Source organism: Choloepus didactylus, chromosome 7, assembly GCF_015220235.1.
Source record: "Choloepus didactylus isolate mChoDid1 chromosome 7, mChoDid1.pri, whole genome shotgun sequence".
NCBI lineage: Eukaryota > Metazoa > Chordata > Mammalia > Pilosa > Megalonychidae > Choloepus > Choloepus didactylus.
In genome coordinates, this window is record NC_051313.1 from 66347204 (window position 1) to 66491382 (window position 144179).

Consider the following 144179-nt stretch of genomic DNA (forward strand, 5'->3'; position numbering starts at 1 on the left):
GGAAAGGGGGCAGAAGCAATAATAGAGGAAATAATTAATGAAAATTTCCCATCTCTTATGAAAGATATAAAATTACAGATCCAAGAAGCGCAGCGTACTCCAAACAGAAGAGATATGAATAGGCCTATGCCAAGACACTTAATAATCAGATTATCAAATGTCAAAGACAAAGAGAGAATCCTGAAAGCAGCAAGAGAAAAGCAATCCATTACATACAAAGGAAGCTTAATAAGACTTTGTGTGGCTCTCTCAGCAGAAACCATGGAGGCCAAAAGGAAGTGGTGTGATATATTTAAGATACTGAAAGAGAAAAACCACCAACCAAGAATCCTGTATCCAGCAAAGCTGTCCTTCAAATATGAAGGGAGAGCTCAAAATATTTTCTGACAAACAGACAATGAGAGACTTTGTGAACAAGACACCTGCCCTACAGGAAATACAAAAGGGAGCACTACAGGGTGATAGAAGACAGGAGTGTGTGGTTTGGAACACAATTTTGGGAGATGGTAGCACAACAATGTAAGTACACTGAACAAAGGTAACTGTGAATACGGTTGAGAGAGGAAGGTGGGGAGCATGTGAGACACCACAAGAAAGGAGGAAAGATAGAGACTGGGACTGTGTAACTTGGTGAAATCTGGAGTATTCAACAATTGTGATAAAATGTACAAATATGTTCTTTTACGAGGGAGAACAAGCAAATGTCAATCTTGCAAGGTGTTAAAAATGGGGAGGCATTGGGGGAGGGATGCAATCAGCATAAACTAGAGACTGTAACTAATAGAATCATTGTATTATGCTTCCTTTAATGTAACAAAGGTGATATACCAAGGTGAATGCAGATAAGAGGGGGGGATAGGGGAGGCATGTTAGACACTTGACATTGGTGGTATTGTCTGATTCTTTATTCTACTTTGATTTAAGGTTATTTTTCCTTTTGCTGCTTCCTAGCTGTCATTTTTTTTGCTCTTTCTTTTGCCTCTCTACCTTCTTTGACTCTCCCTCCTGCCTTGTGGAAGAAATGTAGATGCTCTTATATAGATAGTGGTGAAGGTGGTGAACACATAAATGTATGACCATGCAGAAAACCATCGATTATTTACTTGGGATGGAATGTATGGTGAGTGAACAAAACCATATTTAAAAAAATGGGTTGATGACAAAACCTTGAGGGCAATATACTGAGTGAAATAAGCCAGACACATTAGGACAATTATTGCAGGGTCTCACTGATAGGAACTAATTACAATATGTAAACTCATAGACACGAAATTATAAGGTACCAAGATATAGGACGAGGCTTAAGAATGGGGAGTGGTTGCTTAGTATGAGCAGAATGTTCAATTAGGATGAACTTAAATGTTTGGAAACGAACAGGGGTGTTGGTAGCAAGATGTGAGAATAACTAACAGCGCCAAATGGTGTGTGAATGAGGTGGAAAGGGGAAGCTCAGAGTCATATATGTCACCAGAAGGAAAGTTGGAGGTCAAAAGATGGGAATGTATAAAACTGAATCCTATGGTGGGCAATGTCCATGATCAACTGTACAAATACTAGAAATCACTTCATGAACCAGAACAAATGTATGACAATACAATTAGAAGTTAATAATAGAGGGGCATATAGGTAAGAACTACATACCTATTACAAACTATATACTACAGTTAGTAGTATTTCAACATTTTTTCATAAACAGTAACAAATGTACTATATCAATACTAGGAGTCAACAATTGAGGGGGGTTGGTTAGGTATAGGGGAGGATTAGAGTTTCCTTTTCTTTTTTTCTTTTTTCATCTTTCACTTTATTTCTTGTCTGGAGTAATGAAAAGTTTCTAAAAATTGAACAAAAATTAAGTGTGATGGATACACAGCTGTATGAGGGTACCCAGGGGCAAGTGATTGTACACTTTGGATCTTTGGATAATTGTATGGTATCTGAACAATCTCAATAAAAATGAAAAAAATAAAAAATAAAAAATAAACAGAGGGATACAAGTGCTGGAAAAAATGTGGAGAAAGGGATATACCTAATCACCATTGGTGCAGAAGTACAGGTGCAACCCATCTGGAGGGTGGTGTGGTGGTTCCACAGGAAGCTAAGCATGGGGTTTCCATACAGTACTGTAACCCTGTTGAGTGTATACTTGGAAGAACTGAAAAGATGGACACAAATGGACATTTGCACAGTGAGGTTTATGGTGGCAGTATTCACAATTCGCAGTGGATGGATGTGGCCTAAGGGTACATCAAATGATGAAGAGAATGGCAACTGTGGTGTATACATACAATGAAATATTTAGCTGCTAAAAGAAGAAATGAAGTTGTGAGGTGAATGGACATTGAAGACAGTATGCTGAGTGAAATAAACCAGAAATGTAAAGAAAAACATTATAATGCCTCATTAATATGGACTAACTATAATGTGCAAACTCTGAGAATTGAATTGAGATCATAGGTTATCAGGGTAAAGGTTCCTAGATTGCAAGCTCTTACAGCAGTAACATCTATTCCTGAGTTGTAGTAGGTATCTCTAAATTCTGAGATGCTAAGCTCTTTGTGTATAAACTGTTCAGTCCCTGGAAATTGGGGTATCTGTGAGACATCTAAGACTCAGAGCCAGAGTATGGCAGCTCTGAATGTCAGCAATACCCCATACAGCAAATGTTAGAGTCTGAAAGAGATCAGACTTCAATTAGAGATATGAACAAAATGGACCTGGTTAGGACTAAGGTAAGTCAGAAAATGGGTAAAGGATGATATTAACAGTGTTTTCAAACTTCAACTTCTGTGTGAGACCAAAGGAAGAATTGTTTATTAGGTGCAAAAATCTATAGTTTTTGTAACACACTATATAATTTAACTTGTACGGTTAGTTTATTCAAACACCATAATCACATGGAACTTTGAATGGGGGTGAAAATTGATTGGTTTGTACAGGTTAGTGTGAAGCCCCAATACACCTCAGAGTAATTTGGGCAGAAAATGAAAATATATTTGCGAAGTCCCCTTGACTGACTGGAGGAAAATGTGGAAATATTAAACATCTCCACCTAGGGAATTACTGATAGTCTCACAAGCATTGGGGACTACCAATTTAGAAGGCTGAGCCCTCAATCTTGAGGCTTGTCCTTATGAGGTTTGTTACTGCAAAGGAGAGGCTAAGCCTACTTAAAATTGTCCCTGAGTGTCATCCCCAGAGAACTTCTTTTGTTGCTCAAATGTGGCCTCTCTCTCTAAGCCAACTCTGCAGGTAAACTCACTGCCCTCTCCCCAATGTGGGACATGACTCCCAGGGGTATGAATCTCCCTGGCAACATGGGACATGATGATGAACAGAATGGCAAACTATGGTGTATATATAAAATGGAAATTTGAGCTGCTACAAGAAGGAATGAAGTTGTAAGGTGAATAGACACTGAAGACAGTATGTTGAGCAAAATAAACCAGAAGTGTAAAGAAAAACATTATATTGCCTCACTAATATGGTTTAACTATAATGTGCAATGGATGGAAGTGACCTGTGGGTACAACGACAGGTGAATGGAAGGGTGAACTGTGGTGTATACATACAATGGAATATTGAGCAGCTGGAAGAAGGAATTAATTTGTGAAGCATGCAATTATGTGAATGAAACTTCAGGACATTACATTGAGTGAAATAAACCAGAAACAAAAGGATAAATATTTTAAATCCTCACTAATATTAAGTAACTATTATGAGCAAATGGTGAGAACTGAATCCAAGAGCATAGGTTATCAGGGCATAGCACATGGGTAGAGATTGGATAGTCACTATGCAGGAGTACACAGTATACAATGAGACTTATTGTAAAGGTTTGTAGATTGTACGCTCTTACAACAGTCATGCCTATTCCTGAGCTTTGACTGTTATTTAAGGGATGTTTATTTGTTACATAATTTATATATTCTCTGTAGCACACTATCTAATTTAACCTGTCTGGTCTGTTTATTTGAACAACATAATCACATGGAACCTGGAATAGGAAATCTGATATTGTTATTCTGTACTGGTTTATGTAATAACCTGACACACCCCAGAGAAATCTGGGCAGAAAATAAAAAATTATTTGCAAAGTCCCCTTAAGGGACTGGGGGAAAATGTAGAAATATTAAACTTCCCTACCTGGAGAATTCCTGATATTCTCACAAACATTATGGACTTCAACTTAATAAGCCAAGCCCTTGATCTTGGCACTTGTCCTTATGAAACATAAAGGAGAAGCTAAGCCCACTGATAATCATGCCTACCCCCCGAGAACCTCTTTTGTTACTCATATGTGGCCTCTCTCTCTCTCTCTGTCAACCTGCAAATAAACTCACTGCCTTACCATCTACATGGTACATGACTCCCAGGATGTAAGTCTCCCTGGCAAGATGAGGCATGACCCCCAGGGATGAGCCTAGCCCTGGCACCATGGGATTGAGAATGCCTTCTTGACCAAAAGGGGGAAAATAAATGAAACAAAATAAAGTTTCAGTGTTTAAGAGATTTCAAATAGAGTTGAGAGGTCATTCTGGAGGTTAGTCTTGTACAGTGTATAGATATTCCTTTTTAGTTTCTAGTGTATTAAAATAGCTAGAAGGAAATGCCTGAAACTGTTGAACTGTAATCCAGTAGACTGGATTCTTGAGGATGATTATATAACTATATAGCCTTTATCATGTGACCATGTGATTGTGAAAACGTTGTGACTGACACTCACTTTAACCTGTGTATGGGCAGATGAGGAATAAAATAAAGACAAAAAACATACAAATAGGGGGGATAAGGGGTATGGGATGCTTTGAGTGTTCTTTTGTATTTTTATTTTTTTATTTATTTAGGAGTAATAAAAATGTTCAAAAATTGATTGTGGTGACAAATGTGCAACTATATGATAATACTATAAGCCTTATTGTACACTTTGGATGGATTATATGTTGTGTGAATATATCTCAATAAAGTTTCATGAAACAAAAAGCAAAAAAAGCAAACAAACACAAATGCAAGCTTGTGTCCAATGTGACACATGCCTGGTCTCAGGATGTGTTCACCTGTACATCAGTTATATATTTGCCAGGATTCTGCAGATATAAATAATAAGATCATAAAAGTTTTGAGGTTACATAAGAGGCAAACCTATGAACAGCTATTCCTTTTCTTAGCACAAGAGAGACATAGTAGGAGAACCCCAATGCCCAGAGGAATTTGCCAATAAATTACCTTTCTCAAGCATTGTACCACACCTCAGAGACAGGTCTGAGAAATTCCATCCATTTAGCCCTTCAAATAGGTAGAAAGCACATTCCAGATGCCCTTCCACATGGAATTGACTGGTCATCAAGTGTTTGTTTGTTTGTTTGTTTTGAGGACTTACTGAGATCTGTTGTTATGCATTGCCTGGAAAAGTTGAAAACACCAAAGAAATAGTAACAATCACTTCATCAAGCAGAGTGGAAAGAACAGACAGTTTTTCATTGAACAGAACAAGGCTCAAATTCCAACTCAGAAAATGTGTGAAACTGACTCAACAAATCTTCAATTTCCTCATCTTCAAAAAAAAAGGCTTCTAATTCCTTCCTTGTAGTGCTTTTCTGAGATGCCTGACATAATTAATAGAGTAATTTTCATTATTATTCACATAAATAGTCTCTCTACCTGTTTTTCATTGAAACTACAAACAGGCTGCTCCAAAGAGAGATCTAAAGTGAGATGGTGTTCCTGAGCCAACAAGTTCCCACCTGACCATTCATCAAGAGAAAATGGAAGGGCAGAATAAGACAGGGAAGATAATTTTGTCACTAGCAATAGATTTTAGATACATTTATGAGCAATATTTCTTTAGAAGGGCTGGGCTAAGAATGGAACCCTCCTTAATAATAGTGAGTCAAAAGGCAATTTCATCCTGATTGATAAACACTAGACTAATAAATGCATTTACAAAAATAATCCTATTACTGCTGTTACAAATAAAACCAGAATTTTTGTATAATGGAAATAGGTTTTACACTGTGCCAGCCTAATGAGGAACTAGAAGGGAAGAAGGTTTCAAGCTGGCTTTCTTCAGTTCCATCAAAATACAGATGGGTTTGAAAGAAGGATGGGAGACTTTCTCTTACATTCATACACATATATGTGTACACACACACACACACACATGTACACACTTAGTATCCAGGCCCCATCAGTGAAAAATCCAGGGATATTAAAGTGTAATGGTCTCTTACACCTTTCATCCATTCCAAAAACATTTACTGAGCATCTACTGTGTACAAGACACTGTTATAGATGTTTGGGATAGTTTGTAAATAAAACTGAGATCTCTGCCCTTGTGGAGTTTGCGTTCTAGCAGGGAAAGAGAAACAAACAGACCTAATTAAAAAGTAACACAAATAATATGCTAGAAAATGATAAGCACTATGGAAAAAAGAAAAAATAGATTAGGACAGATAGAATCAGGAGTGTCAGTGGTGAGTTGGGGTGGGCTGCAATTTTAAACAGGAGGGTCAATGAAGACTTGTTTGGGGAGGTCATATTAAAGCAAAGATTGGTGAATTTGTAGGGGAAAAGCTCTTCCAGGCAGAAGGAACAGCCAGCACAGAGGTCTTAAGATGGCAACATGCCTGGGGTGCTCAATGAACAGTTAAGGAGGCCCATGGGTGCAGTGCAGTGGGCAATGGGGGAAGCTATAGGAAATGATGTCAGAGAAGTAATCCAGGCTGTAGAATTCAGGACCTTACAGGCTACTCTGAGCACATGGTTCAATGGCATCCCTGCAAAGTTTTATGGCACAGATAGGCACAGTCTCCTCTGAACAATCAGCAGGTAACCTTCTGGCACAGAAATCACCTGGCACAAAAAGGGCACAAAAGGAATGCCTCTTCTTGTATAGATCATGACTGGCAGTTGCTCCAGGGCAGCTTGCAATCATCTGGATCCTGTCTACACTACCCATCCAGATTCAGATCCCTGATCTTCATTCCCACAGACTTGAGTCTTTTCCTGTACTCATCTCTTCCCTTCTCCCTAGCTCAGAAAATCCTTTCTAACATCAGAATTGTGGCTCTTCCTCATGAAAATTTTCTTCATTGTTGTCCCGGCCCGAGGGACGTATAACGGAGGCTCCGAGTCCTGTGAGGGAGGAATGGTATGGGACAAGAGACACGAGGAATGACAGCAAGACAGGTTTCTGATCAAGCTGCAAATCTTTATTGAAGGGGCAGAGCATATATACTCTAGGAGAGAGGTGGAGTGGCTAGCAAGGGCGGGTGGCGGTCTAGGCTTGGTGGCTGCTGTTGCTAGGGCGGATGGCAGATGTAAGGCTAGCACAGGATTGGTAGCTACTGTTGCTGGGGTAGAAGGCAGGTAGTAAAGCTAGCACTCTAGGTGCGAATCTTAGGCGCGAACGGCTATCACTTCCATAAAGAAGGCTGAGGGCAACTTAAGCCGTTATTGCATCAGCCCTAGCGGCCATGTTGCATATCTCCGGCATCGCTGAGGGTGGATTTTATACATGCTACCTTAATCGTCCCCAACACATTGTCAATTTCTATGCATGGAGGACTCTCCCCATCCCCCTTCTCTAAGATGTCAGCTTTCTGAAACTCTAGTGGCAAAATACTGACTCAGCCCCTCCCCAACCCCAATATCAGCTTTGTTGCCCATGCCAAATTAAGTGAAGGTAATGAATGCCTTATGACTGGCTAAATAGGAAAGAAGGAAGAACCACAGGGTTAAAAGTATATCAATAACAAAAAACGCATCCATTAATGTTTTTAAAGTGCATATGTGTTTCACACAAATCATTTGCTCAAACATTTATTGAACACTTTCCATGAGCAAAGAAATATTCTGAGTGCTGAAGAAACAACTATGAATAGAGTCTAATCCATATCATCTGGGACCGCACAGTTTCATGGGAAAGCAATAAATGACAGCAATACGAAAAGTGATAATATTTAACATGGAACATGCACAGACAGAAATTAGTCTCATGAAGACAACATGTGGTAAAGTTAAACTGATGGTCTGTTTTCTCCCACTCCAGGCAATTGCTACTGCTGGTCATAGGCATAAAGAAAAAAATGAAGGGAACTTGGAAAGAGGCACTTCTAACCAAAATAGAGAAGTGCTGGATTTTTAGCACTAAAGTGTGGAATATCACTTTCACAGGGATTCTGTTCTTTAGTGTGAGCAAGTGTTCCTTATCCTCTAAATGGAGACTAGAAAAAAACTGTTCAAGAAATTCTTTCAAAAAGTACTTATTCAGTGCAAAGTTTGCTCCTAAAGAAGAAATAGCAGGAGCTGAAAAGTCAGTTAAGATTTTGGTGGGAGGATGTACAGAGGAAACATAAAATTCTGGTTGGAAATGTCAGGAGAACGTCAGCAGCCTGGTCACCTCTTCTGAATTTGAGTCATCACCTTCTCAAAGATCAAGCTTCTATTTATACACAGTTCATCACACACACTTTTCAATGACAATTTCTCAAAGATGTATAGTTTGAGAAACTGGTGATAACTCTAACAATGTGGATAAGGCAACAGTTCGGGTCCTCATCTACAGGTCCTATGCTGCCCTTGTCCCCTACTCTCTACTTCTTCTCTCAAGGTCCTTCTTTCCAATCCAAAAAAAAAAAAAAACAGCTTTGCTAATTCATGTTTCCAAAGTATAACCTTTAAATATTGAATTATTACCAAGTAACTTCTTTGGAAGGTTTTAGTTCTCTGCCCTTACAGCTGCTTTCTCTGCTTGCAACCCAGGAATGACTATGTGATGCTACAGCTCTCTGTCCTTTGGGTATGACTAGCCCCATTTAGGGGCTGGTGAGTCTCAGAAGAAATAAGCTTTATTTTGTCTATGATGATGACAGAAATAGTGCAAATCCCTTTTTGATTGGGACTTTCTTTCTGGAATCTGGAAACAGGAACATGGGATTTGACTGGTTAATCACTTAATTCCCCGTATGAAGGTTGGCTACACAGGGATACAGGCAGGCTCCCCAAAAGCACTATTGGCAGGCAAAGGAGGAAATGTTCAAATCAGCCTTGTAGGACTAGCAAAAGTTTCCTCTAGGAAAAGAACTTTTAGATGAGTCTTGAGAAATTGGAATGCATTGTCACTAGGAGAATAAGAGACAAAAAAACCTGATTAGAATGTAAAATGTTTCCAAGACTACTATAAGATTTCAGTGACAGTTTAGACTTCAAAAAAGACAAGCAAATTTTACAAAGCTGATAAATTAAAGCAAAGATTCATAAAGTGTACTTATGTCACTGGAGCAATGTAGATTAAGAGGCATTTTAGTGAGGGAATGAGGGGATGGTAAAGAAGTCTGAGCTCTGGGCCCCTGCTCTAATTCACCTTGGTTTTACAAGTTTGAATTTTAAAAATCTATTTGAAAAACAGATAAAAGGTTTTGTTGGTTTTCAGAAAGGTTTGAAAAACATAGCATTGGAAAATTTACACTTGGTCTACTTAAAAGCACAGTGCAGTGGTAAGCCAGGGAGACATTTTTTCTGTGAATATTCTGCTGAGAAAGTTAGGAGAATGCATATCGATGTCCTGACCTCACTTTGAGGCACCAGCATTTTCTGACTCCTCAGACCTTCTCTGTGGAATAAAATTACAAGGCATAAAAAAAAAAAAAAAAAGCTGTGTGGGATTCAAATCTCAGTAAAACTGAGATTTATGGGAGTGGGTATTGCAGGGCACATGTTTTCCAGCCCAGTCTCCTTTGGTTGAGGGGCATTAACATCTAGTTACTTAAACTTGACCTTCTACTCTGCTGTGGCTTCCTGTATAGTTTTCATTTTAGACTTAATGTTAGCCAAATACTTTTGCCTATGATGCACTCAGTATTTCTCTAGCTAAGCTGTGGAGTCCATATGACTGTATCTTGAACTTTCTTGATGATTTAGGTTTCTCCTTGAAAAGATATGTTCTCACCTCACAGAGGACCTCTTGGTTTTAAAATATGCACAACAAAAGTAATACCATTTTGACTCCTAATATATGCCCCATATGACCACCAGTGATGTGCCCTAAATGTTAAAGGAACTACTTTGAATTTTTAAATGAATAGAGAGTCTGCTCAAAACTCTTGAAAGAAAACTATTTCTCAGTGACAAGATTGAAAAATTAGATACCCTTCCTTTCTACATCCCAAAACAAATGCAGGCTATGGGGCTTTAACTGGTATAAGAAATTTGTTTATTTTCAGAAACATTAATCAAAATGTTCTCTAAATGTCATCCATAGCAAGTAAATATTATTGCATATGAGTCTCCGCAGAAGCAATTGAGGTCTATTTCATCTTGTCAGATGTGGGTTTTCATACTGCTGTAATGTCAAGGCTTGTTTTGGAAGTCAATTATCTTATGGGGTTTAAAGATGAGAAGATAGTCCTGGATTTTGCTAGAATCACAGAGGGGATTCTAGGAAAAGGGACTTGCATGCAATACTGTTTTTCTATGGTTGAGAAAACCCAGAAAGATTTAGCAGCTTACCCAAAGTCACCTTTTGTGCTCCTCAGATCTTATCTGAAAAATGATTACACTTCTGGCCCAAAATTAAATCAAATCATGGCAGAATTGGAACTAAGTACCTGGTCCATGGTTCTTTCCATCATTTCATACTAGACACAAAGGGAAAAAAGAACATTAAACTTGGCAAAGTAGTAATATCCAGCATATCGAAAAGCAAATGAGAAGGATGGGGCAAGATGGTGGTGTGGGAAGATGTGGAATTTAGTTACTCCTCTAGGGCAGCTGGTAAATAGCCAGCAATTGTGTGGAACAACTATTTGGGAGGCTTCTATGACAAGACACACATTGTACTCCAGTCTGGAATGGGTGGAATGGCTGAGATCACAGCAAAGAACTGTAATTTGCCCATGCCATGGAGGCTGGTGCCCCTCCCACACTGGCATGGAAGGCTGTCTTGGAGCTGGTTACCTGAGAGAAAAAGGAGCAGTCTCTGCTGAGAGCAAGGAGGGTGGCTCAACCAGGCTCCAATTGCAGAATTAATTAACAAATTTGGACTGCTGCATTAAAGCTCTGACCACAGATAAATCAAGAGCAAGTAAAAAAGGAACCGGGAGGTTTGGCCCTGGCAGAGAGGACATGGGGCTAACAACAACAACAAAAAACAGAGACTTTTGGAGGTGGAGGAGCTCAGAATACTGGAAAACAGCTGGGCCCCAAGAAAAGGGGGCATATAGAAATGGATACCATCTCTAGCTTTTGATTCAGAAACGCAGGGAGCTAAGGTCCAGCTCTGAAAGGTTTTTTTTTTTCTTTTTTTCTCCCTGTTTCTTTATTTTTTTACTTTTCAATAGCGCATAAGAGTTGTGGGAACACTCGGGTTTCAGCATTGCCCCAGGCAGGGTGGAATTAAGGTATGTCTGAGAGTAACTAGTCTGGTGAAGGAAATAATTCCTTAAGGGGCATATCTTTAAGTAGTCTCTACTTATCTTCAAGTAGTCTCTACTGGGAGCAAAGGAAAATAGCTCATATAAGCTCCAACTATAGATTTAATCCCAGCAGAGACAAATCAGGGCTGACAGAAAAAAAATGAAATAAAATTAAAAATAATAAAGACAGAGGCTTTTGGAGTTTGCCAAGCTCAGGTTACTAAAACAGGGTTGTGCCCTAAGAAGAGGGATGCACAGAGCCAGATACCAACACCAGTTTTTGACTGGCAAAACTTGGGGGCTGGGGAAAGGCTGTGAAAAAGGGATTTTTATTCCTTGCTCTATTTATCCTTTTTTTCAGCTTTTCTTCTTTTTTAAAAACTACTCTAAGTATCTCATTAGAGAAACCATCAGATATTTTAAATTGGCATCTGGAGCCACACAAGAACAGAATTAAGATAGGTCTGAGAGACAAAGCAATGAGTCAAGTGGGGAAGATAATTCCCTAAAGGGAAAATGATCCACAAGAAAAGGAGGGGCAGGGCTCAGCTCAAGTAGTGGCCCTCCTTCAGAGAACACAGACCCCATGGACTGCAAAACAGAAACAGCTTGAGTCAGCCACACCCCTGGCAGGGACAGGGGCTGCTGAGAATTAGAGACACCACATCTCTTTACACCAGTGGGGAGCTGTGGGCAGACAAGCATAAACTGCTGGACAGGATAGGAGACACACAGAATCTATAGACTTCACGGGAAGATCTGACAACCTGCTGGGTCGAAATCTCAGGGAAAGTTGATACAGATTACACCATCCTTTTGAGACCTGGGCTTGTCTGGACTGGGAAACTCTGATTGGAGTCAATCATATCTGAGGAGAGCCCTCAAAAAAAGGTCCCATATAGGCAGGGCAAGAACCAGACAAAAAAGAGCTGAAAAATTATGATCAGTTAAGCAGAAGCTATGCTAGAGGTCTAGAATAACTTGAATTGAATGCCAAAGAACACATAGAGAACAAAGCCAACCAACAAGAATACCCTACATAAAACAGTGAAAAAGATCTCCAGAATAAAATCAAGAAAATCAAATGCCTAGATAGCAAAAAATCATGAGTCATATTAGGCAGCATGAAGACATGGAACAAACTAACACTTAAACTGAGATACAGGAACTGAAACAACTAATTAAAGATGTTCAAAAAATCTTCTAAATCAAATCAACAAGCTGAAGGAAAATGTGGCAAAAGAGATAAAGGATATAAAGAAGACACTGGGTGACCATAAAGAAAAATTTGTAGGCTTGAAAAAACAAATGACAGAACATATGGAAATGAAAGGCACAATAAAAGAGATGAGAAACACAAAGGAGACATACAACAGCAGACTTGAAGAGGCAGAAGAAAGGATCAGTGAACTAGAAGACAAAACATCTGAAATTATATTCACAAAAGAAATAAAGGTGATAATGAGAGGATACTATGAGCAACTATATGCTAATAAATGGGACAACTTAGATGAAATGGACAACTTCCTAGAAAATCGTGAACCAACATTAACTCAAGAAGAAATAGATGACCTTAATAAACCAATCACAAGTAAAGAGACTGAATCAGTCATCAAAAAGCTCCCAGAGAAGAAAAGTCTAGGACCAGATGGCTTCACATGTGAATTCCACCAGGCATTCAAGAAAGAATTAGTACCAGTCATGTTCAAACTCTTCAAGAAAATTGAAGAGGGAAAGCTATGTAACTCATTCTATGATACCAACATCACCCTAATACCAAAGACAGACAAACATACTATAAGAAAAGAAAATCATAGACCAATCACCTTAATGAATAAAGATGCAAAAAATCCTCAACAAATACTCACAAATCAAATACACAATGACCAAATGGGATTTATTCCAGGTATGCGAGGCAGATTCAATACAAGAACTAATTAATGTAATTAATATAATGCACCACATCAATAAATCAAAGGGGAAAAACCACATGATCAATTCATTTGACGCAGAAAAAGAATTGACAAAATTCAACATCTTTCTTGATGAAAACATTCAAAAGTGTAGGAATAGAAGGGACTTTCCTCAATATGATGAAAGCAATATATGAAAAACCCACAGCTAACATCATACTCAATGAGGAAAGACTGAAGGCTTTTCTTCTAAGATCAGGAAGAAGAAAAGGATGCTCACTGTCACCATTGTTATTCAACATTATGCTGGAAGTTCTACCTAGAGCAATTAGGCTAAAAAAAAAAAAAAAAAAAAAAAAAGAAAGAAAAAAAAAAAGAAAAGAAAAGAAATAAAAGGCATCCAAATTGGAAAGGAAGAAATAAAACTTTCACTGTTTGAAGATGACATGACCCTATATGCAGAAAATCCTGAAAAATCTACAGCAAACCTACTAGAGCTAATAAATGAATACAGCAAAGTGGCAAGGTAGAAGATCAACAGGCAAAAATCAGTAGTGTTCCTATGCACTAGTAATGAGCAACATGAGGAGGAAATCAAGAAATAAAAACCATTTACAATAGCAACAAAAAGAATCAAATATTTATGAATAAACTTAACCAAGGCCACAAAATACCTATACACAGAAATACAAGAAATTTCTAAAAGAAATCACAGAGGACCTAATAAAGGGAAGGACATACCATATTCATGGATTGGAAGACTAAATATAGTTAAGATGTAAAATCTACCTAAATTGATTTATAGATTCAATGCAATACCAATTAAAATCCAAACAACTTAATTTGCAGAAATAGAAAAACCATCAACCAAATTTATTTGAAAGGATGGGGTGCCCAAAATAGTCAAAAATATCTTGAGAAAGATGAATGTAATGGGAGGTCTCACACTACCTGACTTTAAAGCCTATCACAAAGCTACAGTGGTCAAAACAGCATGGTACTGGCATAAAGATGACATACTGGCCACTGGAACTGAATTGAGTGTTCAGAAATGGGCCCTTTCATCTATGGACAATTAATCTTTGATCAGGTGGTCATGCCAAGGCAACTGGGACAGAGCAGCCTCTTCAATAAATGGTGTTTCAAGAACTGGATATCCATGTCCAAAAGAATGAAAGAGGACTCCTATCTCACACCTTATATAAAAATTAGCTCAAAATGGATCAAAGACCTAAACATTAGAGCTAGGACCATAAATTTTTTTTAAGAAAATGTATGCAAATATCTTAAAGACCTTATGATAGGAAGTGGTTTTTTCGACCTTACACCCAAAGCTTGAGCAATGAAAGAAGAAACAAATAAATGGGATCTCCACAAAATTGAACACTTTTGTGCATCAAAGGGCTTTTCAGAAAAGTTAAAAGCAGTCTAAACAATGGGAAACAATATTTGGAAACCAAATATCTGATAAGGATTTAATATCCAGAATATATAAAGAAATCATTCAACTCAGCAACAGAAAGACAACCCAATTTAAACATGGGCAAAAGACATGAATGGACACTTTTCCAAAGAGGAAATACAGATGGTTCAAAAACATATGAAAAGATGCTCAACTTCACTATTAGGAAAATTCATTAGTAGGCTATTAGGGAAATGCAAATCAAAACCCCAATGAGATATCATCTCACACCTACTAGAATGGCCATTATCAAAACAAAAAAAGAAAAATTACAAGTTCTGGAGAGGACGTGGAGAAAGAGGCACACTTATTCACTGTTGGTGGGAATGAAGAATGGTGCAACTATTCTGGAAGACAGTGTGGTGGTTCCTCAGGAAGTTGAGAATTCCCATATGATCCAGCAGTCCTATTATTAGGTATATCCTTGGAGAAACTGAAAGCTAGGGCACAAACCCATATTTGTAAATCAATATTTATAGCAGCATTATCCATGATTGCCAAGAAATGGAAACAGCCCAAATGTCCATCAATGGATGAGTGAATAAACAAACTATGGTATATACATACAATGGAATATTGCACAGCTGTAAGACAGAAGAAAGTCACGGAGCATATAGCAACATGGATGAACCTTGAGGATGTTACATTTAGCAAAATTAGCTAAAAATGAAAGGGCAAATAATCTATGGTCTCACTAATATGAACTAACAGTAATGAGCCAACTTTGAGAGTTAAAGCTGAGAACACAGGTTACAAGGAGATAGAAAGATGGTAGAGATCAGGCATTTGATGCTGAAGGAATATAGGATGTTCAACAGGATTGACTGTATACATCCAGAAATGTATATCACAATACTCTATGATGGTAGCACAATTTTTTTCTTGCAATTTCATTGAGATATAGTCACACAACATAATCATCCAAAGTGTACAATCATTCACAGTATCATCATATAGTTGTGCAATCATTACCACAGTCAACCTTTGAACATTTCATTACTCCAAAAAATAAAAGTAAAAAAGAACACCCAAACTACCCATACCCCCAACCCCCATCCATTATACATTTACCTTTTTCTACCCATTTTTCTACTCATCTGTACATATACTGAATAAAGGGAGTGTGAGTCACAAGGTTTTCTACAATCACACAGTCACACCATGTAAGCTATATACTTATACACTTGCTCAAGAAACAAGGTTACTGGGTTGCAGTCAAAAAGTTTCAAGTATTTCCTTCTAGCTATTCTAATACAGTAAAAATTGAAGATGGATATCTATGTAATGCATAAGAATAACCTCCAGAATGACCTCTCAACCCCATTTGAAATCTCTCAGCCCCTGAAACTTTATATTGTTTCACTTCTCTTTCCCCTTTTGGTCAAGACTTCCCCAATCCCACGATGCTGGGTCCAGACCCATCCCCAAGAGTCATGTGCCATGTTGCCAGGGAGATTGGGAGTCATGTCCTGTTGTGGGCGATTAAGGTAGCATGCATGAAGTCTACTTTTCAGCAATGCCGGAAACATGGCCGCCAGGGCTGATGCAACAACAGCTTGGGTTGCCCTCCACCTTCTTTACGAAGCGGTTCGCACCAAAAGCACTAACCCTACATCTGCCTTCCACCCCAGCAACAGCAACCGCCAATCCCCCTACATCTGCCTTCCACCCTAGCAACAGCAGCAGCCAATCCTAGATCGCCACCCGTCCTTACTAGCCACTCCCATCCTACCCTAGAGTATATATGCTCAGCCTCCTCAATAAAATTTTGCAGCTTGATCAGAAGCCTGTCTTGCTGTCATTCTTCATGTCTCTTGTCCCATACCATTCTTCCTTCACAGGACTTGGAGCTTCCGTTGATCGTCCCGCGGGCCGGGACAACTGGCGCCCAACGTGGGGCTCGAGCCTTGTGAAGGATAGAACGCCGCGCTTAAGAAGAGAGCTCTCATACTCACCGCACCCGGGATCGCCATGAAGAAACTCGCTCGTGAGACAGATCCGTTCAGCAGTCAACCAGTGCCAGCAAAAAGGAGAAGAAAAAGGTAGGCCCCCCGTCCCCACCATGGGACAAGCAACTTCCCAACATGAATTATATGTTAGTCAGGTCAAACAATCACTCAAGACACGGGGAACTAGAGTTAAGAAAAAAGATCTCACGCGCTTCTTTGATTTTCTGCTAAAAACCTGCCCTTGGTTCCCTCAAGAAGGCACTATAGACCAACAATGTTGGCTAAGAGTCGGAGATTGTCTTTTTAAAAGACTACTTCAGAACCTTTGGTCCTGAAAAGGTCCCAGTTACTGCCTTTTCTTATTGGAACCTAATTTATGAAATCCTAAGAGTCCATTCTTCCGCCCCAGACATTCAAACACTCTGCAAAAGAGGAGAGGAAGCTTTAAGGGAACACTCTCGTCCCGCTTCAGCATGCAGCTCAGTAATTATTAATATGCCTGAAAACCCCCTAAACAAAGACCCCAACAAAAGTAGGCCAAATACCCCAACCAGTCAGGCCAGTCTATCGCCCGATCAGCCCGAAGCCAAACCAGAGGCTAAAATCTCTCCCCTTTTGGAAAACCCAGAGGCTAAACCAGAGGCTAAAATCTCTTCCTCTTTTAAAACCAATTCCCTTCCCCCGTTTCAGCCACCCCCTTATAATCCTGATTTTCCCAATCCATGCCCTCGTTTTTATCCAGTCACGTCTCTGCCTCAGTTCCACGCTTTAGAAGAGGCCACAGAAAATCTCCGGCTACACGCCGATAATTTTAAAGAAACCTTTAATCAAGAGCGGCCCCCAGCCACCAATTTGCTCGCCGGCCTCCGGTCGGCAACTCAAAGCATTGCTGCCCTTGCACTCCCGAAAAATGCCCACTCACCACGTCCCCATTGCACTCATCACACCTACGCCTTTCCAGTTACACGTAGTCAGACCCAAAACCCTTCTGCTGACACCCAAAATGGTGCCGCTAGCTCCCAAAATGGCGCCGCTAGCTCCCAAAATGGCGCTTCTAGTAGTGAAAGCGAGGAAGAGGAACAATCAAGCCCCCCCAGTTCTGATGAAGAAGAGCTAGAGGAAGCTAGTACTACCTCAACAGCTAAATATAAAAAACTCAGTTTAAAATATTTAGAAAAATTAAAAAAGGCAGTGAATGATTATGGCGCTACTGCCGGCGGTGAGAAACCTGAAGCGCCCGGCTGGGAGCCTGCGGACCCTTCATCACACCGTCTGCGAAGCAGGCGTCGCCACGGTGATAGCGCGGACTTAGGCCGCCACCCCTCAGTCTTCGGGCGTCCTCCTTCTCACTTCCAAGACCCCTCCCTCTCCGTCGGGACGCGGGAGAGCCCGGTGCACGGTGGGAGAGCGAGGTGGAGCTGGCGCTGGCGGCCAATGTGAAACTGGCTGGTGCTGCTGTGCCCGTGTGTGCTCGTGGCCGCGCTGCACCTCTGGCTGCGGCTGCGCTCCCCGCCGCCCGCCCGCGTCTCCGGGGCCGGCCCGGCAGATCAATTGGCCTTATTTCCTCAGTGGAAATCTCATCACTATGATTTGGTAGTTGGTGTGTTATCAGCTCGCAATAACCATGAACTTCGAAATGTGATAAGAAGCACCTGGTTAAAGCGTTTGATACAACATCCAGCATTAAATCAACGTGTGCTTCTGAAGTTCATAATAGGTGCTCATGGCTGTGAAGTGCCTGTGGAAGATAAGGAAGACCCTTATTCCTGCAAACTACTCAACATCACAAATCCAGTTTTGAATCAGGAAATCGAGGCATTCAGTCTTTCTGAAGACGCTTCATCAGGGCTCTCTGAGGACCAAGTTGTCAGTGTGAGCTTCCAAGTTCTCTATCCTATCGTTATTACCAGTCTTGGAGTGTTCTATGATGCCAATGATGTGGGTTTCCAGAGGAACATCACAGTCAAGCTTTATCAGGCAGAACAGGAGGAGGCCGTCTTCAGTGAACAATATTATCCCTATTCCCTCTGGCACTCGAATAGCACAACTTATAATACTCCCCATTCAGCATGTCAACTCCAACTTCAAAAAACTCCAGCGCCCCACAGAGGGCCCTGGATCCTCCGACATTTTTTGGGCACAACCAATATCCCATAATCGGCCCACCTTAAAACTAAGACTTAATGGCAAGCTATTTGAAGGAATCTTAGACACAGGGGCCGATTCCACAGTTATATCCTCAAACCACTGGCCAAAATCCTGGCCCCTCACGGCCGCTGCCACCCACTTACAAGGAATAGGCGAAGCCACAAATCCTCTACAAAGTTCACAAGCCCTAAAATGGGAGGATGAGGAAGGGAACACTGGTACAGTTATACCATATATTATCCCCCATCTCCCCATTAATCTCTGGGGTAGAGATATCCTAACTCAAATGAAAGTTTTTATGTGCAGCCCTAGTGATACAGTTACTGCTCAAATGCTCAAAATGAACTTTCTCCCTGGCAAAGGCCTAGGCAAAGCTAATCAAGGAATAAGACAGCCCATCTCTATAACACCTAATACAGCTAGAACAGGACTCGGGCTCAACCAAAATTTAGCCTGATGGCCGTTGACATCCCTGTACCCCATGCTGAAAAAATCTCCTGGAAATCCATAGAACCAGTATGGGTTGATCAATGGCCCCTGACTCAGGAAAAAACCCTAGCGGCGATAGAGTTAGTACAGGAACAACTTAACGCCAGACATATTGAGCCTACTCAGTCCCCTTGGAACACTCCCATTTTTGTCATAAAGAAAAGGTCAGGCAAATGGAGACTGTTACAGGATTTACAAGCTGTGAACAAAGCAATGGTGCCCATGGGGGTGCTACAACCTGGTCTCCCTTCACGAGTTGCTATCCCTATTGGTTTTCACAAAATAGTTATAGATTTAAAGGATTGTTTTTTTTCCATACCGCTTCACCCAGAAGACAGGCAACATTTCGCCTTTAGTGTTCCTCAAATCAACTTTCAAGGCCCTATGCCCCGATTTCAATGGAAGGTCCTGCCACAAGGTATGGCCAATAGTCCAACTTTATGCTAAAAGTTTGTTGCAGACGCTGTTAACCCCATCAGGCACCTATGGCCACAAATCTATATCCTTCATTACATGGATGATATCCTATTAGCAGGTCCAAACATGTCCAACTTACACTCTTGTTTTCAAGACCTTCTAAAAAATTTAACAGCAAGAGGTCTTCAAATAGCTCCTGACAAGGTGCAAACTTCAGACCCCTTTCCTATCTGGGGTTCGAGCTTTGGCACCAGCAAGTTTTAACACCCCGCATTCAACTGCGAACCTCCCATCTATTAACGCTAAATGACTTCCAAAAACTTTTAGGGGACATTCAATGGCTTCTCCCCTACCTAAAACTGTCCACTGAAACTCTTCTGCCGCTCAATAATATCTTAAAGGGAGACGCAAACCCCTCCTCTCCCCGAAGCGTAACTCCAGAGGCAATGCAAGCGCTTACCATCATAAATCAAGCTATCCAAAGTCAAACTTGCTATCAAATAAATTACCACCAACCTTTAATCTTTATAATTCTTGCTACAACTCACACACCTACAGGGGTTTTCTGGCAATCCAATTTAAAACAGCCAAATGGGCGAGGCCACCCATTGCTCTGGGTTCACCTCCCCGCTACTCCATCAAAAGTGCTCTCGCCATACATTTCTCTTATAGCTGCCCTCATAATTAAAGGCCGACAAACTAGTCTCCAATTGTTTGGAAAAGACCCCGATTCCCTTATCGTCCCGTACACTCAAGATCAAATCCATTGGCTCTCCCAAACCGACGACGAGTGGGCTATCGCATGCTCTTCGTTTCCAGGCAATATTGATAGCCATTACCCCGGAGATCCATTAATTCAGTTCACCAAAATCCATCAATTCACCTTCCCAAAGGTCACTAAAGCAAAACCCATAGACTCTGCTACCTTAGTCTTTACTGATGGTTCAGCAAATGGGACCGCAGCATACGTCATCCAGGGTCGAGCATTTTCCGTGCGCTCTCCCTATACTTCAGCTCAACTTGTCGAGCTCTATGCAGTCCTGCAGGTTTTTTCCCACCTTCAAAACCAACCTTTTAATTTATACACTGATAGCGCATACATAGCCCAGTCTATACCACTATTAGAAACAACTCCATTTATCAAACCATCCTCCAATGCAGTCCCCTTATTCTCACAGCTACAAAAACTAATTCTCAAACAACAGCACCCCTTCTTCGTGGGGCACCTCCGTGCCCATCAAAATCTACCGGGTCCTCTTGCAAAAGGCAATGCGCTAGCAGACGCTGCCACTCAGTTAATATGCCCCAATCTCTGCGATTCTCTAACCTTAGCTTCCCAAGCCCATGCTCAACACCACCTAAATGCAAACACTCTCCACCTAAAATTCAATATTACAAGAGAACAAGCAAGGGAAATTGTTAAAACCTGCAAAAATTGTGTAACCCAATTGCCAGTCCCTCACTTGGGAGTCAACCCGAAAGGACTCATCCCAAATGAAATCTGGCAAATGGATGTCACCCACTTTGCCAGTTTTGGGCAACTCAAATATATTCATGTTTGTGTTGACACATATAGTGGATTCATTCAAGCTAGCCTACAATCAGGAGAAGCTTCAAAACATGTTATCTCTCATTTACTACATTGTTTCACCATCTTAGGCCAGCCTAAGCTCATTAAAACAGACAATGGACCTGGATACACTGGCAAAAATTTTCAAACCTTCTGTCAACAATTACAAATCAAGCATACTACAGGAATACCATATAACCCCCTGGGGCAAGGAGTAGTAGAACGAGCACATCGCACCCTAAAAAATGCCCTGTGCCGTCTAGCTGATAGCACTCTCAATCTCACAAAACAACACCCTCGAGATCTTTTACATCATGCTCTTTTTGTTCTTAATTTCCTAACTCTGGATAATGAAGGGCACTCTGCAGCTGATAGACACTGGCATCCCAAAACACGAACGCAGCAAGCCACTGTTATGTGGCGCGACCCCTCAACATAAAAATGGAACGGGCCCGACCCCGTTATCATCTGGGGACGAGGTTCTGCTTGCATATATGACCAACAAAAAGAGGGTCCTCACTGGCTTCCAGAAAGACTAATTAGACATGTTAATCCTCCACTGTCAAAACAAGCCCCAAAATCCCCCCTTTCCTTTGACAATAACCTTTCCAGGGAACAAACCCCACCCTGAGAAAAAATTTTTCTTTCTCTCTTCCAGCACGTCGCCAACTTTGCTGTAGCCTGCCCAGAACACGCCCAACCTACGTACATCCGGCAACCAGAAGAAGCCCAACTTACAGGTTTGCTCCATCGCTAAGGCCACATGAACTATTGGCTCTTACTAATTGGCTCTCTGGCCTTGCTGTTTGCAGCCGGATTGGCAGCTGTTGCCCCAGAACATTGGAGCCCATTAGAAAAAATCCTGCTTGCTATAACGTACATGTGCGTTGTAGGGTGCATCACTCTGCTAGCTTGCTTTCCTTAACAGAAGAAACCTATAGCCCCTATTAGTATGGCCTTGTTAAGCCTACTGCCATTTAAGGTTGCCACCTTACATTTTCTCCTGCAGAGTGTGCTTAATGACCCAGGTACCGCTATCCACAGTCCCAATCCCCACCAGCCTTGGAAATGGACCTTAGCACTATGGGAAGATTCCAAGATTGTGCAAACCCACATTACTGCAGGACGCCCTTCCTTCGTTGTTTACGCCTGTGACCTAATCCTGTTCCCGGAGGGCACACCTTGCCTTAACCAGGCCCAATATTACATGTGCCCATCCTCAAACCCCGGGAAACAGTACTGCAATGCTCCCAACCAATACTACTGTGCATACTGGGGGTGTGAAACATCAGCCACTACTTGGAAGCCTTACACCCCTGATCATTACCTAACTTTAAAATGGGCCCCTTTTGGCTGCAAGCCCCGTGACCATTCCATCAGTCCTTATTACGATAAATATAATTGTCAAAAACTAAATCTCACCGTACAGCTCCCTACTGATCCCTCTTGGCTAATCGGTCGAACCTGGGGCTTCAGAGTCTATTTGGAAGGAGTCGACCCAGGGAGTCTTATCATGATAAAAAAACCATTCGCCATTGGGCCAAATGTAGTGCTCGCTCCCCTGCCCCCAACTACCCCTCCTCGCAGACCTGCCAATTATTACTCTACTACCATCTCAGCTAATTCTCCCTCTACTACTAACCCAACATTGTCACCCTCAAGCTCTTCCATAGAGCTTAAGCCAATCTATAACTCACTTTGGTCAATGCTCCAAGCCACCTTTCTCTCCCTAAACTCCTCCCAGCCTGACCTTACTCGCAGTTGTTGGCTATGTTTCTCTGTCAACCCCCCTTTTTATGACGCTGTAGCCCTCAATACCTCATTTAATATTTCTAACGAAGACAATCCTCCACAATGTCCTTGGAATACAACAAAAATCGGCCTCACCATGCAATCCGTTATTCACTCTGGGCATTGTATTGGTAACATTTCCCCCTCCTTAAAAAAGGTCTGTGCACAGTCGTCCTTTCCATCGCAAGGTAAATTCTATATTCCCCCAACAGGGGCAAAATGGCTGTGCTCTTCCACGGGGCTTACTCCTTGCGTATCAGCAAGAGCCCTCACTGAAACAAAGGAAATGTGCCTCTTAGTGGCTGTGCTACCCCATGTCCTCTTCCATGAAGAAAAAGACCTTTATCAACACTGGGACGCGCAGCCTCCAACCATACTAAGAAACAAAAGAGAACTTGTCATGGCTGTCACTATTGCCTCTCTTTTAGGTATTGCTGGCCTAGGCACCGGAACCGCCTCTATCATCCTCCAACGCCAAGGCTTCTCCCACCTAAGAGCTGCTATAGACGAAGATTTGGCCCGCATTGAAACCTCCATCACCCATCTTGAGAAATCCCTTACATCTTTATCGGAGGTTGTTCTCCAAAACAGGAGAGGCTTAGATCTACTTTTCCTTAAGCAAGGAGGGCTTTGTGCTGCACTAGGTGAGGAATGTTGCTTTTACGCTGACCATTCTGGTTTAGTTAGAGATTCCATGACCAAACTTAGGGAAGGAATTGCAAACCGCAAACATGAACGGGAAACCCAAGGAGGTACCTCCTGGGGGTTCGACGGAATCCTTCCTTACCTCCTCCCTATACTAGGCCCCTTAATAACCATACTCCTTATAATATCCTTTGCTCCTTGGGCCATAAAAATAATAATACAGCTAGTAAAGGACCAAATTGATTCTGCCCTAGGCAAGCCTATTCAAGTGCACTATCACCGGCTTCACCTCACTGACCAAGGTATAAATCCAGACTAACTAACTGCTACCCGCCCTTACGGGTGAAAGGCCCCCTCCTACGGGAGCAGCATATAACTCGAAAATATGCTTCAAGCATGTGCCTTGATTGGTACCGCTGGGTGCAAGGCAAAGCACTGCAAAGGAGGGCCAAAACAATTAAAGGCCATTTTCGAGCTCCTTGAGAAGTATGCCTCATTTGCATAGGGGTTCGCTCTGCACAAATCCCCCTTCCCAGAAAAACAGAGCCACAAACAACTTGGGGAATGAGGCCTCTACTTCCCCCAGCAGGTTAATGCCAAAAGAATGCTCAATCAGCATTCTTCCTCCATCCTTTTGAAAAACAAAGGGAGGAGATGTTGTGGGCGATTAAGGTAGCATGCATGAAGTCTACTTTTCAGCAATGCTGGAAACATGGCCACCAGGGCTGATGCAACAACAGCTTGGGTTGCCCTCCGCCTTCTTTACGGAAGCGGTTCGCGCCAAAAGCACTAACCCTACATCTGCCTTCCACCCCAGCAACAGCAACCGCCAATCCCCCTACATCTGCCTTCCACCCTAGCAACAGCAGCAGCCAATCCTAGATCGCCACCCGTCCTTACGAGCCACTCCCATCCTACCCTAGAGTATATATGCTCAGCCTCCTCAATAAAATTTTGCAGCTTGATCAGAAACCTGTCTTGCTGTCATTCTTCGTGTCTCTTGTCCCATACCATTCTTCCTTCACAGGACTTGGAGCTTCCGTTGATCGTCCCGCGGGCCGGGACAATGTCCCATGTGGGGAGGAGGGCAGCAAGTCCACCTGCCAAACTGGCTCAGAGAGAGATGCCACATCTAAGCAAAAAAGAGTTTTCTGTTGGTGCCTCTTACACACAATTATAAAGTAGGCTCAGCCTCTCCTTTGCAGTAACAGGCTTCATAAGGACAAGCCCCAAGATCAAGGGCTCAGCCTACTAAATTGGTAGTCCCCAATGTTTGTGAGAATATAAGGTAGGCATATTATTCAGGTGGGTAAATTTAGTGTTTCCACATTTTTCCCCAGTCCCTCAATGGGGCTTCTCAAATATTTCTTTATCCTCTGCCCAATTATTCTGGGATATATCAGGGCCTCACACCAACCTGTACAAGCAAATCAGATCTCACTCTATATTCAAAGCTCCATGCAATTATGCTGTTTGAACAAACTGACCATACAAGTTAAATTATATAGCATGCTAGAGAAAATAAAAATTTTCCACCAAATAAACATCTCTACCTTTTGTCTCACACAGAAGTTGAAGTTTTACAATACAGCCATTATCATCCTTACCCTTTATTCTGATTTATGCTAGTCCTAGCAAGGCCATTTTTTCCATATCTCTAATTGAAGTCTTATCTCTTTTTCAGCTTCTTTAACATTTGCTGTATGGGGTAATTATGATATTCATAGCCACTGAACTCTAGCTGAATCTCAGGTGTCACAGAGATGCCTGAAGTTCTGGGAACTGACCAGGTTACACACAAGAGCTCAGCATCTCGGAACCTAGAAATAACCATTACAACTCAGGAGTAGAGGTAATTGATGTAAGAGCTTACAATCTAGGAACCATTACAATAAGGCTTCCCCTGATAACCTATGCTCTCAGATTCAATTCTCAGAGTTTGCACATTATAGTTAGTCTATATTAGTGAGACATTATAATGTCTGTCTCTTCATTTATGTGATAGCACAATACTGTAAGAACACTGGACAAGATGACTGTGAGTATGGTTCAAAGAAGATGACTAGGGGCATGTATGAGACCAGAAGAAAAGAAAGAAGATAAAGACTGGGACTGTATAACTTAGTGAAACCTAGAGTGGTCAATGATGATGATTAAATGTACAAATAAAATAATGTTTCCACATGAAGGAAAACAAATGAATGCCAACTCTGCAAGGTGTTGAAAATGGGATGGTATTGGGGAAAAATACAATCAAAGCAAACTAGAGACTATAGTTAACAGTAACATTGTAATATGCTTCCAATAATTGTAACAAAGGCAAAATACCAAAACTAAATGTCTATAAGACATAAGGGAGGGGTATGGAATTCTTGGTGGTGGTATTGTCTGACTTTTTATTATTACTTTTTGTTTTATTTTGTGTTCTTTTCTTTTCTTTTTCTTCTTTTTTTTCTCCTCTTCCTCTTTCTTTGTGGAAGAAATGGAAATGTCCTCTTATAGATTGTGGTGGTGAATGCATAGCTATTAATTATACCAGGAACTATTGATTGTTCACTAAGGATGGAACATGCATTGTGTGAATATAACTGTTTAAAAAATAAACAGAGGTAGATGGAAAAAGACGGTGGCACAGAGAGGAGTGGAAGCTAGTCAGTCCCCCTGGAACAACTAATAAACAGCCAGGAACAAATTGTAAATAATCTGGAATAACTGCAGTGGACAAACGTGACTGTCCACTCATCATACACCAACCTGAATTGGGAGGAATGCCTAAGATCACAGCATAAAACCTGTAAGTAAAAACTGCAGATCCAAGCCGGGAGTCCCCTTCCCCCACAGCCCAAACTGCAAAGCCTCACAGTACTAGAGAGTAGCACTCTCCCAAACTGCAAAGCCTCACTGTGCTAAAGGGCAGCACTCTCCAAGCAAGTGAATATAGCTCAGCTGGGCTCCAACTGGGGTTTTAATTAGCAAACATGGACTGCTCAACAAAAGCTACAAATCCCCAGCAAGCAGACAGAGGCTTTTGGTGATGACTGACCTTGGAGAGCTGGAGGACCTCTCTGGGAGGAGGGAAAGCCCAGAGGACCAGGTGCTGTCTCTGGCTGATGGGTGAAACTGAGGGGGGCTGCAGACTGACCCTGAAGGGGGGATTTCTGTCCCTTTTTTGGCTCAGTGGAGAAAGCGTCAGCCATTTTCAATTCCCAGCACTCAGACCCAGACAAGGGTGGAGACAGCAGAGTCAGAGACTATTCAAATGTAAATGATCTCTCCCCAGGGGGTATATCTTCACTAAGATGAAAGAGGTGGTGCCAAGCTCTACTACCCTCCTTCCATTCAGAACAAGACCCCAAAGCCTGGGGGAAAACGCCATGGCCCACACCTCCTTACACTAGTCTGGAGTGACAGGCTGATAGGCACCACCTTCTGGGCAGAAAAGCACAGTGACTTGAGGCCTCAGAGGGTGTATCAATATTTTAAGACACACCCACAGGGAGACCTGAAACTATTTCCTCCTTTGAAGACCTGAGACTTTTCTGGTCTAGGGAAACTTGATTGGGGTAATCAAGGAGGCCAGATGCCTAGACAACAGAAAACTACAATCTACACTAGGAGGGGTGAAGTTATGGCCCAGTCAAAGGAACAAACTTACACTTCAGCTGAGATACAGGAATTGAAACAACTAATGCTGGATCAATTCAGAAAATTTAGGGAAGATATGGCAAAAGAGATGAAGAAAATAATGAAAACACTGGCCGTACACAAGGTAGAAATCAGAAGTTTGAAAAAACAACTGACAGAATCTATGGAAATGAAAGGCACAACACATGAGATGAAGGACACAATGGAGACATACAACAGCAGATCACAAGAGGCAGAAGAAAACACTCAGGAACTGGAGAACAAGGCACCTGAAAGTGTCACACAAAAGAACAAATAGAGAAAAGAATGGAAAAGATATGAGCAATGTTTCAGGGAATTGAATGACAACATGAAATGCAGAAATATATGTGTCATGGGTATCCCAGAAGGAGAAGAGAAGGGGAAAGGGGAAGAAGCAATAATAGAGGAAATAATAAATGGAAATTTCCCATCTCTTAAGAAAGACATAAAATTACAAATCCAAGATGTGCAGTATACACCAAACAGAATAGATCTGAATAGGCCTATGTCAAGACACTTAATAGTTAGATTATCAAATGTCAAAGACAAAGAGAGAATCCTGAAAGCAAGCAAGAGAAAAGTGATCCATCACATACAAAGGGAGCTTGATAAGACTATGTGCAGATTTCTCAATAGGAACCATAGAGGCCAGAAGGAAGTGGGGTGATATATTTAAGATACTGAAAGAGAAAAACCATGAACCAAGAATCCTATGTTTGGCAAAACTGTCCTTCAAATATGAGGGAGAGCTTAAAATATTCTCTGACAAACAGACAATGACAGAGTTTGGGAACAAGACATCTGCTCTACAGGAAACACTAAAGAGAGCACTTCAGACAGAAAGGAAAAGACAGGAGTGAGAGGTTTGGAACACAATTTTAGGAGAGAGTAGCACAGCAATGTAAGCAAACTGAACAAAGGTGACCTTGAGTATGGTTTTGGTGGTTCCCTCTTTTGGGAATTTGGTTTTCCCATCTGCTTTCCAGGTGTTTCAAGCCAGCAGTCCTTTGTCCCAGACTGTCTGCCTCTATAGTTTTTGAAAATCCTTTTGTTGTCTCAAGCTGCTTTTGGCTCTAGGGCAAATTCTGGGAGGCGGGCACAATGGAGAGGACTTTTCTGTCTTTTGTAACCAAACTAGGACCAGGTCCCCAGGTGGCCTGGGGAGGGGATTAGAAAGGGTGCCAAGATCTTCTCTGATGACTCCACAAAGCTGAGATTTCCTGGCCTGTCCAGTCAATGAAGCACTTTGGCTAACTTTTCCCTGAAGCCCTGAGGAATTGCAGTGTCTTTAAATCTGCACTGCCATTGCCCCTGTTTGGGTGGGTTGAAACAATGGACTTGAAGGATACTTCCAATGAGGTCTTAGACAGGAATGATGAAAGTGTCATTGCCAACTGAAAGAAAGGTGATCCTTGTTTTAAAGTGGTGGAGAATTTGGCAAAATTGAGTCCTGAATTTGAAGGTGGCAAGCTGGGATACTTAGCTGAAGAGATCTCCAGACTAAATGTGGAAAAGGCAGCCTGGCTTCTCCTTGCAGCTTACAGTAAAATGTGAGAAAAGAGAAAAGCTGAGAATTGAACTCTTGGGTACAAAGAAATTAGAAATTGATGGTCTGGAAAATTCTGGGCTTCCAGAAAGTGAGACCCCAGAGGATAGTGCACCAAGTGAGGATTTAATGAAAACTGAAACCAAGCAGCCATTTCAGTAGAAGCCAGGATTGGAGATGGAGTTATCCAGGAAGGATTTGTGGAAAGCCCTATTATCTGATGGTTTTGACCCCTGTATGCTGCATGCCAAACCAACAAATTTTGGTGAGGTCTGTATAAATGGAACCATTGCCAGTCTGGACCATAGGAGATGGAGAAAGGACAAATTGAAAGAAAGTAAGAAAAAGAAATAAAAGTCATCCAAATTGGAAAGGAAGAAGTAAAACTTTCCCTATTTGCAGGTTGTATGCTCCTATATACAGAAAATCCTGAAAAATCTATAAGAAAGTTCCTAAACCTAATAAATGAATTCATCAAATTGGTGGGGCAACAAGATCAACACCCAAAATCAGTAGTGTTTCTATATCAAGCAACAAACAATTGGAAGAAGAAAGCAAGAAAATAATTACATTCTCAATAGCAAGTAAAACTTTCAAATATTTAGGAATAAATCTAGCCAACAATGTAAAGGACTTATACACAGAAGACTACAAAACCTTGCTAAAAGAAATCAAAGAAGACCTAAAGACATGGAAGGATATTCCATGTTCATGGATTGGAAAACTAAATATTGCTAATACTACCCAAAGCAACTTATAGATTCAATGCAATCCCAATCAAAATTCCAACAACCTTCTTTACAGAAATGGTAAAGCCAATCGTCAAATTTATATGGGAGGGCAAGAGACCCCAAATAGCCCAAGTTACCTTGCAAAAGAAAAATGAAGTTGGAGGAATCACACTTCCCAATTTTACAAAACTTATAACAAAGCCATAGTTATCAAAACAGCACAAGGACAGATATATAGACTAATAGACTTAACTTGAGAGTTCAGAAATCAGTCCTCACATATATTGGCCAGCTGATTTTTGACAAAGTGGCAAAAATCACTCAACTGGGAAAGAACAGTCTCTTCCACAAATGGTGTGGGGCAAACTCGCTCTCCATTTGCAAAAAAAAAGAAGGACCCTACCTCAAAACATATATAAAATCAACTCAAAATGGATCAAAGACCTTAATATAAGGGCTAGAACTATCAAACTCCTAGAAGAAAATGTAGGAAAGCATCTTCGGAACTTGTGGTGGGCAATGGTTTCTTAGACTTTATACCCAAAGCACAAGCAACAAAAGAAAAAATAGGTAAATTCAGCCTCATCAAAATTAAAAGCTTTTGTTCCTCAAAGGATTTTATTATGAAAGTAAAATGACAATCCACATAATGAGAGAAAATATTTGGAAACCACATATCCAATAAAGGTTTTTATCCAGAACATATAAAGAAATCCTTCTGCCTAACAACAAAAAGACAAACAACCCAATTTAAAAACTGCAAGAGACTTGAATAGACATCTCTCCAAAGAACACATAAAAATGGCCAGAAAGCACATGAAAAGGTATTTGACATTATTAGCTGTTCTGGTTTGCTAATGCTGCCATTATGCAAAATACCAGAAATGGATTGGCTTTTATAAAGGGGGGTTATTTAGTTACACAGTTACAGTCTTAAGGCCACAAAGTGTCCAAGGTAAGGCATCAACAATAGGGTACTTTCATTAAAGGGTGGCCAATGGCGTCCAAAAACCTCTGTTAGCTGGGAAGGCACATGGTTGGTGTCTGCTTGCCCCCAGGTTGTGTTTCACAGTGGCATTCTCCAAAATGTCAGTGTCAGCTTCCACCAGCTGTCTTCAGCTGCAGCTTCTCTCCAAAATGTCACTCTCAGTTGCTCTGAGCACTTTCTGTTTGTGAATTCTTTTTATAGGACCCCAGTGGTTTAATAAAGACCCACCCTGAATGGGTAGGGTAACACCTCCAAGGAAATTATCCAATCAAAGGTCTCGCCCAGTTGATTGAGTCACATCTCCATGGAAACACTCAAAGATCCCAACTTAATCAACACTGATATGCCTGCCCTCACAAAACTGCATCAAAGATAATGGCATTTTGAGGGACATAATACATCCAAACTAGCACATTAGCAAATCAAAATCACGGGGAGATACCATTTCATACCCATTAGAATGGCTGCTATTTCAAAAATACAGAAAATGACAAGTTTTGGAAAGGATGTGAAGAAATAGTAACATTCTTTCATTGCTAGTGGGAATGTAGAATGGTGCAGCCACTGCAGAAGACAGTCTGGTGGTTTCTCAGAAAGCTAAGTATAGAAGTACCATATGACCTAGGAATCCCACTACTAGGTATGTACCAAAAAGAACTGAAAGCAGTAACCCAAGCAGATATTTGTACACTGATGCTCATATCAGCATTATTCACAATTGTCAAAAGATGGAAGCAACCCAACTGTCTATCAATTGATGAATGAGTAAATAAAATTTGGTACATATATACAATGAAATGCTATTCAGCCATAAAAAGAAATGAAGTCCTGATACATGTAACAACATAGATGAACCCTGAAGGCATCGTGTTGCGTGAAATAAACCAGACACAAAAGTACAAACAGTGCATGATCTCACTGATTTGAAACAATTAGAATAAGCAAATTCATAGAGTTAGAATCTAGAATATAGGTTACCAGGGGAAGAGTGAGGATAGGGAATGGAGCTAAGGCTTAAAATATGCAAGGTTCCTACTTGGAATGATGGAAATTTTTAGGTAATACATGGTGGTGTGATAGTAGCACAACATTGTAAATGCAATTAACAGCACTGAAATACATATTTGAACGTGATAAAAAGGGAAATGTTAGATTGTATATATAGTAACAAAATAAAACTTTTTTAAAAAATCCATGGAACTACACTACACAAACAGGGAATCCTAATTTAAACCATGAACTTTAATTAATAGTACAATTATGAAAATGTGCTATCAACTGTAACAAATATTCCACACCAATGCAAGGTGTTGGTGGTGGGGTGGTGTATGGGAATCCTACATATTATGCATGAATGATCTGAAAACACAACTTCTCTAATAAAAAGAAAAAGAAAAGGAAAAAAATATGAGCAGTAGTGACTCCTAGAAACAGCACTAAAACTTCTACATGTAGTAAGACATTTCTGGGCAATGATTCATGCCAGTCATATGCAGGGCAAAATAGTGTCATTGATGGCCTATATGCCACATAAAAAACTGGCCCTTAGGGTAACTTTGCCCCCAAAGAGCCCAGCTCATAAGTGTTATGCTTGTTCATAAGATGAGAAAGACCTGTCATCCCTTTGGGTCACAACCACATGATTTGACCCAGCTCCATGAGCCCCATGGTCATTTGTTGCCTCTTTAAGAGAGGGGTGCTATTCTGGAGAAACCACAGAAGCAAAACAACTTTTCTGCCTCATCAGGACATGCCTCCTTGCAGAAATTCTAAACCATAAAAACAGTTCCCTGCCAAATATGGTTGTGTGGCATAAACACCTTACATGTCTTATTAATTAATTATTTGAACAATTGCTAGTTAAGTGAGAACTATAATCACACACTCAGGAAAGATAGGAAGCAGGTCTCAACTAGAGTAAGTACTCAATAGACATTTGATAATTGATTGACTTTTAAATTTCATTAAATAGTCACAAACATTTTATTATTAGTTCCCCCCAAAAATGTTTTAAAAGTTGTTTTAACTAATAAAGAAAGAATAGGAAAAGTACAGATGAATAAAATTGGGAGACTAGAGATCCAAAGCATATACACAGCTGATATTATCAATTGCCAACCCAAAGGTATTCTCCCTTCTTCCTTATTAGCAAATGCTAATTTAACTCAGGATTTGAGTGGACATTCCTTGATGTACAGGTGGACAGTCACATTCTAGCAGATGAATTGGATTAAACCAGACATGGAAATTTCATGGCCTCTTGCTAGTGTGGGTCCTAAAAGATAAGCATTTGACCCCATGGTAGCCAACAGGAAATAAGTTAAGTCTTCTGGAAAGGTTTCCTTTATCAACAAAGACTGGAAGGCTCACTGCTCTCCCCCTTCCTTCCTGCTTGAGGCTGTGATTTAAGGACAAGAGGTTTGGAGTTCCTGTCACAATTTTGTGACCAAAAAGCCAAAGTTTATTCAAATATCCTGATATCACTGTTCATTGAGCCAGCCCTGGAATGAGCTACCTCTTAGCTCTTTGTTATGTGAGGAAACCAAACCCCAATTGTTTAAGTCATCTTAGTGATGTATTCTGTTAGTTGTAGCTGAGAACATATTACTAACACAATATGCTTCTCATTATTTTTGTATAGATAAATATATTTGAATCTAGTTGCAGAGCAATTAACAAATGCCTGTTTAAGAAGTTCCTATAATAATCATTCACTGGTTTGGGTAGAATTTTAAGTCCTGGATAAAAAATTGACACCCATGAAAGTGTTAGCTGAAACTAGGTGTCTGCCATGAAATAGAGAAAAACCCTTATACAGGTTTTAAAAGAGGTGATCATTTATTCATTCACTCAAGAAATATTTATCTGCTATATTCTAAGTAGAAGAACTGTGCTAGGCACTGGAGAGACAGCTATGAAGAATATAAATTCCCTCCTTTATCAAATTTACATTTCTAGTGGGGTAGAAAGAAAATTCACAAATATATAAACACGATAATTACAGACTGTATTATACCAAGGGGAAAAAACTAGAATGGTTATGTAGAGAGTTACTGAAGTGATATTTTAAAATAAGGTGGTCAGGGGAAGCTGAAACTTATGTATGAGGATAAAAATCCAGTGGGGTGTCAATCAATCCAAAGAGCTGCCATTTTTCAGCAGAGCTGTAATCAATAAACACAAGCTATTGCTTTCAAGGCAGGGCTGATAAGCAATAACACTTGCCATACAGTTGCTCTGAACAAGCTCAAGCATGTATTAGGAAATAGTGTTTTCTCCAGCTAGAAAGTAAAAAGCCCCCAAAACATTCTTGGACCCAAAAAACAAGGTGAAGAAAGAGAAAGAAAAATCTGCTAGATTCTTAAGTTTTCTACTTAGCCGCTAAGGGATTTGAGAAAATAGGTGGAAGTCAGATGCCTTTCATCTCCCAGATATGACAGGAATGGCATGTTTGAAGAACTGCTAAATTCACAAAGTACAGTTTTAGCAAGGTTTTTAGAGAATTCCACTATACATTAAGGCTAGGAAGCTTAGGAACAGGAAGCAAAGACGACACCTTGTCCAAGTGATTCCACTCAATAAAGAGGTGAAGGGAACCTTGGAGAATATGTCACATAATTCTTCATTGTATCCATGAGGCAACTTAGGCCTGCAAAGTTATGACCTGTCCAAGGTCACACTGCTAATTAGGGACAGCTGGAAACCCCACTCCAGGGATCTTTCCCTTAACACTACAATGTTCCCTGACAAACCTCTATTAATCATGTAATTTAATAATCAGAGTTTGGAATCGATACATTTCCTTTTTTGAGTTGTAAACATTTCTAAAGCCAGGCTTTAAGTATTTGACTTCTATGAAATTATTTCCAAAGCTAACAAATAATATGGAGGTGATTTGCTTAGGATCATGGTTATATTTTTTTAAATTGTTTATAAATGCCCAATTTCTGAAGAAAGCAAAGGTAGCTCAACTAATAACCATCAGACACACAGATGCTTTCCTGAGAGTCATTTCTGAATACCAAAACAGAGCTTGCTGAGAGTCTGGGACAAAGTACTCTGCAAGAACAAGCATTTAAAAGACAACTAGTCTGTTAATTTCTGATGGATGTAGTAGGAACAAGTTCACTGAAATGTTGCTATATTATGAAACTTTCTTGGGGTAAAGTAGGAACATGTTGGAAGTTAAGCAGTTATCTTAGGTTAGTTGTCTTTTTCTTACTCCCTTGTTATGGTCTCTTTGAAATGTTCTTTTATTGTATGTTTGTTTTCTTTTTAACTTTTTTTTTCATACAGTTGATTTAAAAAAGAAGGGAAAGTTAAAAAAAAAAAAAGAAAAAGAAAAAAGACAAACAAGGAAAAAAAAAAAAAAAGATGTAGTGCCCCCTTGAGGAGCCTGTGGAGAATGCAGGGGTATTCGCCTACCCCACCTCCATGGTTGCTAACATGACCACAGACATAGGGGACTGGTGGTTTGATGGGTTGAGCCCTCTACCATAAGTTTTACCCTTGGGAAGACGGTTGCTGCAAAGGAGAGGCTAGGCCTCCCTGTATTTGTGCCTAAGAGTCTCCTCCTGAATGCCTCTTTGTTGCTCAGATGTGGCCCTCTCTCTCTGGCTAAGCCAACTTGAAAGGTGAAATCACTGCCCTCCCCCCTACGTGGGATCAGACACCCAGGGAAGTGAATCTCCCTGGCAACGTGGAATATGACTCCCGGGGAGGAATGTAGACCCGGCATCGTGGGGTGGAGAACATCTTCTTGACCAAAAGGGGGATGTGAAAGGAAATGAAATAAGCTTCAGTGGCAGAGAGATTCCAAAACGAGCCGAGAGATCACTCTGGTGGGCACTCTTACGCACACTTTAGACAACCTTTTTTAGGTTCTAAAGAATTGGGGTAGCTGGTGGTGGATACCTGAAACTATTAAACTACAACCCAGAACCCATGAATCTCGAAGACAGTTGTATAAAAATGTAGCTTATGAGGGGTGACAGTGGGATTGGGAATGCCATAAGGACCAAACTCCACTTTGTCTAGTTTATGGATGGATGTGTAGAAAAGTAGGGGAAGGAAACAAACAGACAAAGGTACCCAGTGTTCTTTTTTACTTCAATTGCTCTTTTTCACTCTAATTATTATTCTTGTTATTTTTGTGTGTGTGCTAATGAAGGTGTCAGGGATTGATTTAGGTGATGAATGTACAACTATGTAATGGTACTGTAAACAATTGAAAGTACAATTTGTTTTGTATGACTGCGTGGTATGTGAATATATCTCAATAAAATGATGATTAAAAAAATAAAATAAAATAAAATAAAATAAAATGCAAAAAAAAAAAAAAAAAAGACAACTAGTATATAGATTTCACATTACTATTTTTTATGACAACAAATGAACTTAATGTAAACTATTAGGTGAGGATAAGAGAAAAAGCATAGATGGTTGGCTGTGTCGTTTTGTAATCAGATGTGAAAGTAGCATACATCAATTCCTACCCCCATTCCAGAGGCCAGAAATCAGTCACTTGCTAGTACTGCTGTATACCAAAAAAGATAGAAGAAATGTGTTTTGGTAAACGCATGAGCAATCTGCCATACACAGCTCCTATATTGCTCCCATAATATAACTAATAGAATATTATCCTACTAAATAAAAGCTCAATGAGTTTGCTATGAGAAGACATGTTCAGAGATTCTGGTATAATCAGAAATAAGCAATATTAAATTAAGGGACTTTGAATCTCAGAGGTTTTAGGAAGAACCTCAGAGATCTTCTAGTTCACTATCTCTTAATATGGATTAATATGGAATTCCATAAAGAATCTATGACAGAGAGAGAGCTACTGGTCTCCAACTTAGGCCGGGGCTGTCTGCAGTAGGTCTCACTGCCTTAATTTCCAAATCTGTCAACAAGCAGCATGCTAATGAATCCAAACAGGATTTTTAAAATTTCTTTTTTTGGTAAGTTTTACTAGATATAGGAAATAAGATGGCAACCAGGTAGAAAACAAATAAAACCATTTGGTCAGAATCTCAATGGGAATAAGGCTCAATTCTGTGGTCCAAAGGAAATATTTTTGGCTACAACGATGGGATAAATTTGGTCTGAATGTTGTTTCTCATACTTTCTCAAACTGTTTAAGTCTATGGGATCATTTGGATGAAAGTTGAGGAAATGTGTTGCTTTTGTAAAACTAAATGAAAATTGAATAGAGAAAAGTTTGGGAAACTCTCAGAAAACAGCAAGGGGTGATTAAGGGGCATAGACTACTTGCCTAAAGAAACCAGCCATACTCTTCCACCAGGAGCTCTTGTCCTCGGAATAAGTGACTACCCTCTCCAAATCTAGAAACAATCCATCTCTGCCTCATTTCTGGGTTGTTGTCAGGGCACAATGAGACCATGTATACAAAGGTGATTTGTAAATTGAAAATCAACATCAAAGAGGATATTATCATCTTCAAATTATTGGTGAAAAATGCTTTACTTTAGTTTTCAAATATCCTTTTAAGTCTATTGTAGTCTGTGTGCTCCTTAGCCAGCACATATGAACAAAGGTAATTTACTGGATTAATTATTACAGTATCTGTTTCCATAAATATTGCCTGCTATAAAACAATACCCATACGAAATTCCTGGTGTTTTCACTACTTACACAATAATATGGGCAAAATTTTCATCAGGGATTAGAAATACAAAACATGCTTTTAGAAAGACATTTACAAAATGCAAATTGTTATCAGCTGTCAAAAATTTGTAAAAGAAGAAAACAACAAGGCTAATTAAAGAGTAGTAAACAGATATTGAGAAAGATCATACAAAAAGGAGGTCTTGGTAAAGCAAGTAATAGGACTAAGAAAAGAAATATTTGGTTACAAATGTCTAAGAGTAAGAGAGGGAGGTGATAACCTAACAAAAAGGAACAAACACAATAATGGTAGAGTCAAGAAAAGCAACCTAATAGAAGAAATTCTTTGGTTGGGAATTCTGTGAGTTCAGAAAATGTGTTAAAATTACAATCCATGCCTATTTGGATTGAGTTTCTAACTATTAATAGATGGTACAAAATACCAAAGAGAACAACCAAGAGAACTGGCCTTCACTATTAGAGGGACAGATTACATGTTCTTAAAGATCTTCAACCTCTATTGGAGATTTTACAGTAAAGCATAATTTATAATTTGGAAGGATGGGTTCTGTTCCGGTTTGAAGCTGTTATGTACCCCAGAAAATGCCATGTTCTTTTCATTCATTTCCGTGGGTGCAGACCTGTTGTGCATGGGACCTTTCAGTTAGGTTGTTTCAACTGAGATGTGACCCACCCAATTCAAAGTGGGTCTTAATTCTTTTACTGGAGTTCTCTATGAAGAGAATAAAAGACAGAAAAAGCCAGGAGAGCTCGAGAGAAACACCCGGAGAGCTTGGAGATAAAAATCCCAGAGATGCTAAGAGAGGACCCACAGAAGCTCAGAGAGGAGGCCAATGGAACCAGAAACTGAAAGCAACGAAACCCAGGAGCAAAGGAATAGCAGACGCCAGCCATGTTCCTTGCTATATGACAGAGGAACCCTGGATGCCAGAAGCCTGTTCAGAGTCCAGGTTATCATCCTGTTGATGCCTTAACTGGGACATTTTCATAGGCTTAGAACGGTAAATTTGTAAACTAATAAATCCCCATTGTAAAAGTCAACTGATTTCTGGTATATTGCATTCAAGCAGCCTTAGCAAACCAAAAAAGTTTCCATCTAGAGCCTGACTCAGAAGAAGGTTTGGTTCAGAACCCTATCACTGACAAGTCTCCTAGTCATCATCCAGTAAGACAGCCCCAATCTACATCCCCATTACTTTCTCTAATCCAAAACCCACAGTGTTTTCTGAATTTCCAGCCCTAGCTCCAACCTGAAAGAATGCAGGGCCCTAACATCTGTCTATACAGCGAGTTAAGCCTCCATAGGAACTTTTGCTCTGATAATGCTAGTGGATTGTGAAGACTCCTACCAAACTGTGCCTCCTTGAGTCAGGCTTATTGTTTTTACTTCAGAGGAACTAAATATGTAGATTGGTAGGCAGCTGCAATTCAAAATGATTCTCAAGGCCTATGAAAAATTAGGGCCTCAAAATGCCACAATGGGAACCAGACAGGAAGTGGAGATGAATGCATTTTTTAATTAAAAAAAGAAGTTGGTGAGGGGCCAATTAGTATTATGAATACTGCCATGTAGTTCCTAGTTACTGGTAGGCCTCTAGTCATCCCCTTGTCAATCTCTATGTGTGCCTATATAATAGTGACTCATTTGCTAATTCCTTTTGATGATATTCCTTGGAACTCTGAATAGCATTTTTGATGTGGCTAATTATGAATGCCACAGCTTCCAGAAAATAGTAAGAGACCCTCATGCTTGTTTCCACCTAAAAGATAAAGAGATGAAAATAAACACATTAAGATACAAATCTCTTTTCACTGGGGATTAAAACCAAAATGAAATATTTTGGCTCAAATTTTGTTCAGGAGCTATTCTGACATTTCAGCTTTCCCAACTCAATGATTTGGGGAAAAAATATGCAAGTCAGTTCTACCTCAAACTTGTTCACTTTTTGGGAAGAAAACTGAGGCATTTATGGTTTGATACATTTGGATTCAGTTCAAAATGCAGCAAATTATATGGAGCATTCCATCTTAATGTTTGGTTCTCTATTTTTCAACCACTCATTTTATCAGTTATGGCCCAAAAATGAAAAAAAAAAAAAAAATTGCCAGAGAAAAATAAGGTTATACTGTTAATGGCTTTGTAAGGAGCCAAGAATCTCACTGAGGTACAAACTAACCATAGACTTTCTGTTGTCACATCACTTAGAGTATGTAAACCTATCTGTTTCTAAGAAGAACTCCTTAGAATAATCATTAGACATCATTTAATTAAATATTTGCTCCATCCCTCTTCTTCCAAAGCAACCAAAAATAAATCTGATCAGAAAATTCCAAATTAGAAAATTCTAACTCTTCATTCCTTTTCATGAATTAAGATTGCACATAGCAATTTTACATATAGTGGTATATATACATACACACACATTCATATGTATATATAAAGAAAGCATAGTAGTGAAGAAGGAGTGCTAGGTTTACTGAAGATCAAAAGAAAGGCAAGTGAGCCAGTGAGACTGATTGATCCCACATCTGGGAATATCTAATTTTCTTTCAGGGATCAAAACTCACTGTTTAGAATTTATTTTTCTATAAGTACATTTGGTATGACGACATATTGAACTACTAATATGTGATTTGTTTGCACAGAATTTTCCCTCTTCCATTACAAGAAGGTCTCATTTCATATTTTCTAGCTCATCAAAGAGATTTTTGTGGGCTTCCCAGAATGACAGACAGAAGAGGTAAAACTGGTGAGGAGAATGCCTCTGAAAACCATTGGTGTAGTTGGCCAGACCTGCTATTACAATACCGCAGACTGGTTGGTTTAAACAACAGGAATTTATCATCTCATAGTATTAGAGGCTGGAAGTCCAGAATTAAGGCGTCAGAAAGATCATGCTTTTTCTGAAGTCTATAGCACTCTGGTGGTGGCTTGCTAGTAGTCCATAACTAAATCTCTATGTCTGTCACATGGCCATCCACCTCCTTCTGTTTCCTCCTTCTTTCTCCAAATTACCTCTGCTTATGAGGATTCCAGTCATATTGGATTAAGACCCACATTGATTCAGTTTGGCATCATCTTAATTAACAGGATCTTCATAGATGTATTAACAAATGAGTTTAAGCCACAGAACTACGGGTTAGGAATTGAACATGTCTTTGTGGGGAACATGATTTAATCCATAATAAGCACCATTTTAGATGCCATAGATGCAGCAAAGAGGAATGGCACCATGGTACAATCCCAAACCACATCCATGGTCTCACCTCAGAGCCCCATTGAGAAAGAATACAACAAAACACAGAGCTTCAAGATAATGCAAATCTTCATTAGTTTTCTTTCCTATTGTTACTGTAACACAGTACCACACACTTTATGTCTTAAAATACAAATTTGTTATCTCTCGGTTCTGGAGTAGAGAAGTCTGAAATGGGTTTCACTTGTGTAAGATCAATATGTCCACAAGGAAGGCTGCATTCCTTTTAGAGACTCTAGGAAAGAATTGATCTCCTTGCCTTTTCCAGCTTCTAGAGGCCACCTGCATTCCTTGGCTCCTGGTCCCTTTCTCCATTTTCAAATCCAGCAGCGTAGCATCTTCCAACCTCTCTCTCTTTCTCTGACCTCTGCTTCCATTGTCACATCTCCTTCTCTGACTCTAACCCTTCTTTCTCCCTCTTACAAGGACCCTTGTGATTACCTTGGGCACATTCAGATAACCTAATCTTGCAAATGAGGGCATCAGAAGTTATCATGGTGAATCGAAGATTCCAGGTCCTTCCTCCAACCTCCATACACCTTGTAAGTCTCCTTGATTCTTGTGCAACACTCGAAGGGGAAGGAAGCCACATTAATAACCTAGATGTGAGCTCAGAGTCAAAATTACATTGGTATTAAAAATTTTAAGTGTGACATTTCTTTATGGCGTAGTTTTTTGCCTGCGACATGGCTTTGTTTTGCTTCCCCAAATACATTACCTCTGAGTCATCACCCCTCAAACTCATCTACTACAATCACATCAACAATTAACAAGTATCTATTAAGCACCTACTAAGTACAGAGCACTATACCAGGAGCTACAAATAATACCAAAGAAATAGAAGATAGGCATCTCTCCTCAAGAAGCAATATATATGAGAAGTATAGGTAAGACAGACTTAAGGGAAAAAGAAGAGAACAAGAGTATATAACATGCTAAACTATATTTCATAAATAATAAGTATTAGCAGCCATCCAGATCCTTCATAAGCTTTATCCTTATTGACTTGATATTTACCTCTCAGAAATGCTTTACAGTATTTCCCACAAGGTATTCAATAAAAAGGGATTCTCTGGTCAAGGTAGTTTAAGAACACTACTGGGAGGAATGTAGACCCGGCATCGTGGGACGGAGAACATCTTCTTGACCAAAAGGGGGATGTGAAAGGAAATGAAATAAGCTTCAGTGGCAGAGAGATTCCAAAACGAGCCGAGAGGTCACTCTGGTGGGCACTCTTATGCACACTTTAGACAACCCTTTTTAGGTTCTAAAGAATTGGGGTAGCTGGTGGTGGATACCTGAAACTATCAAGCTACAACCCAGAACCCATGAATCTCGAAGACAGTTGTATAAAAATGTAGCTTATGAGGGGTGACAATGGGATTGGGAAAGCCATAAGGACCACACTCCACTTTGTCTAGTTTATGGATGGATGAGTAGAAAAATGGGGGAAGGAAACAAACAGACAAAGGTACCCAGTGTTCTTTTTTACTTCAATTGCTCTTTTTCACTTTAATTATTATTCTTGTTATTTTTGTGTGTGTGCTAATGAAGGTGTCAGGGATTGATTTAGGTGATGAATGTACAACTATGTAATGGTACTGTAAACAATCGAAAGTACGATTTGTTTTGTATGACTGCGTGGTATGTGAATATATCTCAATAAAATGATGATAATAAAAAAAAAAAAAAAAAAAGAAACACAACCTGGGAGCCAAGGAAGAAGACACCAGCCACGTGCCTTCCCAGACAACAGAGGTGTTCCACATGCCATTGGCTATTCTTCTGTGAAGGTACCCCATTGTTAATGCCTTACCTTGGACACTTTATGGCCTTAGGACTGTAACTTTGTAACCAAATAAACCACCTTTATAAAAGCCAAAAAAAAAAAAAAAAAAAAAAAAGAACACTACTAACCATTTGTTTTGAATGTGGCTGGCAGTGGCTGTGATTTTATTAATATCTCTTGAATTTGAATTTGAGAGCTGTGGGGCCCCTTTCTAAGTGGTTTACTCAAAAGAAAACCAAAAGCGCCAATATGGGTCTTACAACTCATCTGAGGAAGCATGTATTGCCCTCAGCAGGTCCAGCAGTTATAAGGGCTCCTTCTCTTCCTCCCTCCCCTCCCTCCCTTCTGCTCTCAAAGCAGGACCCACACAAAACTGTTCTGCTTAAAGCAAGGACATAGCGCTCATGGACTTATTTCCCCTGAAGACCCCTCAGAGCACCTGCTCTCTAATTATTATAGGTTTGTCTATATTATCTTGCTTAGAGTACAAAATTTAACTAATGTGAAGAATTAGGACTTTGCCTGGGGCCCCACAAGTTGACTGTAATTTTCAGTGTCTCTGGAAGGGTTTGTTGAATTTATAAGCATGCTCTCACTTCCTTTACACATCATTTTTGGTAACCATATCATTTTTCAGGAAACTCTTCAGAAAATTCTGGCAGTGCATCCTCCACAGCACCTAGCACAATGTAATGCACAGAGCAGGTTTTCAGAAAATGTGTAGATTGGACTAAAAAAACAGGAAGATAAGAAGGAATGAAGTTCTGAAGCTCACGACAACAAGGATGAACCTTGAGTACATTATATTAAGTGAAATAAGTCAGACACAAAAGGACAAATATTGTATGATCTCACTGATATGAACTAATTATGATATGTAAACTTATAGACATAAAATATAGAATAAAGGGTTCCAGGATATAAAATGAGGCTAAAGAATGGGGAGTGGTTAATATGTGTACAATGTTTAACTAGGTCAAACTTAAACATCTGGAAATGGATAGAGGTGACACTAGCACATTATTGTAAGAATAATTAACAGTGCTGAGATGTGTGTGAATGTGGTGGAAAGGGGAAGTTTAGGGTCATGTATGTCACCAGAAGGAAAGTTGGAGGTTAAAGCATGGGAATGTATAACACAGTGAATCTTGTGGTAGACAATGTCTGTGATTAGCTGTACAAATATTAAAAAGTTCTTTCATGAACTACAACAAATGTATGACATTATTGTAGGGAGTTAATAATGGAGGGGTATATGGGGGAAAATGTACTTATTGTAAGCTATGGACTATAGTTTACAGGAATATTATAATATTTTTTCATCAACAGTAACAAATGTACCACACCAATACTATGGGTCAATAATATGGGGAGGATAAGGAGTATGGGGGGATTTAGGTTTGATTTTTATTTTTATTTCTTTTCTGGAGTAATGAAAATGTTCTAAAATTGTTCTTGGGGATGTATGCACAACTATGTGATAGATGAGTCCGTGATCGTATACTTGTATATGGTTTGTATGGTGTGTGAATATATCTCAATAAAATTGCATTTTAAAAAAAAGAACAGGGAGAAATGTATTTTAAAGCTTTATCAGCAAAAAAAAACAAAACAAACAAACAAACAAAAAAAATACTTTCCCAGCTATGTTTCTCATCTTTTTGTTTCTAAACGATATTAACAGACCTCATTTAAAAAGCTAACTTTTATTAACAACTTAACTATTTTCCAGGTACTCTGCCTTATGGGTATTAACTTATTGTAACCACACAATAACATTATAAGGATACTATGAGGAAACTGCAACACAGGAGGTTGAGTAACTTGCTCAAGATCCCTCATCTAATTGACAGGACTGGGATTTGAACCTTGGCAGTCTGGCTCAAGAACCCACACTTTTTACAACCATACCCTATTTCTCAAGTTTAGCCACACTGTACACAACTATGAACCCAAAAACAAACAAAAGGAGGAAAAGTTTAAAAAACATTAAAATAATTACATTTTATTCCAAAGACAAAATTCCTTGAGCCCTGATTTACAGATTACTGACAAATGAGTATCTTGTTTTACATGCATGTTTCTAAGAGCCACAGCAGAGGAAGTCAGAAATGGGGAGCTTGCTGGTAGTAGATAATCCTGAAGGGAGAAGGATGAAAGCAGTCGGTACACAATAAGAAGCGAGACCATAAAGGAGGAGAGAGGACAGGCACAAGAACTTGGAACTCTAAAAGTAGAATAGCAGCGAGCCTCTTCCTATGAGCCTGAATGGCCCTCTACATCCCGTCAGCTTCTATGGGCATCATTAAAGAGTAGTTTTTGGTCAAGTGTGACCTGACTCATTGAGAATGTCAATATGGCTTAGTAGTCTGTGTTTCAGCAAGCAGGGGAGAGAACTATCGAACCAAGTGGTTAAAAAGTTTACATACCTTAAAAAAAGAAAATTTTAGTTTCTGGAAATTTACAGAAGACAGTGGAAACTAGAATGTTATCAAATATATAGAAATAAGTCTAATTTTATTAAAAGGGTACTTAGGCCTATGAAAATGTCCATTTGTTGTTTGCTTTCTTTTTCCATTTAGGATGTTTGCATGAGCCATTGCTTTTTTGAGTTGTTTCCTGTTTGTTTGGGTTTATTTTTTTAAGTGAATCCTTATCACATTGGACTTACCATACTGGTTAAGTCATTTATTCCTATCATTTCATAGGAAGTGTTCAAAGTTTACAACTGTACTTCCAAGGACTTTCAAAGGATTTCTCTTTGGAGCTTTGCAATCCCAGCAGTGTAAAATGAATTTCAATGTAAGTAACCCCGGTAGCTTTTTGTGAAGACTGAAGTTATCAACTTTCTCTATCCATAGCCTCACAGCAAGCAGGGCTGTGTCCTTCACCAAAACAAACACCGGTTCAAAGCAAGGAGTTTGTGTAGGACTGGGCGGCTATTGCAAGGGGATGTACCCCACCAACCGCCCGCTGAGGGAGAGCCAGAAAGATCCTGCATTAACACCAGAAGGAAATAAACAGGCCCTTGTTCAAATCAAGATACCAGAGATTTATCAGCTCCAGGACTGACTGTGGATTGATGGAAAAGGAATTAGATTTTTTTTAAAAGACACCTTCATTTAGGATTATAGACTTAAAGAAGAGCCATCTGAAACTGGATACATATAAATGTTATCTGAGATGATCAGTGGAAGTCTGGCCCCAGAGCCCGTAAAGAGCTTTAGGCATCACGTGGGGTGAGGTAAACCGGGAAAAGCACTTTTACCTGGACAGCCAGAAGAGGTGAGGCAGCAGATGCTTCAAGGGAGGATCGTATTAAATCAGTTCCCTAAGGGACCGAAAACCTTACAAATTCTCAAAACAAATAATTTGGGTCTTTTGTCCATGGTCCAGAGTTAAAATGGAAGTTTGAATTTTGAAGGAACAAAGCAATGGTTTTGCTAGTTTCATCTTCTCCTCCCTATAATAGACTCAAGGTCGCATGCCTGTGTGATTCTCACACACAGCTTCCCCCCATCCGCACCCCCACCCCCAACCACTACACACACACAGAAGAGTTTTTACAAAGCTGACTAAGATCAACTTCATGCCCTTTCATCCACCTTTCTAACCCTACTTTATTTATTTGGATACTCTTCTTTAAAAGAAAACTATGTTCCCTTCTTACATAAAACCCAGGCCTCTAAGGCTGGGAACAAAAGAGAAGAGGTGGCTGGACAACTCCATCCCAGCTGTACCCCTAAGATTCTTCTCGTCAGTATGGTGCTGCCTGCTCCCTCTTTAACACAAAGAAGATGTGGACAAGTATTGCTGACAGGGCGGCGCAGGAATGAGACACGGACACAAAGCTAAGAGTTAAGGGAGCAGGGGGCCCACTGCATTTCGTGCTAAGGTGGATGACAATGCACTCTTGCTCTAGCTATTTATTTCTGAAGATCAGGTGTATATGCTAAAGGGATAATTTACATCAGGTGTATATCAGAAGGGATAATTTACATCAGGTGTATCAAACGCTGTCATCACAGTCACAAGACATACATCTTTACAGGGTGGGCCTGCATGGCATTCTATGCAGGCCTGCAGCTCAACATTCCAAGCCACCACCCTAGATATGCCTCAGGCAACATGGAAGACTCAGTTCCCCACAGACAAGGGGATATAGTGAGGAAATAAATATGGAGTTTTATAAGAATCTAGACAATGTGATTCACAGACCCCATTCCAAGGTCTCTCCTTGCAAGCTCCAGGTTCATCTCCCAATGGCAGACACCTTGTATGCACCCAATAACCAGAAGTTCTCACCTGGAACTCGTCCTCCTCTAAGTCCAGGCCCAAGAGAATGAAGTGGCAGGAAGAGACCTGCAGAAACCACTGCAGAACCCACTACTGCCTGCCTAAGGCTGCTCTCCTCAGACCAAGTGTTCTATCTGAAAACCTGTCTCTTTTCCAACGAACAGAAACTGGAAAGACTTCACCCAAGGGCACTGTTCTGTATAACTCCTGGGGGCAAGGCCTTATCCCAGCAGAGTTCTGCTAAATAGCCTACCCTCAACCAGAAGCTACTTTTCTGTATCCTTCTACTCTCACTCATCCACATCTACACCTATTTTTCCTTCCCTTAGCAGCCTCTGATCTCTTACTTCTTGATCCCTCACCTCTCATCCTGTGCCCCTTGCCTCAGTTCTCTACCAGCTCCCCACCAAGGAGCCAGCAACTGAATTGTGTCCCCATCCTAAACAAAATTTGTATTTGAACTTTAGCCTTTATCATCTCAACCCAAAGGACTCAGAAGACTTTTCAAGTCAAATCACAGCTATCCCAATGCTCCAGGAGGATGGACCTTCTGAGACCCTCCTTCTGACAGCAAATAAACAGGGAAAATGGCCACATTTCTGTGCCTGGACTGATAGCATCTGCCATATTTCAAAAATAGTTCTATTGAAACATCTTCTAGACCAAAAGGGGGATGTGAAATGAAACAAAATAAAGTTTCAGTGGCTGAGAGATTCCAAATGAGGTCAAGAGGTCACTCTGGTGGACATTCTTAAGCATATCCCTTTTTAGGTCTTAATGCATTGGAACAGCTAGAAGTAAATACCTGAAACTACCAAACTCCTACCCAGTAGCCTTGAGTCTTCAAGATGATTGTAGAACAATGTAGCTTACAAGGGGTGACAGTGTGATTGTGAAAGCCTTGTGGATCACACTCCCTTTATCCAGTGTATGGATGGATGAGTAGAAAAATGGGGACAAAAACTAAATGAAAAATAGGGTTGGATGGGGGGGATAATTTGGGTGTTCCTTTTTACTTTTATTTTTTATTCTTATTTTTATTCTTTCTGGTATAAGGAAAATGTTCAACAGTAGACTGGGATGATGATGCACAACTATATGATGGTACTATGAACAGTTGATTATACACCATGGATGATTGTATGGTATGTGAATATATCTCAATAAAACTAAATTTAATTTAAAAAATTATATAACAAGTAGCGTTGGAATGGACAGTCATTAGGGCTGTGGAATTTGTCCTTGCCCTTCATCAGGGAAGGATTGAATCATATTTATGACCAAACAAGACCATGAAACTTCAAGCAATGGAGAGCTGGTGGCTGATCACCCCAATGATCTGGGCAAGGAGCATGGATTGATACCACCAAATGAAGACTTTAACTGGAACTGCCCATACCTGGGGGAAATGGCCAGTGGCCCCTGTGTGGAAGAGCTCAAGTCAGCCTTTTCCTGCTTCCACTACAGCATGGAGGATGTCAAGGGGTCAGACTGTGTCAACCAGTTCTGGGCCATGTAGGAATGCATGCAGAAATACCTGGACCTCTATCCTCAGGAGGAAGAAAAGAAACCAGCAAAAGATTTAAAGGAAAAAGCTCTGCAACCAAAAAATAGGAAGGGTCAAGCTAATGAAGGCCACGAGTACTGGGCTCCAATCCTTCCATTTCAGATTGATATGGACCTTTTGCAAAATACTTTCAGTTGCTGGCCGAGAAAGTATCTTTCCTTCTGTTGGTCCATGCACTATAATGTACAAAATAACTTATTTTGATGATCAAGCTCTCGGCCTCTTGACAAAAACACTGGAAAAGATCAGGGTTTTATGGATGTGTGTCCCATGAAAACCTATCAGGAAATGTACCTGCCACTTTTGAATACTTTTTTCTCAGATTGCCTTGAATTTTGCCATTTTGAAATAATATGCAGAATATTCTCAGCAACCAAAAATCATTACACAGGAGTGTTTCTTGTGTGTGAGTTGATTTACTCTGACTCATTATATCCCTTTTAGTATATTTCATACCCCTTTGGGAAATGAAACAAAAACATCTTCCTTTAAAAATGCCAGAATGGGGCCTTTTCCTAATAGAAGAGGCCAGACTGTCCAATATTTATTTCTCAAAAAACATTTTGATGGTGGCACAACATTGTGAACTTAATTAACAGCAGTGAATTATATATTTGAATGTGGTTAAAAGAAAATTTTAGGTTGTATATATACGACTAGAATGAAAAATTAAAACAACCCATAGGACTTTACAAGGCAAACAGTGAATCCTAACGTAAACCTAATGTAAATTATAGTCCATAATTAATAGTACAATTTTTATAATGTTCTTTCATCAACTGTAATAAATGTACCACACTAATGCAAGGTGTTTGTTAGAATATAATAATGGGATGATAGATGGGAATGCTGTATTTTATGCATAATTTTTCTGTAAACTTATGTAGTAAAGATGATTACAATGAAAAAAAATGGTTCTATTGAAAGCCATTTCTACAAGAAAAAACAATGGAATCATGCAATAGTAATGGAAACAAATAAACATCACAGACATTTGTCAAGAAGGGTGTTGATGACCAGTAAAACCACCAGTAAGGCTGGGCAAAGGAATCTAAAAGAAGGAATTTTTTTTATGAATTACACCATGCTCAGATTTGGTACCTGTCACTGTGACCTGCAAAGTCTACCCCAGTACTCCTTACCCCATTTTGAGACATGCTGAATTAAAGACCCCACACCCAGGACAGCTGCCAGTGGCGGGCAGGGGATGGGGGGAAGAAGTGGAAGAGGATGAGCCAGGAAGGGTGTACAATGTAGTGAAAAGAGTGGCCTTCAAGTGAGAGAGATCTGATTTGGTTCAATCAGCTGTGTGAATTTGGGCCAGTTACTGAACTTCTCTGTGCCTCTATTCATTACCTATAAAAATAGGAATTCTAATACCTCAAAGGACTGATGTGAGAATTAAATGAGACATGTATATCTCTTAACAGGCAAGCAAGGAACAGACGCAAACCTTGATGAGGGTGTTCTGTCTTTACACAGCCCTATCCCTTCCTTTACTACCCTTTTACCAACCCCTACACAGAAAAGCTCTTAGCTCCTAGCAAAGTGCTTTTAACATAGCACATACTTAGTAAATATCAGTTTCCTTTTCTTGCAATTATTATTGATAAGAAAGTTTAAAACTATGAACCCACTTTGATTTCTTTCACACTGAGCAAACTTGCCATTCATTTCACAGGTTGTTGACCCTCATAAATACTTGTGAGGCACTTATTCCTTATTCCTCGTTCTTATTCTTACCCCTCTATTATGTTTAGAATTGTGTGCCCCAAAAAGATATGTTCAAGTCCTAACCCCCAGTAACTGTAAATATGATCTTATTTGGAATTAAGTCTTTGCAGATGTAATTAGTTAAGGTAAAGTCATCCTGGATTAGGGTGGGACCCTAATCCAATATGACTGGTGTCCTTATAAAAAGAGGGAAATTCAGACACAGAGACAGACACAGAGGGATGACCACCTTGTGAAGATGGAGGCAGAGACTGGAGTTATCCTGCTACAGGCCAAGGAACACCAAGAATTGCTGGTAACTGCCAGAAAGTAGGAAAAGGCAGACAATGATCCTCTCCCAGAGCCTTCTGAGAGTGTGCAGCCCTACTGACATCAGAAGTTCAGACTTCTAGCTTCCAGAACTGTGAGAGAATAAATTTCTGTTGTGTAAAGCCATCTAGTTTGCAGTAGTTTGTTATGGCAGCCCAAGGAAACTAAGACACCCTCCATCCTAGCTCATGACATGTAATCTAATACATGCATTAGTGTTCACAGTGAGGAAAAAAGGTACCAGGGATCTCATTCTGGAACCTGAACCTCTCAGCCATCAAAGAGGCCTGCCACCGACAGCTAAATATGGAAATGAGGACTTATCTAATCTAAGATCCTTGAAAAAACAGGTACTTTTCAGTTTTGCAGTGTATCCTGTCTTCATTTAAAAGCCTAATGAAATTGTTGGCGACAACAATTTCAAACTAAAATTGTTTCAAACTGAGCCAGTTTGTCCACTCCAAGTTTCTAGCTACAGATGGACTATAATGTAGCAATCCCATTTGTCAGTAAGGCTGCTTTCAGCCACAAGTAACCAAAAATCCAAATCAAAGTTGCCTAAACTAAAGGGAAATTTATCAGCTCCCAATTCTAGAAGTTTAGACATAAGGTGAGCTTCAGGGTTGGCTTCATTCAGGGCCTTCTTCTATTTTACCTGCTATTCTGAGACTTGCCCTCCTCTGATCAGTTTCATCCTCACTCTTCTAGTCTCATAAGCATGCACTACATTAGGAAAAAAAAGGGAACTACTAACCCAAAACTTTCCCAGAAGGGTTCAGAAAGACACTTCAGGAAAACCCCAGAAAACCTATCCTCTCATTTCATTGGCCTGAACTGGGTCACGTGCCAACCCCTGAACCAATCGAAGGCAAAGAGTTGAGAACACCCTTGGACCAATCAGGCCTGTGCCTAGAGCTGGAAGAACAAAAATGGGGTTCAGTAAGAATATAGTAGTAGGCATCCAAGAGTGAAAACTTCATTGTGCTTTGTATTTTGCACAAGCAAATCAAAGTCCATTTGAGAGAATTATTAAGAACCTGAATTTATATTAACACAGAATGTAACAGAAGAAGGCCATGGGTTCTTTTAGCTACCTTTTGAATGAGAAGGGGTAAATAGGTTTATATTTGTGGAAAGAATACATTGGATAAAGGAATATTCAAAGGACACATAAGAATCTAATAAATTAATTTACAAAATACAGGATGAGGAAGACTTTTTCATATCATGTTTTTTATAATTTTGATATTTGAACTAAATAAGTATATTATCAGAAAATAAATTTTTATAAATAGAGAAATGGGAAGACAGTAAATTACAAATAAAGTCAGCTCTTTCAGGGAATTTTCCTGAAAAACTAAGGCAAAAAATGGAGAAGTAGCTGGAAGAGGAAATGGGTCAAGCAAGGGTTATTTTTAATACCTTAGAAATAACAACATGCTTGTAGTCACCAGAAAAATCCAGTAGAAAGAGAAAATGGATAATTCTGGATCAATGGCGTTGAATTGCAAAGGGTCCTGGGCTCTGCCAAGTCAAGAGTCAGCCTTAGGTAGGAAATGCTTGTTTATTTATTTTGGTTCTGTGTCCCCATCTCCAGCCCCTCCCTTTAATATCAGATTTATCAGGACAGGAACCATGTTGGCATTATTCACCACAACCTCCCCTGCACCCACACAGTGCTCAATGCACAATAGGTGCTCAATACTTTCAGAAAGAACAAGTGAATGAATTCCCTCTTACAAGTGGTTTTGATGATGAGTAAGTCCTGCTGTGATAAGTAACCAGGCCAATATATACGTTTATTGATACAATAGCCAATCTCCCTAATGAGTTATGTGTCAGAGGAGGTAATTTCCTAGAATGTTAGCACTGAAGGGGACCTAGGCAATCATCTGCTCTAGTCCCACCTCTTCCCCCATTTTCCAGAAGAATAAGAGCAAGGAAGGAGCAATGACTTGTCCACAGTCAGATGGTCAGTTAGCATCAGAATGATAACTAGAACCCAAGTCTAAATCTTTCCCTTTCATCAATTGGACTCACAAGGTGATTTCATACTCCTTACCAGTTCCCAGCCTTTTACCTATGGATTTATTTAGCTCTTTCAAGTCAAACTTTGCTATTCCTAGCTTACTTTTCATTATATAACATATAGGAACAGTTCTGAAAATTAAGATAAACTTTTAACTTTACCTGGAGAAAAGAAATACCAGTAAGAGTGATGTGTTCCTTCTAAATCTCAAGCACCCTTTGGATGCTGCTCAATCCATTCCACAACCTTAATTCACAGGCACCAACCATGAAGAAATTTTAGTCATTAGAAATCAGTTCTGTAACTCTGGATACAGACTGCTCGAAAAGCAGAGTGCCTCATTACAGATAGTTCATATCAGAGGTGTGTTAACTCATTAATTTAATGCATTGCCATTAAATTCAAAGGCATCAGTTTCTGCTTTCCAAAGGAAAAAGAAAAACTAATGTTTACTTCAATGGACTCAGATAGAACTGTCAGAGGTTGAACTTAATAGCCTGTACTTTGTTGCAACTCACAAATCATAAACCAAGAAGTAATCAATGTGGAGCCAACCTCATCTGTTAAGTCAAGGGGAGTCAACACTAAGCAAATGAGGATTGAATGGGGAAATGAGGGCCTTTTTTTTCTCTCAGATAAGCTGGGTGCTGAGCTGACTGTGTAAAGAAGAGGTGTTAGACCAATACTATCCAATGGGAACATAATGTGAGCCACAAAAGCAAGTGACATATATAATTTTTTATTTTCCAGTAGCCACATTAAAAAATGTAAAAACAGTGAAATTAACTCTACTAATATATTTTATTTTACCCAATAAATCCAGAATATCATAATAACATGTAATCAATATTAAAAATTATTGATGAGAATATATTGCATTCTTTTTTAGTACTAACTTCTTGAAATCCAATGTGTATTTTAAACTTAGCAGCACATTTCAATTTTGATCAGCTACATTTCTAGGGCTCAGTGGCCACATGTGGCTAGTGGTTACCATATTGAATGGTACAGTTCTAGACAAATGCTCCTCCAAACCACAATTTCCTAAAGCAGAGTGACCACCTGTCTTTGCTGGAGTAACAAACAAATACATTTGTCATAGGTATGATGCCTAGAACAGGACTCTGAGACAGATTTGCGTGCCGTTGATGTATTGGGTATGACTTTGGGAATACAAGGGAGTGAGAGAGGCAGGAGAGGGCAGAGGGAAAGGTGACCACAATGCATTTGCCAATCCCATGAGAGGCTGTGAGTCTGGGATGGTCCTTAAGAGATGCCCCAATTCTTTTTAACTCCCAACTACCAGCAACCAGTCTTTGAATGGAGGTTCCTCTGATGAGCACAAATAAACCTGGGCAAGGCAACTCCCTTTGGTTGAAGGCAGTTCCTGGGGAAGAACTCAGATATGACTTTCAGCAGCAAAACTTCCGGTAGCCGGGGCAGTGAAGCCTCAGTACTGAAGAGCAGAGATGTGTGGCACACCCACCATCCACTACAGGCTCAGAACATCTACCTTCTCTCCTGGAACATTTGCTCAGTTTTTCCACAGAGGCTTGAATATGAGCTTTTCCCTGGTATCCACACCCAGCACCAAGTAAATCACCCTAGGAATAATCCTGGTCCAGGACTGTTCATCTAGATTATCAAAGAATTCAACCTTGGCAGCAAATGATAAAACGTTTCAATGGTTTTCTGTCTGAGTGCCAAGTAATTTCTGTCTCATCATAGTCTACTCAGGGACAGACAAGGGCATCCCTAATTTTGGCATACCTGCATATAGAGGTAATGTGATAGAGAGTGAGAGTGGAATAGAAGGTAGTCAGGTTAGGCATCTCCGAAAAGACAGCAGTTACAAGGAGACCTGAATGACAAGAAAGAGCCAGCCATGCAAATATCTTGGAAAGATGGTTATCCTTAGAAATAACAGTGAGTGCAAAGGCCCTAAGGCAGAAATATTTCATATGCTCCAAAAAGAGAAAGAAGGCAAGTGTGGCTAGAGGGTTATGAGGTGGAGGAAAATGGTATGAAATGAGATGAGAGAGAGAAATAAAAAGCAGACCTTTAATTCATTCTACAGCTATGTGCTGGTTTGAATCTATTATGTACCCCAGAAAAAGCTATGTTTTTTCCAATCTTGTGGGGGCAGACTTATTGTGGGTGGGACCTTTTGATTAGGTTGTTTCCATGGACATGTGACCCACCCATTCAAGGTAGGTCTTAATTAGTTTACTGGAGTCCTTAAGAGAGCTCAGGGAGAGAGTTTGCCCAGAGCTGACACAGACCCAGACATTGGGAGATGCTAAGCTAAGAAATGAAGCCCAAACTTTGCCCCAGAGAAGCTAAGTGAGAACCCACAGATGCTTAAAAAGAAGCCACTGGAATCAGAAGCTGAAAGGAACACAACCCAGGAGCAAAGGACCAGCAGACACCAGCCACGTGCCTTCCCAGGTGACAGGCATTCCAGACGCCATCAGCCCTTCTTCAGTGAAGGTATACTCTTGTTGATGCCTTAGTGTGAACATTTTTATGGACTTAGAACTGTAAATTTGTGAACTAATAAACCTGCTTCTGGTATTTCGCATTTCAGCTGCTTTAGCAAACTGGAACAAACTATTTATTGAGTACTTATCATGTGCCAGAGACTGTGCTAAACCTTGGGGGTCATATCAGCAAAAGAGTAGGGCCTTATAGACCATAGTAGGGAATTTTGATTTTATTCCAAGTGCAACTGGAAACCATTGAAAGATTTTAGGCAGGTGAGTGGCAAAGTTCAATATATGGTCTAGGAAAATTATTTTCCCTGCTTTCAGGAGAATGGACTTGAAGGAAGGGAGACTAGCAAGGAGAAAATGCAATAATCCCAGCAAACAACCATGGTAACTTGGACTGAAGTTATGTAGCAAAGATAGAAAGAAATGGATGGATTTGAGATATTTTCTGGAAACAAAGCTGACAGGAATTGCTAATGGAGAGAAGTAGAGAATGAGAGAAAAAGAAGACTCGAAGGTGACTCCTAAATTTTTAGCCTCAGAAGCAGGTTGGTCAATGGTGTCATTTACTGAGATGGGGAAGATGGAGAAAGCAGACTTGCAGTAAAATCTAAATTTCTTGATGTTAACTTTGGCATCCTTCTTACATATCAAGTGGAAATGTCAGATGGGTAGTTTAGAGATTAGTGAAAAAGTCAGGGCTAAATTTTTATATCATAAACAGACAGGTGGTATTTAAAACCAAAGCACTTACGGGATCATCTAAGTAGAGGATGTGGGTAGAAAAGAGATGTTGGCTCAGAGTGGGCCCTCATAGGGTATTACAACAACTAAGATGAAAGGAAGTCAGTAATGGATATTTAGAAGATTTGGAAGCCAATAAGAGGAGGAAAGCTAGAAGAGTATCATGAGACAGGAGCCAAGAGAACAATGTGTTTAAGGAAAGAAAGAAGCGTTCATTGTTTGGCATTCTTCTGAAAGTTTGTGTAAGGTAAGAACAAACTAATGAATACCAGATTTGGCAAGTTAGAGGTGACTCTGACAAAACTCCTTCCATCATGGCAGAAGAGACAGAAATCAGATTAGAGTGGGACAAAAGGAGAACTAGAGATGAGGAAATGGAAACTGTGATTATAGTCTTGTTAGTTTTTTTATTGTGAAGGAAACAAAGAAACAGGTTGGGGGAGATCATGGGGTGGGACAAGAAAAAGCAAACTGCCTCTGACTCATGACCAGAGAGTACAATTTAAATGTCTGGGTTTTTTTTTTCAGAACCCTTTTGCTATGCCTCTTTGGGTGGATCTTCCTCAACACTGCACTCTCCCTGTCTATGTGGTGCCATGATCCCCTTCACTTTCTCTACTTTCCTGTTACCATAGCACAGCCATCAAAAGCCCAGACCCTGGAGCCAAAATATCAGTTCTACCACTGACTAAGTGTGTGACTAGGGAAAAAGGAACTTAACCTGTTTTCAGATTCCCCATTTATAAAATGAGGTTGGTAGGTATTATAGTGTCTTCTTTATAGAGTTATTACAGAGATTAAATGAGTTAGTAGAGGTCAATGATTAGAATAGCACATGGCACAAAGCAAGTGCTATTTAACTATTTGTAAAATAAATTCACCCTCTAAAAGAAGATGCTTTACGTGGTGGAATTTCAGGCAATGTTCCACAATTGAACTCACCAGACGACAGGCTGGCATTTATACTGGGTGGTTCTATAGTTTTTACCCAGGGGCCTCGCATTATAATGAATATGTCACTCTCTGTTGTCAGTGATATTTGTACTTATCTGATCTAGAATTTCAAACCTATTCATCTAACAGCACCTCTTGGATTTCAGCAATCCCATAATTCTTATAAATTTTTTTCAGAATATTAGTTAATTCCTGAAAATCAATCAGCATGAAGCAATTTTAAATACGGTCTTATAACTTAAAAGTCTTTTTATTATTATAACCCCTTGTTAAGGCTTAAAATGGACATTGTGCCCATTGCTTCTTCACTCTCAACACATAATGAAATACTCTTAAGCATCTAGTTATGTATGTGTGGCGTCCATCCTCAAGGCTCTGTAACAAAGAATTTACCTTCCCTTTTCCATTTATAATACTTATAGTTCCTTGAGAGATTTACATATATGAAAAAGATGAAAATCTATTACCTGTGTCTAGAAGATAAAAATAATAAGGCAAAAAATAAAATCCTCTTTATCTTTTTCCTTTGCTATTCATGAAACCAAATATTACAAAAGGAAGTATACCAATTCATATGTACATGAAATATTTTAACCCACATGCCATAGCCTGAATACACACTGTAGGACAGAACTGTAGATAGTTGGAGGATATGGCTAAATCCTAAAGAAGCCTAAATCCTAAAACCAGTTCAAACATTTGAGACACAGAATTGATTTTTTTAATATTCAGTTTTATTGAGATATATTCACATACCATACAGTCATTCAGAGTGTAAAATCAGTTGTTCACAGTACCAACATATAGTTGTGCATTCAGTACCACAATCAATTTTTGAATATTTTCATTACTCCAAAAAAAATAAAAATAAAAGTAAAAAAGAGTACTCAAAACACCCCATTCCCTCCCCATTCCCCTTGTTATTCATTTACTTTTTGTTCCCATTTTTCTACTTGTCTTCCGTAAACAATCACACAGTTACACCATGTAAGCTATATAGTTATATAATCATCTTCGAGAATCAAGGATACTGGATTGCAGTTCAACAGTTTCAGGTATTTCCTTCTAGCTATTCCAATACACTAAAAACTATAAAAGGATATCTGTATAACATATAGGAATAACCTCCAGAATGACCTCTCAACTCCATTTGAAATCTCTCAGCCACTGAAATTTTATTTTGTTTCATTTCTATTCCCCCTTTTGGTCAAGAAGGCATTCTCAATCCCATGATGCCAGGACCAGGCTTAGCCCCAGGAGTCAAGTCTCACATTTCCAGGGAGATTTACCCCCCTGGGAGTAATGTCCCATGTAGTGGGGAGGGCAGTGAGTTTACCTGCCAAGCTGGCTTAAAGAGAAAGGTCACATCTGAGCAACAAAAGAGGTTCTCTGGGGTGACTCTTAGGCACAATATTTAATAGGCTTAGTCTCTCCTTTGCAGTAACAGGGCTTCATAAGAGCAAGCCCCAAGATTGAGGGCTCGGCCTTCTAAATTGGTAGTCCTTAATGCTTGTAAGAATATTAGTAATTCCCCAAGTGGGGAAGTTTAATATTTCCACACTCTCCCTAGTGCCTCAAGGAGGCTTTGCAAATATATTTTTATTCTCTACCCAAATTACTTTAGGATGTATAGGGGCTTCACATTAACTTGTACAAAACAACCAGATCTCATTCCCTATTCAAAGTTCCATGTAATTATGGAGTTTGAATAAGCTGACCAAACAAGTTAAATTACACAGTATGCTACAAAAAATATAGATTTTGCACCAAATAAACATCTCTTCCCTTGGTCTCACACAGAAGTTGAAGTTTTAAAACTCCATCAATATTGTCCTTTACCCTTTAGTCTGATTTGCCTTAGTCCTAACCAGATCAGCTCCATTCATAACTCCAGTTGAAGTCTGATCTCTTTTTCAGCTTCTTTAGCAGTTGCTATATGAGGTAATGCTGATATTTATAGCTGCCGAACTCTGGTCTGAGTCTCAGGTGACACACAAATACCTGAAGTTCCAGGGACCAACCAGGTTATACACAAAGAGCTCAGCATCTCAGAATTTAGAGATAACTGCTAAAACTCAGGAAAAGATGTGACTGCTATAAGAGTTTACAATCTAGGAACCTTTACAATAAGACTTCCCCTGATAACCTATACTCTAAGATTCAATTATCAGAGTTTGCACATTATAGTTAGTTCATATTAGTAAGACATTAAAATGTCTTTTCACTTCTGCCTTATTTCATTCAAAATGCTGAAAGCCTTATTTTTAAGTAGGCTCCAATATGCTAATGAAAAGTTTCCTGCTCATTGCTAACATGATTCCCACCAAAAATTGGAGAATTGTCAAAACGAGTAATTTCAAGGAAGGTCTCTCCTATGCCAATAGAAGCCCAGCTAAAATTGTTCCTATATCTTGAAGAATAAGAATTTATGTCTATAAGAGTGACATTACAGGTTAATTTAATCTTCTTTAGGACATAAGATGGGAATTTGTTACTGTTTTCAAGCTTGTCTGTAAAATGCCAAAAACTGTCTAATAATGGTAAAACATAACATCTTGAGGAAAATATACGTATTGAGTATACTGACAGATCATGAATTCTATGTGTTTTTTTCTGGTGGTTATATGGCATCTCCCAAGTCTGTCAGAATGAAATGGGTGATTTACCATTTGAATTGATTCCACATTGACTCTTGATAGTTTCTAAGTGCTTACGAATTTTCCTGCCTAAAAATATGTGTGAATCTAATCCAGTATGCAAAAGAAGCACTGGGTTAATAAACACTTAAGATTGGAATCTCATTCAACTTATAACTTCACCTCTGTTCTTTTAGCAGCATTCAGATAAGATCAGGAAGGCACTGATCTCTTCTTGGCTTTCCTGGTTCTCTCTTCAGATCTGTCCTAAATGGTGAGGTGACCCCTCAGCCTAATCTATGTGGGTTCTCCAACAGGAATGGACAGAAAAAGCCTAATTCACGTCATCTCATGGTTAGTATGGTCAACAAAAAGTCCTCATAACTAAGTGTCTATGATCCCTTGGTCTCAAAGTCCCCTTCCCTCAAGCCCACCCCAAACTTTCACACACAGTGATGAAAGCTGATGCCATCTCCAGCACAAAGCACAGAGCCTGCCATATGGGAGGTTCTCCACCAAAATTTACTAATAAAAGGATTCTGAAGGTGACCTGAACTGAGCCCACACCCACATGCCAGTGGCCATTCACATATGACAGGGCATGCTTTGCCTCTCCTCTTTTTGTCCATAAAGAGAAAAGAAATTAGAAAAGTTTAAGGCAAGAGGAGAAAGAAAATGAGGAGAGATAGATGAGAAATATCAAGAAAGGATTGTATGGTCCAGATTTTTTGGATCTGAAACCATTTTTTAAAAATGAAACCTTTGTGGAATCCTAGTACATAAAATGAATAAAGACCATGCTGCTCTGGACTAAAATGATGGGGGCTCGTCACCTCAGCCCTCTCCTCAACCTCTCTCTCTTCTCATTTCCCCATTGCTCCCCAAACCCTTCTAACAACTTGAAGTACCTCTGGGCAGCAGCATGTAGAAATCAAGGGCAATAGTGGAACAAGCCCTGGATGAGAGTCAAAAGACCTGCTTGTCAGTTGTATGATGCTGGATGCGGGTCATCTGTTAACATCTCTTTACCTCAGCTTGCTTATTAGTAAAGTAGGAATAATCATACTATCAGGGCAGTGGCCAAATATGCAAAAGCATGGTATATAGTGCATAGTACAATAACTGGACTCTGGATAAACCAATTATTTGTCAAGTGGGGCAAAACAGAGATTGATATTATAGTTTGTCTCTTCATCTAGGCAGCATAAAAGTTTCCTCTTTCTGTCCAGAGGATAAATAACATTATATATAAATCACTACATGGGAGAAGCTACACAGTTTAAATGAAATTGCTCCCCACCTTTATTAGGACACACCCAGGGCCCATAAACATATTTTCAAAGTCCAGTGATCTAATCTCAAACCCATATTGAATAAAGAATTGATTGTTAGAATAATGGCTTTTTTCCCCCAGAGCCAGAAACTTGTCCTGAGAAAACAAAACAAAAGATAGCCACGAGAGACATTAGCTCGGTTGGCAGGACAATTATTATAAAACCCAAAGCGAACTGTCAAGGAAGAAAAGGTGTTTTCTGCATTTTCAAAGAGCTTTTCCATGACCCACTGAACCTCTTAAAAATAACCTTCCTGACTTGCATGAAAAATCACCCAGGGTTGACCCAAATACAGTATTTACACCTTTTAGACAAGCCTCAAGCTGAGCTATTCAATATGTTTCCAGGCCAATAACTTTATAATAACAACCTGGACTACAGATGTGGATACTTCAGAGTTGGGGGGTTATAGCCTTGGCTTCTTCAGTAGTTCAGGAAAAAGATTGAAAATGACCTTTTGCTTATCTATAATTTGTAAGGGTAGATTTCCCCCAAGGTCTCTCTCAGCACAGGTAGCAGACCTTGATTTAGTCATATTAGAATCTTTCATGAGAATTAATATATTAAATAGAGCAAAAGGAATAAGGTCTCTTTGCCTGAGAGTATCAGTGCCATGGTGATAAGGCAAAAACACACTTAAGGAGCAAGATACTGGGAGTTATTTCATGACTTTAACTTGAGCCATTTTCAGGCGAAGTCTCCACCCTGAACTTAATGGTCAGATTGGAATGAATAGGAAAATAACTTTATTAAATTATAAGGCCTTATTGAAATTACTTCATTCTTGATTGAGCTCCATAAATGCATATGTTTGTATCAGTCAGGATTCAGTTGCAGAAAAGAAAATCCACTTAGCCAGTTTAGTCAGGAAGGAATTCAGAATGAGATATTAAGTAGCTTACAAATCCCTGGGAAGGCTGAACAAAGACTGACCCACAAAACCACACCACAGAATAGGTTCACCAAGGAGCTGCTAGCAGCCTCTTCTCAGGCAGGAAATCTCCACCCCAGAATGATATCCCAGTTTCCATGATCATCAAAAAGCCACGGCTACTGCTGCCAGCTGCTGGAGCTACTGTGCCCACTGTGATCCACACCAGCACAATGGGAGCCTCCCGTACTCTCACACATGGTGACTGGACACATGACCTCTGCTAAAACACCCTCAGAAAAACAAAAAGCCTTCACAACTCTTTTCAATAAAAAAATAATAGAAGCATCAGAGACAGAGCTTCATCATCACTACTCCCTTCCAAATCCCATCTGACAGGCTAACCCCAAATCACATTTATTACACTAGCTGCAAGGGAGTGTGAGTAATGTAGCTTTTTGCTTTCCAGGCTCTGTACTTTAGGAGGCACATGATAAGGAAGGCTGAATGGATATTGAGCACTATTTTGCCATATTCCCAACAGTGCAATTCTGGCTAAAAAATTGCTAGAATTCTAAGGCAGATATAAGGACCCAACTTGAAACATGGTCTCAGATCTGAAAGGGGCTTTAAAAATCACCAATCTGTTTCCTTCAGTTAACAACTTAAAAACTGAGAACCAGAGATACATAGTAATTTGCTTAAGTCACATGGCTAATTACCCGCAAAACAAAAAAGAGAAAGCATACTGTCTGATTCATAGTCCAGTCTTCTTTTCATCCCCCCAGCATTACTTGAGAGACAAGAAGTAGAAAGAATATGGCAATAATATTTCAATATAGTTTTGGCAATATAAACTATACATATAGATAATTAATACACAAGATAGATGGGAAATGTACCTTTTCCGGGTTTTACATGGGATATTCAAAATTTATTTGACATATTTATTGAGTGTTTCCTATATACCAGGCACTGTATTAGATTTTGGGGATGTGGTGGTGACCAAAACAGATGTGACCCTCTCCTCATTGAGATTACATCAATTCAACAGTTGACAACAATTAAGGACAATTAGTATAGTGACAGGAGAACTACGGCAGCAACAGAAAACTAAAGCAGAATTCACCTAGCCTAGGTTTGGGGGAAGACTTCTGGGAAGAAAATGATGTTTGTTGAGATTTAGAGGGTAAGGAGGAGCTAGCCAATGAAAAGAGCTGGTCAGTAGTGAAGGCAGAAGAAACCTCATGCTAAAAGCATCAATTGTTGGTGATTTCTATTCTAACAAGAGAGATGGACATTTCCTATTATTTCCCTTGTTCATTAGCATGTTTTTCAGATGAAAAATGTCTTGGATTTCTCATATGAAAGTTAATCATCTGTAGAATCAAACTGCAATCTACAAATAAAAACATAAATCATACCAAATAATATGAGCATATTAAGTCTGAATCAGAATTGCATAATAGTACATTTCCTTGACTTCTGTAACCAAGCTGAATCAGGAAATGGTTAACAACAAAAGAAGACAATAGAACAACAATTTCCTGCAATGCAAGCTGTTAAAAGGAATAATGAATAAAGCCAATTCTTTGCTTTACAACACAGCATTAACTGACAACTCAAGCGTCTATCAAAACTGTTCAGACACAGCTGGATCCTACAGGCCATTTGCATTGAATCAGCCTCCCTATTAAAATATTTCCAGCCACTGGGAAATCATAGGTCTTTCTATGATTTGGCCCTAGTTCAAGGCGGCTGCTTTCTGCCCACTCTAGATTTTTTGCCAGGACTCTCCCTGGAGTTACAAAAAGGCAGCCTCTTCTACATAAAAAACCCAGTTTCCTCCTTTCTACTATCTAATGCATTCTTCCTTTCCCTCTTCGTATCCAAATGCTTCAGACAGGAGAGAAGAGGGGCCCACAGCAACTGATAATGTGGCCCTAAATATGAGATGTTCACTCCAAAAAGCAGAGTTGTGGAAAGAAAGGAAAGGCTAGTCTAGAGAAACTTTGTGAGGAATCTGAAAAAAGAAAAACTTCTGGCCTTGGAAAAAGCAGTCCTTGGAAACAGGCCCATGGAGTCCTAGATTATATTACCTTCGGTTAGAAGGAGCCACTTTTGAAATCAGCTGACCACAGCCACTAATTAAATTTGCTACTAGCTCCAGTGTGGATGCTAATTTGATGTGTCCATTCTAATCATCTCTGGGTTCTGGAGTATAGCTGCCTAGATTTAAATGCCAGTGCAACCCCTAAGAAACATGCAACTTTGAACAGTTTCTGTAAACACTCACACTATTTTCTCATCTGTAAATTAAGGATGATAAAACTACCTACTTCATATTAGGAGTATTAAATGAGACTTAAAAGTCATATTAATAGTTGCTTTCATATTGTCACTGATGCTCAATCAAGTATAGAAATTTACTAACTGTATTCCACACCCTTGCATTGTAAATTATTGCATCTAATTACTATAAGGTGGTCAGGGGAGGTTTTGGTTCCCTGCAAGAGCTAAAACAAAAGGACAGGAAAACATAGCAACTAGATGCCACAATATGTGTTTGTTTTCTGCCAGAGTAGATAGAATACCCTGAAGTTTATGGTGAATGAGAAATGCCTTGAACAATTCTGAGAACACCACAAAGACCATTAACGTAAGTCTCAGGGAGTACAACCTCCCATCTCAAGGCAACCTGGCTACAACCCCTCTCCCTCCGCCCCCATTACTGGTCATTGATAGCCAAGGTAAAGATTTCCCATCAGCACATGAATTCCGTGGTCCCATTCTGCATACAGTTTGTCTTATTATTATATATAAAGATGGAGCAATTGCCATCCATTGATGTGACAATAGCCCAGAATAAACTGAAAGAAAAAAGCAATACAATTAATCTCTGGCTCCAACAATATCATTGGAGAGGGTAATATTTTGTGGCCTAGTATTTAATAGCTACAAGGCCAAGAATGGAATGAAGCCTACTTATTTCTAGTTCATTTTATTGAGGCATATAATAACATGAATCAAGATTAATAGAGACCTTGAGGGTAATCAATGGATCTAGGATAATTCACCAAAATCAATTCACTGATACACAAAAACCAAAGCGCCAAAAATATTTTTTGTTTAGAAAAAGTTATAGGACTTCTGGAAGATGGCAGTCAGGAGAGACAGGGCAAAAAAACATCTCCATGAAAAACACTAGATGAAAAACAGAAAGTGACCCAGAACACCAGTTCCAGTGATGCACCAGCTGGACAAGGTCTGCTAAATCCACAGGGACTACGCACTTGGTGAAACTGGGAGTCTGCATTCTGAAACAAATCAGCGAGCCCACTGAAGATCCAGCAGCCACACTGCAGTCAGAGGAAACCGCGGGTTGGCATTTGGTGTTGGACTAGCTTAAAAAACCCAAAAGCAGCTACGGATATAGCAGCAAGACCCACACAGTGAAGCACAGTGGGAACTGTGTCTCTACAACCCATGCTCATGCCTCAAAGTCTGGTGTGGACAATATCCTTTTGTGCACCTGCTCCTAATTGTCTCAGAGCTAGGAAGGCAGAGTTCAGCAAAAAAGGGGAAAATAACCATGAACCCTATAGCCATCTTCCTGGCAGGCTGGGAAGGCTCCTGCCCGGCGCTGGCACCGCAACCCCAAGCTGTGCCAAATGACCCAGCACAACGGGAAGTGTTTCCAGCAACACACACACATGCCACAATATCTGGTGTAGATGATTTGCTTTCATGCAGCTGCAGCTAATTGTCCTGGAACTAGGAAGGTCGAGGTGCACAAAAAAGGGGAAATTAACATGCCCCATACAGCCATCCTTTCAGCTGTGGCCCAGAACTTTCCTTGGGGAATGGCATTCACTTGTGATGTAGCAGTCTTCCCTCAGCAGAGGCCCTAGGAGGGCATGGGTTGGAAGAGGGACCCACTCAGAAGTCCCAGGGACCATATGCCTATACCAGGGTCTTGTGGGTCAGCAGCAGAGACAAACCATGGCAGGACTGAAATGAAGGTTCAGACCTTTGCAAGAGCTTTAAATCTCCAGGAACACCTGGGAGGTTTGCTTATTAAGCCGCCCTCCTTCCCTAACCTCTCAGACACATGCCCCACATTCAGTGCAGGCAGCACCATCTACACAAGCAAACTTGGTGCACCAATTGGATCCCTACAAGATATATACCCCCACAAACCACAAAGACAAAGCTGGGGAGAACTGGCTTGAGGGGAATAGGTGGCTCACAGATGCCACTTGCTGGTTAGTTAGAGAAAGTATACGCCACCAAGCTGTAATCTGACAAATTAGAGATAAGTGTTTGAATAAGCCTACATATCCTAAAAGAACCCTATCAAATAAAGCAAAGGCCAAGAGGCCAAACACAACAGAAAATTTTAAAGCATATGAAAAAACCAGACAACATGGATAACCCAAACCCAAACACCCAAATCAAAAGATCAGAGAAGACACAGTTCTTGAAGCAATTGATCAAAGAACTAAAGACAAACAATGAGAGTATGGCACAGGATATAAAGGACATGAAGAAGACCCTAGAAGAGCATGAAGAAGAAACTGCAAGAGTAAATAAAAAAAATAGAAGATCTTATGGAAATAAAAGAAACTGTCAACCAAATTACAAAGATTCTGGATACTCACAGTACTAAACTAGAGGAAGCTGAACAGTGAATCAGCAACCTTGAAGAGGACAGAAAAGAGTGAAAGAACAAAAGAATGGGGAAAAAATTGAAAGAATTGAAGTGGACCTCAGGGATATGATAGATAAAATAAAACATCCAAATATAAGAGTCATTGGTGTTGCAGAAGGGGAAGAGAAGGGTAAAGGTCTAGGGAGAGTATTCAAAGAAATTGTTAAGGAAAAATTCCCAACCCTTCTAAACAACATAAATCATAAATCATAAATGCCCAGCAAATTCCAAATAGAATAAATACAAATAAATCCACTCCAAGACATATTCTGATCAGACTGTCAAATACTGAAGAGAAGGAGCAAGTTCTGAAAGCTGCAAGCAAAAAGCAATTCACCACCTACAAAGGAAACAACGTAAGACTAAGTAGTGACTACTTAATGGTCACCATGGAGGCGAGAAAGCAGTGGCATGACATATTTAAAATTCTGAGAAAGAAAAACTACCAACCAAGAATTCTTTATCCAGCAAAGTACGCCTCCAAATTTGAGGGAGAGCTTAAATTTTTCACAGACAAACAAATGCTGAGAGAATTTGCTAAAAAAAAAGACCTGCCCTACTTGAGATACTAAAGGGAGCCCTACTGACAGATAAACAAAGAAAGGAGAGAGAGACATGGAGAAAGGTTCAGTATTTAAAGAGATTCAGTATGGGTACATTAAAGGACATTAAGAGAGAGAGGGAAAAATATATCTGACAAACATAAACCAAAGAATAGGATGGCTGATTCAAGAAAAGCCTTCACAGTATTAACACTGAATGTAAATGGACTAAACTCCCCAATTAAAAGATATAGATTGGCAGAATGGATCAAAACATATGAACAATCAATATGTTGCATACAAGAGACTCATCTTAGACACAGGGACACAAAGAAATTGAAAGTGAAAGGATGGAAAAAATATTTCATGCAAGCTACAGCCAAAAGAAAGCAGGAGTAGCAATATTAATCTCAGGTAAAATAGACTTTAAATGCAAGGATGTTATGAGAGACAAAGAAAGCCACTACATACTAATAAAAGGGGCAATTCAACAAGAAGAAATAACAATCATAAATATTTATGCACCCAATCAAGGTGCCACAAAATACATGAGACAAACACTGGCAAAACTAAAGGAAGCAATTGATGTTTCCACAATAACTGTGGGAGACTTCAACACATCACTCTCTCCTATAGATAGATCAACCAGACAGAAGACCAATAAGGAAATTGAAAACCTAAACAATCTGATAAATGAATTGGATTTAAGAGACATATATAGAACTTTACATCTCAAATCACCAGGATATACATTCTTCTCTAGTGTTCATGGATCTTTCTCCAAAATAGATCATATGCTGGGACATAAAACAAGCCTCAATAAATTTAAAAAGATTGAAATTATTCAAAGCACATTCTCTGACCACAAAGGAATACAATTAGAAGTCAATAATCATCAGAGACTTAGAAAATTCACAAACACCTGGAGGTTAAACAACACACTCCTAAACAATCAGTCAGTTAAAGAAGAAATTGCAAGAGAAATTGCTAAATATATAGAGATGAATGAAAAGGAGAATACAATGTATCAAAACCTATGGGATGCAGCAAAAGCAGTACTGAGTAGAAAATTTATAGCACTAAATGCATACATCAAAAAGGAAGAAAGAGCTAAAATCAAAGAACAAAGGGAGCAATGGAAGAAGCTAGAAAATGAACAGCAAACTAATCCTAAAGCAAGTAGAACAAAAGAAATAACAAGGATTAAAGCAGAAATAAATGACATAGAGAACAAAAAAACAATAGAGAGAATAAATAACACCAAAAGTTGGTTCTTTGAGAAGATCAAGAAGATTGACAAGCCCCTAACTAGACTGACAAAATCAAAAAGAGAGAAGACCCAAATAAACAAAATAATGAATGAGAAAGGTGACATTACTGCAGATTCTGAAAAAATTAAAAAAATTATGAGGATACTGTGAACAACTGTATGCCAACAAACTGGATAATGTAGAGGAAATGGACGATTTTCTGGAACATAGGATCAACCTAGACTGACCAGAAAAGAAATAGAAGACCTCAACAAACCAATCACAAGCAAAGAGCTCCAGTCAGTCATCAAAAAATTTCCCACAAATAAATGCCCAAGGCCAGATGGCTTCACAGGGGAATTCTACCAAGCTTTCCAAAAAGAACTGACACCAACCCTACTTAAACTCTTTCAAAACATTGAAGAAAATGGAACACTACCTAACATGTTCTATGAAGCAAACATCTATCTAATATCAAAACCAGGCAAAGATGCTACAAAAAAGGAAAACTGTAGGCCAATCTCCCTAATGAATATAGATGCAAAAATTCTCAACAAAATACTTGCAAATCAAATCCAAAGACACATTAAAAAAATCATATACCATGACCAAGTGAGGTTCATTTCAGGCATGCAAGGATAGTTCAACATATGAAAATCAATCAATGTATTACAACACATTAACAAATCAAAAGAGAAAAATCAAATGATCAGCTCAATAGATGCTGAAAAAGCATTTGACAAAATCCAACATCCCCTTCTGATCAAAACACTTCAAAAGGTAGGAATTAAAGGCAACTTCTTCAATATGATAAAGAGCATATATGAAAAACCCACAGCCAGCATAGTACTCAATGGCAAGAGACTGAAATCCTTCCGTCTAAGATCAGACATGAGACAAAGATGCCCACTGTCCCCACTGTTATTCAACATTGTGGTAGAAGTGCTAGCCAGGGCAATCTGGCAAGACAAAGAAATAAAAGGCATCCAAATTGGAAAGGAAGAAGTAATACTGTCATTTTTTGTGGATGATATGATCTTATATCTGGAAAACCCTGAAAAATCAATGACACAGCTACTAGAGCTAAAAAACAAATTTAGCAAAGTAGCAAGATACAAGATTAATGCACATAAGTCAGTAATGTTCCTTATACTAGAAATGACCAAACTGAAGAGACACTCAAGAAAAAGAAACCATTTTCTATAGCACCTAAAAAAATCAAATACCTAGGAATAAACTTAACCAAAGATGTAAAAGACCTATAGAAAACTATATAATTCTACTAAAAGAAATAGAAAGGGACCTAAAAAGATAGAAAAATATTCCATGTTCATGGATAGGAAGGCTAAATGTCATTAAGATGTCAAATCTACCCAAACTCATCTACAGATTCAATGCAATCACTATCAAAATTCCAAGAACCCACTTCGCAGACTTGGAGAATTATCAAATTTATTTGGAAAGGGAAGATGCTTGAATTGCTAAAAACACTCTAAAAAAGAAAAATGAAGTGGTAGGGCTTACACTCCCTGACTTTGAAGCTTATTATAAAGCCACAGTAGTCAAAACAGCATGGTACTGGCCCAAAGATAGACATATTGATCAATGGAATCGAATTGAGAATTCAAAGATAGACCCCTAGATCTATGGCTGACTGATCTTTGATAAGGCTCCCAAAGCCACTGAACTGGGACATAACAGTCTTTTTAACAAATGGGGCTGGGAGAATTGGATATCCATATCCAAAGAATGAAAGAGGACCCCTACCTAACACCCTACACAAAAATTATCTCGAAGTGGATCAAAGATCTCAATATAAAAGACAGTACCATAAAACTCCTAGAAGAAAATGTAGGGAAACATCTTCAAGAACTTGTATTAGGGGGTCACTTCCTAGACGTTATACCCAAAGCACAAGCAACAAAAGAAAAAATAGATACACGGGAACTCCTCAAACTTAGACATTTCTGTATCTCAAAGGAATTTCTCTAAAAGGTGGAGACGCAGCCAACTCAATGGGAATAAACTTTTGGAAACCATGTATCTGACAAAAGAATGATATCTTGCATATATAAAGAAATCCTGCAACTCAATGACAATAGTACAGACAGCCAAATTATAAAATGGGCAAAAGATATGAAAAGACAGTTCTCTGAAGAGGAAATATAGATGGCCAAAAAACACGAAAAAATGTTCAGCTTCACTAGCTATTAGGGAGATGCAAATTAAGACCACAACAAGATACCATCTCACACCAATTAGAACGGCTGCCATTAAACAAACAAGAAACTACAAGTGCTGGAGAGGATGTGGAGAAATTGGAACTCTTATTCTTTGTTGGTGGGGCTGTATAATGATTCAGCCACTCTGGAAGATAGTCTGGCAGTTCCTTAGAAAACTAGATATAGAGTTACTCTTTGATCCAGCCATTGCATTTCTCAGTATATACCCAGAAGATCTGAAAGCAGTGACATGAACAGATATCTGCATGCCAATGCCCATAGCAGCATTATTCACAATTGCCAAGAGATGAAAACAACCCAAATGTCCTGCAACAGATGAATGAATAAATAAAATGTGGTATATACACATGATGGAATACTACGTGGCAGTAAGAAGGAACAATGTTGTGAAACATATGAAAACAGGGATGTACCTTGAAGACGTAATGCTGAGGGAAATAAGCCAGGCTCAAAAAGAGAAGTATTATATGCTACCACTAATGTGAACATTGAAAAATGTAAAATAAACGGTTTATAATGTAGAAGGTAGGGGACCTAGAGATAGATAGCAATTAGTGGAGGGGGAACAATAACTTAATAAGAACAGATAAGTTATCGTGGGTAAATTTAACGTTCTGGGAATGCCCAGGAATGGCTATTGTTTGTTAATTTCTGGTGGGTATGGTAGGAACAAATTCATAGAAATTTTGCTACCTTAGGTTATTTGTCTGTCTTATCCCTTTGCTGGGTTATAGTCTGTATATTTTCTTGGGGTAGAGTACGAACATGTTGGAATTAATGTAGTTATTGTAGGTTAGTTGTTTTTTTCTTATTCCCTTGTTTTGGTTTGTTTGAAATATTTTTTTGATTGTATGTTTCTTTTTTTAATTTTTTTGATATAGTTAATAGGTAATTAAAAAAAAACATTAAAAAAAAAACAAGAAATCTTGAAGAACTCTGTATGCCCCTAGTCATGCAGCAGATGTTTCTTTAAAAGACATCATTGCTTTGGTATAGTTCTATGCATTTATTATCCAAATAGTTGTTTAAATATACCCAATAAACTGTGCTTTCCAAAAAAATAAAAAGTTATAAGCCACTTTAATTCATTATTTAAAAAATTAAAAGGCCCCAGATAATCTGGGAAAGCAAAAAAAATGAAAGTAAAGGAACAAATTGTGCTGTGTAAAAAGTCAGAGAAATATAAATTCACTACAATTCGTATTTTGATAAACAACTTATTTGGTCAGAAGAAATGCCTTGGGGCACTGTATACTGAGGGTAAGAACCCAAAGGAATCCTCAACTAGCCAAAGACAATTTATTAATCTGCTCTGAAAGGAAGAGTGAAGCAGAAGGGGAGAGAGGAAAAATGTGAGAGGGAAAAGACAGCCTTCCTAACAGCAGAGGGTTCAGAGGAAGAGAAGGCATCACAACAAGGAAGAGATGCTTTGGAAGCTACAAACATTACATGGGAATGTTTTTGATGGAAATACTGTACGTTGCAGAACAAGACAGCTTCCTGTAACCCCAAAATTTTTCAATAAAAACTATTTGCCAAAAACTCATGAAAAGCTCGTCATGAAGTGAGTTCATGTGGAAATTAGTCAAGGGCTAAATTCTGTATTCTAGTCTATAGATGAGAAAAAATCTGATGGGAATTTTAAATTTGCAGATGGATGACTAGGAGACAGAGTTCCTCTGGAACTGGGAGAACAGGTTTGAAGAGAGAAGATGAGAGAGATCCAAGAAAAATGTCAGCAAGGATGATTAATATAAAGTTAGTTCCTGTTCTGAGAATTAATCTACTTCAGTTACTCCAAGACCTTCATTAACTTTTGATAATAGCAATGTAGATTATACCTGACATATCCTGCTGTCAAAAAAATTATAAATTCTGGACGAAATATAAAACAACTGTCTGAAAGATCAGAAAGCAACAAAAAGCAGGCAGAAATGAGGGGATATGAACCTTGAAAGACAGGAAGCACACCAATTAGATCCACATTTAACAAAACTTTTCCATTGACAGTTCACCCCACTATCCACTGAGACTACATCCCAGGTGCACAGGAATAGAGCCCAAATGGAAAGCAGAAGTCCCTAAGAAGTCAGCAAAGTTCGGGGCTGCCAGACCGGCAGGAAATCTGGTGGGAAGTGAATCTCAGGAAGTAGAGAGCTACATAGTGGGGAGTCCCAAAATCTATATGTAAATGCTCCTTAAATTGTTGTTTCTAGAATTTAAAAAATCTATAATACAATATTTAAAACAAAAACTTTATAAGATAAGCCAACAGCAAATTGGATACTGTAAAAGAAAGGAACAGTGAAATTAAAGACAGGTCAATAGAAATTATCCAAACTGAGAAATGGAGAAAAAAAAAACTTGAAAAAATTCCAAAGAAAGATTACACTCAGAATGAAATTCTATATCTAAAACAATTGTACTATTTTACAATAATTATTTTACAATTGTATTAGTTTACAATAATTATTTTACAATTGTATTATTTTACAATAATTATTTTACAAATGTATTATTTTACAGATCTTCCATGTCTAAAAATATTTAGTTAGCTCAGAATAGTAACTAGCTTAACATTTTGAGACATGGAAGTTCTCAAAAAACTAACTGTCCATACCCTCCAAAGCTACTGAAGGAGGTCATTAATCAAAATGAAGGTGTAAGCCATGAAAGAGGAAGATGAGGAAATAAGGCATGGCAGGAGGTCAATGAATAATACCCAAAACTGAAAATTCAAGAAATAACAGTTTTTAGAGCTATGGATCTTTTTTCCAAAATAAATAGCCAAAAGAATTAAAAGTAGATATTCTAGCAGACTTTTAGTTCAGGGAGGTAGAATGTTCAGAGGTCTACTGTTTTTCACAGGTGCTATAGAAATATTTGACTCTTTAAACAATAAGGTTAAATAAACTTGATTAAAATACAAATTAAGTGCTTTAAAAAGAGAAAAACCTTACCCTATAAGAAACATGTAATATCTGAATAACCAAAGAACAGTAAAAATTGGAACTTTATCATAAAATAAAAAATAGAAGTGATTTCTCCAATCAGAAAAAAAAAAAAATAAATAGGAGGATTGAAAAAATCTAGGGATTAGGTTAACTGTTAAGGCTATGGTTTCTAATCCTAATTTGAAGCCAAATTATTCAAGAGATTTTGCAAGAATTGTTTTTCAAAGATAATTTTAATTCACAGGAATTTGGGGAAACAAGGCAAACTATTATAAAATCAAATAAGCAAGAAGATGTAATAATCCCAAATGGCTTGGAATCTCATAGTATTTTAGTATTTGAGAGAGAAAAAGTAAAAGCACTTTCCATTAGACAGTAATTATCAAACAGCAACAAAAAATGAGCAAAAACAAATCCTCCCCTAGAAAAGACATTAAAATAATTACTCACAGTAAGTGCTATAGTCTATTTCAAAGGAGACTGTTTTTAGGTAACCTTGGGTTATCGGATGTGTTACCAAACTCAGCACTTTTACACAGTGCAGTCATTCCTTCAGTTTTTGATAGCAATTGCCTGTAAAATCATGCAGGCCTGGTGTTTTCTTTGGGGAGGATTTTCCTTTAATGGTTTCCTTTAATGGTTATAAGACCATTAAAATGTATCTCTTCTTGAGTCATTTTTAGTAATTTATATTTTTCTAGGAATCTGTACATTTTACCTAAATTTTCAATGTATTGTCTGAGACTGTTAAGAAAAAGCAAATTTCAGAGCTCTTTTAGAAAGACATCTGAATGAAGAAAATATCTTCCCCATGGCCAAGTACCAATTGCTGTTCTCAGGCTTGTTAAATATTTGAGAGCACAAACTGGCCATTTCAGGCAGTGTCTCTTCTTACCTTCTACCACGTTTGCTTTTTCCTCACATTACTTTGAACAACTAGCACATTTCAAGCACCCAAAAAATGTACTTGGGAGAGTCAGTAACTGTGGATCTTTCTCAATCCACTAATACAGTGGTTTTCTACTTTGGCTATACATTTCAACCATCTAGGAAACCTCTGAAAATTCTTACGCCCTAACCATAGCTCAGAACAAGACTAAATTTAAAAACCATTGCACTAACAGCATAAATATATATTTATCTCTTAGGAGACTACTTTCTCTCCAATAGAAGGGATTGCTTGGATCTTTTCTCCCTTACCTTTTAAAGATTTAGCCCCAGCCGCCTGTGTTGAAATAAGAGAACATCATCCTACGCCACATGGTCTCTCACTCCAACCAAGTCAGCTTTTCATGTTATTCTAAACTTGCCTCAGACTAAAGACAGTGCCATTACAGGTAAATTCCTGCCAAATAAGACATAATTGCTCTGTTCACTGTTGAACAGCTGGAGGGGCTACAACCCAATTACTTCTTTACCAGCAAATCGCTGAAGGGATTAACTTTGCAATCTTTCCTTCTGCTTTTGGTGCTGAATGTCAGAAATATAAACTGATTTTTTTTAATTGTCTTACCATACTCCTGTGATGACAGCGATTAGTTTGTTTGATTATGCAACCCACATTTCTTATTCTAACCCAGCACTAGCTGGGCTCCAAAATCACTGGTTGGGCTCTTCAAAACCGCAAATATCATTCCATCAGATCCTTATTTACTAGATCTGGGGTGCTTCACAGGTGATTCTTAATTCTGGTACTCAGCAAAGTCTGGGAAACACTCTTGTAAGCAAATAAAATGTGGAGGAAAAAAAGAAATTCTCACAATTGTATGAAGGAAAGTTTCATGAAATAAAATGTTCCAAATTGACTTTAAATGTTATTTTATAATATAGTCAAAAGTGCGGTGTTAGAGTAGATATCACACAGAACAAAAGGTCAGAAGAACTTCATTTTATTCTGTTCTTTGATGATGATTCTTTCCATGACATTCAGAAATATATTTAGAGGCCTCCCCCAATGGGTTTTCTATCAGAATTGGGTCATTGGTATATTTCTCAAAATGTACTCCTATTTATAGAATTCCTGGAAAAACTAAAAATAAAAAAAAGTTATAATTTTAAAATGTTAAAATTACTAGTACTTGTTACTTAATGGCTGATAGTTACAAAATTGCTTTTCCTGTATTTTTCTGATTCCATGGGTAAAACCAAAATAGTGAAGTCACATTTTTGTTGTCATATAGGAGTTCCCCAAGAATGCTACATTTATTTTGTTTTGTTCATCTTTTTATTCATTTTAGGATGCTCTCTTTCCAAGAAAGTGTTTGTGACTTCTGCTGGAGCCCACAAAATTCTCTGCAATACACCAGAATGGATTAACTGCCTAGTTTCTGTCACTATATGTTAAGAAATCTCAACTTGCTCTCTCGGACTCTGGGGAAGTTTAACTCAAGGACAAAGTACAAGGCTTAAATTACATTTTTAGACACTCCAAGTGCCACAGTCACTCTAGCCTAAGTCAAAGAATATATGACAAATTCGGCAAATATCCAGTAGCATCAGTTCTCAATTAACAATTCAGGAATTTAAACTGAACTGGATCCAAATTTAGAGTTGACTAAACTTCTGGAGTTCTGGTACTGACACTCCACTACCACCTCTCACCCAACCATAGCCAGGAGTGTTACCACTAATATCCTCCCCTTCTCTACCACATCCTCCCACCTCATGCTTTAGCCAACTGACAGGTCAAGTTCTCCTGCCTTATTATTAAGATAAATGCTGGATCAAAATTTATACTCCCCTACAGGATCAGGCTGATGCTACCAACTGTTGGCCTTTCTTAGCTTCTTTCTCTTTCTCGTCCTGCTTTCATACTCCCCTACCAGTTTTTCCTGGGAGTGTTACCTTAATGAATCAGGTGCACATGAATCTTTGTCACAGGATTTACTTCTGGGAAATCCAATCTCACTTACTTTCCTTTCAAGTGGAACAAGATATGCCTTTCATTATCATATTCAATCTCCAATCAGGCGCACAACATGAGCAAATGCATTTAAAAATCTCTATCTCTATAATCACACATAAATAGCAATACATGTTTTCCTTGACAGCTGTCAGTCTAATCTTCTATTTTTAGGACTGAATTTTGTTGATTATGAGGATAATAGCTTTTGCAAATGTAATCACATGTAACTAGTTTATTGAATGGGCTGAATTGGATGAAGTATGATCAGGAAATAGCTTTGTTTTTCTCTCATTACTATTTTCAAACATCCTCTGTGGAATCTCTTTTTCTCTCCCTGGATAATATCTTCAGCAGATCCTATAGCTTTTTAGAACAACTAAGTCTAAGAACAATCTCATTTTCATGTGTTAGAAAGTAAAGTCCATTCTGTATCAAAATTTCTATTTCATATGCAATTCGAAGCTTTTCCCTTCCCTCCAGCTCAAGCCTGGTCCTTCCCTATCTGGAGGAATTAAGGTAAGGGAGGTGGGCTAAGATATATTATATCACTACTTCTTACCCTTTCTCTTCTCCTCCCCTTAGTCTGCTGCATTTTGCTCCTCCAGAATTTAGGGAGGTTGAATGGGGAATTATACACAAAGGAACAAAGTCTTATGGGTGGTGCTGTTATAATCTGGCCATGGGTACCCTTTCTTATAGAAGGTATCCAAGGCTGACTTTTATTCATGGGACTCATATATGTTTCTACAGTTATTCCTTGCAAGAAACTCCATATGTGCACCACTCTCTGATTTGCATGATGCACTAATTCACTTTTTATAACTCGGCTTCTACCACCCTGGCAGTATACACAAAGCCTGTTTCCACAGGGAGTCTCACCCTGGGAGGCAGCATTTTTTAGGTAGGGTCCTTTCAAGATAATTCGGGTTCATCTACCCTCCAAGGTATCCACTTGACCCAAAGAAGCTCATACCAATTGCAGAAATGCCAATTGCCCTGTCTCCTTACCCTGACATTGCAAGATCATCCCATCACTCTCTCGCCTTCCAATACTCCATATGGGAGATAGGCATCCCCAATATCTTGAGATATTTCTTCTTGGAATCTCTTTAACAGCTTGAGGGTGGAGAGGGAGAAGAGAAGACATAGTACTATCTACTCTTACCAGTACCCTTCCAAGAGTTTCCATCAATAAAGCCCTTGATTTCTTTGGTAGGCTTGAGTGGGTTGATGGGAATTGATAGTAGCCACCTCTTGTAAATTTTACATGAACAGGTCAGTTGCTACTTTTTGGGAGATATGGATATGTACCATCCATTGTATTCAGTTTTAAGGCCTTAACTAAAATTCTGAGATAACAAGAAAAGTCAAATTCCACAATGAATTATGTGCAGAAAAGTAATGTGTAGAAATGTCACACTAAGAACACAGGTTTTCCTCCTCTTCCTCCCCAAATCCTATTTACATGGCTGTAAATATTTACAAAATGTATTAAATCCATAACAATTAAGGAAACCAAAGAAATATTGATTTTGAAAAATTCCTCAAATAGAGAAAGCAGATGTTATTGTAGCAACTGAGAAATTAGAGCATAATAACATCTCAGAACAGCTGTAGTGGTGGTGGTAACCATTCAATTTTAGAGACCCAAAGAGGCTCCAAAGTAGATTTAGTCATTGAGAAGAGCAAGAGAAAAGTGGGGGGAAACATGCAAGACATTCACATACTAAACACTCTACATCAGGGTTGGGCCAGCTGATCCAACATACCACCTGTCACCCAACCTGCACTTACAGATTTACTGGCAGCTGTATCATCTTCCCCCAGCATTAAACAAAGAAGAGTTCTCGAGACAGTCAAATGATCTGTAGGGGAACGGCTTGAGTTCCAAGTAAGGGTTACTGGCCCAGAATAAAGCCTCCTACTTTTGGTAACTGGACTTCCTATCTGCTTACTCTAAAGTCACATCTGCCAAGTATACCCACTTGTGTACACAGAGTCAACAAACTATTTACTAACACAATGGCCAAAATTAATGACATTTCAAGGCATGAAAAGAAGCAAGAACATGATCCCCCATGAGCCTTCACTTAGAAAATTACTTGAAGACTTAATCAGAAAATAAGACAACAAGAAGTAGAAAATGTTGGATCCAAGCAACAGTGGGTCCAAACCAGCAAAGGCTTGAAGAAAAGTCCTAAGATGATAAATGAGCCACAGACCAAAAAGAAGCAAGTTTAGGGATTAACAGGACAGAGGATTTGGTAATGAGGATAACTGGGGGTGAGGGGTGGGGCTGTGTACTGGATAAAATGGAAATTATGATTGAGAAGTTGAAAAATAATTAGAATATGATAAAGGCATCTGATATAAAGACATAACTCAGAAATATTGTGCATTCATTTCCAGACTGCTGCAATAAAGTGACTATCACAATAAAGCAAATCACACAAATTTCTTGGTTTCCCAGTGCATATAAAACTTATGTTTACACTATAAATCATGTATTAAGTATGCAACAGCATTATGTCTAAAAACACAATGTGTTGGTGGGGAAGCAGAATGGTGCAGCATATCTGGAAGGTGGTGGGATGGTTCCAGAGGAAGCTAAGGATGGAGTGCCATATTGTCCTGCAACCCCATTATTGGGTAAATACTTGGAAGAACTGAGCACAGGGACATGAACGGACATTTGCACACTGGTGCTTATGGTGGCAGTATTCATGAGTCGCAATGAGTGGAGGTGGCCAAAGGGTACAATAAATGGTGAACAGAATGGGGAAATGTGGTGTATGCATACAATGGAATCCTGAGCAGCTGCAAGAAGGAATGAAGTTGTGAGACATGCAACTAGGTGAATGGGCCTTGAGGACAGTATGTCAAGTGAAATAAGCCAGAAGCAAAAAGACAAACATTATAACACCTTACTAATATGGACTAAATATAATGTGCAAACTCTGAAAATTGAATTGAGAGCATAGGTTATCAGAGGAAGGCTTATGGTAAAGTTCCTAGACTGCAAACTAGTAACGGCAGTCACATCTATTCCTGAGTTACAATGGTTATCTCTAAATTCTGAGATGCTGAGCTCTTCATGTATAACCTGGTCAGTCCCTAGAACTTCAGGTATCTGTGTGACACCTGAGACTCAGAGCCAGAATATGGCAGCTTTGAATGTCAGCATTACCCCATACAGCAAATGTTAAAGAGGCTGAAAAAGAGATCAGACTTCATTTAGAGATATGAATGAACTAGACTTGGTTAGGACTAAGGTAAATCAGATTAAAGGGTAAAGGACAATATTGACTGTGTTTTAAAAGTTCAACTTCTGTGTGAGACCAAAGAAAGAGATGTTTATTTGGTGCAAAAGCTGTATTTTCTGTAGCACACTATATAATTTAACTTGAATGATCAGTTTATTCAAAAACCATAATGACATGGAACTTTGAATAGGGAGTGAGATCTGGGTGGTTTGTACAGGTTAGTGTGAAGCTCTGATATATCCCCGAGTAATTGGGGCAGACAACAGAAATGCGTTTGCAAAGTCCCCTTGAGGGACTGGGAAAAATGTGGAAATGTTAAACTTCCCAATCTGGGGAATTACTGATATTCTCACAAGCACTGGGGACTAACAATTTAGAAGGCCAAGCCCTCAATTTTGGGGCTTGCCCTTACGAAGCTTGTTACTGCAAAGGAGATGCTAAGCCTACTTATAATTGTGCCAAAGTGTCACCCCCAGAGATCCTCTTTTGTTACTCAGATGTGGCCTCTCTAAGCCAATTCAGGAGGTGGACTTGCTGCCCTTCCCCCTAGCTGACACTTCCAGGGGTATAAATCTCCCTGAAAATGTGAGACACGACTCCCAGGGATGAACCTGGTCCCAGCATCATGGGATTGAGAAAGCCTTCTTGACCAAAAGGGGAATGAAACAATATAAAGTTTCAGTGGCTGAGAGAGTTCAAACGGAGTCAAGAGGGCATTCTGGAGATTATTCTTATGCATTCTATAGATATCCCTTTTTAGTTTTTAGTGTTTTAGAATAGTTAGAAGGAAATACCTGAAACTGTTGAACTGCAATCCAGTAGACTTCATTGTTGAAGACACTTGTATAACTGTATAGCTTATACAGTGTGACCCTGTGATTGTGAAAACCTTGTGGCTCACATTCCTTTTAGCTAGTGTATGGACAGATGAGTAGAAAAATGGGGACAAAAAGTAAATGAATAATAGTGGGTATGAGGAGGATGGGGAATGGGGTATATGGGATGTTTTGAGTGTTCTTTTTTACTTTTATTTTTACCCTTTTTTTTGGAGCAATGAAAATGTTCAAAAATTGATTGTGGTGATGAATACACAACTATGTGATGGTACTGTGAACAAATGATTGTACACTTTGTATGACTGTATGGTATTTGAATATATCACAATAAAACTGCATTAAAAAACATGATGTACTTACCTTAATTCAATGTGACACAGACATGAAGTGAGCACCTGCTGTTGCAAAAATGTTTTGATAGACTTGCTCAACACAGGGCTGCCACAAGCCTTCAATTTGTAAAAATGAAGTATCTGCAAATACAATAAACAAAGCCCAAAAAAATGAGATATGCCTGCAGAAGAAAGAAAAAAAAAACAGAAATAAAGGCAGGCAAGGTATTCTAGTTTGCTAATGCTGCTGGAATGCAAAACACCAGAGATGGATTGGCTTTTATAAAAGGGGACTTATTTGGCTACACAGTTATAGTCTTAAGGCCATAAGGTGTCCAAGGCAACACATCAACAATTGGTACCTTCACTGGAATATAGCCAATCGCATCTGGAAAACTTCTATTAGCTGGAAAGGCACGTGGCTGGCATCTGCTCCAAGTTCTGGTTTCAAAATGGCTTTCTCCCAGGATGCTCCTCTCTAGGCTTCAACTCCTCAAAAATGTTGCTCTTAGTTGCTCTTGGGAGCATGTGTCTTCTCTTAGCTTCTCTGGAGCAAAAGTCCGCTTTCCAAAGGCCATCTCCAAAATGTCTCTGTAAGCTGAAGCTCCTCTCCCAGTTCTAGTGTGTCCTTCAAAGTGTCCCTTTTGTCTGTAGCTCCTCTTTAAAATGTCACTCTCAGCTGCACTCCTTCTGTTTGTCAGCTCATTTATATGGCTCCAGTGATTTAATTTAGATCCACCCTGAATGGGTGGGGTAACACCTCCATGGAAATTATCCAATCAGAGTTATCACCCACAGTTGGGTGGGGCACATCTCCACGGAAACACTCAAAGAATTACAATCCAATCAACACTGATACATCTGCCCACACAAGATTATGTAAAAGATAATGGCATTTTGGGGGACATAATACATTCAAATCGGCATACCAGGAAATAGAACAAGAACTCTGAGGGAAAAAAAACTATCAGAAATCAATATATAAATATGAAATAACTGAATTATTTTAATAAATTGATGAAGTATAAGGAAAACTCATTACAATCTGGAAAGTAGGTATATTTTCCTCCACATGGCCCAGGGGTTAAGACCTTGAACTCGTAGAAATGAAATATGAATCCATTATTTGGTTCTGGAGTGAACAACTCTCACATGGCTGAAAGAATGTAAAAATTGTTCACTAGTTCAAAATTTACATGGTTATAGCATGGAAAACTTGGATATAAGAGAAAAGAAAGTGTCAACAACTTTAACAGTGTAAAATAAAACATAGCTTATATAGTGATGGAAGCTTGGGAAAAGGAGTGGAAAATGTAAAGGTCCTCATCTTAAGGCAATGTCATGAAGCTGATTTAAATTAATAGAACAAAAAATGGAGATAGAAGTATATTATTTAAAGCTAAAAAGATAACCAGAGAAGCACTGAAAAATAAAGTATAACTATCAATCAAGCAAACAATTGGAGGCAGAATGCTATCCTATCTCTGGAGAGGAGTATATGAGGTATTTCCTGTCCTTCCAATCAGGGCACTTGATTATTCTAATAATAAATAAATAATTTCACACTATGTAAGTAACCATCAGAAACACTAAAACTAGAAATCGTAAAAAGAGATTGCCTTTAGTGTAATGGGACTGGGGAAGAAAGGAATGGAACAAAAAGAGTTCCTGTATCTTACAAGCTCTATTCTATTTGGTTTGTTACCAACAGTGTACATGTATTACTTTAACAAAAATTGCAACTTAAAAATATTCAAATTTAAATATAAAATTGATAGAAGAAATGGCATTTAAATATTCTTTAAAATTAAGGTCTAAACATTTTGAAAGTTTAAAAAAATAAAAATAATAGTGCAGATGGGGAGGAAGTGTAAGCAGATTAAGTCCCTCATTTTTTCATATCAGGGAGATAATGCCAAAAATTTTTTAATACAGAAAGAGAGAGAGGAACCTTTTATTTAAAATTATAGTGATAACTACTAGAAGAAACTTATTTCTGAAGAGTGGGGCTAACTGTAGGGATGTGAATGGAGGAAAAGTTCACTTTTTGTATACTACCATGCTGTTTGAATTTATCATGTGAAGGCATTAGTTTTATGATTTTAAGAAAGCAATTTACCTAGGATTAACAAAAATTCCGTAGCATTAAAGTGAAAAAGAACTTCACAGCTTGTCAAATTGAGGAGTTGGTGTTTAGGTGATATTTTTCTATTTCCCAAAGACTAAAGATCCCCAAGGGTGTAAAATTCAATCCAGTGAGGTGAAAAACTTTTGAGGATTCTTGCCATCATGTATAATGCTCCTTTACCAGAGAGAAGGTTGTTTACAAGGAAATTTTTTTTTCTCTGATCTTTAAAGATGAAAGTACCAGCTACTGTTCAATATAAACCAGGATGAGAAATCACACTGAAATTACTAAAGCAAGCAACTTTAGAAGTGGAGAATTAAAAATCACCTAAGTCTTTTCACAAGGATTAGTCTCCCTGGTTTTCACCAAAAGAAGATTCTCAAAGAAGTTATTTAGAGGGTAAATACTAGTCACAATAAAGTTGTATAATGGGATCTATATACTCTGAAAGTTTGAAAGAAAAGTTATCCCACTCCTTGAGAAGAGATCACCAGCAAGAAAGAGGGACAGTGTTACTGGATTTGTGAAGTGATAGTTGATAGAATTGTTTTCGATCCAGTGTTCCTGTGGCTGTTCGTATTTGAAATGAAAGAGCTGGGCACTAAGAGGGGGTAACAGTGGGAGCATACGCATGATGCTCCCTCAGTTAAGTTTGTATTTGTCAATGAGATTATTCCCAATGAAGATCACTTCTGCCTGGATAAGAACTGGATGAGCCTAGCATCACAATGACATTCTACAAGCATATCTGACAGACTGCACAGGGCTACTGTTCCACAGAGACACTGTGAGTCCTTGAGATGTAATTGCAGTAGCGAGCTAACCAGATTTCTTGGTTTTGTCTATGGAAGTTGGGTTTATTCTCTTTGGACTAGGATTAACCCTTGAGACTGATGTGTGTTTGACCCTGAGTTTATGGAGCAGTTCATCAAGATCACATATGGAGCAACCAACATGTTTTCAACTACCAGCTTCCATATCTACCAAAGGAAATTTAGAAGTCTAACAATACAGGACCCTAGATTATTTTTTATTGCCTTGTTCAGATTAAATCACTAAAAAGGCTAGGTGATTTCACCAATATCACACAACTAATTAGTGATAACCAACAAGAACTCCTGTTCCCGACTCTAAGATGAGTACATTTTCTACTTTACCCCTTGGTCTCCTTAAGGAGCATTTATACAGTAATATACTGACACTGACTCTTGTGAGATAATTTCTGTACCTAATGCCAACAGTTAATAGCCTTATCAAATTCCCTAAGCCTTTTTCCATGATTCAACTGAATGAAGCACTTTTAATGGCAGATATTTTAAAAATAAAAATGGCAATTCATAGTGTGCAGAGCCAAAGGAGAAAAAGACAGTAGCTTCCACCCCCATCCCAGTCCTCCCAAATTTAGTGGAAAATTGTCACAGGTCTGGGCATGTTTTTACTTGGGGTGGGATATTAATGTTGCCTCCTGGACCATGGATAAATTGCACAACTCAACATTTTTCTCATTCAATTAAAAGAGTGGGCTGGGTCTCAGCATAATTCCATTGGGCAGATATAATGACCACAGCAGAAGATTCCTGACTTTGAGTAAAGCTAAGTTTTGTTCATCATAATAGAACTAGTTTTTACCATGCCCCCAAATCCAAAAGTTCTGAATAAAATCATGACAAGTAGTGATGAGAAAAGAAGGCAGTCATTATCGCTGATTTACTTCCTTCTAAAAATAAGGCAGTCTAAGTACTGTTGCCTCTACTATGAAAGCAAACAGAACACTTTTCTCTCAGGTTTTTTGAATAGTACAAAGTTTGATCCTTGAGAGGACTTATAACCTAAACTCCTAACAGTTGTATGGCATTGAGTTTTTTTGGCAAGAAGACAATTATCTATAGAGGAAAGTTGTCAAACATGAGTGGAAACCTGCTTTACCTTTTTCATCCCATCCCCAAGGACTTTCACAAACAGAACTTTAAGAACTATCCACCACCTTCACAAGGTTTCAAAAAAAAATCAATAGTTTCCTCAAAACTACATCTAATCTATTTGTTCAGTAGAATGTTTTATGGCTTGTTTTTTTTTTTTTTCCTTTGTGTACTTTTACATTGCATCTCCATCCTGTTAAATGTCAATTCTGTTTACTGATTTAATTGCTCAAGATCTCCAAACCACATATTGATTACTCTTTAATGCATTAGTTATATGAAAGCTCACCAATATAGCTTTGTTTTATGATGATTTTGTTTAACTGATTATTTCTACAGACTTTTATGTTTTTCAAACTTAATTTTACTTCATTTGAAAAATTAAAACAATGAAATCTTATTGCCCATTTACTGGGTTTATGTAGCAGAGACCACACATGAAGATTTAGATAAGCTTAGCAAGACCCATCTATACTTAGTTGTTCTACAGCCTTACAGAAAGACAGGACATAAACAGCCCAGAAAAACAATAGCTTACAGAATGGCTGCTGGACAAGCTTTAGAAATAGGAATAGTTTACATAAAACTTTCCTAGCCTGCCAGCAAAGTTCAGCTAGGAACTGTATGCCATGGACTAAAAAGAGAAAAGAAGTAACAATAGACTTCCAACTCATTTTCCTTCTCCTCATTCTATGATAGATGCATGCTTTCATTGTTTAAGCATTCTCCACTGGAGAATGATTGTAGAGGATGACAAATGTGACACTGATAATCCATCCACCCTCTTTGGACCAGGAAGTGATTGCACTGGGCTCTACTTTTATTTGTTGGCTCACTCTTCTATGAGAAGTCATTCTCAAGACATCAGTGAAACAAGCAAAATGTGCTGCCACAAAAGTGCATCCTATGCCTGGCAGTCTGTCCTTCCCTTTCTTTCCTGTTCATTGAGGGCAGGCTGCCCCACAAATTCAAGCTGTTTCATCAGAAACAAAGTTTTAATCTATCCTTGGCTTATTTCTGCCTAAAACCTAATCAGAGAAGTAAGGAATATAATTGATTCAACTCCTGTATCTTGCTTAGGGATTCACAATATAATAATACCTAGGAATAAATTTATTCTTATAGACAGGTGTCAGTGATCATAAAATGCCCAATATTTTACCCTATGGACTTTACTTCTCTTCCAATGGGACAGGATTACATCAACATTCTGTGACTTATCCCTATAAAAATTGCTTTATGCCTTCCTTTTCCATTCCTCCAAAAAGAATTTTGCCAAGAGAATGCTAAGAAATTTCTTTCTTATTAAGATATCTCCTGTCTAAATAATCTAATAAGTGCATTAGATGTAATAGAAAATATTATTTCTATTCAATTATATAAATATTATAATGTAAATAAAATATAAATCATATAATAAATAAATTTATATATAAATAGAAAATATATAAATATACATAAATAAAATATATAAAATAAAATGCAAAATGTGTAACTTATTTATATAACACATAAATAAAATATAAAATAATATAAAAATAACATCTATTTGATAATAGAATGCAACTTATAGATTTTAGTAGAATAATAAATTTCTATAACTTCCTTTTTTTAATTAGAGAAGTTGTGACTTACAGAACAATAATTTATAAAATTTAAGGTTTCCATAAACCACCCTACTATTAACACCTTGCATTGGTGTGGAACATTTGTTACCATTTATAAAAGCACATCTTTAAATTGCACTATTAACATTAGACCATCATTTACTTTAGGTTCACTGTTTGTGTTGTGCAGTTGCATGGATTTTTTTAAATTTTTATGCTAGTACCATGTATATAAACAAAATTTTCCCCTTCTAACCACATTCAAATATATAATTCAGTGCTGCTAATTACCTACAAATTATTGTGCTACAACACCACCACCCATTACCAAAACTTCTCCATCATCTCAAACAGAAACTCTGTACATTTCAAACTTTAACTCTCTATTATTATATTATGCAGTTATTTCAAACTTTAACTCTCTATTATTATATTATGCAGTTATTGTTCTTAGTTTGCATCACTTGAGTCCATGTCAACTAATGGGGAGTAGAGTGGGTTAGATTTTTATAATATACACACTGAAAAATAATTCTCTTTTCAACAACCAGGAGATTCTTGTATAAGCCATTTTGCTCCTCAGATAAATCTTCAACAGAAAAGGAATAAAAGAAGGAGAGAAAAGGTGAACCAAATGAACCTCCTACCCTAATGGAGGCTTGGGATAATATTCAGAGAGTATTTTTGTTAGCTATTCAACTCCCAATTAAAAGCAGAGAGAATACTCTTTGTGAACTTTCTTCTAATCCTTGAATGACTTATTCTTATGAAGGAAGAGGTCATTTGTGAGATGGGGAGTTAGGTTAGGCAGTAACGGAGAATCTATTCTGGGTGACAATTTGACATTACAGCAAGCTTCCAGACCTATTCTTTAAACTAGAACCCATAAGAACTCTTGACAGAAAGAGTGAAGAAGTCTTTGGGACTGAGAATCAAGCCAAGAATACCGAGGTTAACACAGAACAAAAAGAAGATAAGTGGGGTTCCCCAACCTATCAAGGAGGAAGGTAACTGATAACTTTCCATGGGTGATGAGAAGGTCAATGTATCTGGGCCTTATCTTGGTTCATTGGTTTACAGCTGGCTAGGAAATGTCATGAGCAGCATGCTGAGTCATATGAATGTCTACAAATTGAGACAAGTTGATGAAGAAAAAAAACATAGAAATTGAAATATCCAACTACAGTGAGAAGTTTAATAAAGAGTGGTATGCACTAGTTGGTAATAAACCCTTCCTTATCTTTAAAGAAACCTAAAAATTGGGGGGGGGGGCAAATATTTCACTTTTGCTCAGGATGATCTTCTATACAGGAATACTAAATTCAAAGGACAGCATTAGCCAACACAGAGCTGATTTGCAGACTATGAAAGGTGCTTTTGCATAGATTTGTATGATTTTGTTAGCTCCTGGCAATCAAAGAAATGTCTGTCACATCATTAGATGGACACAAATTAAGGAAAGAAAAGCTCAGGGACAAAATCTGAGAGTTAAAACTTTAAAATATTAACATGTAGAGTATGCAAAAGATTACAAAACTAACAAACAAACAGGAAATGTTGGCCCATTCAAAGGAACAAGATAAAAATCCAGACACAATTAATGAAGTATACCAGCCTTTGGGCACACCAGATGGAGTCTTTTTTTAAAATGATCTTAAGTTTGCTCAAAGAGATAAAAGAAAACATGGAAAAATAACTAAAGGATATCAGGAAACAATGAATGAACAGTATGAGATTATCAATAAACACAGAAATTTTTAAAGGAACCAAACAGAAATACTGGAATTGAAGACCACAATAACTGAAATGAAAGATTCCCTAAAGAGTTTCAATAGCAGATTGGAGATGGCAGAATAAAGAACCAGTGAACTCAAAGACAAGACAATTGAAAATATTCAGGCTGAGAAGCAGAAAGGAAAAATACAGAGCCTAAGAGACCTATGGGACACTGCCAAGCATACCAATACACACATTATGGGAGTCCCAAAAGAATAAAGAGAGGAAGTGGCAGAATAAATATTCAAAGATACGATGGCAGGAAACATCCCAAATTTGACCAAAGACATGAATATGCACATTCACAAAGCCCAAGGATTCCCAAATGGAATAAACTCCAAAAGAACTACTACCCCAGATTGTAGTCAAAATGCCAAATGTCAAGGACAAGGAGAGAGTTCTGAAAGTTGCAAAAGAAAAGAAACATTATGTATAAGGGAGTCCCAATAAGATTAAGTGCCAATATCTCAATAGAAACCATGGAGCCAGGACAGGAGGATGAAATATTTTAAGTGCTGAAAGAAAATAAATACTAACAAATAATTTTATATCCAGTGAGATTGTCTTTCAAAAATGAGGGAGAAATTAAGATGCACCCAGATAATTATACGTTGATGGAGTTTGCCACCACTGCACCTGACCTACTAGCAGTGTTAAAGGGAGTTCTTCAGACTGAAGGAAAGGACAGGAGACAATGTATTGAAGCAGCTTAAAGAAATAAAGACCTCCAGTAAAGGCAACCATATCAGTAATTATAAGCGTCAGTATGATTGTATTGTATGATTTGGTTATTAACTCCACTTTTTACACCTCACAGCTTCTAAAATACAAAAGCATAAAAAATAATGATAAATCTATGGTTTTGGAAGTACAAAGTATAAAGATAAACTTTGTAACAAGTACAACAAAAAGATGGGGAGAATGAGGGATATAGAAACAATGTATATGTGTATGCTACTTAAGTTAGTATCAAGTCATACGTGATTGTTATAGATATAGGATGTTATATTTAAGCCCCAGGGTCACCACAAAGAAAATGTATAAAAAATATATACAGAAGGAAATCAGAAGGAACTCAAAATAGTCTGACACAAAAAAACTCAAGTAAATATGAAAGTAGGCATGAATTGAGGGACAAAAAATATATAAGACTTACAAAGACCAAACAGGAAAATGATAGAAGAATGTCCTGATTATTGGTAATTATTTTAAATGCAAATAGATTTACCTCTCCAGTCAAAAGGCAGAAATTGGCAAAAAGGATTTAAGAAAAAAAAAAGCATAACTCAACTACTGTTTACAAGAGACTCACCTTAAATTCAAAGCCACAAGTAGATTGAAAGTGAGAGGATGGAAAAAATATATACCATGCAAATACTAACTAAAAGAGAGTTGAGGTAGATATATACTGATACCAGGTAAAACAGACTAAGTCAAAAACAGTTACAAGAGACAAAGACCCTCATAATATACTGATAAAGGGGTCAATTCAACAAGAAGACATAGCAATAATTTAAATATATATGCCCCTAATGGTAGAGCTCCAAAATACATGAAGCAAATATGGACAGATTTGAAGGGAGAAATAGTTCTGAATTAATAGTAGAGACTTCAATACCACTTTCCATAACAGATAAAGCATCTAGTCAAAAGATCAATAAGGAAACAAAATACTTGAATGATACTCTAAACCAAGTAGACCTAACAGACATATATAGAACAATTCATCCTACAGCAGCAGAATACACATTCTTCTCTAGTGCACATGGGTCATTCCCTAGGATAGACCATATCTTAGGTCACAGAACAAGGCTCAATAAATCTAAAAATATGGAGATAATACAATGTATCTTCTCTAACCACAAGGGGATAAAGCTAGAAATCAATAGTAGAGAACTGGAAAATTCCCACTTTTATGGAAAGTACACAGCACATGCTTAAACTACCAATGGGTCAAAGAATAAATCATAAGGTAAATTAGGAAATATCTTGAGGGCAAATGAAAATGAAAACACAATATACCAATACTTATGGGATGCAGCAAGGGCAGTGCTGCGAGGAAAACTTTTACCTCTAAATGCTTGCATTAAAAAAGAAGATAGATTTCAAATGAACAAACCTCACAACAGGAGGATCTACAAAAATAAGGGCAAACTAAACCCAAATTAAGCAGAAGGAAGGAAATTACAGCAGAGATAAAGGAAATTAAGAATAGAAACATAATAGAAAGAATCAACAAAATCAAAAGTTGGTTCTTTGAAAATATCAATAAAATTGACAAACCTTTAGCTACGCTGAAAAATAAAAAAGAGAGAGGACAAATAACCAAAGTCAGAAAAGAAAGAGGGGACATTACTACTGACCCCTCAGAAACAAAAAGGAAATATAAGAGGATAATATGAACAGTTGTACACCAACAAATTAGAAAACCTAGATGAGAAGGCTAAATTCCTAGAAATGTGCAAACTATCTACACTGACTGAAGAATAAATTGAAGATCTCAACAGACCAGTAACAATGAGATTGAATCAGTCATCAAACCTTCCAATAAAGAAAAGCCCAGGATGAGATGGCTTCACTGGGGAATTTTACCAAACATTCCAAGAACAATTAACACCAGTCCTGCTCAAACTCTTCCAAAAGAATGAAGAAGAGGGAACACAGCCTAAACCAGACTATGAAACCAACATCACCCTAATATCAAAGCCAGATAATGATACTAAAAAAAAAGAAAATTATGGCTGAATATCCCTCATGAATGTAAGTGCAAACATTCTCAACAAAATACTAGCAAACTGAATCCAATAGCACATTAAAATAATTATATACCATGATCAAGTAGGGTTTATCCCAGGTATGCAAGGGTGGCTCAACATAAGAAAATCAATGCTATAAAACACATTAATGAAACAAAGAGAAAACAACATGATCATCTCAATTGATGCGGAAAATGCATTTGACAAAATCTAGCACCTCTTCTTGATAAAAATAGTAGAAAACTAGAATAGAAGGGAACTTCTTCAATATAATAAAGGGCATATACAAAAAAAAAAAAAAAAAAAACACAGCTAACATATGCAATGGTGAAAGGCTGAAAGTTTTCCCTCTAATAAAAGGAACAAGATAAGGATGAACACTGTTACTACTGCTCCTCAACATTGTACTGGAAGTTCTAGTGAGAGCAATTAGGCTAGAAAAAAGAAATAAAAGGCATCCAAATTGGAAAAGAAGAAATAAAACTTGCCTTATATGCAGATGGCATGATCACATATATAGAAAAATTCACAGCAATGTTACTAGAGCTGATAAACATATTCAGCAAAGTGACAGATTCTAAAATCAACACACAAAAACCAGTAGTTTCTATACACCAGTATTGAGCATATGAGTGGGAAATCAAGAAAAAAAATCTATTCCCAAGAGCAACTAAAAGAATCAAATATCTAGGTGTAAATATAATCAAGGGTGTAAAGGACTTGTACACAGAAAACTACAAAACTGCTAAAAGAAATCAAAGACCAACATAAATTGAAGGACATTCTATGTTCATTGAGTGGAAGACTAAATATTAAGATGTCAATACTACCTAAAGTGATTCACAGATTCAACACAATCTCAATCAAATTATCATCACCCTTCTTTGCAGAAATGGAAAAACAAATCATCAAATTAATATGGAAGGGTAACAGGTCTGGAATAGCCAAAACCATCTTGAAAAGGAAGAAAGAATTTAGAGGACTAACATTTCCTGATTTAAAAACTTATTACAAAGAAACAATAAACAAAACAGAAAGGTATCAACACAAGGACAGATACACAGACCAATGGAATGGAATTGAGAGTTCAGAAATTAACCCTCACATCAATGGTCAATTGATTTCAACAAGGCCACCAAGTCCATGCAATGGGGGAAACAACAGTCTCTTAAACAGTTGGTGCTGGGGAAATTGGGTATCCACGTGCAAAAAAAATAAAGGTTGACTGCTAGCCAACATTATATTTAACTCAAAATGTATCAAAGACCCAAATATAAGAACCAAAACTATAAAACATCACAGCAAATGAAAATCTCACCAATTGAATTAGAAAGTGGCAACTTGAAGCAAAAATTTCACACACAAAAGTTAACATCCTTAATCCATAACCAACTCTCAAAAATGAATTTGAAAAATCTTAATAGAAAACAGGCTAAGGACATGAGCAAAAAGAAACACAAATGGCTAATAAACAAATTTTCATATTAAAGGTATATGACACTTTATATTACAGAGTATAACACTGTGGTTTAAAAATTTGCTGCTATAAATTGGTATAACTTTTCTGAAGGATATATTGATCTCATAAATCAAAGTCTTTAAAACATTTGTACTTTTTTAATCAATTATCTCACTTCTTAAAACCCTAAGCAAATAATCAAATAAAAGATTTTAAAAATGTGGAAGATTGGTATATAAATGTAAAAAAAGGGGGGGGGGTAATGAACTGAATGTCCAATAATATGAGAATAGCTAAATTACAGAACTCCATAAAATGGAATATAATGCAATCATTAAAATCATAGTTCTGAAGAACATTTAAGACAGAAATTTTCAAGATTCAATGTCAAGTAATAGAAAAAACTACCATAAAAATAACTGAGTTTCTTTTTTAACTGTTCAGTTATGCACCAAAAAATGAAAGAAAATGTTTTTAAAGGTTAACAGACATCAATTGTGGATTGGTATTTGGGTAGCTTTTAATTTCTTTTTACCCTTTTCAATATTTTCCAGACTTTCTGCATAAAGCATCAATTAATTTTATCAGCATAAAAAGGCATTAAAACATATCATGTTACTATTCGTGAAGGGGCTCTGGAAAATGTATTATTGCCCCTATAATGGTGGTAAGTGCACTGTTGGTTAATTATTTTTCAAGAACAATTACTCTAAATTACCAACACTGAGGCAAATCCATGGGTTGTTCATAATCAATCCATTATCATATGGAATTGAAATAAGTGGTGCAAATTCCACATTTTCAGAACTACTAGCTGTTAGTGAGACTTTGGTTGATGAGAAAACAGTTTTATGTTCATTGAGTATAAGCAGAGTTAACTGAAAGAAGAAAAAGTAATTTCAAAATCATTCAACTCCAATTACATAATTCACAATTTTGAAAAATCAAGGGGGAATGAGTCTTGCTCTTTCATTAACAGTACTGAGTTTGGAACACTAAAACCACAACCCCTCCTCTAACTTAATGTGTCCATTTCTACAATTGCTTTACCTCCAAAACAAGACTAAAATAAATCCCATGCCATGAGCCATACATGCTGTTCCTCTGAGGAATGGGAAGGCAGCCAGAACATCTGATGATATCTTTTGTGTACAATTATTTTTGGTGGTTAACTTAGTGTCTTCTGGAGCTAACAAATTTCTGAAACTAGAATCAGCACTCTCACAATCTTCTTTTGTCTGCTTGCTTCCTTATCCTAAAGGAGTTTTCTAGATCTAAAAATGTAAGTCTTCTTTTGTGGGTATTTTCAAAATTACCAATAAGAGGCAAAACCCCAAGAAAGAATTTTAATGAAGATCATGAAGACTGCTTGTCAGTGGATTTGCTCTTGAGGAACCCTGGTTTGTTGGGTAAAATCATGAATAATATAGTTTCTGCCTTTAAGAAATTTAAAACCTAGGAGGAAGATAAGAATAATCCACAAAAGATTAAATGAAGATACAAATTATCAGCTATGAGAACTGCAAAGAAGAAAGGCAATAAAACAGCTAATATTTAATATTTTTTGAAGTCTTAAAACAGGCTAGGTATTTCCCATGAACCTGTAAGGTAGGTTACTACCCTCATTTCATATGAGTAAACTAAGGCTAAGGAAAACTAATTCTGGAGTTTGTAACTGATGAACTGAGATTCTAACATATATCTATTTGACAAAAAAGGTTGACACTGGAGGAATTCAAGGAGAAGCTATATAACAAGCTCTCAGGGGGGTGGGAAAGTTTGCTTTGGGAGAAGATTCAAGTAAATGATGTCTAAGAACCCTTCCATTTCTAAGGGCTATGAAAACTGAGAGAAGCTTGACTAAGAATTCCATTATATATATATATATATATATATATATATATATATATATATATATATATGCATGTGTGTGTACATGTAAATTTTTATGTATGTGTGTACAGATTATGGGTATGATTATGGATATATGGACATACATTTGGGCCTTTCCCATAAAAAGCAAAGAGATACAGCACATTTCAGTGAATGAGCATAGCATGAAAAGAGCAGATAATTTAGAGCTAAACCTTATAGAATATTTCCATTTAGAGGACAGGAAGATAAAATAACACTGGTGAAGAGAATAAAGAATGAGTAATCAGAGTGATAGGAGATAATATTTATGGATGAACAACCCAAAAAGACATACAGATACTGTACATGTATTAAAATACCAGACATTCCTATTAACTAACTTAATTATATAATGATGTGAAAAGATTTCTTAAGTCACATCAGTCTAAATTTCCAATGAAAGGCTTTAAATTTATAGAACTATAAAATCATAAATCAGAAATCTCAGATCCTGTTTTGTTTTGTTTTTCTTAAGGCTTGGTGTGTTCAGGAGAAAATGGTCATTAGGAGGCTTTAAATCTTTTTCTCTTATATCCTTTTTTTCACATGAGTATCCTGAACTTGTACAATAGAAATAACCTGTCTTTTGAATTTGATTTTCTTTCCTTTGCAATTGACTTGAGGATAAGATTTAAAGTGTTGTATATTCTCTGAACAAATATGTCTATCTGCCTCTGAAGTACATGTTTCCTCTTAAATATCTTTATAACACAATTAAATTTTAAATCTTCTATTCACTTTCAGCCTATCTAATTTCACCAAGCTATGTGCTTTTGCTCATGAATGTGAATTACTAGAACTTTGGAAATAATTATCTAATTTCTCCAAGTGCAAAATGTAGGGCTTGGGGGTTTATTTAGGCTCTCAGTGGTATGAAGGATTAATGAAAGCCTCCAAAGAAAAGCAAAAGAAATGGTATGATGTTAGTACTAGTTAGTGCTCAGCATCCCCATACTGAAAGGGCAACATGTCTGGATGCCTCTTCTTGGTAAATCTAAATATTGCTAGGAAAGGTTTCTCAGAACTGTACAGCTAAGGGATGACCCAGGGTTCATCAGCTTTTGAATGTTTTCTCAAACAAGGCCTGGCTGAGACAGTGATGCTGGCTGATTTGCATTTCTGAATCATAAAAAGATAGAAACTTAGATATGATAATCCTCTTTTAAAAACAGAAAATTTAAAAAGTTGTAATTTTTCTTGAAGTAATACCATTACCTGATTTTATCTCCATATATTAATATTAGCAATGCCTCATTGATCCAAATCCTTTGGGGGGTGGGGAATGTGGTATTGCATGAAAACAGGATGTCTAGTTAACCGACACCTACTCATTTAGGCAAGACATCAGTCTATTCTTGTTACAAATCATTTTAAAAGCACCATCATGGAAGCAACCCAAGTGTCTACCAACAAATGAATGGATAAACAAAATGTGGCATATATGTACCATGGAATACTATTCAACCACATAAAGAAAGACATCATGTTGAGTGAAGCCAGACACAAAAGGACAAAATAATATATGACCTCACTGATATGAAATAATTAGAATAAGGAAACTCAGAGTCAGAAACTAGAACACTGGTTACCAGGGGATGGGTTGGGGATACAGAAGGGGAAGTTAAGGCTTAAAATGTACAGGATTCCTATGTGGAATGATGGCAATGTTTTGGTAATAGTTGGTGGAGATGGCAGCACAACATTGTGAAAGCAATTAACATCAGTGAATTGTATGTTTGAAAGTGATTTAAATGGGAAAATTTAAGTTGGATGTTGTTATCAGAGTAAAAATTTTAGAAAACCACAGAACTCTACAACACAGAGAGAAAATTATGGTCTACAGTTAATAGTATAATTATAATAATGTCGTTTCAATGGTGGTAACAAAGGTACCACACCAACATGAAATGTCAATAGGGAAAACTGTGTCGGAGCAAAGAGTATATGGAAACTCTACTTTATATCTCATTTTTTTGTAAACCTACAACTTCTCTAATAAAAAGAAAAAGAAAAGAAAAAAATACCTTCACCAATGCCCAGCTTTCCTAAACAGAAAATGCTGCTCTTTGTTCCATCTTTTCCTGATTTTGTCACTCTTAATTTGAGCATTGGTTATCATTATACATAGTATGTGATATGGAGGTGCCCCTAGAAGCCATTTCCTGTGGCAGAGCGGCAATTTATATTTCTTCTGATTCTACAGTCAGTCATGATGGTATCTGCTGCTGTATCAATGTCCTTTCTTCTCCCAATTATTTTTTATTACTGTGTATAGTACTCTGAGGCAAATAGATGAAGTCCAATTGAGTACTCACAATGTGTATATACTATGTATATAATTTCTGACAAGACGACAGTTTTCCACCAAAGATATATTTGGTTCATTTCTGCGAACAAGTTTGTATCCCAGAGAAATGGACTTATCAGAAGTCAAAATACCAAGTAAATAAATGTTTTATCTTACAGCAGATCTTCTCTTTCACCATTTTTGTCACTTAAACCTGCCTAATGAGTATAAGCCACCACAGTGATGAAACACTGAAATTGTGCCATATGATTATATAAGCTGAATGAATTTTTGTCAATGACTGAACTTTTGATACCTAATATATGCCAGACACAAAAAAATTCCTTTAGCGTATGAGCCCTTGTAAAGCAGAGATTGAGTCCCATCCATACATCTTCACTGTCTGGCACAAATGTAAAATAAGTGTTTGTAAAAAAAAATAGTGATGGAATAATAATATCCATTTTGTCAAGAAGAAAACAGGACTCAAGAGTTAAGTGACAGAGGCATTGTGGGAAAATGGCAGAGTAGGAAGTGCCAGGAATCAGTCCCTCTATCAGACTATAAAACAGGCAGAAACTATCTGAGAGAACTATTTCAGAACTCCAGAGTCCATTAGAACACTCTACAGCATCCAGGGAAGAGCAGGAGGAAGAGATGGTTAAATTGCGATGAATACGAGTGAATTGCTCTCTCCATGTGGCAGTTACCAGTACCCACCACCTACTCAAATAGCAGGCTACAGTGGGGCCCGCTCCCTGGCATAGCTTGCTAGTGCCAGAAAGGGACATAAAAATCCACTTCCTCAAGATCTGGAGTGAACATGGACAGATTATGGCTTTTGAACAGCGATTTGGATTGCTGAAGGCATGGCTCTGAGGGCAGCCATTGTTCTAACCCATACCAGACAAAGATAGTGGAGGAAATTTAAAAACAGTATGCTATTTCAGAACTGTGGAGGACAGTTGAAGGGCTGCATTTGCTGGGAAAGTCAAGAAAATGTAGCTTTTGGAAGTGTGGAAGAAGCTTGGCCCATCCCAAGGCAGTTTGGAGTTGATGAGCACTCCCTCTGTGGGTCCCTGGCCTTGTTACTGCTGGGAAACACTGACTCACCTCCCAGAATTTGCCCTCCTGAACAAAGCAACTTGAGGCAGTGAAAGGAGACTAAGAAACAAATGATTTGGACAGCCTGGGACAAAGGCTTACCAGCATTAAGTCCTGCAGTGCAATACCCAGGAGAGGGAGGTCTATCTCCTGGAAAGTATAGGGGACAAACCCCATACACAGGGGAACTCCTAAGTTACTAGCAAGCACAAGCTCAGGACAAAACAATCGCCCAGAAAATACAGAGAGGACCCTGAAGTTTGTATTCATCTTGGGGGGATGCTCCTGATAGAAGGGATGATATGTGAGAAAATCTATCATATTACCAGCTGTTTAAAAGCTGAAGAAACAGACATCTCAGGGAATAAGTTCCAGAGTTAACTTTTAAGATATTAGAATGTACAGTGTGCAGAAAAGATTACAAGACAAAGAAACAGGAAATGATGGTCCATCCAAAAGAGGAAGACAAAAATCCAGAAAACTCCAGCAGAGAAAACCAGACTATGGGCATAACAGATAAAGGCTTTTAAAAAATTATCTTCAGTATGCTCAAGGAGATAAAGGAAAATACTGAGAAAGAACTAATAGATGGCAGGAAAGTAATAGGCAATATGACAATCTGAATAAAGAGAAAGGAATTTTTAAAAGGAATGTAACAAAACAACCAGAATTGAAAAACACAATAACTGAAATGAAAAATTCCCAGGAGACTATCAATAGCAGATTGGAGGTGGCAGAAGAAACAACCAGTGAACTTGAAGACAAGGCAACTGAAATGAGTCAGGCTGAGAAGAAGAAAAAGAAACTATAAAAAGCATAAATAGACCAAGAGACCTCTGTGGCACCATCAAGCATACCAATATACAATTGTGGGAACCCCAGAAGGAGAAGAGAAAAAGCGGACAAAAAAAAAAAGAAATAATGACATAAAACTTCTCAAACTTAGCAAAAGATGTGAATATGCATATCCAAGAAGTGCAGAGGACACCATACAGAATAAACTTCAAGAAAACATGCCACATCACATATTAGGCAAACTGTTGAATGGAAAGGACAATGAGAGAGTTCTGAAAACTGCAAGAAAAAAGTCAGATGTTATGTAGAATGGAGTCCCACTTGGACTAAGTTCCAGTTTCTCATTATAAATCATGGAGGCAAGAAGACATTTGGTTGAAATACTTAAAGTGCTGGAGAAAAACAAAACAACTACCAACTAACACTGTTGTATCTAGCAAAATGTTCTTTCAAAGTTGAGAGAGAAATTAATACCTTCCCAGATAAACAAAAGCTGAGGGAGTTCATCAACACTAGAACTGTCCTATGAGCAATGCTAAAGGGGATTCTTCAGACTGAAAAGAAAGGACACTACACAGTGATTCAAAGCAGCACAAAGAAATAAAGGCCTGTGTTAAAGGGAAATATTTGGGTAATTACAAATGCCGATACTATTGTATTATATTGTTTGGTATGTAACTCTAGTTTTCACTTCCTGCAGGTGCTAAAATGCAAATGCATAAAAAGTAATGATAAATGTATGGTTCTGGACATAAGATGTACAAAGACATAATTGGTAATAAGTACAAAAAAAGGTGGGGGGAAAGAGGAGTACAGGAACAGTCTGTGTATGCTGTTGAAATCAAGTGATATCAAATGAAAAATGGTTGTTATATATTGTAGGATGTTAAATTTTAACTCCATGGTAATCATAAGGAAAACAGGGGGAAACTATATCCAGATAGAAATGAGAAGGGACTCAATATGGGACAATAAAAAAATCTAATACAGGTATACCAAGGAGATATTGCAGGTTCAGTTCCAGGCCTCCACAGTAAACTGAATATCACAATAAAGAGAGTCACTTGAATTTTTTTGGTTTCCCAGTGCACATAAAAGTTATGTTTACAATATACTGTAGTCTAATTGTACTATAGCACTATGTCTAAAAAATCAACGTACATACCTTAGTTAACAATACTTTTTAGCTAAAAAATGCTAACCATTATCTGAGCCATCAGCAAGTCATAATTTTTTTATTGATGAGTTTTGCCTCAATGTTGATGGCTGATGACTGATCAGGGTGGTGGTTATTGAAGGCTGGGGTGGCTGTGGCAATTTCTTAAAATAAAACAACAGTGAAGTTTGCCATATAGAGGAACTCTGTCTTTCATGAAAGATTTCTCCGTAGCATGCAATGCTGTTTAATAGCATTTTACCCCCTGTAGAACTTCTTTCAAAATTGGAGTCATTTCTCTCAAACCCTGCCACTGCTTTATCAACTAAGTTGGTAAACCATTCTAAATATTTTTTTATCATTTCTACAATATTCACTACATTTTTACCAGGAGTAGATTCTGCCTCAAGAAACCACTGTTTGCTCATCTATAAGAAGCAAATTCTCAACCATTTAATTTTATGAGAATGCAGCAATTCAGTCACATCTCCAGGATTCATTTCCAATTCTACTTCTCTTGCTATTTCCAATACATCTGTAGTTACTTCCTCCATTGAAGTCATGAACCCCAAAAGTCATACCTAAGGGTTAGAATCAATTTCTTCTTCTTCCAAACTCCTGTTAATATTGATATTTTGACCTCTATCCTTGAATCATGAACACTCTTAATGGCATCTAGAATGGTGAATCTTTCCAGAAAGTTTCAATTTACTTTGCCCAGATCCATCATAGGAATCACTAGCTATGGCAGCTATAACATTATGAAATGTATTTCTTAAATAATAAAACCTGAAAGATGAAATGGTTCCTTGATCCATGGGTTGCAGAATGGATATTATGTTAGCAGGTATGAAAACAACATTTATCTCATTGCATATTGCCATAGAGCTCTTGGGTGACCAAGTGCATTATCAATGAGCAATATTTTATGAAAGGAAACTTTTTTCTGACCTGGCCTCAAAAGTGGGCTTAAAATATTAAGTAAACTATGTTTTAAACAGATGTGCTGTCATCCAGGCTTTGTTGGTTCTAGTTAGAAAGCACAGTCAGTTGTAGATTTAGCATAATTCTTAAGATCCCTAGGATTTTTTGAATGGTAAATGAGCATTGACTTCCACTTAAAGTCACCAGCTACAACAGACCTTAACAAAAGAGTCTGTTCTTTGAAGACATTGACTTCTCCTCTCTAGCTAAGAAAGTCCTATATGGCATCTTCTTCCAATAGAAGGCTGTTTCATCTACATTGAAAACCTGTTCATCTTAGCAACCATCTTAGCTAGGTCTTCTGGATAACTTGTCACAGCTTCTACATCATCACTTGCTCCTTCACCTTGCACTTTTATGTTATGGAGATGGCTTTTTCCCTAAAACCTCATGAATCAACCTCTAGTTTTAAACTTTTCTTCTGCAGCTTCCTCACCTCTCTCAGCCTATAAAATTGAAGAGAGGGTCTTGTTCTGAATTTGGGTTCCATATTAGCAGTAAGACTGTTTTGCTTTCTTATCATTTGTGCATTCACTTGAGTAGCACTTTTAACTTCCTTCAAGACCTTTTCTTTGCATTCACCACTTTACTAACTGTTTGACATAAGAGGCCTAGCTTTTGGTATATTTTGGCTTTCCACATACCTTCCTTGGTAAGGAAACTAAGCTTAATCACTTCTAGCCTTTATTTTAAAGTGAGAGACATGCAGTTCTTCCATTCACTTGAATGCTTAAAGGTCTAATTTCCTTAGGCAATAAGGTGGCCCAAAGAGAAGGAGACAGATAGGAGAATAGCCAGTGAAGCCAATAGAAAACACACAACATTTATCAATTAAGTTCACAATCTCATATGGCTGTAGTTTGTGGCACCCCCAAATAATTACAATAGTAATGTCAAACATCATTGATAACAGATATAATAATAATTAAAAAGCTTGAAATACTGAAAGAATTACCAAAGAGACATGAAGTGAGAATATGTTGTTTGGAAAGATGGTACCAATAGATTTACTTGATGCAGGATAGCCGCAAACCTTCAACTTGTTTAAAAAAAAAAAAAGCATTTATCTGCAAAGCACAATAAAATGAGTTGTGCCTGTAAATTTGAACATAGGAATCAATGGAAGAACTAAGCAGCAAAAAAGTTATAAGACTTACAAAGACCAAACAGAAAAATGGCAAAAGAAAGTCCTGCATTATCTGTAGTAACTTTAAATATAAAAGGATTAAACTCTCCAATCAAAAGGCAGAGAGAGATCAGAAGAATGGATCAAGAAACATGACCCAACTACATGCCATTTAGAAGAAACACACCTTAAATTTCAAGCAAAAAGTAGGTTGAAAGTGAAAGTATAGAAAAAATATGCACCATTCAAGTAGTAACCAAAAGAGATCTGGCATAGCTACACTAATTCCAGATAAAATAGACTAAGTATATAAGCCCATTATATACTGATAAAGGGGGAAATTCAACAAGAAGACATAATACTTATAAATATATATGCAATAAACAGTAGAGGCCCAAAATATATGAAGCAAATACTAACAGATTTGAAGGGAAGAACTGATAGTCCTATATTTGTAGTAGGAGACTCTAATATACTTTCAGTAATGGCTAGACTATCTAGACAGGATATCCATAAAGAAATAGAAGATAGGAAAAAGAATGGAAAAATATGAGCAATGTCTCAGGGAATTGAATAACAATATGAAGTGCATCAATGTACATGTCATGGGTGTCCCAGAAGGAGAAGAGAAGGGAAAGGGGAAAAAGAAATAATAGGGAAAATAATCACTGAAAATTTCCCATCTCTTATGAAAGACATAAAATTACAGATCCAAGAAGTGCAGCATACTCCAAACAGAACAGGCCTGAACAGACCTAAGCCAAGACACTTAATAATCAGATTATCAAATTATCAAATGTCAAAGACAAAGAGAATCCTGAAAGCAGCAAGAGAAAAGCAATTCATCACATACAAAGGAAGCTTGATAAGACTAAGTGCAGATTTCTCATTAGAAATCATGACGGCAAGAAAGAAGTGGTGTGATATATTTAAGATACTGAAAGACAAAAACCACCAATCAAGAATCCTGTATCTGGCAAAACTGTCTTTCAAATATGATGGAGAGTTTAAAATTTTCCCTGACAAACAGAAAATGAGAGTTTGTGAACAAGATACCTGCTCCACAGGAAATACTAAAGGGAGCACTACAGACAGATAGGAAAATATAGGAGAGAGAGGTTTGGAACACAATTTTGGGTGAAGGTAGCACAAAAATGTAAGTACACTGAACAAAGATGACTGCAAGTATGGTGAAAGAGGAAAGTTAGGGGCATGTGAGACACCGGAAGGAAAGAGGAAAGATAAAGACTGGGACTGTATAACTCAGTGAAACCTAGAGTGCCCACCAATTGTGATAAAATGTACAAATATGTTTTTACATGAAGGAAGACAAATGAATGTCAACCTTTTAAGGTGTTAAAAATGGGGTGGTATGGGGGAAAAATACAATCAGTACAAACTACAGACTATAGTTAACGGAAACATTGTATTAGGCTTCCTTTAGAGTGACAAAGCCAATATACAAAAGCTAAATGCCTATAAGAGGGGGACATAAAAGAAGGATATGAGACTCTTGGCATTGATGATGTTGTTTGACTCTTTTATGCACTTTAGTTTAATTCTATCTTCCCTTTTGTGCTTTTTAGCTGTCTTTTTTTTTCTTTTTCTTTTTTCTCTCTACCTTCTATGACTCTTCCTCCTTCTTTGTGTAAGAAATGGACATGTCCTTATATAGATAGTGGTGATGGTGGTGAATGAATATGTGATTATACAGGGAGCTATCAATTGTTTACTTAGGATGGAATGTATGGGTTGATGAAGAAACCTTGAGGGCACTATATTGAGTAAAATAAGTCAGACACATAAGGACAATATTGTATGGTCTCACTAATATGAACTAATTAGAATATGTAAACTCATAGACATGAAACATTAGTTACAAGCATATAGAAAGAGGATAAATAATGGGGAGCAGCTGCTTATTATGAGCAGAATATTTAAGTAGGTTGAACTTAAGTGTTTGGAAATGGACAGAGATGACAGTAGCATGTTATTGTGAGAATAACTAACAGCGCTGAATGGTGTGTGAATGTGGTGGAAAGGGGAAGCATAGAGTCACATATGTCACCAGAAGGAAAGTTGGAGGTTAAAATATGGGAAGGTATAAAACTGAATCTTGTGGTGGACAATGTCCATGATTAACTGTACAAATATTAGAAATCTCTTTCATGAACTAGAACAAATATATGACACTATAACTAGAAGTTAATAATAGAGGTGTATACAGGGGAAAATACACATTTTGCAAACTATGTACTACAGTTAGTAGTATTTTAACATTCTTTCATCAACAATAACAAATGAACTATACCAATACTCTGAGTCAATAATGGTGGAGATGGTTAGGGGTATGGGATGATTTTAGGTTTTGTTTTTTTTGTGTCTTTGTTTCTTTTCTTGAGAAATTAAGATGTCCTAAAAATCAAAAAAATAATAATAATAGTGGTGATGCATGTACAACTGTATGATGGTACACTGGGCAACTGATTGTGAACTTTAGATGTTTGGATATTTGTGTGATATGTGCAGAATCTCAATAAAATTGAATTTTTAAAAAAAGAGTAAACAAGAGAGTCTGCCATATCAACTCTCAAAGGACAAGAACACAAGTAAAGTACTCTCTCAAATGATGAGGAAAAAATATGTATTAAAATCAAGAGATAACTAATAAAGTGAAACAAATACAACAAAGAAGTATTTGAAAAAATAACAAATGGCAGAACTCATGGGAATGAAAGGCACAATGGAAGAGATGAAAACCACAATGGGTAGACATACAAGAGCAGACAAAGAGGAGGAAGAAAGGATGAGTAAACTATAGGATGACATATCTGAACTCTAACACACAAAAGAACAGATAGGGAAAAAATGAAAAATTATGAGCAGGATCTTAGGATACTGAATGACAACATGGAGCACACAAATATATATGTTATGGGTGCCCCAGAAGGAGAAGAGAAGGAAAAGGGGCACAGAGAATAATAGAGGAAATAATCATGAAAAATTTCACAACTCTTATGAAAGACATAAAATTACAGGTCCAAGAAGTGCAGCATACTCCAAACAGAACAGATCCAAATAACCTACTCCAAGACACTTACTAATCAAATTGTCAAACACCAAAGACAAAGAATTCTGAAAGCAGCAAAAGAAAAGCAAACCGTCACAGACAAGGGATGCTCAATAAGACTAAGTGTGGAATTCTAGCAGAAACCACAGAAACAAAGAAGCAATCGTATAATATATTTAAGATACTGAAAGAGAAAAATTTCCAATCAAGAATTCTTTATCTGGAAAAATTGCCTTTCAAAAATGAGGAAGCTTTAAAATATTTACAGATAGACACTGATAGAGTTCATCAAGAGACCTGCTCTTCAAGAAAAACTAAAGGGAGTACTAAAGGCAGATAAGAAAAAGACAGAGAGGTTTGGAGAAGAGTGTAGAAATGAAGATTAGCAGTAAGGGTAATTAAAAGGGTAAAATAGACAAAAAAATAATACAACATGATATATAAAATCCAAAAGACAAAATGGTTGAGGAAAGTCCCGCCTTCACGTAATAACATTAAATGTTAGTGGATTAAACTCCTCTATCAAAAGACATAGACTGGGAGAGGAGGCGGGGCAAGATGGCAGACTGGTGAGCTGTATGTTTTAGTCACTCCTCCAGGAAAGTAGGTAGAAAGCCAGGAACTGCGTGGACTGGACACCACAGAGTAATCTGACTTTGGGCATACTTCATACAACACTCATGAAAACGTGGAACTGCTGAGATCAGCGAAATCTGTAAGTTTTTGCAGCCAGGGGACCCGCGCTCCTCCCTGCCAGGCTCAGTCCTGTGGGAGGAGGGGCTATCAGCTCCGGGAAGGAGAAGGGAGAACTGCAGTGGCAGCACTTATCAGAAACTCATTCTACTGATCCAAACTCCAACCATAGATAGACTGAGACCACACACCAGAGAATCTGAGAGCAGCCAGCCCAGCAGAGAGGAGACAGGCATAGAAAAAAAACAACATGAAAAACTCCAAAATAAAAGCAGAGGATTTTTGGAGTTTTGGTGAACATAGAAGGGGGAAGGGCAGAGCTCAGGCCCTGAGGCGCATATGCAAATCCCGAAGAAAAGCTGATCTCTCTGCCCTGTGGAACTTTCCTTAATGGCCCTGGTTGCTTTGTCTATTAGCATTTCAATAACCCATTAGATCTCTGAGGAGGGCCCTTTTTTTTTTTTTAAATCCTTTTTTCATTTCCTAAAACAAGTACTCTAAGAAGCCCAATACAGAAAGCTTCAAAGACTTGCAATTTGGGCAGGTCAAGTCAAGAGCAGAACTAAGAGAGCTCTGAGACAAAAGGCAATAATCCAGTGGCTGAGAAAATTCACTAAACACCACAACTTCCCAAGAAAAGGGGGGTGTCCGCTCACAGCCATCATCCTGGTGGACAGGAAACACTCCTGCCCATCACCAGCCCCATAGCCCAGAGCGGCCCCAGATAACCCAGTGTGACGGAAGTGCTTCAAATAACAGGCACACACCACAAAACTGGGCATGGACATTAGCCTTCCCTGCAACCTCAGCTGATTGTCCCAGAGTTGGGAAGGTGGAGCAGTGTGAATTAACAAAGCCCCATTCAGCCATCATTTCCGCAGACTGGGAGCCTCCCTACACAGCCCAGCAGCCCAGAACTGCTCTGGGGGGACAGCACTCACCTGTGACATAGCACAGTCATCCCTCAACAGAGGACCCGGGGTGCACAGCCTGGAAGAGGGGCCCACTTGCAAGTCTCAGGAGCCAAACGCCAATACCAAGGACTTGTGGGTCAGTGGCAGAGACAAACTGTGGCAGGACTGAACTGAAGGATAAGACTATTGCAGCAGCTTTAAAACTCCAGGATCAACAGGGAGATTTGATTGTTAGGGCCACCCCCCCTCCCAGACTGCCCAGAAACACGCCCCACATACAGGGCAGGCAACACCAAATACACACGCAAGCTTGGTACACCAATTGGACCCCACAAGACTCACTCCCCCACTCACCAAAAAGGCTAAGCAGGGGAGAACTGGCTTGTGGAGAACAGGTGGCTCGTGGACGCCACCTGCTGGTTAGTTAGAGAAAGTGTACTCCACGAAGCTGTAGATCTGATAAATTAGAGATAAGGACTTCAATTGGTCTACAAATCCTAAAAGAACCCTATCAAGTTCAGCAAATGCCACGAGGCCAAAAACAACAGAAAATTATAAAGCATATGAAAAAACCAGACGATATGGATAACCCAAGCCCAAGCACCCAAATCAAAAGATCAGAAGAGACACAGCACCTAGAGCAGCTACTCAAAGAACTAAAGATGAACAATGAGACCATAGTAAGGGAGACAAAGGAAATCAAGAAGACCCTAGAAGAGCATAAAGAAGACATGGCAAGACTAAATAAAAAAATGGATGATCTTATGGAAATTAAAGAAACTGTTGACCAAATTAAAAAGATTCTGGACACTCATAGTACAAGACTAGAGGAAGTTGAACAACGAATCAGTGACCTGGAAGATGACAGAATGGAAAATGAAAGCATAAAAGAAAGAATAGGGAAAAAAAATGGAAAAAATCGAAATGGACTGCAGGGATATGATAGATAATATGAAACATCCGAATATAAGACTCATTGGTGTCCCAGAAGGGGAAGAAAAGGGTAAAGGTCTAGGAAGAGTATTCAAAGAAATTGTTGGGGAAAACTTCCCAAATCTTCTAAACAACATAAATACACAAATCATAAATGCTCAGCGAACCCCAAATAGAATAAATCCAAATAAACCCACTCCGAGACATATACTGATCACACTGTCAAACACAGAAGAGAAGGAGCAAGTTCTGAAAGCAGCAAGAGAAAAGCAATTCACCACATACAAGGGAAACAGCATAAGCCTAAGTAGTGACTACTCAGCAGCCACCATGGAGGCAAGAAGGCAGTGGCACGATATATTTAAAATTCTGAGTGAGAAAAATTTCCAGCCAAGAATACTTTATCCAGCAAAGCTCTCCTTCAAATTTGAGGGAGAGCTTAAATTTTTCACAGACAAACAAATGCTGAGAGAATTTGCTAACAAGAGACCTGCCCTACTGGAGATACTCAAGGGAGCCCTACAGACAGAGAAACAAAGAAAGGACAGAGAGACTTGGAGAAAGGTTCAGTACTAAAGAGATTCAGTATGGGTACAATAAAGGATATTAATAGAGAGAGGGGAAAAATATGACAAACATAAACCAAAGGGTAAGATAGCTGATTCAAGAAATGCCTTCATGGTTATAACATTGAATGTAAATGGATTAAACTCCCCAATTAAAAGATATAGATTCGCAGAATGGATCAAAAAAAATGAACCATCAATATGTTGCATACAAGAGACTCATCTTAGACAGAGGGACACAAAGAAACTGAAAGTGAAAGGATGGAAAAAAATATTTCATGCAAGCTACAGCCAAAAGAAAGCAGATGTAGCAATATTAATCTCAGATAAAATAGACTTCAAATGCAGGGATGTTTTGAGAGACAAAGAAGGCCACTACATACTAATAAAAGGGGCAATTCAGCAAGAAGAAATAACAATCGTAAATGTCTATGCACCCAATCAAGGTGCCACAAAATACATGAGAGAAACACTGGCAAAACTAAAGGAAGCAATTGATGTTTCCACAATAACTGTGGGAGACTTCAACACATCACTCTCTCCTATAGATAGATCAACCAGACAGAAGACCAATAAGGAAATTGAAAACCTAAACAATCTGATAAATGAATTAGATTTAACAGACATATACAGGACATTACATCCCAAATCACCAGGATACACATACTTTTCCAGTGCTCATGGAACTTTCTCCAGAATAGATCATATGCTGGGACATAAAACAAGCCTCAATAAATTTAAAAAGATTGAAATTATTCAAAGCACATTCTCTGACCACAATGGAATACAATTAGAAGTCAATAACCATCAGAGACTTAGAAAATTCACAAATACCTGGAGGTTAAACAACACACTCCTAAACAATCAGTGGGTTAAAGAAGAAATAGCAAGAGAAATTGCTAAATATATAGAGACCAATGAAAATGAGAACACAACATACCAAAACCTATGGGATGCAGCAAAAGCAGTGTTAAGGGGGAAATTTATAGCACTAAATGCATATATTAAAAAGCAAGAAAGAGCCAAAATCAAAGAACTAATGGATCAACTGAAGAAGCTAGAAAATGAACAGCAAACCAATCCTAAACCAAGGACAAGAAAAGAAATAACAAGGATTAAAGCAGAAATAAATGACATAGAGAACAAAAAAACAATAGAGAGGATAAATATCACCAAAAGTTGGTTCTTTGAGAAGATCAACAAGATTGACAAGCCCCTAGCTAGACTGACAAAATCAAAAAGAGAGAAGACCCATATAAACAAAATAATGACTGAAAAAGGTGACATAACTGCAGATCCTGAAGAAATTAAAAAAAATATAAGAGGATATTATGAACAACTGTATGGCAAGAAACTGGATAATGCAGAAGAAATGGACAATTTCCTGGAAACATATGAACAACCTAGACTGACCACAGAAGAAATAGAAGACCTCAACCAACCCATCACAAGCAAAGAGATCCAATCAGTCATCAAAAATCTTCCCACAAATAAATGCCCAGGGCCAGATGGCTTCACAGGGGAATTCTACCAAACTTTCCAGAAAGAACTGACACCAATCTTACTCAAACTCTTTCAAAACATTGAAGAAAATGGAACACTACCTAACTCATTTTATGAAGCTAACATCAATCTAATACCAAAACCAGGCAAACATGCTACAAAAAAGGAAAACTACTGGCCAATCTCCCTAATGAATACAGATGCAAAAATCCTCAACAAAATACTTGCAAATCGAATCCAAAGACACATTAAAAAAATCATACACCATGACCAAGTGGGATTCATTCCAGGCATGCAAGGAAGGTTCAACATAAGAAAATCAATCAATGTATTACAACACATTAACAAGCCAAAAGGGAAAAATCAATTGATCATCTCAATAGATGCTGAAAAAGCATTTGACAAAATCCAACATCCCTTTTTGATAAAAACACTTCAAAAGGTAGGAATTGAAGGAAACTTCCTCAACATGATAAAGAGCATATATGAAAAACCCACAGCCAGCATAGTACTCAATGGTGAGAGACTGAAAGCCTTCCCTCTAAGATCAGGAACAAGACAAGGATGCCCGCTGTCACCACTGTTATTCAACATTGTGCTGGAAGTGCTAGCCAGGGCAATCTGCCAAGACAAAGAAATAAAAGGCATCCAAATTGGAAAAGAAGAAGTAAAACTGTCATTGTTTGCAGATGATATGATCTTATATCTAGAAAACCCTGAGAAATCGACGATACAACTACTAGAGCTAATAAACAAATTTTGCAAAGTAGCGGGATACAAGGTTAATGCACATAAGTCAGTAATGTTTCTATATGCTAGAAATGAACAAACTGAAGAGACACTCAAGAAAAAGATACCATTTTCAATAGCAACTAAAAAAATCAAGTACCTAGGAATAAACTTAACCAAAGATGTAAAAGACCTATACAAAGAAAACTACATAACTCTACTAAAAGAAATAGAAGGGGACCTTAAAAGATGGAAAAATATTCCATGTTCATGGATAGGAAGACTAAATGTCATTAAGATGTCAATTCTACCCAAACTCATCTACAGATTCAATGCAATCCCAATCAAAATTCCAACAAGCTACTCTGCAGACTTGGAAAACCTAGTTATCAAATTTATTTGGAAAGGGAAGATGCCTGGAATTGCTAAAGACACTCTAAAAAAGAAAAATGAAGTGGGAGGACTTACACTCCCTGACTCTGAAGCTTATTATAAAGCCACAGTTGCCAAAACAGCATGGTACTGGCACAAAGATAGACATACAGATCAATGGAATTGAATTGAGAATTCGGAGATAGACCCTCAGATCTATGGCCGTCTGATCTTTGATAAGGCCCCCAAAGTCACTGAACTGAGTCATAATGGTCTTTTCAACAAATGAGGCTGGGAGAGTTGGATATCCATATCCAAAAGAATGAAAGAGGACCCCTACCTCACCCCCTACACAAAAATTAACTCAAAATGGACCAAAGATCTCAATATAAAAGAAAGTACCATAAAACTCCTAGAAGATAATGTAGGAAAACATCTTCAAGACCTTGTATTAGGCCGCCACTTCCTAGACTTTACACCCAAAGCACAAGCAACAAAAGAGAAAATAGATAAATGGGAACTCCTCAAGCTTAGAAGTTTCTGCACCTCAAAGGAATTTCTCAAAAAGGTAAAGAGGCAGCCAATTCAATGGGAAAAAATTTTTGGAAACCATGTATCTGACAAAAGACTGATATCTTGCATATATAAAGAAATCCTACAACTCAATGACAATAGTACAGTACAGGCCCAATTATAAAATGGGCAAAAGATATGAAAAGACAGTTCTCTGAAGAGGAAATACAAATGGCCAAGAAACACATGAAAAAATGTTCAGCTTCACTAGCAATTAGAGAGATGCAAATTAAGACCACAATGAGATACCATCTAACACCGGTTAGAATGGCTGCCATTAAACAAACAGGAAACTACAAATGCTGAAGGGGATGTGGAGAAATTGGAACTCTTATTCATTGTTGGTGGGACTGTATAATGGTTCAGCCACTCTGGAAGTCAGTCTGGCAGTTCCTTAGAAAACTAGATATAGAGTTACCATTCGATCCAGCGATTGCACTTCTCGGTATATACCCAGAAGATCGGAAAGCAGTGACACGAACAGATATCTGCACGCCCATGTTCATAGCAGCATTATTCACAATTGCCAAGAGATGGAAACAACCCAAATGTCCTTCAACAGATGAGTGCATAAATAAAATGTGGTATATACACACGATGGAATACTACACGGCAGTAAGAAGGAACGATCTCGTGAAACATATGACAACATGGATGAACCTTGAAGACATAATGCTGAGCGAAATAAGCCAGGCACAAAAAGAGAAATATTATATGCTACCACTAATGTGAACTTTGAAAAATGTAAAACAAATGGCTTATAATGTAGAATGTAGGGGAACTAGCAATAGAGAGCAATTAAGGAAGGGGGAACAATAATCCAAGAAGAACAGATAAGCTATTTAACGTTCTGGGGATGCCCAGGAATGACTATGGTCTGTTAATTTCTGATGGATATAGTAGGAACAAGTTCACAGAAATGTTGCTATATTAGGTAACTTTCTTGGGGTAACGTAGGAACATGTTGGAAGTTAAGCAGTTATCTTAGGTTAGTTGTCTTTTTCTTACTCCCTTGTTATGGTCTCTTTGAAATGTTCTTTTATTGTATGTTTGTTTTCTTTTTAACTTTTTTTTCATACAGTTGATTTAAAAAAGAAGGGAAAGTTAAAAAAAAAAAAAAAGAAAAGAAAAACAAGGAAAAAAAAAAGATGTAGTGCCCCCTTGAGGAGCCTGTGGAGAATGCAGGGGTATTCGCCTACCCCACCTCCATGGTTGCTAACATGACCACAGACATAGGGGACTGGTGGTTTGATGGGTTGAGCCCTCTACCACAGGTTTTACCCTTGGGAAGACGGTTGCTGCAAAGGAGAGGCTAGGCCTCCCTATGGTTGTGCCTAAGAGCCTCCTCCCGAATGCCTCTTTGTTGCTCAGATGTGGCCCTGTCTCTCTAGCTAAGCCAACTTGAAAGGTGAAATCACTGCCCTCCCCACTACGTGGGATCAGACACCCAGGGGAGTGAATCTCCCTGGCAACGTGGAATATGACTCCCGGGGAGGAATGTAGACCTGGCATCGTGGGACGGAGAACATCTTCTTGGCCAATAGGGGGATGTGAAAGGAAATGAAATAAGCTTCAGTGGCAGAGAGATTCCAAAAGGAGCCGAGAGGTCACTCTGGTGGGCACTCTTATGCACACTTTAGACAACCCTTTTTAGGTTCTAAAGAATTGGGGTAGCTGGTGGTGGATACCTGAAACTATCAAACTACAACCCAGAACCCATGAATCTCGAAGACAGTTGTATAAAAATGTAGCTTATGAGGGGTGACAATGGGATTGGGAAAGCCATAAGGACCACACTCCACTTTGTCTAGTTTATGGATGGATGAGTAGAAAAATAGGGGAAGGAAACAAACAGACAAAGGTACCCAGTGTTCTTTTTTACTTCAATTGCTCTTTTACACTCTAATTATTATTCTTGTTATTTTTGTATGTGTGCTAATGAAGGTGTCAGGGATTGATTTGGGTGATGAATGTACCACTATGTAATGGTACTGTAAACAATCGAAAGTATGATTTGTTTTGTATGACTGCGTGGTATGTGAATATATCTCAATAAAATGAAGATTAAAAATAAAATAAAATAAAAAAAAAATAAAATCATTGAGTATAATCATTGACTGTTCAGGGAGAAATATGAGAATGAAGAATACATACCAGTGATTTCTCTGCAAAAGGACAGATGACTGATAGCATTAGTAAGCTTTCTGTGAACCCTCCTTTGGTGTGCTTTGGGAGTAAGAGGCTGCCTAAACCCCATCCTGCCCAAGCTGTACCTCAGGAATAGTGTTGGTAATGGGATGTGGCTTGGAGGTGGAGTAAGGATTTCCATGACTTGACTACAAAGAAAACTGAAAGTGCAATGGTCTGTTTGTTAAAATGCCTTTAACTTCCAAGCAGCTATAGCAAAGCAGCTATGCCAAAATAGCTCAATCAAAATGTCCAGTACCCTTCCAGGCAGCTAATATATATGCTGCACATGTGCTTGTACACATAGTAGGTGCTCAACAAGTGGTGGCTAGCATGTCATTTTTCTTCGGTACTACTATACTGGATTCCTGGTACTGGCAACAAATTTAACAGACAGCCAAATATCTATGCCCATGGTCCTGGCCCTGCAGAGGCAGAGAGGAGCTATCAGTTCCAGCAGCAGCCTTGCCTTATTTTCCTGGAGCTTTCCCATGAGCTGACTCAGGACATAAAAACTATGCAAATCTGGCATAGGGGATGCAAGAACATGGAATGTTTTGTTTCAGCTTCAACTTCTTCATTATTATGTTTTTAGTCATACTTGCAGCTGCTACTATAGTGTACATTATTTTTAGAAACTGCAACACAACTAAGGGGAAAGGAAAGGTGCTTTTCCCTATTGAATTTTTCTACATTTAAAGAACAACCAAATTATAAAATTCAGGGAGGGGGCATTTATAGAAGATGGTAAATAATGAAAATATTTTAAGATAGGTTTTTGTTTCCAATGTGTTGTGAAAATAATTTTGAAAGAATTTGAAAAAATGTAATGCATATATCTAAGAGTGGGGAGGATTAAAACCTTTAAAAAGTAAATTCCTTCAGAGTCAGTTTACTTGGCTCAGGCAGTTGATGGAATATAATGTTTATAATAATGATATAGGTCTGACCTGGTATTTATTAAAGATGAGATATGCTTTATATTATGCATGAGACCCCAGTTTGTTATGGAGAAGATCAAATCTGCTTTCAGACTAAATAAAATCCTCTCAAAGTCCAGTCCTTGCATCTGCCTTAAAATTTGGGAACTTCAGAATATCCCTATAATGAAAGACCAGGGAAAGTTATGAGAAATTATTAGCTCAGGAAATCCAATATATATTTGAACCTTATAATATGAATACAAACCCACAGTGTCTTTTAGAAGTTGAAAAACTAAGGAAAAGCCTTGAAGGAGAGTTTCAGCACACAGAGGGATGGTAACAGACACCAAGAAAATCAAAAACTGACAGTCAAGATTTCAAAGAACATGGAGTTAGTGATTAACTGTGCAGAATTGGTGCAAAGCCAAGTTTGGAGGATGCAGGGATGGATCAAGAATTTGTGAGGCATGAAACTTATATAATTGAGAGGGTGGGAGCCCTCTTTAAGAAAAATAATTAAAAATTACAAATACAAAATTAGGTCCAAGCAATGGAGGGGCCCTGAAGCTTATATTTCCTTAGCTGCACAGTAAAGCCACCACAAATTAAAGGCAGAAAGAAAAGATTCATGTGTGGGAAACTAAGTCTTCCATGTTGCCTGAGGCATAGCTGGGGTGGTGGCTTAGAACTCTGAGCCGCAGGTCTGCATAGCTGCCATGCAGGCCCGCCCTGTAAAGATGTGTGTCTTGTGACTACCATTGTCTTAAACCTAGATTGTATATACCTGATGTAAACCTATGTAGCTGGTGGGCTTTCCCAAGCCTGAGGGCCTTTAGCATATACACCTGATCTTTTGTAATAAATAGCTGGAGCGAGGCTGCATTAGTGTCCACTTAGCATGAGATGCAGTGGGCCCTCTGCCCTTAACTCTTAACTTTGTGTCCGTGTTTCATTCCTGCGCCACCCTGTCAGCAATAAGTGGCGCCCGAACAGGGACTTAAGAACCAGACCTGGTTCCTGACAGAAGAATCGCTTGAACGAAGGAGGTACAGCGGCGCAGGAACTTGGGTGGAGGTAGCGGCTGCGTGTTTGTATGCGTTCCATTGTAGAACGACTCCCAAGCATTATAAGCAGGGTAATGGGTAATGCTGAAGGACACAATAAATATGTTTTCTATATTTCCCTCTTATGGCAGTGGCTGTGGGCCAGTGGCATTAAGGTGGGGAAATCACAGATTTTGGAATTATTGCAGGTTATTGAAAAATATTGTTCCTTGTTCCCTACTCTTGGCTCCCTTGAATTGCATGACTGGGAACGGGTAGGTAAAGAGTTAAAGCAAAAACATTTGCAAGGAGTTGATTTACCTGTTACTATTTGGTCTACATGGTCTTTAATTAAGTCCGTTCTTGAGACTTTGGAGGCTGATGGTGACGAGAAAGAATATGAATCTGATGACGATACTGGTCCCAATCCTCTTTCTGATGATGATAAGGGTAAAAAAGATCAGTGAAATCTCAGGTTTTTTGTTCTTGTCGGTGCCCCAGACCTCCTTCTGTGCCTTGCTGTGGGGAGTGGCCTCTGCCTCACCCCCCTTCCTGGGCCGGGCGGCGCTCCGCTGACCAGGCCAGCCTGTTTGTCGGACGCTCAGCGGGGTCTTGCGGAGGTGAAGCGGCGTGGAAGTTTGGGGGCTATGAGTTATCCTGTTGCTTTCCCAGTCATGGTTACTGAGGAAGTGCCTCCTGGCCAAGATGTTAATCAATTTGAGACTTGATGACAGGCTGTTGATAGTCGACAAAAAAAGCTTGGAATAGACTCGAGGCTAAAGGGAGATGGAAAATGTTAACTAATCTACGGAGTGTCAATGCTGTCATTCAGCCCATAGGACCTTTACAACCTGGGCTCCCCAATCCTGGCATTGTTAGGTTCAGAGCCATTCAAGAATCCACACAAATGCAGCGAGTCATGGTTTAAGTAGAGAATTTAAGGTTTATTAGAGGAAGAAAGCAGAAGAAAGCAGGTGGGAGCCATCAGAGAAGAAAGGAAAAATGACTCTGGCTCTCTATCTGAGGGCAGCATTTTTTAAAGGAAAAACCCACGTTGGATATTGGGGGGGAAGGTCCTGCTGAGTGTGTTCTGGGCCTCGATTGGGTGAGTGCTTATCAGTTTCTGCTGACTGGTTGCTAGGGTTTTAACACATTACTCTTCTTTGTTGTGCACTATATTATTTATGTGGAGGAAGCAGGCCTTTTGGCTTGTTTGCAGTCATTCATCTTTACGGGGATATCTGATCTTGGCTTGTCTGCCCCCTGGAGTCTAGGTGCCACTGTGACTGGGATTCCTAAAACAGCCTTCAACCCTTAGTTTATGGCACACTTGGTATTTATGAGATAAGCAGCAGGGCCCATGGATCAGACATTCCTTCTATATGTTAGACTCTTTTTCTGGGGCCTGACAGGCATGATTCCTGAAAACTGAGCTTTAGTGGTTATTGATATCAAAGACTGTTTCTTTTCCATCCCTTTAGCAAATCAAGATAAACAAAAATTTGCATCCACTAAATTTGCAGCTTTCACGGCTGCTTGGCAGATTCTTCACACCACAGGTATTCCGTATAACCCGCAGGGTCACTTTATTAACATGGGGAAGAGGTTATGCTTGTGTTTCCCCAGGTGATGGATGAGCACCACTTTGGATACCTGCTCGACGACTGAAGCCTTACCATGAACCCAGCAAAGAAAAGAAAATTCCCATGGGACATCAAGCCACCAGTGATGCAGTTCCAGGGTCTGACACTGAAGGCAACAGTGATCAGGCCAACACCCCGAACTAGGGAAGCCCGATATCCAACTTGGGGGCAGATAAATTATGTTAGGATGCTGAAAAACAAGTCCAACGAGACAAGCTGTCTATGACTGGTTCTAACCTGATGGCAGCAATGATGGCTCTTATTGCTATTGCTGTGAGTACAGTTCGTTCAGTTTTCCCTCCTTATTTTGGCTGCCTGGGTCCAAACCATTGTTGGGCATGGAGGCCACAGGGCATAGGCTGTCAAGGAGACAAAACTAACCCTCTTGGGGGGAGCTGCCCCTCCCTTACATCACCCTGTATGGCCCCGGAAGATGGCTGGTTAGCCAGAGACGGGTAAGATTCCTCAGGGAAGGAACAACCTAAGACAGGCACAGTTGCAGAGGGGGCATCAGGAGAAAACTTGGGGGCCAACAGAGGTGGGGCACAGAACCTCACCCCTCCAGCTTTGCAAGGGTCTGAACCCTCACCCCTTTCAAGGGAGGTCTCCTGTCCCCGTGGCTACTTTGTTTCCCACGCCCAGCTCAGATCAGAGCCCAAGTGGCAAACAGAGATCTGGCCAGCAGCTAAAACAAAAAGGGGGATATGTGGGAAACTGAGCCTTCCATGCTGCCTGAGGCATATCTGGGGTGGTGGCTTAGAACGCTGAGCCGCAGGCCTGCATAGAATGCCATGCAGGCCCGCCCTGTGGAGATGTGTGCCTTGTGACTATGATGACGATATATACCTGATGTAAGTCTTGTGACTATGATGACGATATACACCTGATGTAAGTCTTGTGGCTATGATGATGACGCTTCTGTAAACACCTGATGTAAATGCACCTGATGTACACATAAGTATCTGGTGGGCTCTCCTGAGCCCAAGGATCTTTAGCATATGCACGTGATCTGCTCTAATAAATAGCTGGAGCAACTCGGCATTATCGTGCACCTCGCACGAGATGCAGTGGGCCCCCTGCTCCCTTAAGTCTTAACTTTGTGTCCATGTTTCATTCCTGCGCCGCCCTGTCAGCAATATACATGGACCAGAATTCCAGGGTGGTAAATTCCAATCCCATCTCTCCCATCTAGTTTGTAAATATGAGTGAGTTATTTACACTCACTGCACCTCCATTTCTTACCTGGCAAATGGTGCTTGTGATACATAAAACAATGAAAAAGAAAAAGTAATCATGAAACTTACCTGACAGTGATTGGGGTTTGAGATACACCTATGAATCAATAAATATGATTGAGTCCCTGCATATCTTTGCCTCAACAATCTATATTTTCATTACCTGGATAATTTATAAATCTCTGCATTCAATTATTTAATCAGTCAACAACATTCACTGGGTCCCTACTCTGTGTCAGGTACTATATTAAGTGCTGGGAATACCAAAGGGAACAAGACAGGTAAGGTCCCACTCTCTGTGGAGCTTCTTTCAAGTTGAGAGTGAAAGATAAGAAATGAGCAAAATGAAATAATTTCAACTAGTGATAAGACCTGTGGAAAAAATGAAACAGAATAATGGAATAAGGAGGGCATTAATTTATTAAACTAACTTCTGTGATATCCTCACTGTAAGACATGCAAGAGTAAAGGAACTGTAATTGTGACCCTCAAGTAGCTTATCTGGTGGAATGAATAAGACAGACTCTAAATGCAAGGAGAGCAAGAAAGGGCAAACATTATAAAAGAGAAGAAAAGGAAGAAAGAACAAGAAAGACTACCTGGAGAAGGAATGGCATCTGAGCTGGGATTCAAAAGATTGGCAGGTTTTAACCAATTATAGGAGTGGGACAGCACTTCCCTTGTGAACACCTGAGACGCTGAAGGTTAAATACTCAAAATTCAGTGTGATAGCATCACTGTTTAGAATTAACATTTTTAAATGCCCAGCCAGAATATTTTAATATTTTGTTTTTTATAATTAATCTATATACTTCACATAGCTACAGTACTTTTATGAGAAAACTTGCTACAGTGCATTTTTATTTGGTGTGCAAGTTGTAGCTGCGTAAATATTCATCAGCATTATTTCTCATTAAATGTGACTTAGTTACAGCAGCTTGTTAATTAAGATACGGTTTATCAACACATTGAAACTGTTTCTACTAAAGTCAAACTCATTTGCATTGCTAAATAGCACTAATGATATTTATTACTGGATGCATCTTAAAGGTTCAAGCCACAAGAATAAATTTGCCTGAAAGCCAAAATAATTTGATGCTAAGGTTGATGTGATATTTTAAATTTTATTGAAACATTGAGAGGGAAATGAGATTATCCTTCTCATGATAGAAGGTCCTTTTCATGACCCATCATCCACGACTTTAACAAATTCTTATTTTCTATTGATTATGCTAGGAACTCTTTGAAATTGCACAAATAAATCTAATAGCAGTTCCATCATCCAAAGGAACAGTTTCTAATTCTGTAACATATCCCTTTCTTTACACAGAGTATAAAAAAGAATGGAATGATTTCAGGTTTGGATTGGTTTGATTTGGTTTGGTTGTTGGTTTGGGTTTGTTGTTGGTGGTTTTCTTTATCTGTTTTAGGAAAACAAAGTCATTATCATATATTTCTACCTCTAAATTCTTACTGCTAATCTAATCTATATTTCAATTCCAGATCCTAGATAAAAGAACAAAGATTAGGCAGCCAAAAATCTGCTCTAGAAGCAGGGGTGAAATTTAATTTTCCAATCAAAATGGTCAAGCTTCTCCTGCTCTTTTCTTCCCAAACCTAACCCTTCAGTACTTTTTGCTGCTGTTGTGATGGTGGTTGTGCTGACGATTCCAGACATATTCAGCTCCAGTCATAATGGAAATGAGGCATACCTGACCTTGGCAATACCAGCCAGTGGGAAGGAAGATTTGGCCAGGACCAGGTGATATGGGATTAGGAAACAACCGGACTTGACCCCAGCAGTAGTGGCCATAATACCCAGAGCACAGCATGGCCAAATAGTACATGGAGATCACGGGAGAGACCTTAGGGCCCCTCAGTTATGTTCACAGACAATCTTGCAAGTCTGTGACAGTTCAAAGAAATCCTGGCAGCATGGGAACGGAGTGCCTGCTCTTTAGGGAAGAACAATTAAGTCAAAAGACTTACCGTGTAGCAGCTCCAACTGTTAATATACTTTGTGCTCAGAAACGGGAGGATTCCTGGTCCTGCAGTGGGTACAGGAGACACCATTATTTGAATATGAAGGGAGATGCTAGAACTGATGGCCAGGAATTTAGGGACTGCCTTAAAGACTTCTCATTTGTTTTCAAAATGAGAGGGTAAGATTACTTTAAATCAGTTCTCCTCAATATAACCCACAGTTCATAGGCTTGCCAATGAGGTATCTTCTCCTGCATAGTGTTAAGTTCTCACCAGCATAAGTACTTCTCCAAATTAATCAAAAAAGACAGAATAGCATCCCAAGAAAGAAAATAGTGAAAACGACCTTTGTTCCTTAGGAGAGAAGAAAGGAAGTGAGGATAGAGCTCCATTTTAAAATTTTTCTCTTGCCACAGAGAATCACTTACAAGGCATCAATTTGGAGATTACTGAAGGTGCAGTCCCAGGGGAATGGATCACAAGAGTTCATGTAGTGAAAACCAAGACTACATGGTATGGTCCCAAAAAAAAGTCTAACCTTGAGTTATCCTGCAGTCCATGTCCCAGTCCTGACAACAGCCTCACTCCCAAGTCTCTGCCCCACTGGGTGACCAGTGCTTACAGCCTGCCTCACTCTCCTTTCCAAGGGCCAGCTCTGGCTCTGGTGCTCCAGGGCCCTCTTAAGTGTCTTCTTGTTCTAGTCATCTTCCGTTGCCCAAACCTCAGCCCCGGACTCATTGCCTGGACCCCCAGGGTGACCATCCCCCAAAAATCCTTGTTAATATTCTCTGGCACTTCTGGGAATATCTAGCTACTGTATCTTGAGTCCTTTTATTGGCAGGACTCTGACTTCTTTTGCATTCTCTAATGGGGACAATTTCAGGTTCTCATCAAACCAAGGTCTGTTGAATCCCAAGCATAACACTGTCAGTAAACTCCTTCCCCTCATCTTTTCCATGAAGAGTGTATCATGTGCATCCTAGGAAACTTATGGCCCATGGGTACTTTCAATCCAATCCAGCAATAAAAGAAGCATTATATCAAGAGTACAGAAGGACATATCTCTACTCTCTACCCACATCTGTCTGATTAGATCATGCCCAAGATACTTTTGAGATCATATAAAGAGTATATGAAATTAACAAAAATAAGTATGTGCCCAAACATGGAGAGTCCAGCTGATGAAGAAAAACCCTGAAGATGTTAAGTGTCTCAGAAAAGACTTGATAGAGAAGTGTCTATGAGCATTTAACATAAGCCAAGCAAAGAAACATTTAGAGAAATGAAACCTAGAGAAACAGAATTGAATTAACATAAACATAATAAAACATAATGGTGACTTGACTATCAGTTGAAAAACAATGGTGAGTTACTGTCATATCTGTTGCTCACATATGACAAATTAACTATAATCTGATAAAGCTTTTCTTAATAACAATGAAGTCATCACTACAGAGCCAGAGTTCTTGTGCAGGACAGGGTGGAAAGGGCAACATTATAACCTGTTCCTCCAGGAATCCAGTTTTGCTTACTTCTGATCTAGAGAGATTGGATTGGCTTTTAATGTAAGCAACTCCCTAAGCCAAGATAATAACAAAGGAGGCCATTAATAGATACTGAGTCTAAAACTCAGTTACACTAGAAGATTACTGAATTCCAAATAAACATCTATTCATAAAGTAGAACACAACTTTCTTCTGGGTACTGCCTCTCATTCTAATCCAAAAATTGTTTTGTCTTGTTATTTTGCCAACTCCAACATCTAAAATTCAAAGTAAAATTCCATCTTGGCCTCTCTCTCTCTCAAAACCAGTATGGAGTATAGGAATAAAAATATATAAGTTTCTGGTACTAGTCATGACCCTACCATGTATAAGATTTGTGGCCTTGGGCAAGTCAATTCTCTTCATCTCATTTTCCTTATTCATTGAATGGGGAGGTTCTTAGCCAATAGCTGTCCTTCCTAAATCATATATTGTCATGAGGACCAAATGAAATGATGACTGTAAAAGGAACTTCAGACTAGAGTAGAGGAAGGCTGCTCAGACCCACCTGAACTGATTCTAAAAGAGTAGACAGGGAAAATATGTAAGAGGCCATTTTAGGAAAAGGGAACATGGATGCAGGAGTGATATGGAATTTCTGGAGAACTATAAGTGGTTACTTTGGTATATGTGTGAGACCCAGAGTGGTAGAGAGCATGGGACTAATGAAGGGCTGGAGCAGGAAGGACCCTCTGTGCCTCTGTGCTGTAGAGAGTTGTGTTGAAGTTTGACCACTTGTAGTTTCACTTTCTCAAAGAATCAGCAAGTGTGGGACCTCACTAATAGCACACAGTCACATATTTTTTCATTAGAGTAAGTTTAGCACAGACCAAGACTAGAGAAAGGATCAGCAGCACATTGCTGCATTCAGAGAATTTTTGCTATCAAATCAACAATGTTCCGTTATAACAAACTTCACATCTATTAAGCCATGGAAATACTTTTTACATGAGAACTTCACTAACTTAAATGAGCAGGTAGTCCAGCAAGGATCGATAGTCAAAGAACTCAAATAAAGCTTTAGTCCTTTTTGAAGGCCCTATTAATTCATTATTCATGTTTGAAGATCTTTCCTCAAATTATTAGCACAATGATTACCAAACTTTGAATTAGTGAAACTCTTCCCAAATTAAAAATGCTTTGTGGAACACCTACCAAATAGACACTGAGCTAGGTGCCTTCACATATAATGCTTCTTTTCATTCTCCTAAAGACATGGGGTTTTTGTTTGTTTGTTTGTTTGTTTTAGTTTTTTTTTTTTTTATTTAAAGTCAATTATACTCCAAAATTTTCATAATATCCTTTGAGATCATCACATAGCCCTAGAGGATTCCACCCCCCCCCCAAATATGGAAATCCCTGGTTTAAAGAGAGAAAGGTCACTGTCAGTACTTCTAGCATTATCATCTGCCTTTCTGTCCTTAATCTTTGATCTGCTATTTTGAAACAGTTCTCAAATCCTCATCCAGGTTGATGCCTTGTTTTCCCTCCTCCTTTTCATTAAATTCCACTGGAAATGGCTAGTCAACCATACAATATACTAAAAAGCTTTTTTTTTTAAATGGTATGAGTAGCCAAGGTCAAAACACATCCTAAAACAGAGTCCTAATTTGTATTTTTCACAAAGCCAGCAGAAAATTATGGTGCCCAATACTTCCAAAGGAGAAAAAATAATCCACAAATATCACTGAAATAGACCAGAGCCAATGGGTGCATCAACTATACTTCTTATTGGGTGTGAACTGAAAGTAATAAGTGACTCTTTATGTTATCATGTCAACAATTTGGTAGTGTAACAAGATCTTCTTTGGAAAGGTACAGATTTAAAAGCTTTTGTACCTTCCATAACACTGTGAATATACTTTCCTGCCAGACATCTCAGTTAAAGAGGTATAAAATACCAAATTAAAACTGACATTAAAATTATTAGCTAAGAGGTGGGACAAGATGGCAGCATAGGGAGGTGTGAAATTTAGTTAGTCCTCTTGAGCAGCTGGTAAATAGCCAGGAACTGTCTGAACAACTGTTTGGGGAACATCCATGACCAGACACACATCATACGCCAGTCTGAAATGGGTGAAAGGATCAAGACTACAACATAGAACTTAAAGTCCCCAATCTTTGAGGCTGGCACCCCTCCCCCACTGCCCAGTAGACTGAGTTGGAACACTTCCCTGTGGGAAAAAGAAGCCTTCTCTACTAGGAGCAAGGGAAGGTAACTCAACCAAGCTCCAATTGTGGGTCAACTAAGAAATTTGGGCTACTTCAGTAGCTATGAGCACAAAGAAACCCAGAGCAAGCAGGAAAGGAAACCTGAGGTCTCTCCTGGCAGAAAGGGGGCAGGGATGATGGGAAAAAATAATAAAAATAAAATAAATAAAAACAGATGCTTTTGGAGTCAGCCAAGCTAGAATGCTGGAAAAGGGCTGTGCCCCAAGAAATGGGGCACATGAAGTCAGGTACAACTGGTGAAACTTGGTGGCTGGGGACTGACTCTGAAAAGGGGATCTCTTTTATTTTCCTTTTTTAAACTATTCTAGGTAGCTCATTAGAGAAAGCCTCAGGCATTTTCAATTCTCAGTGCTGACCCAGGCAAGAATGGAGTAAAGAGAGGTCTGAGACATAAAGTAAGGAGTCAAGTAAAGGAGATAATTCCCTAAAGGGCATATCTTCCCCAAGAGGTGGGGGGGGACAGCTCAAGTGTCAACCCTCCTTCAGAGAATTCAGACCTCAGGGGCTAGATGGCAGGGACAGTTTAAAACCTCCCTCTGCCTCAACCTATGTTTCAACCATGCTCCTCCCAGGGACAGTATCTGCTGAGAATTAAAGGCACTGCACCTCTTTACACCAGTGGGGAGCTGCACACTGACAAGCACCACCTGCTGGACATGATAGGAAAAGCACAGAGTCTAGAGGCCTCATAGGAGAGTCTGACAACCTGCTCATCCTCAAAGAAACTTGATACTGATTATATCCTCATCCTGAGACCTGGGCCTGACTTACCTGGGAATAGCTTATTGAGGTTGATCATATCTTGGTAGACCCTACTCAAAAAAAAAAAGGTTTCCATATAGGTAGGGCAAGAACCAGAATAACAAGAGCAGGAAAATTCTGATCAGTTAAACAGAAGCTATGCGAGAGGTTTACAATAAGTTGAACTGAATGCCAAAGAACAGATAGACAACAAAGCCAACTAACAAGAAAACCCTAGGTAAAAAAGTGAAAACAACCTCTAGAATAAAGGAAGCCAGATGCCTAGACATCAACAAAAACTTGAGTCACACTAGGAAAAATGAAGATATGGACAAGTCAAAGGAACAAACTAACACTTCAAATGAGATACAGGAATTGAAACAACTAATTAAAGATGTTCAAACAAACATGCCAAATCAAATCAATGAGTTCAGGGAAGATATGACAAAAAAAAAGATGAAGGATATAAAGAAGACATTGGACAAACATAAGGAAGAACTCAAAAGTGTGAAAAAACAAATGGCAGAACTTATGGGAATGAAAGGCACAATAGAAGAGATGAAAAACACAGTGGAGATACACAACAAAAGATTTGAAGAGGCAGAAGAAAGGAGTAGTGAACTAGAGGACATAACATCCGAAATCCTACACAAAAAAGAAGAGATGGGGAAAAAGAGGAAAAATCTGAGCTGGATCTCAGGGAATTGAATAACAACATGAATGGCATGAATATACATTCATGGGTGTCCAAGAAGGAGAAGAGAAGGGAAAAGGGGCATAAATAATAATAGAAGACATAATTAATGAAAATTTCCATCTCTTATGAAAGACACAAAACTACAGATCCAAGAAGCACAGCATACCCCAAACAGAACAGATCCAAATAGACCTACTCCAAGACACTTATAATCAGATTGTCAAATGTCAAAGACAAAGAGAATTCTGAAAGCAACAAGAGAAAAGCAATGCATCACATACAAGGAAAGCTCAAAAAGACTACATGCAGATCTCTCAGCAGAAACCATGGAGGCAAGATGGCAGTAGAATGATATATTTAAGATACTGAAAGAGAAAAACTGCCAACCAAGAATTCTATATCTGGCAAAACTGTCCTTCAGAAATGAGGGGGAGTTTAAAATATTTTCAGGCAAACAGACACTGAGAGAATCTGTGAACAAGAGACCTGCTTTACAAGAAATTCTAAAGGACCACTACAGGTAGATGGGAAAAGAGGCTTGGAGAAGTGTGTAGAAATGAATACTATCAGTAAGGGTGAAAAGACAGAGAGAGAACTTTGAGAGTTAACGTTGAGAACACAGGTTATCAGGAGATAGAAAGAAGGTAGAGATTGGGTATTTGACACTGAAGGAGTGCAGAATGTTCAACGGTATTGATTGTAAAGATCCAGAAATGGATAGCACAATACTATATGATGGTAGCACAATATTGTAAGTACACTGAAAAAAGCTGAGTGTGAGTATGTTGAAAGAGGATGGCTAGGGGCATGTATGACATGAGAAGGAAAGACAGAAGATAAAGACTGGGACTGTATAACTTAGCAAAACCTAAAGTGGACAGTGACAGAGATTACATGTACAAATATAAGAATATGTGTACATGAAGGAGAAAAAATGAATGTCAACACTGCAAGGTATTGATCGATGGTATACGGAAAAATACAATCAATGCAAATTAGAATCTATAGTTAACAGTAACACTGTAATATATATCCATGAAATGTAACAAAGGCCATATACAAAAGCTAAATGTCAATAAGAGGGGGATATAAAAGAGGGATACGGGATTCTTGGCATTATTGTTGTTGTTTCTCCTTATTTTATTTTTTACATTTTTATTTTTTATTCTTCATTTTTTTCCCTCTTCTGCTGTCTTTGCAGAAGAGGAAATGGTAATATCCTTATATAGATTGTGGTGGTGAATGCATAAGTGTGATTATACCAGGAACCATTGATTGTTTACTTAGGATGGATTGTATGGCATGTGAATAAAACTGTTTAAAAAATAAACAGAAAGGTACAAGTGCTGGAGAAAATGTGGAGAGAGGCATGTGCCTACTCACTGTTGGTATAGCAGTAGTATGGTACAGCCAATCTGGAGGGCAGATGGTTTTTCCACAGGAAGCTAAGTATAGGTTTGCCACATGATCCTGCAACCCCATTATTAGGTATATTCTGGAAGAACCGAAAGCATGGACATGAATGGACATTTGCACTCTGGTGTTTATGGCGGCAATATTCATGATTTACAATGGGTCGAGGTGGGCTAAGGTAAGGGCACATCGACTGATGAATGGAAGGGCAAACTATGGTGTATACATACAACAGAATATTGAGTGGCTGCAAGAAGGAATGAAGTTGTGAGGCATGCAACTAGATGAATGAATCATGAGGACAGCATGTTGTTTGAAATAACTATAAATGAAAAGACTAATATTCTATTGCCTCCCTAATATGATAAATATATTGTGCAAACTCTGAGAATTGAATTTCAGAGCATAGGTTATCAGGAGAAGTTTACTGTAAAGGATCCTAGATTGTAAGCTCTTACAACAGTCACATCTATTTCTGAGTTGTTATGGTTATTTCTAAATTCTGAGATGCTAGACTCTTTGTGTACAACTTGGTCGTTCCCTGGAAATTCAGGTATCTGTGTGACACATAAGACTCAGAACTAGAATTCTGCAGCTATAAAAGGCAGCATTACATCACACAGCAACTGTTTAAAAAAGCTGAGAAAGAGATCAGACTTCAATTAGAGATATGAATGAAGCTGATCTGGTTAGGACTAAGGCAAATCAGACTAAAGGGTAAAGGACAATACTGACAGTGTTTTGAAACTTCAACTTCAGTATGAGATCAAAGGAAGAGATGTTTATTTAGTGCAAAATTTTTATTTTCTGTAGCACAATAATTTAACTTGTATGGTCAGTTTACTCGAACACCATAATGACATGAAACCTTGAATAGGGAGTGGGATCTTGGAGGTTTTTATAGGTTAATGTGATGCTCTGATACATCCCAGAGTAATTTGGGCAGAGAATAAAGTGGTATTTGTAAGGCCTCCTTGAGGGACTGGGGGGAAATGTGGAAATATTAAACTTCCCCACCTGGGGAATTACTGATATTCTCACAAGCATAGGTGACTACCAATTTAATAGGCCAAGCCCTTTATCTTGGGGCTTGCCCTTATGAAAGTTATTCCAGCAAAGGAGAAGCTAAGCCTACTTATAATTGTGCCTAAGAGTCATCCCCAGAGAACCTCTTCTGTTGCTCAGATGTGGCCTCTCTTTCTAAGCCAACTCTTCAGGTAAACACACTGCCCTCCCCACTTTGTGGAACATGACTCCCAGGGGTGTAAGTCTCCCTAGCAATGAGGGACATGACTCCCAGTGATGAGCCTGGTCATGGCACCATAGGATTGAAAAAGACTTCTTAGACCAAAAGGGGGAAGAGAAATGAAACAAAATAAAGTTTCAGTGGCTGAGAGATTTCAAATAGAATCAAGAGGTCATTCTGGAGGTTATTTTTATGCATTATATAGATATCCCTTTTTAGTTTTTAGTGTATTAGAATAGGTAGAAGAAAATACCTGAAACTGTTGAACCACAATACAGTAGACTTGATTCTTGAAGTGACTGCATAACTATATAGCTTTTATGTTTGTGACTGTGTAATTGTGAAAACCTTGTGACTGACACTTCATTTATCCAGTGTATGGACAGATGAGTAAGAAAATAAAGACAAAAAAAATAAATAAATTATAGGGGAGATAAGGGGTATGGGATATTTTGGGTGTTCTTTCTATTTTTATTCTTATTCTTTTCTTTGGAGTAATGAAAATGTTCAAAAATTGATTGTAATGATGAATGCACAACTATGTGATGATACCGTGAACCACTGTTTATACACTTTGGATGATTATCTGATAGGTCAATATATCTCAATAAAATTGCATTAAAAACTATTAGCTAAGTTTTCAGCAGTCAGCTAAAATTTCTGATATGCTGCAAGAAGGTTCCAAAACTGTTACTGCTGACCCTAAAAATATTTCAGTAAAAGCAGTTTCATATTTGAATCTTCAAAGTTTGATTTATATCTAGAGCTTTTCATTCACATCAAATTCCACAATACCTCACGAAGCTTTGATTACTTTCAGAACTGCCTTCTCTTCAATATGACTTATTTCTACAAGCAGTTCTTTTGCCTAACTTTTTGTGTTTTAGTCTGAGCTGGGTTAGGAGCAAGTACTAAACAGCTCCTGAGCTAATTCAATAAAGAGGATTTCATAGGGCATGTAGCTAGAAACAAAGAAGCCATCAATAATCAAAGCAAATACTCTCTCAGCCTCTCAATCTGTTTCTTAATTTGAATTTCATTTTCTCTCCACTCCCCAACTCCCACCCCAACATTGGTTCCCATCTCTGTTTCTCTTTGACTGCCAAATTCTCCTCTCTGCAAATTGGCCCCCTTGCCTCACTCATGGTTTCTCTGATTGTCTTCCTCCTCACTCCCCACCCTCGTTTTAGCTTGTAGATGGTTTTGGCTCTAAATGCACAAACCCTGATCCCAACTCTACATGACCTGACAGATCCAGCACCCACCACAAACTGAGTCTTTTGACCCAAGAACTTGAGGGAAAGAATCTGTTGGATACCTGCCAGATAATAGATTAAGTCCACCAGGGTTGGGTATCCATCACAATCCAAACAACTTTGTCAGGGACAAGGTCATATAGACACTCAGACCCATCCTAATAGCAGGGGCACTGAAGGGAATAGTTTCCAGAGAAAATGGTGTGACTGGTGCAGCACCCCAGTGTTCTTCCAGAAGTATCATTAGATTATATCAGGAAGCTGATGTTGTACATCATACTTAAGCTATAACCCACAAATGGTAGCAGATGGATGAAGCTGAGGGCCTTAGTAGAAATAGACATACTTAACCAAGCTTCTCTACATCTGACACCCTCTTGTCTACAAAGGAAAAATTTTAAAAAGCCACCTCAATTATGCAATAATTTTAGAAATAAAGTGCCTCCACATTGGCCAAATTCAAGACATTGGATTTAGATGAGACTTCTCCTGAAAAGCAAAGCACTTTTTAGAGAAATGTCTATGGTATTTCAAATCATTATCTCAATGGGATTTTTCTTTTTTTTAAAAGAAAAAAAGAATTTACTCCCCTGGTGCTTAGAAAAACAATTACCTGAGCTACATGAATTTGCAAGTTAACTAAGATTAATAAAATCTTGTAATATGTTAGAACTCCCCCAGAGGTTCAGGCTTTTGCTTGAAGAATGAGAAAATTTCAGCAACCATTGAAACTGAAAAATCTATTTCGTTGAACAAAGAGAATTATTGAAAGACTTGCCAAAAACATTTTTAAAAATGAAGAACTAATGATTATTGAGCAAGCTCAGTTTCACAAACAGGAGAGACAGTACACTAGCCACTTCAATAGCACTATCCTGCTGAATCTTCACAACAAGCACAAGAGGTCTCTGCAGAGAAAAAGTAATAAAAATATACCAATAATTTATTATAAGGCAAATAATTATTAGTCACATAAAATAGAAGGGAAAGAAACAGCACATTTATGAAGAATTAAGGTAATATATACTATATATATAGCAAAATACAATTCCTAAGTATTTGGAGAAATACAGATTCACCGATATATCAACTTAAACTTACTTGCATTTGGAAATAAAAGTAAAAATTTTTCTAAAAGATTGAAATAACATGGTCAAACAGGTATTTTAAATCATAATTGGGCATCTAAAACAGTGGAAATAAACTGAAAAGTGATATAAATATGAAAACTAGAAGTAAAATATTTTCTTTACTCTTTGAAAGAGTTCCTATAGGGATTTTAGTGAATGAAATTACAACAAAACAAGCAAAAAATTCCATTAAAGATGGTATTAACTAAACTATATATCTGTCACAATTCACTGGAAAACAAAGGATAATGCAACCCTTAAATGCATGGTTTGAACTATGCTTTTAAGTAACTGCAGGAAAAAACTATTGAAATGAGAGTACACACAAAAAATAAAATCTAAGATTTTTTAAATACATAATTATTTATTTAAATAATAATTTTAAATAATTTCCCAAAGAAACATTTTAAAAATTTAACTGGTAAGTATATAAAATGTTTTCAATGTCTCACTTTTTTGTTTCTCTGCTCAGAAAAGACAGCAACCAGATGTTACTTCCAAAATTAGGAAGTATTTTCCAAAATAGAACAACAAAAAGAAATGAGAACAGAATTATTTCCTTTGGCAATCCAATATTTAATATCTAGAATCTGGCTGGCATTGCACTAGGCAGATACATATTTTAATAATAATTAATATATTAAGTATTTACTGATTGTTCACTATATGCTACTAGGCATTGTGCTTAGCACTTCATATTTATTATCTCATGAGATTTTCGCCCAAGAAAGCCTACTGTGCCCAGAGACAGAGCAGGTAAATGACAGAGCCAAGACTAGAACCTGGAATTTTTGACTCCAGGGCATAAACTCTAGTGTCAATTCCAAGGTGAAAGAGGACCCAGGGGCAGCTCCTGGAGAGGCCATAAACAAGTGCTAAACTCTTAGAAACATCAATGACATAATGCTGGCTATTGTGGGCATAATAGCAAGTTCCTGTTATTCATTCATTCATTCATTCAACATAAATTTATTAAGTGGTTACTCAAAGGTTCTGTGCTAGGCACTGAGAATCCAGCAATGAAAGCTGCCGACCTCATGGAACTTTCTTTCAATTGAAGAAACACAATAATCAAAGTGTACAATTTCAGTTAGTGGTAAGCGCCAAGAAGAAAAGACATAGGCTTCCGGGAAGGCCCCAATAAGGAAATGACATTTGGATGGAGACATGAAACTTGGGGACATGAAGGAACCTTCCATGCAAAGTCCCAGGTAGAGCATTCCAGACAGAGATAAAAGCAGGTATAAAACCCTAAGTCTAGAACGAGTTTAGGATGTTTCAGGTCCCAGTGAGGAGGAGCAAGGGAACAGCTGGATGTAAGATCAGAGAGATAGTGGGGACCAGATTACATAGTTAAGAAGACTTGTTTTGTTTGTTTGTTTGTTTTTATCTTGTTATTTGGAAATAATTTCAAACTTACCAAGAGTTGAAAGAATATTAGTACTAAGAAGACTCATGTGCTCTTTATCCAAATATACCTAATTTTTAGACATTTTACCCCACTTGTTTTCTTACTTGCACTCTATGTGTGTATATATATGTATGCATATACATAATTTTTTTTAGCCATTTGAGAGTAAGTTGCATGCATCATGGCCCTTTGCCCCAAACACTTTAGTGTACATTTCCTAAGAAGAGGAATATTCTCTTACATAATCACGATATGGAAATCAACTTCAGAAAATTTAACAATACAATACTTTCATCTAATTGCCCACCTATAATCCAGTTTTTTCAATTGAACTAACTATATTCTTAATGCCCTTTTTTTCCCCTCTAATAAAGAATTCTGTCTAGGATCAGGTGTTTCATTTAGTTGGCATGTCCTAAATAAAACAGTACTCATTTGGGGATTGTCTAATGGTTCCATCATGATTAAATCCAGGTAATAGATCACAGCCAGAACACTACGTAAGTGGCATTGTGTCCTTCTTAGGGTGCCCATCTAGAAGTACACAATGCCCATTTTCCCCTCACTGGTAGTATTAATTTTGATCCCAGGTAAGATGTTATCTGATTTCTCTACTGTATAGTTATAAATTTTTTTCTTGCAACCAAAAAGGAATCTTGGGGAAACCATGCAAATATCCTGCTGTTTATCAAAATTTCCCCCTGGATCTAACATCCATTAGTGATTCCTGTCTGAACCAATCTTTACTGTGGTGGCTGCAAAATGATAATTTTCAGACTCCAGCTCTCCTTCCTCATTTACCAATTGGTCCTTAGCATTCTACTCAAAGAAAGAGTCCTCTATTCTCCTCCATTTATGTACGTATTTATTTACCTATTTGTCATCAGTATAAACTAAGGTATTTGTATGTTTCCAGTAGTAACAACTCATTGAAGTGTTTAATAATTTTAATGCTCAAATTTTCACACTCCTCACTAGTGGGAATCCCCTCATGCTGGTTCACGTGTCCTGGTGATGTGACTTCAGCATTTCTTGGAGCACTCCACTTTCTAAAGTAGCACTGTCCAATATAACTTTCTGCAATGATGCAAATATTCCATATCTGCACTATCCAGTACTGTAGCCACTAGCCATCTGTGGAAATTGATCACTTGTGATGTGGCTAGTGTGACTGAGGAACTGAATTGTTCATTTTTATTTAATTTCAATTAATGCAACTTTAAACAGTCACCGATGTCTGGAAGCTACCATATTGGATCCCACAGTAATCTAGTAAAATGAGATGTTCTCTCATTTTTTACCTACCCTGGCACAGCTCTGGAATCAGCAATTTCTCAGTGGAACCCTGGTTCCTTTTAACAGGGAATGACCTCAGAAACCAAGATCTACTAATTGGTGTCTTCACTTCTGGATCCTTTCAGTAGGCAAATCTAGGAAATATGCACGTGTGCATACACACATATATAGACATGTATGTATACATATATATCATGCATATCTATATAAACTGTGTATGTAAATATGCAAATACACAAATATATGAATATTCTAGAATCATGGGTTTATACCAATACTTCCAATTCCAGCCCTTCTCCACAGATGTCTGTCTTGCCTTCCTCTACTTTTGTAGGTCTTTTTTTCCATTTAGAACCCTAGCTCCTAACAATACCAACTCATTTATTCATTTGTTCAACTTACATACATATCATTATTTTCAGAATTGCTTTGCCCATGACAACATAAAAAAACAAACACACCAAAAGGAGTTGAGGATTTGTTTGTAGTTCTCCCCTACAATCTCCCCAAACTACAACTCCATCCAAGATCAAGGGTATGCTACACTCATAAAAGCTAAATTATACAAAAAGATAAATTCAGAAAAGTATCACTCCCTCTTACATCCTTTTCACCCAATTCCCCTTTCCCTCACAACCTTAATAGGTAATAAACTTCATTATTTGAGATTGATACCTCTGGTGTTTCTGTTTGTAAAGATAAGCATAAAAATGTACATTTTTATTTAGATTTTTGCACAAAAGCATTCTATATATGCTTCTTGTGCTTTCTTTTTTTCTCTTAGATTAATTTTCACTGTTAGTGTAACAAAATTCATTTGTGGGTTTTAAGTAGAAGGGTGATGGAATCTATGTTTCTAAAAGATCTCTTTGGCTGCTGTCTAGGGAACAAGAGTAGAATCAGTGCACCCATTTAGAAGGCTATTAATTTCATCCAGGTCAAAGATGATAAAGACCAGGACCAGGGTGAAATGTAGATAACATAATTTGTTCACAATTTTTCCTTCCCTCTCAGCCTTTGTCACAGCTTCCCTCTTAGTGGAGTGTCCTTCCCTGCCTTACTGACTTTTAATTTGGCCATGTGATTTCATTTGACCAACAGAATGTAGGCAGAAGTTCAAGAGTGTCAGTTCCTAGCAAAAGTTTTAAAAGCCATTACCTGTTTCTGCTTACCCGCTTGTGCTCCTATTCTCTGAAAATAGAGAGAAGCATGCTTCAACTAACCTCTACTCTTTTGGCCTTAGTTCAAGAATAAAAAACACATAAAGAATAACCTGAACCTCGCCCCCAGCCTGGCAGAGTATAGCCAACCCAAAGACTAGTGAGTGAAAAAACAAATCTCAGTTGTTAGTCACTGATATTTTGGGAATGTTTGTTACACATCATTACCACAGCAAAATCTGACTAATGGAGGTGGTAGCGATAATGAAACAAGAGTGGATGGTTTTGGGATGCATTTTGAAGAGACAGCTTATTGGGACTGCTATATTAGAGGCAGGGAGTGAGGTAAAGAAAAGAATCATGAATGAATTCTAGGTTTCTGAAAAAATAGTGATGACATTTACTCAGGTAGAGAAAATGGAGAGTTATAGATTGGGGAGGATAGACTAAAGCACTGGTTCTAAATAGGGGTGACTTTTGTCCCCCAGGGGACATTTGGTGATGTCCAGAGACATTTTTGATTGTCACAACTGGGGAAGATGGAATCTAGTGGGTAGAGGCCAGGGATACTGCTATACATCCTACAATACACAGGACAGCCCCCCACAATAAAGAATTATCTGATCCAAAATGTCAATAGTGCCAAGGCTGAGAAACCATGTGTTGGGTTTAAGTCCAATTAAATATCCAAGTGGAGATATTGAAAAAGATATTGGATCTAGGCCTCTTGAGATTAGAGGAAAGATTGAGTAACCAGATAAAAGTTTGTAATTAATATATGTAGACATTTAAAAACATGGAATTGGAAGATTCCATCTAGGGACAGGATATAAAGAGAGAAAAGAAGCCTGAGGATTCATCGCTGGTCCCTCCACTGTATGGAAATGGTGATGTGGAGGAAAAGCCAGCTAAGGAAATTGCTAACAAGTAGCAATGATGTAGGAAGAAACCAAGATGGTCCGATATCCTGGAGCCAAGTCAAGAAAGTGTTTGAAGGAATGAGTATATGCTATGGTACACTTAATATTTGACATTAATTTTATATTATAAACTTGGTGTGTTTGATATTATAAATCATAACAATACTACCTGTTCTAGTTTGCTAATGCTGCCAGAATGCAAAACACCAGAGATGGATTGGCTTTTATAAAAGGGGGTTTATTTGGTTACACAGTTACACTCTTAAGGCCATAAAGTGTCAGCAATCGGGTACCTTCACTGGAGGATGGCCAGTGGTGTCTGGAAAACCTCTGTTAGCTGGGAAGGCATGTGGCTGGCATCTGCTCCAAAGCTCTGGTTTCAAAATGGCTTTCTCCCAGGATTTTCCTCTCTGGGCTGCAATTCCTCAAAAATGTCGCTCTTAGTTGCACTTGGGATATTTGTCCTCTCTTAGCTTCTCCGGAGCAAGAGTCTGCTTCCAACGGCCATTTTCAAACTGTCTCTCATCTGCAGCTCCTGTGCTTTCTTCAAAGTGTCCCTCTTGGCTGTAGCTCCTCTTCAAAATGTCACTCACAGCTGCACTGAGTTCCTTCTGTTATGTCAGCTCATTTATATGGCTCCAGTGATTGAATTTAGACCCACCCTGAATGGGTGGGGTTACACCTCCATGGAAATTATCCAATCAGAGTCATCACCCACAGTTGGGTGGGGCACATCTCCATGGAAACACTCAAAGAATTCCAATCTAATCAGCACTAAAATGTCTGCCCCACAAGATTGCATCAAAGAATATGGCTTTTTCTGGGGGACACAATACATTCCAACTGGCACACTACCTTGCATTTAACACTTTATGCTTTTCGAAGTGCTTTCAGACACCTATTTCATATGGTCCTCACAGTCACACAAAGTGATGTAAGAACAAACTTGGAGTATGGCAAAGTTTAGAGAGTTATAACATTTCCCTAGTGTTATATGGCAAGTTAGTGATAAACCCAGGCCTACCCAATTCCTAATCCGTAGTCTGAACAGCCTGGAAACTAGAACAAGTGTTCCTGAGAACAGAAGTGCTTCTTGGAGGCTGAAAAGCATATTGGTTATGAAAATACAGGGACTTAACAATAACAATAAAAATAAATATTGATCCAGTACATCCTAAACAACAAAGTCCTAATGATATAGCAGTAAACAAACAAAAAAAATGTGGCTGCTCTTGTGAAATTTACCTTTTGGAGGCTCAGAGAGTCCTGGGATTACATCCCAGTTCCCCCATATTCCTAATAGGGTTGATAATTTCTATCTCAAATTTCCGATTAAACACAGAGTGTATCCAAGGGTTTACCTTGACACCCTCCCAAAAATCCACTAAATTAACACTAAGAGAAGAAAAGTACATAAAACAACAAAGACGAAAAAAATAGGAGGAAATAAAACAGCAACAAAATTTTGAAACCTAGAAAGTAGATGGATAAATGATAACCAATTTAGAAAATCAGAAAGCACTGAAACTGTAACCAGCAAGAGGGAAGTTCCTGAAGCAGGTATATTCATACTATAGTGGAGTACAAAGGTCAGTAAACTTTTTACTTAAAGGACCAGATGATAAATACTTTTTAGAGCTTCTGTCACAACTAATCAAATCTCCCTTTTAATTTAGCATCTGAAAAAATGTAGACAATATATACATAAATGGGCATGGTTGTGTTCCAATAAAACTTTATTTTTAAACAGGCAAGGATAGGAAGTGACGTGATCTGGTATAGTACCTCTGGGATGAAGGTACCTGATAACTCAGAAAGCAGCAGAGCAATAACTCTGTATTAGTTTCCCAACTGCTAAAACAAATACCATACAATGGGTTTGTTTAACAACAGAAATTTACTGGCTAATTGTTTCAGTGGCCAGATGTCTTGCTTCCTCCTAGAGTCAGTATCTTCTAGCTGGACCACGGACTTTGGGGTTCCTTTCTGTCATATGGCAATGCACATGGGGGCATCTCATTTCTCTTCTAGGTTCTGTTGACTCCCACCTTCTGGCTGTTCCCTGTGGCTTCTCTTTCTATGTCCAATTTCCTTTGCTTATGAGGACTTCAGCCACATTGGATTAAGCCCACCCTCAGATTAAGGCCCACCCTCCTTCAGTTTGGGAACACCTAAACTAAATAACATCTTCAAAGGTCCTATTTACAAATGAGTTTACACTCACAGGATCTGAACATGCCTTTTGTGGGGGACATGAAAACAATCCCCATCAGGGTCTGAAAACAGGATTATTTGAAAGTGTACAAAAAAGGGACTCTAGATCCCCAGGTTCCCTTCCCAACCCGACTGCAGCTAGGTGAGTGATCCTCCCATACACCACCAGAAGACTAAAAGATTACTGTAGTAAGACTGAATTCAAGGGATGTTGAACTCAAGTACAGATGAAGGTAGGGATGAGATGCCCTGAATAAAATAATGGCATTGAGGAACAATGTCACCCAGATGTCAAAGTGAGATACTCCAGGGTTCTGTCCCCTCACAGAATCTTTAAACAAGAAAAACTGGCAGAACCATCTTTTTCTGTTCCAGAAAACAGTTAAGGTGTTGTAGTGATAGGGAAGCATGGAATCAATAAAAAAGTAATTTAAAAACAGTAGGGAAACCTTGTAGTGTGTTTTTGGCCCTTTTCCCACTCTTCCCAAGATACATGTGGAGATAGCCTGGTCCCAGTATGGGCCCCCAGTCCCAGTTCCTGAGGAAGCAGAGTAACCCTTGTGCATATACTAAAGTGCATGTCTGTACCAATCCATCTGGTGGCAGCCTGGAGGACTGAACCAGGATATTCTTTCCAGGCTTGCCATCCCAGAACTTTCCCTGTGCATAGAGGTGGCTCCCAGTGCAGTTAGAACACTTTAAGAAATAGTCAAATCATGGTTTCCTGGGCCAAAGGATTTCTGGCTCTGTGGCATCCAGTGTAGTTCCCAGGACCAGGAAAAAGGTAAATGTGGGAGTTCCTAGGGCCCTAAGTGCATGCACAGGACAAGAAATGCTCAGAAAAGACTAGGGAAGGCTGTATCCTTTGTCCTCAGGCTGCTCCTTAAACTCATTGTGGGTCAGGCTAAGCTCTGAAGGAGGGCATCCACATAGATCAATCTTCAAAGACTGGAAAAGTTGTTTACTTTTTTCTTTCTTTTTTTCTGTCAGTTCCTGGCATTCAAGGAAACCTGTCTAAACACTAGCTGGGTAATACAAGCTTAAGGAACAGATACCTGAATGGATAAATTCCAGAGATAACACATTAAAATATCAAAATGGCCAATGTGCAACAAAATATTTCCAGAAACCCAAAGAAACAGTAAATATGGTCATTGCAAAGAAGATAAAGCATTAGAAACCATCAATGAGTAAGACTAGACTTTGAACATATTAGACCATAACTTCAAAAGAATTTTCCTAAATATGCTCAAAAAGCTAAAAGAAAACAGAAAAAATAAAGCAAATCAGGAAAACAATAGATGAACAAAAAGAGAATATCAATAAAGGTATAGAAAATATAAAAAAGGTACCAAATAGAGCTAAATACCACAATAGTAAAAATTAAAAATTCCCTAGAAGGGTTCAAGAGTAGATATGAGCTGGTAAAAGAATGAATTCGTGAACTGTAAATAAACCATTTAAATCATTCAGTCAGAGGAAAAAAAAGAAAAAGGAATGGAGAAAAGTGAATAGAGCCTGAGAGACCTATAGAACATCAGTGAGCATACCAATATACGCATTGTGGGAGTCAGGAGGAGAAAGAGAAAAACAGGAAGAAAGACTATTCAAAGAAACAGCGACTGTAAACTTCTCAAATTCAACTACAGACATGAACATACACATCCAAGAAGCTCAACAAACTCCAAATAAGATAAATCCAAACAGACCCACACCAATACACATTATCAAAACAAACAAACAAACAAACAAAGATATGAGCTAAAGAAATCTCAAGCCCCAGTCTAAATTCAGCTAGCAGAACCAGGCAAGCAAACAGGTTCTCCGGGCAGAAGATTGCAGATTCCTCTCTGGAGAAACTGGCTATCCCTAGAGAAAAGACCTCAAGATACTCCGAGTTGAGGTCTGCCGAGAAAATGGCCCAGCCAGAACTTCCTAGAGTAAAGCCCAACAGTTAACATCTTTGACCAAATATGCAGTTTCCAGTCTACTTTGTAGTGCTTCTATATTAAAGAATCACCCTTTATCATAAAAGACAAATCAAAATGAATATATATGAACAACTTTTTTAAAAAGAAAAGACACTCCAAGGGACAGAGCAGAGAGCCAAGAAACCTTCAAAATATAATAATTAATCTCCTTGAAAGATAAGGTATTGTATCTTTGAAACAAAAACAGGAGACTGAAAAAATCAAAGAACAGTCAAAACAAAGAAGAGCTCTTGGAAATTAAGAATACAATAGCAGAAATGAAGAAGGCAATACAAGGGCTGGAAAATAAAGTAGAGAAATTATCCCAGATGGTAGAACAATAAAATAAAGAAAAAATTAAGAAAATAAGAAAATCATTCAAGAGGGTCTAACATCCAATAATAGTCATTCCAACCAGAGAAAATATGTTTTTTGTAGCTTTTATGTATTTTGTGAATTTTTTTAAGAGCAAAGGAAGAGTAAATTTTAAGTTCACATCCCTCTAGATTTCTCAGGAAAGGGCAAAGCTCCTGACAAGCCAGAAAATATCACTCTTATTCCACCTGCATTTCCTTCCAATGCAAATTTAGACTCATTATTCAAACCAGGAAATGGGTAAAAAATTAATTTCTCTTTTCCAAACCATGCAAAACCAGTTTCAAAATTCTCAGTAAAATTCTTGCATTCTACAATTTTTATCAAAAAATTTCACCAAAGGTTCTCACCCCTACTTTCATCTGTGGCTGAGTCCAACATCTCTCAAATTCCATATCCCTAGACATAATCCACAGTCTTCTGGCAGCCTGTGGTAGGGCATTCACCTGACTGCAGGGGGTAGACACAGGGTCTGGGATGGTAAATGTCTCTTTTACACACTTTCAACCAATCCTTTTGTTTTCAGATCTGCTTTCCACCACTTTCAGAATTTTCTGTTGTCTTCAATTTCTGCACATTTCTAACATACCTTGTGTTTGAATTAGACATTAGACAATTAGACATTTGTACACAAATAACAGGTTCCTAATGTCCAATTAATTTCCAAAAGTTTTCCAAAAGACTTGTTGGGTACAGATGCAAAACAGCTATACAGGAATGCTTGTTTTATTGCATTTCACTTTCTTGTAACTTTGCAGATATTGCAACGGTTTTTCTTTTGTTTTTGTTTTTTTTTCACAAGTTAAGGCTTGTGACAACCCTGAATTGATCAAGTCTATTGGTGCCATTTTTCTAATAGCATGTGCTCATTTGTTGTCTCTGTGTCACATTTTGATATTTCTTGCAATATTTCAATCTTTTTTATTACTATTAAATCTGTCATGGTTATCTGTGATCAGTGATCTTTGTTGCTATTGTAGTTGTTTTGAGGTGCCACAAACCACACCCCTATAAGACAAAGAACTTTAATAAATGTGTATGTTCCACTGACTGGCTTTTCCCATCTCTCTCCCTCTCTTTGGGCCTCCCTACTCCTTGGAAACAACAATATTGAAATTAGGCCAATTAATAACCCCATGATGGCCTCTAACTGTTCAAGTGAAAGGAAGAGTCTTCATAAAGTCATAGCTACCATAGTGATTCCTCTGATGGATATGAGGAAAGTCCACTGAATGCTTTCTGGAAAGGATTCACCATTCTAGATGCCACAAATAACATTTGTGATTCATGGAAAGAGGTCAAAATATCAACATTCATAGGAGTTTGGAAGAAGTTGATTCCAACCATCAGGGATGACTTTGAGGGGTTCAAGACTTCAATGGAGGAAGTAATTAAAGATGTGTTGAAAATAGCAAGAAAACTAGAACTAAATGTGGAGCCTGACAATGTGGCTGAATTGCTGCAATTTTATGATAAAACTTGAACAGATGAGGAGTTGCTTCTTATGGATGAGCAAACAAAATGGTCTGTTGAGATGGAATCCACTCCTGGTGAAGATGCTGTGAACACTGTTTAAATGACAACAAAGAATTTAGAATGGTACACCAACTTAGTTGATAAAGCAGTAGCACGGTTTGAAAGGAATAGCTCCAATTGTGAAAGAAGTTCTACTGTGGGTAAAATGCTATCAAATAGCATCGCATGCTACAGACAAATCTTTCATGAAAGGCAGAGTTTTCAATGTGGCAAATTTCACTGCTGTTTTATTTTAAGAAATTACACAGCCACCCCAACCTTCAGCAACCACCACCCTGTCAATCAGCAGTCATCAACACTGAGGCAAAACTCTCCACCAGCAAAACAACTTGCCAAAGGCCCATTCGATGGTTAGCATTTTCACCAATAAAGTATTTTTAAATTAAGGTATGTATATCGTTTTTTCAGACACAGTGCTACTGCACATTTAACAGACTACAGTATAGTATAGACATAACTTTTATAAGCACTGGGAAACTAAAAAATTTATGGGGTACAGCTGCTTGGTCAAGAAAGCATTGGCCTGACTGTTACTACGAGGATATTTCATGAATTTAAATCACTAGTCAGTTGATTGCATCTATGGCTGATTATTCCACAAGCAACAAAAGAGACTGCCTTGAACAATGAGAGAAGTCCCATCCAATCAGTTAAAGGCCTTAAAGGGAGAGCTGATGATTTCAGCAGTCAGAAAGAATTTCTATCTGTACTTCAGCTAGCCAGCTTCTCCTGAAGAAATCACTGAAACTTTCATCAGAGTTGCAAACTTGCAGCCTGCCCTACAGAATTTAGACTTACAATCCCCACAGTTACATGAGTCGATTCCTACAATAAATCTCATAATATTTATACAACATACGGGGGGGGGGGGGTAAAGGGGAGAGAGAGGGAGGGGGAAAGAGAGGGAGGAGGAGAGAGAAGTAGGGGAAAGAGAGCGAGAAGGGGGACAGAGTGGGGGACAGGCAGTGGGGTGAGAGGAGGTACAAGAGGGAGAGGGGAGAGAGGGAGAGATCCTGTTGGTTCTGTTTCTCTGGAGAACCCTGACTAATACAACCTCTAAGTATCTTGTTTTCATTTCCAATAATTTTTGTCTCTTCCCTACCTTTCAGAAAATAGTCTGGGAGACAGAAGAAAAAATGCTTATTGCTTATGACTAAAAATACTATGACATGAGAGCTCTGCTGTTGAAAAACCAAAATTAAAGCTCTTAAAGCACATTGGTGCTGAAGTCTTGAGAACACCTCATGACTGGCATTCAGACCTTGGAGGAGGGCGCTGCATCTCTGGTGCCCAGACTCCTGAGGAGGGCACCACACACTTGGCGCATGAATATCTGAGGAGGGAACTACTCGTCAGGTGCTTGGATTCCTTAGGGGCTCCTTGAACAGCTGGTGCTCAGATCTCTGAGAGAACACTGCATATCTAATCCTTGGACAAGTTGGAGGTGGGAGGGGGGCTGGTATGCTTCACAGTAGCACTTAGATCTCTGAATCAGGCCATCTTGGGGCTGCTGTACAATACTTGGGGTATTGCATATCTGATAGTTAGACATCTAGATGGGGCAGGGGGTACATTGCTCCACTGCTTGGCATACTGAAAAATGCAGGAGATGGAATTGTCTGCTGTTCCAGTAGTTACTACTGCTGACAGGAGCTAGAAACAGTAAGAGTACCCCTTCTCCCTTCCTTCTGCTTGTCAATCTCTTATCAGTTCCTCCAATTAGAGCTGCAAGGGTATGTTGAAAATGTAGTTTGCAGACTCTTAGCTCTGACAAACAGGGAGCCAAGTAAAGAAGGATGGGCTTTGAGATAGGAAACAATGGGTAAACAGCTAGCACAGTAAGAGAGAGAATGTGTTGTTTGAGGGAAGGATGAAGAGGATACTTTAAAAGGCTATAAAAGAAATACTCATTAAGCAAATAGAGCTACTTGAGAAATACTGGGTCCAGACCCAAGATCTCTCTTCTGCCTTCAGTGTAAGCAGTTCAGTATTCATTACTTTTTATTAACAAAAGTTGGAACTTACTGTCATAAGCTATTTAAGGGTACTAAAACATGGCTATGTTAGCACTGAATAGCACCCTAATGCAATGAGACTCAGAACAGATACCTTTTGCTGGAGCAACAAGGGAAACAAAGTCTTAGCCTCTACCCACTTGAGCAAGACCTGCAGTGGGAAACCTCAAGGTTACTGATCTGCATGATCTGCACTATCACCCAACGGATGAAGCCAAATTCAGGAGAGGCAGGGTTTTGTTCACTATCAGTACACTCAGACCAACCAGATATACCCTGTCCACTTCTGATCACAGATTCTAAGTTTATCTATGGCTCTTGCTGGGCTGCGGCTCTAGCTCTACCTCCTGATTTGGGCTTTCATTGTCCCTCTTGATATTCATATGCTCCTCACTTCCCCATTCCTCTTCTCCTTCCCTTCAATATTAATTCAAGTCATCCCTAGTTCCTGCTATTTTTGGTATCCAATTCTAGTTTGACACAATTTTTAAAGTACCTCTCCTTGGAGTATATCCTTGACCTGATCTATATGCTCCCCCAACACTTTTAATGTCTCTAACAGCCCTGATCCAGCACCCTGTTCTCCTGAGTGAATGGAAATGGAAAGTCATTTGTTATTTTCTCCTGGCACCTAATCACCACAGTATGATATGCCTAGGGCTTTCTTTCCAGCTGGAATTATCTGCTTGGTTGCAGACAGCCTCTTCTGTGGCCCACAATGAACAGCTGGGGCCCAGGAAGTCTGTTGGAGAAGTACATGGGGATGCTAAAAGAAGGGGGCTTGCCTAGAAACCAGGCAGAATGATGGTCATTGGCAGGACCACCACTATCTGTATCTAGGGACAGGCTTGCCATGAAGAAAAAAACTGGTTGTATACATGTATTTTAACAGAAATCAAAAAGTGAAAGATTAAGTACTATTCAAATGATAAAGCATCCAGCTGCTAAATTGTTTTTCAGTTTTCCCTAGAAATGAAAACAAGCCCTGGGTGTTTTCAAACTGATTATAAAGGTTTTGCTTTGGATTTTATTGATGCTGATGCATTTGGCTGCTTTTTTGTGTGTGGTGAAAAGCCATGCTTACCTAAATGACTTGTATCTTTCTGCCATTCTAATTGATCTACAATTCACTTTGAGAAGCTCTTAACAGCTTTCCTTTCTATTTGGAAATACTGTGAAGAGCATTTAGGCTGATGTTCAAACACACAGCCTTCCCTATAAGC

At 38.5% G+C, this 144179-nt stretch overlaps 1 pseudogene; it reads left to right on the forward strand.

Moving 5' to 3' along the window:
• The first annotated feature begins 18157 nt into the window (after positions 1–18157).
• LOC119540593 lies at positions 18158–115667 on the forward strand (annotated as a pseudogene).
• The last annotated feature ends 28512 nt before the right edge of the window (positions 115668–144179 follow it).